Raw genomic sequence first — 140,441 nt, forward strand, 5'->3', positions numbered from 1 at the left:
AATTTAAGTCATTACGTATTTAAATAATACAATTATTATTATTATTATTATTATTATTATTATTATTATTATTATTATTATTATTATTATTATTATTATTATTATTATTCCTGAATTTGGATTTAGGGACACCTTAAACTTGAATACATTTCATGTTTGTTTTTTATTTTTTATATATATATATATATATATATATATATATATATATATATATATATATATATATATATATATATATATATATATAAATTACCAGGTTTTAATATTCTAAGAAGACATGAATACAGTAGAATTTCTGTTAGCAAATAATTTTGCTACACTGAAGGAAGTGCAGAAACTCCAAATCAAATGGTTGGGACCCAGCAGACCTCCCGTAAAATTAGCGCAGGTGAACAGTGACAGAGGACACGCACACACTTGAACATTTAACAAGTCCTGGTATAAGCCGTGGCCATGGGATTGTGCTAGTGAAAGCCACAAGGTACTTTTTGCTTTCCTTGTCTCCTTTTTCTAATGCTCGGGGTGACACTGATGCAGCATAATCAAGAACTGGAGTTACAGACCTGCAAGATCTGTCCTCCAAATCGAAGAAGCATGAGGTTTCTAGAGTTCATAAAACATGTGAAATACGTCTAGGTATGCTAGGTAGAGTGAATATTGCTGTCCAACTTACCAATGCTTACCAAAACACCATAAAGAAGCACAATGAAGAAGTGTCTAAAAACCGACACATACTTACACACATCATTGAGTGCATAAAGGTCTGTGAAGCTTTTGAATTTGCTCTACAAGGTCATGATGAAACATCATCATCTAAACCTGTTGTGTTTCTTGGACTGGTAGATTTTGTTTCAAAGACAGGCCATGGAAACACAGTTGAAGATGGCCACAGTCTTTAAAGGCACCTCAAAGACTTCAAAATGAACTTCTAGTCTGCATGTTAGAGGTTTGCACGAAAATATTGTGAAAGAATTAAAACAGACTGATTATACTATGTAACACAATTTTTGTTCCTGGGTAGTAAGTGTTATTTCCTAATTGCTTATGCCTCAAAAGTATAGAAAATGGCTATTATTCCCCACAAACTTTGCTTTTGTGACCAGGACAGTGATATTTCAGAATGTGAAATACAGTGTTATGTTGCTATTCAAGTGGATGAAACCAGTGACATTACAAATATTTCCCAAAGTGTACTAGTTTTTAGGTACATTGTTCCCAATACTGGACGTGTTGTTGAGTGTTTTTTTTTTGGTTCACTTAGTTGAAACATGTAAATGCTGAAGCTATTTCCACTGCCACCATGCAACAGCTATATGCCATATTCACAGAAGAAAGTGAAAAGGCTAAAATAATTTTTTTTCAGACCCTCTCTGGTTTTTCAACATTTTTCTCTCACTCTCGAAAGAAAACTGCAGTTTTGGATGAAGTGGAATAGAAAAGACTTCCAACTGCTCTTCAAACCAGGTGGAATTGTCATAGTCGAGCAGTGAGGACAGTGTTTGAACAGCGTAAACATCTGCTGGAGTGTTTTCAAACAATCAGAGATTCAGGAGACTTTGACAGCATCACAGTTAGAGAAGCAAATGGTTTTTGCCATTGCCTCAATGACAGAGAGTTTCTGTATGTCCTGTATTTGTTCAAAAAGATAATGCTGAAAGTGGATATTTTTTATGGGAAACTTCAGGCAAGAAATATCACATCTGTTGATGCTAATGCAGCAGTCACTCAATTTGTTGAAAGCATTCAGGACATCTGAGCATCTGTTGGAACACTAGAATCCAGCCTCCCTGAGAACCTGCCACCAATGCAAAAAAGAAGAGGCCCAAATACCACTGAAGATTGTGACACAGCTGTCTTGAAAATTTGTGACATCATAATCTCTCATGCCAAGGAACGGTTTGCCTTCAGAAAGTACCTTGTTGCTGCAAAATTGCTGCAGAGTGACCGTTTTGATGAGTATCAGGTAGTTTTCCCAGACAATGTACTAGAAGAAATAGTTCAAGCATATCCAATGTTTGGAAAGACCTCTTTATGCATTGACTCACAAACAATGTATGAAACTAGATATTTTAAAAGTGCTGAAAATACATTCAATATGCTTGAACTGATGATATATAACAACTTGGACAAAATATTTCTGGAAAATTACAAAACTACTGAAGATAGTTATTACCACTACAATGACTACAACAGAGGCAGGAAGGTGCTTCTCAAACTGAAACGGATAAAAAACCTTCCTTGAGAAACAGTCTGAAAACTGAATGATTAAATGCTTTAGCCATGTTATCAATTGAAAAAGACATGATGACTGACATTCCTGACTTTAATAATAAAGTAATTGAAAAGTTTGCCACGATGAAACCTCGCAGAGCAAACTTTTTGTATAGCTTCCAACAAAAAACAGATCCACTACATAGTGCATCTACCACTGAGTAAGGCCCCCAGGACGCCACCCCCACAGACCCCACCCTGTCAGCTACATCTGAGGTGTGAATACCCAAAAATTTTGGACACCAGCCGCCACTGGCTATAAAAACATAAAAACATAAGAAATTCCAGAACAAGAAAAGCCCATTCGGACCACCTATGCTAGCTCGCTTTGGTGCCAGCGTGGTCTGTTAGCATTCAGGAGAGGAAAAACAAAAACCCCTAACCAGGTTAGTAGAGGAAATGAAACCACTGGATGGACAGCCCTTCCTCCAGACAGCTAGCTAATGATAATATGTTTCTTGTAAACACTGCTGGGGTTTGTGTTACACTTGCAGCCAGATCAGAATTTTGTAAGTCGTTAAATTATCATCCTGTGTTGTTCCTCGTTAATTTTGTAACATTACCAGTAGTATTATATTTTCAATAATATAAAGCTAATTTGACACGGGAGGTAAAACCTTTGATAAAGGGTAATTCATTATACAGTACTATATCCCATTGCACATGTTTTTCTGGGAAACCTTGGTCATGGTCAAATCTAAACAAAGGGTACACTTGCAACAGTGGCATTGGAATCCATGGGAGGATTATGCATTTAATAATTGTGGACTCAGAGGCATGAAATGGGAAAGAAGTAGTTACTATTATTTTTGTCCTGCACAGCGTCACAGAATTACTGGCTATCCTCACAATCAGTCGGCTATTTGAAATATAAATGTTAATATAATGCTTCAAATTGTTTTTTTAAAAAGGGACAAAAGTGTTTATTTGTACAGGAGTTTAAATAAAATATTGTGTTTTGTGTTTGGGGAGGCTACAGCTTCAAAGTGGAACCAGTCAATCCTGGGGAAGGCCTGATGGTTGTCATGGTGCCCAATCAGAAAAAGAAGGGAGACATGGTACATATAGAGTGTGAATAAAGAGTTTATTCAAGAACAAAATGTACTGGGTATGTTTTTCCAAGTTCACCACATTCAAAATATGGGCCGAATGAACAGAACCGGATAAACAAATCTGATAAGGGGAGCTGTGACAGGGAGCAAGCTCTGTGGCATCACTGTTTTTCCAGTTTGGCAGGGATGGGGTTAATACTATCCTTGCCAAATACACGTTCAGACTATGGGTGGGATTTAGTTGATTCATTAACAGTCAATTAAGCGCAGTCACAGGTGTATAAAAGAAGCAGTCTCTCCACTGGTGGGAGACAAACCCAGAGCAAGGAGCACAGCACAACACCTCACTTCACTTCACTTCACATCCCTTTTGCTATTCTTCACGGACTGAGCTCAGGTAACTACCTCCAAAACATCAAGAGACAATTACCTGCTAGCCCAGCCTCTACTGCTATTCCTGCCTACAAGCATCCAACTTGTTAAGTACCTTGCTCTACCTGGGAGATCATGTAAATAGTAACATATTTAAAGAACCAGTACCTTTTTCTTTTGTGAACCACTTCATTGTTTTTGTAAATAAATACGAACAACAATGCTTAAACTGCAATTCCTTACGTGTCTGCCTTCTGTTTGTATAGCTGTTAAGAGCTGCACCACACCACTGCCCTCCCACAGGGGCCTTCACATTATAACGCAAAATACAATCAGATTGTGAAATTAATTTCTCATGCAAATGCTGCATTCTGGTTCCCTGTCAAGTACAAAATGTACCATTACAGAATGGGTATTTACCTCCTAAAGACCCAGAAACCTGAATAATATACAGTGCCTATAGAAAGTCTACACCCCATTTCAAAATGTTCACCTTTTGTTGCTTATAGCCTGGAATTAAAATGCATTAAAATATATTTTTTTTCATTTATCTACACATCCTACCCCAAAACTTCCAAGTGAAAAAAATATTATATTCAAACTGTATGACCGAGCAAGAAGGAAACTGATTAAGATTAACATAAGAACATAAGAAGAACATAAGAAAGTTTACAAATGAGAGGAGGCCATTCTGCCCAACTTGCTTGTTTGGTTGTTAGTAGCTTATTGATCCCAGAATCTCATCAAGCAGCTTCTTGAAGGATCCCAGGGTGTCAGCTTCAACAACATTACTGGGGAGTTGATTCCAGACCCTCACGATTCTCTGTGTAAAAAAAGTGCCTCCTATTTTCTGTTCTGAATGACCCTTTGTCTAATCGCCATTTGTGACCCCTGGTCCTTGTTTCTTTTTTCAGGTGGAAAAAAGTCCCTTGGGTCGACTTTGTCAATACCTTTTAGAATTCTGAATGCTTGAAATAGGTCGCCGCGTAGTCTTCTTTGTTCAATCTGTTTGTAGATTCAATTATTTTAGCCTGTTTGCATATGACACGCATTTTAAACCCGGAATAATTCTGGTCTCTCTTCTTTGCACTCTTTCTAGAGCAGCAATATCCTTTTTGTAGCGAGGTGACCAGAACTGAACACAATATTCAAGATGAGGTCTTACTAATGCATTGTACAGTTTTAACATTACTTCCCTTGATTTAAATTCAACACTTTTCACAATGTATCCGAGCATATTGTTAGCCTTTTTTATAGCTTCCCCACAGACAGGCTACCAAGAGGCCAATGGCAACTTTGCAAGAGCTACAGGCTTTTATGGCCGAGAGTAGTCAAAGTGTGCACATGACAACAATATCCCAAACAGGGACTGGAGCACTTGTCAGGATAGAAGGGATAATGAATGGAGCAAAGTACAGAGAAGTCCTTGAGAAAAACATGCTGCCCTCTACAAGAAAGCTGAAACTTTCAGCATGACAGCAACCGAAAGCTCACAGCTAAAGCTACACTGGAGTGGCTAAGGAACAAAAAGGTAAATGTCCTCCAGTCAGAGCCCTGACCTACATCCAATCGAAAATTTGTGGCATGATTGAAGATTGTTGTCCATCAACGCTCCCCAAAGAACTTGACAGAGCTTGAACAGTTTTGTAAAGAAGAATGGTCAAATATTGCCAAATCTAGGTGTGCAAAGTTGGTAGAGACCTATCCCAACAGACTCACAGCTGTAATTGCTGCCAAAGGTGCTTCCACCAAGTATTAACTCAGGGGGGTGGAGACTTATACAATTATGATCTTTCAGTTTTGTATTTCTAATATATACATTTTTTTCTCAATAAAAACTTTTTTCCCCTTAACAGTGTGGAGTTCGGGGTGTAGATAAGTGCGAAAAAAATCCTAATTTAAATGCATGAAACTCTGAGGCACTGACACAACAAAATGTGAAAAAAGTACGAAGATTGACAGAAGCACGTTTCGGAGGATGTGTGCTCCAGCCTCCGTTCCCCGAGTCGGTGGGGGGCTGCAAGCGGTGAGCCAAGGATACAGATAATAATTGGGCACACCAAATTGGTGAGAAAACCAGGGTAAAAAATTGGAGACAACTAAATTAAATTAAAAAAAAAATGTAAAAAAATTACGAGACATTTATTTATTGTAAATTAATTATTATTGTTTTCTGTGGACAAATATGTTTCTCCTGTTGTATTTTCTGCATTTTTTATTTTTTTTTAACAGTAATACATGCACAGCTGCTGCAGCAGCGCTGCACAGGACCAAGATACTTACTTTGATTGTGGTTGCTAGCAATCTCTCCCACAATATCTTGGTGGCGTTTTGGTGACAGCTTTTGCATCACTATTATGAGGGCTGTTAGTCTATTCAAACAATCAGGCTTTCTCAGTCTTGTGTGTGGTACTGCCTGAGTGGTTTTGACAGTGGCCATGTACATTGCCACCCACGATAAATGTGAACCAGTGGATCCGTACCGTACTGGTACCAAGGTCACCGATCTGCTCTATTCCTGACCCAGTACTGAAATTGCTGCACCAGTACCATCCCTGTGCAGTTCCAGTGCCATTCTTGTACCAACCCAGTGCTAAAAGTCACCGCACTGGTATTGAACCAACCTGGTACCGAACCAACCCACTACCATACTGGTACTATTCCTGTTCTAACCAGGAACCATTCCGTACCGACCTGGTGCTAAAGTCACAAAACCGGCACGCAGGAACCTGGTTGTGCTGATAGATGCACTTAGGCATCTCTTTCCCAGGCATGCGTGCCTGACAGGGACAAAGCACCGCTGCTGGACGTCCCTATTACACCAGGACATACTGTACCATTGGTCCTGCATGGAAGAGATGCTTGCAGTGCTCTCACCGGTGCATGGGAATCCACAAGCGCTGGTTTGCTTGCTTCCCACTCGCCCACCCTCAGGCGCAAATCAGCAGCAACTTGTGCCAGGGATAGGTCCGTTAGACTCAAAGACCAGCACAGCTGGCTGTGCCAGCTGCCAGAAGTGGTGTTCAGAACCGGATAGGTTTCGCTGCCCAGTGCAAAGACAGAAGCCTCAGGCCAAGCCACAAGCCATGCAGCAGCCCTAGGAGTTTGCTACCACAGGCCCAAGGGCCCCTTTTCAGGGAACCATCTGGAGTACTGGTGTCAGTGCACCTCGGACATCTGGATGCTTACTACTATTCAGACCGGCTACACACTGCAGTTCAAGCACAGTCCCCCTCCTGTTCTGGGAGTGAATGTCGCCGATTGGATAGAGCGTGGTGCTGTGCTGATCACAGGGAGGAGTTGGGCAGTACAAAGGGGACGCAGCTACGGGAGAACAACCCCTTAAACTGAAATCTAACAAGCCAGAATTTTGTTTGTTTGTTGTTTTGTTGTGCAGACGGAGACGGAGCCAGCACAAACACCCGGAGCACCTGCCAAAGCCGCGACCTGCTCAGTAAGGTGCAGGAGACCTTATGGCATTCCAACCCATCAAGCCTGTAGCTGGGTATGGCCCCGGAACGGCTGCATTTGGGCTATCTGGGTCTGTCCAATAGGGTTATTGACACCCTACAGAATTCCAGAGCAGTGTCCACACATTCCCAGTATGGGTACAAATGGAGCGTCTTTCAGATGTGGTGTCTGCCTCGTGGGTAATAGTGCAATTTTGCAGGACCTGTTTGACGAGGGGAAATCTCCCTTTACATTAAAGGTCTATCTGGTAGCTATTTCAGATTGCCATGTCAATATTGAGGGCGGCATGGTGGCGTGGTGGTTAGCACTGCTGCCCGGTTCGATTCCGGCCTATGGGTCTGTCTGTGGAGTTTGCATATCCTCTTCGTGTCTGCGTGAGTTTTCTCCAGGTACTCCAGTTTCCTCGCACAGTCCAAAGTCATGCTGTTCAGGTTGATTGGTCGTTCTAAATTGTTTGTGTATGTGTGGTGCCCTGCGATGGACAGGTGGCCCGTCCAGAGTGTAGTCCTGCCTTGTGTCCTGTGTCTGCTAGGTTAGGCTCCAGCTCACCGTGACCCTGTAAAGGATTAAGCGGTTAATGATAATGGATGGATGTCAATATTAACTTAGTTTCCCCAGGAGCTCAAGTTTCCTGGTGGGGCAATTTTTGAAACGGGCCGCCTATAAAGGGCATTGTTCCTGTAAGTCACCTTGGATAAAGGTGTCTGCCAAATAAATACATTAATATACTAATAATAATAATAATAATAATAATAATAATAATAATAATAATAATAATATGCCAATCTCTGGAGGCCTGGATTCAAGTGAATTAATTGTATTTATGTTTATATATTCTAATTAGATGTACAATACTATTTACAGTAATTCACAAAGAGGTCACACTGTATTTCTAAAGGTCATTGTTCAACAGTGTGAGAATGCCTTCTGTCCACCAATACTTTTTTTGTAGCATTTACCAAAGCTTATTGAAAGTGTTACAGAACACCTTGCAAAGTTTTACAAGAAACACATTATTTTACCGTTGCTGCATCCCATGTTGTCCCTATCACAGTGCTAGATTTTTAAACATAATATATAACTGTAATAACTGTTGCAATAGTAATTTCAATAACATTATTCCATCCATTTACTATTTTCGTTTTAGCTGGTGTTCTATACAAAACAATGGGAGAATAGAATGTGCGAGTTTTGTAATGATATAACCACAAGCATGTTGAAATAAGCAGAATATTTGGAGTTCAAAATTAAAAGGACCTTCTATACTGTGTTTGCACTTGTTGAAGTTTATTGCTGAGCAACTTGGATTGGATTTCCGAGCCACTGGGTGTGTTGTACAGTAACCAATACTTTAAGCACAGCTCAGAAATTAAGTAGAGAGGGAAGGAAACATTTCTGCACACAGAAAGTGGTGAGGATGTGGAATGGGCTGCACAGTCATGTTGTTGATGCTGAATCAGTTGGATCTTGTAAGACCCAACTTGACAGTTTTAAGACCAATCAGATCCTCACATTCATACATTTCTCTTTGTTTTGCCAACTTTGGCTGCTCAATCATAATTGATTGATTGGTGTCTAATAAAATATGTAATCTGTATTTTACCTACAGTACCCATGGTACAGTAATGATCTTTGTACTATGAAGAAAGCAGGTTTAAAGACTGAGCTTTGAAAAAAGGATTGTAGGATTGTTTGCACCAAGCAATTTTAGGAGGCATTCTGACTATCACCTATTTCTCTGATATGACTACAATTGACCTTGGACACCCCCAGTCCACAATCTATCTGATGCTACATCCGGATGGTAAATCAGCACCAATGAGAATTCAACTGAAAAAGGAGAGCCTACTTTCTAATTGCCTCTTTGAACAGTGAACAGTGAGCAGCAGGGACTTTAATGCTAACAGTACCCAAATCTGCTAAATCCTGACATGTAGTTTAAGTCTGGGTTATTTGCTTGCTTTTAAGAAAACCTTTTGGATCTTTTGGCTTTATTTATGATTCAAGTCCTGCGTTTATCTGCTGCCTAAATAACAATAATAAAAAAAAATGTTATTGAGAACCAACTTCTGCATTGACTTTTCCTGGCAGGATTTCTAGACTATTTTATTTTAGAAATAGTGAAAGGAACATTTTATTCAGTGGCAAATGTTTCCACTGTAAGTTGAAAAAGACATTGAGTGTTTACTAGTTTTGGACAGATTTCATTTATCCAAAATGCAGGTTTTTTCAATGATGCGGAAGTGGTTTCTACACTATAGGTGCCTGGTTTGAGGGCAGTGTGTGAGTTAGGTATCATTTTCATAAATTGTAAAATAAATCAACAGTCCCAAAACAGAGTTAGTTATGAATCAACATTTATTAGTTTCCATAGTCTTATGTACACCAAAAGCAAAACACTTAGTGATATGTACTGTATTAACAGCGTTTTCAGCTGGTCTGGTATAGAAAGCATTTGTTTATTTTTACATCAGAATTACAGCTACACAAAATAGGAAATTCAGAAAACAGATCATTACAGTATTTCAAACCTGAAGTGAGAAATGTTCCCAAATACTAGTACTACACTACTCTAACACTGTAGAGTGTAGACATGTACGTAAACTGGCTCATCATATAAACATTGTGCCTACAAATACTTGCATGTGTTCAAACTGATACTTTCTTTTAAAGTAATAGAAAAAAGCCACATTTAACAGACTCTGATTTCAGCTGGAATACATTCAGGATATGCCACACTGGCTGATTTTTATTTTTTATTTTTTTGTAAGTAACAGTGCGTAAAAGCGGTGTTAATGCCTTGATTTAATTTATCGAGATTAGATAAATTAGATAGATATTGCTACATTCAACAGATTTGAGGCGGATATTACTAACTTTTTAAAGCTGGTGGGAAGTTTAGATAAATTAATTCAAGGCAAAAAACAATCTATAAATACAGTAAAGAGTTTCATGTTTCACAGGCAGTTTTCCCAATCGCACCAAGCACTGTCTGAAGATCTGAGGAAAAATTTTAAGCAGGCACTGCCACTGTCACCTCAGAGGGGTCCTCAAATAAAAGAAGCATTTAATAATGATTAAAAACCTGCTAATTTAATTAAATGTGATTTTTTTTTCCTAGATAGGCTTAAACTGTAAACCTAGTTACCTCAAAACAATACCCACATTCCATAAACTGACACAGAAGTCACATGACCCCATCTATACAGCAAAACTGAATCAGCACGCGTGTCCGAACTGAGACCCTTTCAGCTGTGGATATTGTTCATGGGTGCATCATCAGTGCCCATCTCTGTAAAATTCTGGATTGCAAAATTAACATTGAATATATTTATACAATAAAATTAATGCCCGCATGACTCAATTTCATGGAACAACCATTTAAAATGTTTACATAAGATACAATAAAATATATATGTATATATTTGACTAGTACAGCTATGCAAGACTACTACGTAAAACAGTTACTCAAATGCAGGACACATCTTTTTAATTTTTTTTTTTTTTTTTAGCTAGTTCTTTTACAAAGCACATGGGAGGAACGTCTATTGCATTATAAAATAGTCGCACAAATTAACACTATCTCCATACACCATTTCACAGAAATTAGACATCTTTTACCTACAGAATCTACACAAAGTGCAAGGAGGAACTTTATCTCATGCTTCAAGAAAGTGGTACAAATTACATTTAAACTCCAAGCTTTTCACCATAATAAGTACTTTTACTTTGTAAATGTAGAGATTGGGTTTTTACACTCAGTGCCCATCTGGTGAATACCTACTATGTCACAACAAATAACAGCAAGAACATTGCTTGAGAAGAAAAAGGAATTTAGCTCCATAGATTATTTAAACAGTATCACATTGCATCAAATTTACAGAAACGACTTGCATCAATATTTTTGTAGCAGTGAGATTGTGAAAGGGAATGTTAAAAAAATTAAAGGTTTTCAAAAAGCATTTACCATCTATTCACAGAAATCAGTATATAAACTGATTCTGATATACTGTTTATACATAGTACAGTACTGTATACATACCACATGTATATATTTATGTCTATGGGTATACCTTATATATATATATCATTTAATATGTACATAGTTAATGTACACATGTATACAGTATATATGAAACTTCATGTCCTTCTTAACAATGCCAGTAAATATTGCAGGTATAACCTGAAAGGAATTGTAAAAACACAAATGCCCAATTCAATTCTATTTAAAAAAAAGAATGATTATGGTAAAAATACTAATCATCACACTGTCTGCACTGTTTGCAGTTATAATCTTCAAGGCAAGGTTGACATTGAGAAAAAACAAACACAAATACAAATATCTGGTCCCATGGTTTTGCCATTTGGTTCTATTGAGAGAAAAGGATTTACCTCCTTTTTTCCTATAAGGAATGTACTCTGTTTTTTTTAATCTTGATATCAAGTCAGTGCTCTCCTTTCCTGATTATCAGGCCTGTGGCGTAATGCCAACATCAGACATACGCTGTGGTGCTTTGAAGAGACTCCCTCTGGGGAGCTAAGAACAGTCATGAGCTTTAGGATAACAGCCTGAGCATGTGTCCCTGCACCTAGGGATAATCTCCCTATTAAAAGGCTGGTTATCTATAAACAGCACATGATAATGTTTTCAAGTATATTTTCCTGTATGCAAGGTTCTAAGGTTGGTAGGGGGCAATACAATTTTGGTAGGTGGATCTTCCCTCAACCCAGACTGTGAGCCAGGAATGCTGGACTGAGGCAACTGCTTAGATTCAGCCAAATTAATGGTGAATTTGGTCTGTAAACCATGACCGTTTCTCAGACAGTAGCTCTAGGGCAGTGTGCTTTTCAAAACTGAATTCCAGTTATTAGTAGAAGAATGATTTGGTGCTGATTTCAAACCCCCACACCTTCTCTCAGGAAATGATCCTAGAAATTGCAAGACACGCATACAGTAGAGAATTTAAAAAAGGAAGAATAATAGCCAGAAAAAAATGATATATATATATATATAGATATATATATATATATATATATATATATATATATATTAAATTATGAGCATGTCAAGGTCTTTTTACGTCAGAATTAATTTTTTAATAAAAAAGTCATTTGTGAAAAGAGTCAAGGAACCGTTGTGGGTACTGGTTAAGATTTAGTTTCGTTTTAGGCAAAAATGCAAGTGTCTAACATGGTAAAATGTGCAAGTTTAGCGTCGTAAAACGTTAATTGGAGGACCCTAAAATTTCTACATTTTTTTTGTTTCGAATATTAAAATTTTGTACATTTGGCCAGAAAAAAATTGATGTGGCATTTATCGCTGGAAAATGTTAGTTTTAAAAAAAGTCCATGCAATTGATTTATTTATTTGCATTTTATAGGAGCTAAGATAAGTGTCTTTAATGGGTTGTGTGACATTAGAAACTGGGACATGTGTACAAACAAGTGTCAAATGCATTACAACCCAGTAAAACCAAACATAAAAGCATCTTTACTTAATGAGGCAGGAGGCTCAGATCTCCCCGTTATGTGTGCATTATTAACAGAGGCTTCGCTGATGAAAGCCTTCCATATTGGTTTAGCGCCGATTTGAAAGTCTCACTCCCTACTCCCCCTCAACATGCTGCGTTACAGCTCAGCAGGACATGTATTATATCAATTTGCATTTCCCAGCTATTCTTAACCCATCAGCATTTGGTTTAAATGTTAAAATCCTTTGTCTCAAATACATATTTTTTAAGCCACAGATTTGTGTATTTATTTCAATATATTTGACAAGCATGGCATTTAAAAATCATATTCAATAAAATGATTATTATGGGCAACACAATTATTTTCTATACACCCCTGATTGCTTCACTCGGTATTGACACAAGGCAATACAGGCGAGGAGAAGTACAGCTGAAGATATCACAATGTGAGACCCCGAGATTATTTATTAAGGGTATAGCTCATTAAAATATAATAAAATGTCATGTAATGTAAATAATGCAAAATAATAAAGCCAACTCCATCCTGCAACCTAAAAAACAAATATTCAGCAAGATCTGTATGTGTTTATTTAATTAATTTACTTCAAAGTTCATTTGAAATTTTATGTAGAGTGGGCAATTTGGCCCCATTGTCTGTGCACTTTGGTCAGCTAATGCTGGCCTTTTGTGCCTCCCAAAGGTAAAATCGAAAAGGAGAAGATGCCCCCAGATTGTTGAACTCATTGCCTTTTTCGACTGGAGATAGTAGGTCGGTCAATATTTTAAAGTCAAGATTAAAGACTTACTTTTATGTTTTAGCCTTTTTAACTTGACTTACAAACATAATTGTTCCTATTTTATTTCTTTATGTCTGATTTTAGACATTGTGTTTTACCCATCATTCTTAATCAGTTCTAGTTTTCTTCAATAGTTTTTTGTTATTATTGATATCATTATATCCGCGGTATGAAAGGCGCTATATAAATAAATACAATTGAAATTGAGGTTTGAAATTAAAATTACAGTTGAACCCCAAAATTTTCTCCATTTTCCAGGAATATAGATCAAGCAGGAGTGGTTCATTTGTTCTTAATTTTGTGACCGTTCTGATATTCCATATGCTAACAGTCTGGACAGTCACAATTGCAAAAATCAGTTATTTGGGGAACAAATATCATGAAGAACAAATATTCTTGTTAGCAGTACATTTATAATATTTTGGATATTAGGTAATTGATCTCTTATTTTGCATGCATTTGAAGATGGGACAATTATATTTTCAGCGATACCAAAATATTTTGTGAGCAAGCAGTCTGAATGGCCCGCCGCAGTCATTTTGCATTTATTGATCTGTCTTAATAGTCTTGGAAGGTGATGTATATAGATTTGAAACTGTACAAGAAAAATCTCATTAGAATATGCAACATCCAAGAAGCAGAACAAAGTTTGTAATCTCCTACATCAGTAGTTAGTACAGTAATAGATTCCTAAAATAATTAGTAAGTATACTGAGCATCAAAAGAAATGTATCACTTATATTTGAGCATCAAAAGAAACTTATCACTTACATTTGGATAAAATTCACTAGATGTGATCGAAAAATGAAAAACTCTGTTTTAGAGCAGGTCAGTGACTTTTTATTGTGCTGATTAACACTTGACATCACGAAGATGCTGCAAAATGATCTGTCGATCTTGGACAGGTGTTGTGGTTCATGGTCTCCCAGTTCGTAGCTTGTCATTGACTGAGTGTGTCTGGTTATACTGTCTTGCCAGGTTTGAAATTGCTGGCTGTGAGCACTCAAGACGGCAAGCCACAGTATGCTGCCCTAGTTCAGCCTCCAACATGCCGATTGCACGAAGGCGCTGCTCTCTTGACAGATGTGGCATATTGGTTTTTTTTCTGTGATTTTCCTTATTGCTTTTATTCAAGCTTGCAATTCAACAGCTGAAATCACTCCATATCCAACTGTCTCACTAATTAGGTGATTAATGCATATGCTTCAGTCATTGTCACTCAAGCGTGTCACGGTCAAGGATGAATGATCGAGTGATTAAAAAGAAACCAAAAGCATTTCGTCAATGTCCCTCATTTATATACCTTATTTTTTTAAACTTTTTTTTATAATAGTGATACGTTTCTTTTCATGCTTAGTATATTTACTTAATGAAGTTTCTTTAATCTGTGTAACACCTTTATGTGTTTTATATGATTCTGTTTTGCACTTTGACAATAATTTCTTAAAAAAAAAAAAAAAAAAACTAAAAACTAAAGCAGCCTGAAAGCCTTCTGCATATGCGATAGAGATTCAGACAGAACGCTCACACAATGCTGTTAGAGTAGCTTAGCCTATGCTTGGAATGTTAAAGGTGTAATTAAAGCAGACAAGTGTCTGTAAAATAGGAGTAAGTGAAATAGGAGAGGTGCCACAATTGCCCAGTCCAATGAAGTGTTTTGGGGATTGATAAAGTGGCCATTGCTTTTTTTAGAGAAGAGTAAATAGCTTTAATTGCATTTGAATGTGTTGTTAACTTCCCCGTATGTGGATCAGTTCTGTTGCTCCTATAGGGACATTAAGAACAATATTTACCAGTGTCTCTATCCTACTTTAAGCTAAATTCCCTCCTGACTTTGGACATTTTATTTGATTTCCTCATTTCAGAAAGTAGTATAGGTGGCAGTCCAAAGACAGGATGAGCTTGGCTCAAACTTACTTGAGAAAACAAAGGGAAAGCTGATTCAAACTTGGAGCAACTAAATCACCCAATCACAAGTGCCAGTATCTTAATCTAAAGAAAAGGTAAAAGAAAAAACTAAATGTTGTCTTTAACATAGTGGTAAGGTGCTAATGTTCTAGCAACCACTTACTCAATAACTGCGGCTGTCATGTTTGGAAAAGTAAAGACAGTGCCAGCTATAAACATAGCTATGCATTAAATATACAGACCTATGCTCATATAGTTATGCCATAACATAAAATGTCTTTCTAAACCCTATAATTGCATGTTATTCTTAATTAAGGACAGCACCTTTATTCCTTATTTTTTCCCTCTTGTAATACTATCGGTATACAGCAAGCAGGCTGCTTTATGTGGAAAGTGTTTTAATTGATAACAGTGCAGCTGAAAAGTGTCAGAACACCTTGAGGTAGAACTGAAACTGCAGGGAAGTTCACCTGAGTGCCTAAAGGAGGGATCCCTGTCTTTTGATCCCCCAAAACAAACCCCTTAATTACTCCCTTATTAGCATGGGTTCATACCTTTTTTCCTTATTCCTGGTCAGTGGTATATTCTCCTAATGTACGTGTATGTAGCTTCAGACTGAAGGAGTGATGAAGGGGTAGGGGGATGCTCAGAAAAGACAGGGAGAGAAGAAACAAGTACCATTCTCACAATTTCCACGGATTTCTTTTTCTGCTTTGCTCACTTATTACCCTAAAACTGAAGAGTTCTCCCTGCCCCTTTCGCTTGAAGCTCAGCTTGATGCATGTGTGGTGAGCTGGCCCCTGGAAAACCACGCAAATAACTGTTTCTGTTCTTCACAGCAGGGCCCAATGAAACAGGGTTTAAAGACCTAATTCCCATCTAAGCCTACTACAATCACAATGAATATGTGCTAGTTAGATAGTTAGTTCATGAATGGCTGAGATTATTAATAGAAGTTTGAGCTAAAGTATTAAACCAATTATTAGTTTGTTTGTTTTGTTTGTTGGTTCACCAGGAGGCAAGCTTCTGGAGCTCAGGATTAGCTGGAGCAGGGGCCTGTGTTCTTTATTTTGCATGTTTCCATGGTTCCTCCTCAACAAGTGTGTATTCAGCAGTTGAGCCATTTGTGGCCAGAGTGACCTGAAAGCAATTATTAGGAACATCTAACTCAATGATCAAGGCACTTTCAAAGACATGTTTCAACAGGTGTGGAGCAGAGAGACCTTGTTTTTCTTGTTCAGAGACAAATATTACAAGACTGGGTTGACAGAACAGTTATTTAACTCTTTAGAGTCTCTTTACAACCAATGATGCCAACAGAAAGGGAAGATTCAACAGATTCAACAAACTTCAACAGATTCTTTTTTACAAAGAATTCCTTTTATTAAGTAATTTTCCTTTTATTAAGTAATTTGCATCAATAAATTATTAAAATAATTATAAAATACTAAATAAATAAATAAATAAATAAACATCAATAAATAAATACTGTAACTACGTAAACAGGTCCCTTAAGAAAACAGTATCTCTGCTCCATTGTATACAGATACATACCACTACTTGATGACAATGAACTATCCCTACAATACATGCTCACAGCCTCTTGACTAAAACTTCAAAAATAACAAATGACTGGTATTGCATGAAAATATAAAAAAAATATGAAAGCTTCATTTTCTTTGTTTCTAAATAATAAAACATTCTGTGATATATGCATGCATTACAACATATCTGAATGTCAGCTTCACAAGACCAGCGCTCTCAAAATTAAAACAAGCAAATGTACAGCAAATAAAAACAAACAGTGCATCATGAAATAGCAGTCGTTATGCCTCCCAATCACATTTGTCAACATATTAGAAAGGGAAAGCTTATTTAGTGAATAGAGAGAACTCATGCTATTGTGCCACCAATACTTAACCGAGCCATGACTGCTAGAAACGACAGTTACCACTTTACCTTATTAATGGAGCTTGTCCTTTATTTTGAATCCTTCCTGTTTTATGAAGTTAAAGTATTTTGCATTTCTCATTTTACTATAGGACTTAAATTCTGACTTAAAACTAGAGGGGGTTATTTTCAAAGGAAGGTAGTGGGGTTTACCATTTAGTAAGTGTGTTTCTGTTCTATTTTCAAAAGTCAGTAAGCTGTAAGGTTACACAGATGGTTTTCTGTGTAAATGTACGCTACATTAGAAGTAGTTACATAAAGTATATTTCTAACGTAACTTTATTCTTTCAACTACTGACACGTAATTTACACCATCTCATACGAAAGTGTCCCTGCTAAACACATATGCAAATGCACGTTAATTCTAGAATTATCACCCACACCGGGGCATAATTGTAAATTAGAGCCGAACGCAGGGTTTAAAAAGAAAGCAGCCAGTCTGTTCAATGTTGCTGCTGTATGGAGAGCCCGACTGAGGGTGTATTCAGTCATACAAAAAGGTAGTGTGTAAAACTTTCTTACTTTGTGGGTTAATCCAAAACTGTGTGTTTTGTTAGTTGGTAAACAGCTTAGCTGTCCGGTGTGTTAAAATAGGTTCCTGACATGTATAGTCAGCGCTCTAAAGTGGAGCTAGGTTTTTGTTTTATTTTGGTGTAAATATTAGAAATAGCGGGTCAGTGTTATGCCATCGGTTTGACACCAGGGGTCTAGTGGCAAAAAAAAAGCACTGGAGATGTCCTGGAATAAGTAATGATGCATTAAAAACAGTTACCTTTACTAAACATCAGTGTTAAAAATAAAGAAATACCATTGAAATAGTTAAAATACACATACTAACAAATGGTTACTAGCTCTTGAAGTATACTAGACTTACAATAATAAATTTACTGTTGTTTTCAGGGGCTTGCTGTCAGGGCCTTCAAGTTATTCTTTCCTGAACAGAGAGCTTCAACTAAACTGTCGACAGCACTCAATTTACCATGCTTGCTTATATGCTGCAAAACATACTCTAATGTTTGTCTGAAGGGCCTGCGATGCCATCAACCAATAGGTCTGCATTTTCACCACTGCAATCCAAGCATTAGTGAGCAGAGGCGGGACCATAAACAGTTGAAGGTATTCTCTGCCTCGGCTGAAGGTCTTATGTAAGTCTAACCAATGGGAGAGTCAAAGATCTGTCCCTGGTTTTGCAGCTGAGCAATCATTAATGAGCAGAGGCGGACATAAATATGATGGGATAAGTGGTGTAAGAATAGCTGAATTTCACGTGATATTGTTATTGAGAATTATATTCAGAACTTCAAAGTAATATTTCGGATTACATCATAGTCGATTTGGTTACATATCAATTTTAAAGAAGAACTTTCTCAGAAAAATGGGAGATTGTTAAAAAAGAAACAAACTTCTAATTATGAAAGGTATCTGTGGCTTACCGGTACTGGAACTGGAACATTTGGACAAACCCGGATTGATGTTCAACTGGATGAGCAGAAGTGTAGGGATACAATACATCACAATGAACAAGTAAGAAAGGATCTTGAGGTTCTTAGACACTTGACTGATTCTGTTGTTTACCATTACAAGCAAGGCACCAATTCCTCAAGTAGAGGTCATTATGTGGAATTACTTTCACTGATTTTTGACTACGACAGCATGTAATCACTTGTCAACAGCCATAATATTCTTGGGTACCTCTAAAAGGATTCAGAACGAGGGTGGGCATGAGGGTATTGACTCCCCAGTAGATTTTGTCACGGCACACCACTGGTTGTTTTGCACTTCAGTTTCCTCAAAATAAATCTAAAAGTTATTCATAATCTACATGTGTACAAAAAAACCCCCAAAAAACAACCAGCAGCTTCTTTTTAGGACATCTTCCAGATCACATTGTAAAATACAAATGTCATAATCAGAGTGTAATATAGTGGGTTTTTTTTCAATGCAAATTAAATAAGGTCCTTTATGTACACCTGTGTTTGTGAAAGTCTGTGTTAACAGTATATACTACCAGCGGTGCAGATAAGCTGCGTGCTGGGTATTTTATGAGTTGAGAATGTATTATAGCCTGTCTAGGAATTGCCAGATTCTTGACACTTAGTCCTCCTCGACCTAACCTACCACTTTTCCTATCTGTCAGCAAGTGTTTCATGGTTCCAGTTCAAGGATATAAATAAGTAGACTACTAAAGACTGGAAGCTTGCACATGTTGTGCCATTATTTAAAAAAGAGGCTAAGACTCAGGAAATTATAGACCTATTTATTTTACTTCCGTAACATGTAAAAAGATGAAAGCAATATTGTGAGGTAAGTTTCAGAAGAGGAAGGTCATGCTTGACTAAACTACTTGACATTTTTGAGGATGTTACAGCTAATGTAGATACTTATGACATAATTTATTTTGTTTTTCAAAAAGCCTTTGACAAAGCACTCCATGAAAGACTTAAATGTAAGTAAATTAAAATCATCATGACTATAGGGGAGGTCATGTAATTGGATACAGAACTGGTTAAAAAACAATAATTGTGAGAGGTGTAAAATCAGATTGGGGGGGGGTGTACTTAGTGGGGTACCACAAGGGTCTGTACCTGTTGCTCATTTATATAAGTGACTTGGACAAGATACACATTGCAAGATTGTCAGATTTGCAGATTATACCAAACCTGGGGGAGCTGTGGACTCTGATTACGCAGTCCATCTAATTTAAAGAGATTTGGGCCTTCTCTGCAATGGAGAAAACTGGTGGCAAATTCATTTTAATGTTAAGAAATATACAGCATTGTACATTGGGCGTAAAAATCCATGTTATAAAACGAATGGGATGGAAACAGGGGATGAGGACTTTGAAATGGATCTCTGGGTTATAGTGGAGTCATCTGTAAAAGTATCTCGCCAGTGTGGTGAGGCAATTAAAAAGGTAACGAGAAGGGCAACTAGGCTGATCCCACGACTTAATGACATGAGCTATGAGGACAGGTTAAAATAATGAAATCTCAGCCGAGAAAAAAGAAGGGAATGAGGGCAATTAATTGAAGTCTTTAAAATGACAAATGGTATAGATAAAGTTAACCCAAAGTTAACTTATGTCCCCTTATGTACCGAGAGAAGAACAAGGGGACATATTGTAAGTTGAAGCTGATTAAAAGTAAGTTTAGAGAAGGTAGTGCGCATGTTTTTTTTTTTTTTTTTTTTAACAAATGTATGGAATAGCCTACCAGGTGAAGTTGTAGTATCTAAAACACTGAGAACATTTTTTTTTTTAATTGATTGTGCTTTAAATTAGTCGTCCCACCCCCCCGTCCCTCCCAGTAGGGGAAAATGGTTTGCGCCTCGATGTGCCGAATTCCTCCATTTTACTTTAGTAGAAGATTCAGCTGTAGCATGTGTACGTTATCAAGTAAGTTTCTCTGACCAAAATAAATATTAATTAGGGTGCAGACTGATTTCTTGCATGATAGTAACGTAAAATGACTTTCTTCAAAGTAATACTGCTCTACTATGTTCTGAAACTCAATATGTAACTGGGAAACGGAGTCTTTCAAATGCAGCAAGTCCCGCTTACACAATGAAAATTACACTTCTTCAAAATAACCCCATCAAAGTGAAGCATACAAACATTCTGTCAAAACATTTGTCTTCTTGATTTGTACCTTACATGAGAACCTAAGAAAATGTAAGAGCGAGAGGAGGCCATTTGGCTCCTCTAAGCTTGTCCAGTTTAGTATCTGACTGTTCTCAAAACTTTGTGAAGTTGGATCTTAAAGGATCCAAGTGATTATGACTCAACAATATGACTAGGTAACCCATTTCATACCCTCACCACTCTCTGCTTTTCCTCACACTTATGCTTTCTTCCTAGGTGGATGAAGTGACATAATTTGGTTTCAACTTTGAGTCAAAGCCAGTAGTGATCTCAAGAAAGAAAAGTAACATGAAGAAGTTTATGAAACGCATTAGATGTTTAATCCCTGTAATTATAGGGAATTTGTTTGTGAGATCTTGTCAAAATCTCATGTGATAATCGCTGAATTGTTCTGTTGGATCACTCATATTTCAGTGACTACCTCTTTCAGCTTCTGAAGGTACACAGATTAAGTGTTCTTGTACAGGTGTGTATCAGCTTCATGCTGATTTAAATTTCAACATGAGTTTTTACAAGTTTAAATGAATATGTTTGTTTGAGTAGACTGTCTTTGAAATCTTGTGAAAATTGTACTTAACAACCTTGTAAACTCAACAGTTTGACTGAAAGGTGTACTCAAAAACATATAAAGGCCCAGTAAGCATGATATAGTACTGATTCTCATGAAACTCTGGGTGGCACAGAGACTGCTGTTCCATTTATAAATAAATGTAAATAAATGTTTTGAATATGCAAAATTCTTCCTAAATGACATAATTTGTTTTGATATATATGTAGAGAGAGAGGGAGAAAGACAGTGAGAGAGAGAGCTATATACAAACATGCAATACAAAGAAGAGGCATGCATCACTATATACAAGTCTCTATATCCATAAATGTGAAATGTACCTTGCACTCATCTACTATGGCAGAATTGTGAGCTGCATAAACACACTGGTTGGAGTTGTTTTCCTGGTGGTTCTTGAGATCGTCATACAGCGACTGTGTTTTGATGAGTTCCATTGCTTCTGGGTGGCCATGCTGGGCATCAAGGCTCTCCAGCTCTGCCTTGGACAGGTGGTAAACGATCCCGGCACCAAATGAATCCCCAACTACATTCACTGAGGTCCGCAGCCTGTCTCTGAGGGGACACACAAGCACAGGCAAGGCGCACAGATCACCTTGGGCACAGAGCTGGGTGCCTTGGACTGCAATGGGGTGCAGGGGGTCTCACAATAAACATTCTAATTCAAAAATGGATCAGGCATGAACGTCAGGCAATTACAGTAATGACAGTTGTATCCATAGGACACTTTTTTTTAAGATGGTGCCAAGGCAAAAGTATTTTTTTAGTGAGGAATTAAACAATGGTATCATCCAGTTGCTTCTTGCTATGATTATACTGTTACAAACTGTATACTTTTATTAATTTGCCTTTTGTTTGAAAATAGAGACCATACTGTTCCTTCCCTGTGATATTTATCATTTCAACATGAGTTTGAAAATGTAGGAATGCATACGCAGCACATGTTTCGAGATGCTACTGAGGAGCTGAGCCACTGGTGAATATTTGCAGTGAGGCCCCGTTTCTGGTAAACCCAGTGTGAATTCTCAGTAGGTAATTAAAGCCAGCTGGTTTATAAATCCACAGCAACAACTACAGTGATACAGTTATGAGTTTAGTTTGAGGATCCATTATAAACAATCAATAGTGCAGTAACTGTATAAATATGTTATAAAGTATGTTATAAAGAATTGAAGAATAGCTTGTTCTGTAACAGCTATAAAAACATTCTAAAAACAAGTAGGTATAGAGATACAGAATGACATGAAGCTCTTCACTAGCTATTGAAATAAACTAAAGTACTTACTACCATTTCTAAAATGTTTACCAGATTATTACAAGTTTTTGGCTATTATTAATTTTAGAAGATCTAGATCTTAAATTCAGGATTACTTCGAAACACATACCATTAGCCTGAAACATGTACAGTGCTTTCCCTTTTTAACGCTGCAGTCAGGAACCATAGACTGGCAATGTGTGTTCCTCTTTATAACGACGATACAAGCATTAGTAGAACCGCATTATTCCACTAGTCCACTCGTGCTTATAAGCTGTTCTGAGCTATAAAGGGGCCGCATCATAATGAGAGAGCCTTGCATTATTATTAGTATTACTAGCAGTAGGAGTATTAATAATAATAATAATAATAATAATAATAATAAATAATAATAATAATAATAATAAATAATAATAACTTTCTCTTTTTGAGAACTGTATTATATTACATACAGGGCTTCTGATTTTTGGTTTTAACCAATAAAAACAATAAATCAGTTTATAATCAATAAACACTGGAAAACACAGGAAAAACAGTAAAAATGGTTACTCAATTTACATTGACCACCCCTTTCCGATTAAAAAACAAAACCTAAAAAAACCCCAAAAAAACAAAAAAACACAAACTAACTAACTTTCTCAGTGCTGCTAGGCAATGTCCTTCCTTCCTGACTTTAAACTTTAAACCCACCACAACTACTGAGTGGCAGCACATTTTTATATTTCTAATGGAGTCTCCGCCTGCGAGATTTAAAACAAGATTACAATCAGGAATGGAGGCTTGTTTGGGGGATTTAAAGCTGTATCAGAGTTAAGATATGGATAATTTAAAACAGAATTGCAAATTGTGCCGAAATGTGAAAACAAATGCCTACACACAAAAGCCCCAGAAGAATGTACCTGTGACCATGAGGATTTTGTTGTGGAAGACAAAAAGAAAATAAGGTACAACTTAAGAGTGCAAGTACTGTGGAGTTACTACTATACATATTTTGACAGAAAAAAAATGGCCAAGCATTTTAGAAAGTACCCAAAAACTATAACAATTTGAAAAAAAAAAAAAAAAAAATGATTTACATAAAATCAAAAATAGTTAAAAAAAATAAGCACTGGAAAATGAAATTAATAAAAACCGAAAAACAGAAGCCCTAATTAAACAGCAATTATTTTTAATATTAATAGCAGGAAAATAAAGCCAGAAAATATATGAAATTCAACTTCCAAAAGCTTTTTGTTTCAGAGCAAAATATGTACTTGTTAAAGCACAATTTTAGGACTCTTGAGTGCTCACATGTATCATGGTTTGTAACAGTAACATGTGTATATGTTAATGACACAGGAATAGTGTGTTACTTACAGAAACCAGTCGACAGCCACTAGAAGACTGATGTCCTGGGTAGGCAGCCCCACTGCTGTGAGGATCAGTAGCATGGTGACCAGTCCAGCACTGGGAATACTGGCTGCACCCACACTGGCCAGTGTTGCTGTCAAGCTGAAAGAATGCGTATTATTCAGTTTAGTCTTGTTAGGTTATTTGCCAGTGCATTGCTTTAACTCCAGAGTATGTGCAAGTATAACAGACTACCTAAACACTTTATTTAACCTACCATGTGCTTCTTTCAGAACTGCATACACGAGGTGTATATAGCTAATGCAAGCACATGACAGGTAGAAGTAGTTGTCTCACCTGACTGTTACAATCTGCCCTGCGTCCAAATGGATCCCGTTCATCTGTGCGATGAAGATGGCAGCCACAGCCTCGTACAGCGCAGTGCCGTCCATGTTGATGGTGGCTCCAACAGGCAGCACGAAGCGTGTCACACGCTTATCGATTCCAAGATTTTCTTCCAAGCAACGGAATGTGACTGGGAGGGTCCCGGCACTATCAATAGACAGAGGCAGAGAGAGGGAAGGCAATTCATTATGAGTAAGACTAGTTTGAGCCCTCTCAAACAAACAAACAAAACAATACAAAGTCATTTCTCATTAATATTGTCATCTTGCATTTTATGTTCAAGTTTAACAATCTGTACCTTAAAAATTGGTTTACTACATAGCGTTGCTTAACAAATTGTAAAATGTAAGCATATATTAATAGAATGTAGAGAGAGAAAAATCTCATTGACAAAAAAATGTTCCAAGCTGTGCAGATATGTCACCAAGCCTGCCTGATTTCCTTGTCAACCAAGTAGGGGGTTGAGGGGGGGAGGTGGGGGGTGAGGGGATTTTATCAATCAAATAGCACACTCAGGGTGATGAACACATTAACACACTCAGGGGTATATGTACTAAGATGAGCCAGTCACAGTGCAAACACACCGCAATTTGCTTTGCTGTTGCAACAATTCGTAAAGTATACATTTTGTTGTATGTACTAAGAAAAAAATATGTTAATAAAGAGCCACAATATACTAATTTGAATATTTGTTGCATCATCTTAGTGAGATCTCTAGCAACATTTTTTTAGAATAAATAATGAAAGGCAGTTTAATCCCATCAGATTCTATAGTGGGGCCACCATCTTCACCCCCAAATAAAAAATGTGTTTCTATCAAAAAAAATACAATAAGATCACACACACACACACACACACACACACACACACATACATTTATAGTGCTCAGTGTATTTTAAGTGTATAAATCATTGCCCTGAAATAATATGTTTTAAGTAGGCTACACATTACATGATAAAAAGACTATAAATCTGTACAATATACAGTTCAGTAGTAAAATCAAATACCTAGCACATTTTGTTTTTTACTTTCACCTGTAGCTAGGCTACTGACAAAATAAATCATACTGCAGCATTGTACACATTGCAAATGCGACTAAAAGACTAAATTGAAACTAACTTATTTTAGCAGTTTATTATTATTATTATTATTATTATTATTATTATTATTATTATTTTATTATTATTAACTTGGCATACTTAGTAGCCTAGACAATTAACACAAAATAGATCATGGAGCTGCATTGATCAAGTTATGATATTTACAGGACAGTCAATTCTCGTTAATATGAATTTCAAGGGACCAGCAACAAATGTTGCGTTATACCACTAATTCGTATTATCATGAGTAGCCTATAAGCCAAATGTATACTGTCCGTTTTTATTTAAGTTAGTCAGTGGTGCAGTGCTAAATTGTGCACTTTTACAAACCACCTGCACATTAATAGAATAGGTGTGTTTCCTATTCCTATACAGATGTTCAGAATGAGGTGGAGGGGAGAACAGTTATTTGGGTGTTCGCCTCAAAAATGCTTTCAAAAGTTCTTAAGAAATTGATGCAATTGTAAGTGTCGCAATTGCCGGCATCTTCAGTACATCTCATTATAATATCTGAGAATCCTAATTTGCACCATCTTTTTGCAAGTTATGCAGGAACATCCATAACTGCATATTCATCTAAGGATGAACCGTGAAGCAAAACTGCTGGCACAAAGCATTTCCTAAAAAAAACTAACAGCATTGTTATGACAAATAACATCATAATTGAACATCTGGCACATACAGTGTAATTTAAGTAAAGTGATTGATGTATATCCTGAGAATTGCTCACTGAGACGAACAAAAGCAAACTGAATGCTTTTGTCAAGGACAGGGTACCTGGAGGCAGTGCCCAGAGCAGTGATCCAAGCCTGGAAGATGCCCCCAAGGAAGGTGAATGGGTTTTTGCGCACAAAGACGAAGTAGATGAGCGGCAGGAAGATCAACCCATGGATGATAAGCCCCACGATGACAGTCACCATGTACATTCCCAGCTGGCGAGCTACTACCTCCAGATCCTTGATAGATATAATCTTCCCACAAATCAAGCAGGCGATACCCAGCGGAGAGTACCTGGGGAACACAAGCAGTATAAACCACTGCTTGACATATAATATCTTACGTTTTTTCTGTTTATATATGTGCACATAAGACCATTTACAAACATGAGGAGGTGATTTCGCTCATTAAGCTCCCCCAGTAGCTGATTGATCTCAGAACTTTGTCAACTTGGGTCTTAAAGGATCCAAGTGTTTCTGCCTCAAAAAAATGCCTAGGTAACCCATTCCATACCCTCAACACGCTCTGTGTAAAGAAGTGTTTCCTTCCCTCTGTTCAAGGTGTATCGTCACCTAATTTCCATGTTTCTTTACGATATCTGTTTTTCTACTATCTGTTTTGTCTGTCTGTATGTCTATCTAGATGTATCTACTGATGTTTTTATAAAAGCAAAAAAATTAAAAAAACGAAAATGGGATCAGTGAATGCTAATAACAAGTGACAAACACATTTGAAACCTTTGCTTAGCCCCCTAAAGGTTCACACCAAATCAGGAAGAGAATAAAACAGCTTTTAAAATCCTAGCAAAGATATACCTTTTGTCATTAGCTCATTTACAAATTGACCTTTTGTTAATTTAATAAAATGGTCATAGTGTTTGACTTATGACATAAAGTAGGGATGCTTGTAGCAATATGTATATTAATGCAATGTCATAAAGACGGCTGCAGTGGGTGACGTCAGACCAGAAACAGGAACCAACACAAAAGAAACACAGAGACGTGGAGTTTGGTGAAGCTGAGCGCTTGGTTGCGCTCAGCATTTAATAACTGAACAAACAGAAAATAAAAGGACACGGACAGGACATGGCACTGGTAGCCAAAACAAAGAGATGAAACAAAACAGACTAACACTAAACAAACAGTGGACTAACAGACAAACAAATATGGCGAGTCAAGACAGTTTTAATTATGTTATTTTACTTTGTTTACTCTCCTTCTCCACACCCGTTCTCCACTCACCGAACACACAACCCCGAGTGAGTGCAAACATGCTGTTTTTATGCAGCTGTACCGAGACTCGATTGCTAATCAATCATTCAGTTGGAATCTCGGTACAACTGCATGTGAATTAATAAAGTGTATACATGTATACAATGTATAAATGTAACAATGTATACTAATGCAGAACTGTATACTAATGCAGCAATGTATACTAATGCAGCACTGTATACTAATGCAGCAATGTATACTAATGCACAACTGTATACTAATGCAGCAATGTATACTAATGCAGCAATGCATACTAATGCAGCACTGTATATTAATGCAGCAATGTATACTAATGATATACTATAACACAGTAAGCCATGGCAGTGAATATCAACCCCATATCAGAAGGAGATAAAATATATCTTTATAGAGAGCTGGAGTTTGTGCAGAGCCTCACTGACCACATGATCATGATGACCAGCTTCATGACAATCTCATTGAGGATGTTGAAGAATTCCAGCATGAGCTTGGCCTTCTCCCCCATCTTCCCCATGGCAATTCCAAAGGCAATGAAGAAGCCAATCACACCTGTGGACACACACCAGGGAATATTAACAGTACCTGTCACATTAACAGAAGAACAGAAGAAAATGTATGAACGTGAGGAGACCATTCGGCCCATCTAATCTTGTCTTGTTCCTAGTAGTTGATTGATTTCAAAACTTTGTCAAGTTGGATCTTAAAAGATCTAAGTAATTTTGCCTCAACTGCGTGACTAGGTAACCCATTCCACACCCTCACCACTCTCTGGGTTGATGGGGAGCTCAGACTCTCAATCAACACACATCACAGGGAGATAGCGAAGTGTGGGCTCAGACTCCCATCAACACACATCACAGGGAGATAGCGAGGCGAGGGCACAGATTTCCCATCAACACACATAACAGGGAGATAGCGAGGTGTGGGCTCAGACTCACCATCAACACACATCACAGAGATAGCGAAGTGTGGGCTCAGAGTCCCATCAACACACATCACAGGGAAATAGCGAAGCGAGGGCTTAGACTCCCCATCAACACACATCACATGGAGATAGTGAGGCAAGGGCTCAGACTCCCCATCAACACACATCACAGGGAGATAGCGAAGCGTGGGATCAGACTCCCATCAACACACATCACAGAGAAAACGAGGCGAGGGCTTAGACCCCATCAAAACACATCACAGAGAGACAGCGATGCGAGGGCTCAGACTCCAAATCAACACATATCACAGGGAGATAGCGAGGCATGGGCTCAGACTCACATCAACACACATCATAAGGAGATAGTGAAGCGAGGGCTCAGACTCCCCATCAACACACATAACAGGGAGATAGCAAGGCACGGGATTAAACTACTCATCAACACACATCACAGGGAGATAGCTAGGCACGGGCTCAGACTCTTCATCAACACACATCACAGGGAGATAGCGAAGCGCGGGCTCAGACTTTTCATCAACACACATCACAGGGAGATAGCGAAACGCGGGCTCAGACTCCCATCCACAATCATCACAGGGAGATAGCGAGGCGAGGGGTCAGACTCCCCATCAACACACATCACAGGGAGATAGAGAGGTGCTGGCTCAGAATCCCCGTCAACACACATCACAGGGAGATAGAGAGGTGCTAGCTCAGACTCCCCATCAACACACATCACAGAGATAGCGAGACAAGGGCTCAGACTCCCCATCAACACACATCACTGGGAGATAGCGATGAGTGGGCTCAGACTCCCAACAATACACATCACAGGGAGACAGTGAGGCATGTGCTCAGGCTCCCCATCAACACACATCACAGGGAGTTAGCGAGGCGTGGGCTCAGAGTCCACATCAACACACATCAGAAAATAAGGCTACTGCATGTCACCTGCTACAGTTACAACATTTAAGGAATAGGAACACTAAAAAAGACAATAAAATAACCACATGATACAAGTGATGCTGAATACTGTACTTATAAGAGTGCTTTGCTGAGTCCCCTTTTAAAAGCCCACCAGCAATGTCTAAAAATTGGTTACTTAGATTTGTCAGCCCATCCCCTCCTACCCAGCACGTTCATTCCTCCTTTGAACTCCAATGATTTCTTGGTGATGAACACAGGCTCAGGAGGGACCACAGTAGCATTCACTGCCTCCAGGAATGGGTCCATGGTGGAATTCCCTTCCTCCCCCATCTCATCTGGCTCTGGAAACACCTGTACCTTCTTGGTGACTGTCTGGATCTATGCAGCCAGAGCAGAGAGACAAGAGCAGAGTTAGCAAATCAGGGGAGTACTGTATACTGGGAGATAGGTGGAGATGTTTACTGGGATTTTCCTCATTAATATTCCTTATACAGAAACCTAAAACAAAACTCTGATCCGCTCCAGGCTTTTATTTATTTATTTATTTAACCTCAAAATGCTCCTATGACAAAAGACCCCAGTCAACCCTGGAATACTCACAGAGGCTGTGAGTATCCCAAGAGCAATGTGAGAGACCCATGGAAGAGGTTAGGACATTAGTCTACCTGCTGGAAGCAGGCTTGCACGAGGTTATCTGGGAAAAGGTTCCTGATGAGATCAAAGGCAGCGTCCAGGCTGGAAACCTCATCGTTCTTGTTGCCTTCACCCAGATGTTCCTTCAGTTTGGGGTTACCAGGGTGTATGATCAAGACCAGGATCACCCCCAGTACAGCCGCAATGATGGTCGTTGACATGTAGTACACCATGGCTCTGGTGCCCAGGCGCCCACTTGCCTTGGCGTCCAACCCAGCCAGGCCTGGGGTGACGGGGTTAGGAGCACAAAGAACAATAGTTTAAAAAAATGTAAGGAAAATAAATGTAATACACAGCATACTGTATGATGAAAACAACACCAAATTAAAAGTATTTTTTACAATACTGCAGTCTCAAATTTGGTATTTCTGGACATTTCTCTGCTTAGATAAAAGGGCTAGATCTTAAATCCTTGTTCAGCATACCTATGGACATATTAAGAGGAGTATTGTGGGATGGCAAGGTGGGTACTGAACCTGTGATTAAACTGGAGATGATGAGCGGCAGGATCAGCATCTTGAGCATCCTCATGAGGATGTCCCCGGGGAAGGCAATAACCATGACGACGTCTGGATGGATAGGGGAGGCGTAGCGCAACAGGCACCCACACACTGCCCCCAGGATCACCCCTGGAAGCACAGAGGCTGTGGTTAGCACACAAAGCCATCACAGCCAAGGCTGTTACCCTGCCCCATATGAGCAGTGCTGGGTATACACATGGGTCATGCCACCTTTCTCTATAGGAACACTGTTGACGGTGTCACTATTATTCCCCAAAGACTTTGCTTTTGTGACCAGGACAGTGATATTTTGAAATATCACTATTTCCAATGGGAAAACAGGCAAATGTGTGTTTTTTCGTTCACATAAAGTCAGAAAAAAACAACAAATGAATCCAAATTAACATATATTTATACTAAAGTAATACAAAGATGACTACAAAAGATTTAGAAGTGAGTAGTTTTTCGAGATTTACAATTATACTGTATTTACAGTAAATCAAAGCTTTTGTACATACAAATCTTTTGTAGTCATCTTTGTATTACTTTAGTATAAATACAAGTTAATTTGGATTCATATGTTGTTTTTTCTGACTTTATGTGAATGAAAAGACACACATTTGCCTGTTTTCCCATTGGAAATAGTCCTGGTCACAAAAGCAAAGTTTGTGGAGAATAATAGCCATTTTCTATACTTTTGAGGCATAAGCAATTAGGAAATAACATTACTACCCAGGAACAAAAAATAAAAATAATAATTGTTACACAGTGTCATCCTTGTTGGTATTGAGAGCCCTTCCTTCAGTTTGATAGTGGTTATGGTTATTTGCTTCAACACAGACCTTTATGCAATATTATAAAAATGAAATCTCCATTATGAACATAGATAAACCAGCCTGCTCACAGCCCCCAGGGGAGCAATCTCATTGGCTGGCCTTCTCTCCATCCCCACTTTCTGGAACACTTTCATCAATTCTGATGATTTTTCCCTGGGGGCTGAATAATTACAGAAAAAAAAAAAATATTGTGGGGGGAGGTTGAGCGAATCTCACTCCTTCAGAAGGTTCCTGGTCATTTTATTTCATACACTTTTTGTGTGCTTTGGTCCACCTTAGTATGAGGGCCACAGTAACTATGAAATAAAAACCCTAGTCATAACATTGGACTTGATTTCTAGTTATAGGTTGGCTATGAAAATAACAACAACAGATTATGAATAATTGTAATTTCTTCACTAAATCATATTTTGAAGAATCATTTATTCCAGTTATTTTACTGCCATTTTTCTCCCCAATTTAGAATGTCCAATTATATTCCCTCACCGCAACAATTCCCACAACCCTGAAACTCTTTTCCACAGTTGGACAACAGTAAACTTTTCATGGAGGGCAAACTTAGGTCCCTGTATACACATTATTTTTTTATTTTGTAAACAAATAATAAAACCTGCTCATTTGTTTAATTCAAAATCATGCTTGCTGGACTGTTTATTCACTTTGCTTCCACACCACTACAAGGCAGCTTGTCACAGGGCCCATAATTATGTTTTATTGCATAGTTCAGTATTTTGGTATGTGTGTAGTTGGTATGTGTGTAGATTCCAGCCGCAATACACACAGGGGCCCAGATGGTCACTTGACATTGTTTAGTTACATAAGATGCATACCTGTCAACATATTGAGCTTGGTCATTTTTGTAAAATCTCTCTAAATCTGCCTCAGTCCTGGATCCAAGCATCCCCGTTTTATTACACCTTCTCCTTTGGCTCTTTACTAACAGCCAACAAGGGATCACCTGTCTGTCTGGCTCATATAGCAACTGTAGCCATTTACAGAGATATTTCAAAGCAAACTGGACTTATTATTCCTGCTATAATTACAATTTTAAGAATTCCATTACATGAGAGTAGATGTTAAAACTTCATGCTGATCTGAACTTGGCTCTCGCCATAATAAGCACCAACTAAGACGTAGCTTTACAGTAAACTAATGTGATCCATCTGCATCTCCATCCATTTGCATTTCTTTCCATCTGTTGATGTAGATATCCTTCTGCCTGGTGTTGATGGCTGAAGTGTAAGGCTGGCTCCAGGGATCAGCTTACTTTGCCTTCCCAGTGCATCAGCACACACAATGGCTACGATGCTGGCTCCAGGAATCAACCATAGTGCGGTCTCTCCAGAGCATCAGCATAACAACCGTCTGGATTGAGCTAAGTAGGGTACATCTCTGGGGTCTTCAAGTGGGCACCTTCTGTCCCCGGTGTTTTGTCGACTAGCCCACAACACCTAAACAGGGCTCAATAGTGATTCTGGCGTCCCAGCATCACCTCCCTCCGTCCCCCACTCAGCTCAGCCCAATTTATTTACCTGTACATCAGCGTTGCTTTCTTTCTATTGTGCTTGAGATCCCCATCCAGAATCTTTCCGTCTCAACCACAGCCAGTTGCTGTTCCTTTCTGCTGCTTCAGATAAGTTCTTCACTGTGCGATGCAACTCTTGGCCACTGAACCCGACATTTCTGAGAAACTGGGTTGTAGAGTGTGCCACAAATCCTCAACAACCCACCTCCACTAGGTAAACTGGATCAAATTTGTTGTTGTCTGCCATCTTAAATTGGTATTCTCATTAATGCAGTTACCGATTTGATATGAAAATGTTATATTGATATCATGTATGTATTTCGAAATAGATATTATCAGTCTTCAAACACACCGAAAAATATAATCACACAATTACAATACAAATATACATTAAACACGAACACAGACATTAACAGATATTTACATATGAGAAGCACTAATGCACTTTAACTTACCGGTGTTTTGCTTTGTAATATCCATGGAGAAAAACAAGGTCTTGTTATTTTTCAGGATTCCATTATCATCCACCTCAAAACCACAGTAGTTCCATACTTCACTGCACACAGTTGTTCATTTTCTAGCCACTCTGGAAGTAATTGAATCTGAAGCTGCACTGTGTATAATATGCCTAATTCTGCACTATTTTGAGATGTGTTTTGAGGTTTTTATACAGTTTTGATATCTAAAAAGTACATTTCACTTATAATACCGAAAGTTCACAGCGATGAATAAATGACAAACACACAGACAAAAGTAAATGAAACATTGACACAAAACAATGCGGTGAAAAATTTTGCACGACACCGTCAACACTGCAGACGGTTAATTGTACTAAAACTTCATGTAGCATGCAAATAGTGTTTGCTACCTAAAAGCAAATCAATAGAATAAAATGGTTAAATGGTGCTTTAGTGTGTGGTGTTTGCCTACAAGACTGGCAATGATTGGTATACATAGAGTGCATTGTTTCGTAATAAAAAACTTGACTATAGTGCATTTGTATTTTTACAGTACTAGCAATAAAACGTATGTCTCTGCAAGCTTTCCATAGGATCATATTATTTTAAATCCCACGCTATTTTGCGATATGGTAATTATTATCGATATTGGTGCCCATTATGGTGACTGAAGTTTCAATGCTTGTAATGACTGTACTGGGACTCATAAAATGTCAAATAATGTCTTTAAATAGCATTGCCACTATCACTTACATGCATAAAGCAATTGCATGTGATATACTTTGCCACATCCAAACACCAATGACAGTGCTAATATAGTACTGTGGGTTACTATAAAACTTCCCTCTCTTTTGTCAAGAATACTGTTACCTGAATGGCTGCAGAGCAGACAAAGCCCAAGTTATTATTGCCCAAGGCTGTCAGATTGAATCCACTCCTGATACTTTTTTTTTCTTTTTTCTTTAATAAAATTCTGAATTCAAAATGATAACACTGACAAGCTGGTAGTAATAGTCTTTCTTTAAAATTACTTAGTAGTTTAGCTGTGACTCATAACTCTTGTATCAGTATCAAATGATGGTTAACCAGCTACAGTGACTGTTACTTTCAGCACACAATGTTACTTATGAGCAAACAACCAGACAATAACACTAACATTACATATACTAGAAGGATATCATATACTGTGTAATGTCTTTGTGACAGACAGACATACTTACCGAAGACGGTTAGTGAGAGCAGCAGGTTCTTGAATAATTTCTGGAAGATTCCCCCACAGCAGGGCTGGGCAGAGGGCTCCTGTGGTGGCAGGTGGCTCTCGTGCATTCGAACCTCTACTTGTTTAGGCATGGTGTTGGCACTGGAGGAGACAGAGAGGCATTGTTAATGAAAAGCTGAATCCCTCAAATCTGCCAGAGACTGCAAATTACTTTTCAGCCGAAGAAAACAGTGTGTTTATGACCAGGAGCGACAGCTAATATCCTCTCCTATACAAGAAAACACTGTGTTTCTGATCAGGAATGACAGTCAATATCCTCTCCTATACAAGAAAACTGTGTTCATGACCAGGAGCGACAGCCAATATCCTCTCCTATACAAGAAAACTGTGTTCATGACCAGGAGCGACAGCCGATATCCTCGCCTATCCAAGAAAACTGTGTTCATGACCAGGAGCGACAGCCGATATCCTCGCCTATCCAAGAAAACTGTGTTCATGACCAGGAGCGACAGCCGATATCCTCGCCTATACAAGAAAACTGTGTTCATGACCAGAAGCGACAGCCGATATCCTCGCCTATACAAGAAAACTGTGTTCATGACCAGGAGCGACAGACGATATCCTCGCCTATACAAGAAAACTGTGTTCATGACCAGGAGCGACAGCCGATATCCTCTCCTATATGGGTTCTCATATGGCTCCAACAAACGTATCTTCCTTACGTAAAGTGATCAAATTAATTTTGCTGTCCATATATCACTGTGTTATCTTAGAATGTTAAATATGAATTATAACCCATTGCAGCCTATTAGCAGCAACTATACTTATAACTTCACTGAGAGTTTCTCAACTTAATCACTTATATTTATAAGTGTTTGGTGGATACCTCTATTCTACAGTAATTAAGCGTGTATTTTCTCTTGTAGCAAAGAAATACTCTCTCAACTTGATTAGGGTAGTCATGAACACTTATACAAATAGAATAGATGTGTGGGAGAACCTTATTGACAAAACTAGTAAATTAGGCAGCACGGGTTTGAGAAATCATGAAGGAACCATCTCAGGGCTTATCATGTTGATAAATTTGCACATCTCTGTTATGAGGGATGGTGAAGGAGAGAGATCCAGTGTTTCTTAATAACCAGTTTGTTGCCATAGCCCCGGGCCTGGCTCATCCTAACTCATCCTGACTGACAGCTGCTGCCTGTGAAACACTCCCCCCTGCAATGTGCTGAAGTGTGTGCGTATTGGCAAAAATTAGTAATATTAATAAGCACATGAACAAAATACCTTATATAAGAATGGATGGTTTTACGTTCTATCAGATACAATTACACAGATAATATCAATGCCTACTGTAATTTCCAGCACTATCGTAAGTGCTAACAGGATTTCAATAAACTGTTTAAATGTAATTGGAAGCGAATTTCTTTTAAACAGACTCCCTGGGGAGAAAGGGACAGATGAGGTACAGCAAGAAGCAGAGACAAAATGTAGGACTACAGCACATATGTCCTGTAGAGTGTAAGCATCAAGCCGTGGGTGAGAATTCACCAAGGATTCCAAATTGGGCAAAAAACACAACTTACCTAGAACGTGGCTCCATCTCCCAGACTGTTGCTGACTGAACTGAATGTTACTGAAGTCTTGGTTTCTACTCTTGGGAGATGTGTTTCAAGACCCTTAGTAGGACTCACTGAATGAAACAATGGATTGTCTGACACTTCATCAAGCCACATCTTAAAAAGTATAAGGGCTTAGTTTAGCTTAAAAAAAGGATTAGGAAGATGGTAGACCCTTCCTCTTACCTCTTAAGGATTCTTTGACTGATCACATCACTGAACACAAGAGGCTGAACAGACTAGAAGAGCTCTAACAAGATTATTTAGTGTTCCTCCAGTCTGTCTAAATAGTCTGCTATAACATCTTGCCCTGTGATTATCATGGTTACAACATACTTAAAACATGTTGCTTTTAGGGATGGCTGGCATGAGCTATACCTTCTCTGTACAAGTTCTCTCTGGATGTTGGGTTTGCTTTGTAGATTAAAAATGCTACTCTTCACAATCGCTGCTATTATCTGTCCTCATCTAGTGGAAAGGCACTCGAGCCTCCTCATGTTCCTGCGAGTGTCACTATCATGTAATCGTTCGCGTGTCGAGATGTGAAGTGTTAGAAGTTTTATTCCATAAGAACTTAACTGTTGCTTATTATTTCCCATACAAAATGCGCACTTTGGTGGTCTGAGAGATTAATTTATTAATAATAAATTATATAAAACACTGGTAATGTTTCAGAAAAAAAACCCTGACTGTTAATTTAAGACATTTTATAAAATGAACAGCTCTTCATTTCTTTAAGAAAAAATAATTAGGCTGAATTCACTTTCCTGTCACTATGGTCACAGTAAGAAATAAACACAGAGGGAAAACCATACTGTTACTTATTCTGCCTCCTATAGGCCAGACAGGCAAGTGTTGTATTGCTGTAATACAGTAATTAATACTGGTGCTTTCAGCAACCAATATACTGACCCAATATCGGACATTTGTATAGAGGATTCATGGAGTACGATAGTTATTCCACAAATAAGAATAGTCAAAATGAGCTCCTAATGGGCTGTTTACAGCTACCCTTGTGAACTAACTAACTATACATGTACAATGCTTGGAAAAGAAAGTGAGCTTAAACTGATATTTAACAGCTCATATCAGGGAATTACTTCTAGATCAAGCTCAGAGATTCAATACTCGCCACGTAATTCTGTCGTTGGATTTAAATGAATACAAGAAAGACTCCAAAATGAGATCAGAAAAATATTCACAGATAAACATGCCCGTAAGTGAATATTATTTGAATGTGAAGGGAGGCCACAGCAAGGAGAATCCATCCCTGTAATTACTATGAATAATATGCAGGGAATAAACTTCACATGGACCAAAATGTAGAAGAGATTGAATTCTGAGTCACAGAGGTCATGGTGTCAGATGGATCCAGTGGTAAGATCTTGGGGTTTTCAGTAATGGGAAGAAAAAATAACCTCACTATTAACGATGGATAGGCTAGCTTCGCTAAAAACTCCATATTGGTTGTAGGAACTTCTTGAACATCAAAACAAGTGCAATAATTAATAATTAATAATTAGTAACATACATAATAATAATAATAATAATAATAATAATAATAATAATAATAATAATAATAATAATAATAATAATAATAATACAAAGCCTTTGGTAGATATTTGTTTTTCTCGTTTACCTTAGTGTTCTCCTGAGGACTACAGGACCACATGTTTAATGTAAGGGTGAAAATAACTTGAATGTTATTGTATAAATAGTTATTAAAATTGAAATACAAATGGTTATTTCCGAAGTATATGCTAACCAAACACACGTCTTCCTTTCTGTAATTGTGTGCATTTTATATTTAATTGTAAAATAAAATCAGAACTTAACTGACCACTAAAGCGAAAGCAACAATACCAACTCTGGCTTTCTTAATTTATAAGCAGATAATTAATCTGCCACAAGACTCAACAGTCTACGTGAGGACCCGTAACAGATTTTGGGGGTAAGAGTCTGAACAACAACATAGCAATGAGTGATCCCAGTGTCAAAAACGTGATTTGAAAAGGCTTGCATCGGCTGAATGCAGAGAGACTACATAAAATAGCGTTATCGGTAGAACAGGTACCACATAAAATCTTAAAAATAAATCATAGCATCGATACTGCTGTACAAAAGAGATGGCTCACCAGGCTACAGTCCGACGAGGGCTTTCCAGGGTATCTGCATCCACTTCTGACACCAATGTAGCGATCTTGGTCAACGCAGGTAGCCTCATGACACAGAGCGAGGAAATCCACACACAGACGGAGGGCAGTATTTTGATTCAGATTTTGATACTCATCCTCAGTAGTGTGCGTGCGAAAAAGAGACAGTAGACTCTGTCTGTACATTGACTACAGGGAACTTGAACTTGAACCTGAAAACCATATCTGACAGACAAACTGGGTGGTAATTCATTATTCTCTATTCTGGACCAGGGAAAAGCATACCATTGGGGTTTCATGGTAAAAGAGTCAAGACATCTAACAACATTCATCACACCCTGGGGATTGTATGAATGGGTCTGTATCTCATTTGGTCTTATGAATGCACCTGCTGCTTTCCAGTGCAGCTTGAAAGAAATTCTGGAAGCACTACGAGATGAATGTTGCATACCTTATCTACATGACATCTTGTGCTATGCTATTTGAAGACCATGTGTCAACAGTATGAAGAGTTGACACATGGTATTAAACTGAGACAGCTAAGTGTGAGCTTTTCAGACGGGAAGTCAGGTAAGCAGTGTGCCTTGTTTCAGAAGCTGGTATTCGAATGGATCCAAAAGATGTTGAAGCAGTTACCAGTTTGAGAGAAAAGCCCACCACAGTTGGAGAAGTTTGAAAACTACTTGGGGTTTTAAGTTACTACCGCTCCTCTATACAGGATTTTTTCGAGAATCGCAAAACTATTGTATGATCTCCTTAAATCCAGAGGGGAAGAGAAGCAGAGTAAACTCACCTCACCACCAAAGAAGAAACAGCAGCAAAAGAAGTTTAATCAGACGGGTAAGTTATCTTCAAGGACTCCTGTGACATGGACAGAAGATGAATTCAGAGATGAACTGATCTGTCCTCCAGTCCTTGCCAACCTAGACTTTAGCTTGTCATTTGTCTCACACACTGACCATCAGAAAAAAGGACTTTACCAGAAGCAGAAGGGGAAATTAAGAGTAATTGAATATGGCTCTAGGACATTGACAGCATCTGAATGAAATTATCACCTTCATTCTGGAAAATTAGAATTCCTGACTATAAAATGGGCTGTATGTGAAAAGTTTAAGAATTATTTGTTTTATGCCCCTAGCTTTACCATTTACACAGACAACAAGCCGTTGAACCATTGAAAAATAACTGACTGCAGATGATGAAGCCATCACTTTTATAATAAGCATGAAGATATCGTTTAGTATTTCATTTTCACAAAAATAGCCATAAAAAATGTGTGTCACAAGATCAGGGGCAATGATATGCAGTGATATCCATTATAGTATTCTGTTTGTACAGTAGGACTGCACACATAAATCTAATCTTTTTTTCAAACAATGTTATGATTAAAATGTCATTCATAGCATTAAACACATACGCCTGGTTTCACAGAGCTGGATTAGCCTGGTCATCCATGTGAATGAGATGATTAATCTCAGGGGGCTTTCCATTATCCATCATCAGCCAATTTTGCTTTGACAGCTACTGGGCAGGGCAAGTGTGCATATAAATAATGAAGAATCACATCCCAATAATTCTCCTTCATTTCTTCTATCTACTATATAATTTTATCTTGTGAAACTAGCCAATGCAATTTAGAGTAAAACTAAAAAGTAAAGCTAAAGAACTGAAAGTCAGTTTTAAAATTACACATTTGTGATATAGTTATGAATGTACAGTACTGCTGCAATTTATGTCTTATAATACATTGAAACAGACAAATGTATTGCAGTGCTTTACTAAAATAAAACAGAGGGACTCAAGCATGATAACTGAGTTAAAAAAATCAGAAAAACACCCAACAACTTCATTCAGAACCTGCCTATGAAAATAAGTAAGTTAGGGGCAGCTGCAAGACTGGAGAAGAGAGGGGGGAGGGTAAGAAATACAATGCAAAAGAGGAGGGCATTGGCTGTTTTTATACTCACCTGACCAACTGGGTAAGTGACTTTGTGGTTTTCCCTCTTCCAGTTTCCAAACTATGATTACTTAAAAGCCAAAAAAGACCAAATAACTAGTGTGGCCAGGCATCCCAGTTTAACCAGGACAGTTTTGGTTTTCCATGGCTGTCATATTGGAGTCAGAGAGATGTCCTCCCTGAAAGCAATTTGCTCCATTTTCTTTCTAAGTGAAAGAAGCTGTGATGTGAAACGGTCAGTGCTAATGTTATTTTGTAACCTGAATCTGGTGCAATTAGCACTTCAATCACGGACATGAATGGCATTACGCAACAGGAGAGAGCTAGGAAATGTGAACCCGTCAGCTCACAGGGTGTCATTAAGAAGCAGGATTACAGAGTTGTGCAGCTGGGATTATAGTGTTCCTGAGGTCAAGCATCCTGGGGGCATACAGGAATACAAGTTTCCTCTTCCAAGAGGTCCATCTGTGCTGCTCAGTGCTTGAGCTCAAGTGCTAATTTCAGCCTTTAGTAACTGGACAGATGTATTCCATGCACAACCTCAAACCCCTTCTAACCACTTAGGATGCAGTCCAGTAAAAGCAAGGGATTCAGAATTATCTACATTTATCACTGTCATTTCTTCACATTTTTTCAATATAGTCATTTTCATATATTACACATACAAGTTATAGGGGAAATCATCTAGTCAAGACATTTGTCATTGAAACAAACAGAAACAGGCCAATTATTGGTCAATTTAAACAAATACAATCATTTAATATAAAATCAGTTCAGCAAGACAATGTTTAGCGTACAGTGTACTTAAAGGTTAAGCCACTCCTCCCTCTTATCCTCCCTTGCCTAGTCTCCCTCTTTAACTCCTCTCTCTCCACTGGTATCTGTCCTGTCATCTTCAAATCAGCGACCATCACCCCTCTGTTAAAAAAAACTCTATCTCGACCCTGACTGCCCTGCTAATTACCACCCAATCTCTCTTCTCCCATATTTTTCTAAGCTCCTTGAGCATTTAGTCCACTCATGCCTATCACACTACATATCCGCTAATTCACTTTACCCCCGATTTCAATCTGGTTTCCGTCCCTCCCATTCCACTGAGACCATCCTTCTTGCTGTCCAGAATCATCTGGCCAACTCCTCCCATGCTGGCCTCTCCTCAATTCTCATTCTCCTTGATCTTTCGTCTGCCTTTGACACAGCTGATCACCCCATCCTTCTCTCCACTCTTTCTAACCTCGGCATCTCTGGCACACCCCTTGATTGGTTACAGTCCTCTACCTATCTGCACGCAGCTCTGCTGTTGCTTTCAACAGCCTCACTCCCCCCCACCACCCCCACCCCTCTAATTGTCGGTGTCAGATTGCTTGGTTGTTATCCAATTTTGGATGGTGCGCCGATACCTCCTCATCAATTTATTAAAAACTGAAATCCTTTTCTTTTCTTCCTTCTCCTCATCCCCACCCTTTCCCACCATCTCATTCCATCCCTTGTCCCTCATTCCATCCCCCTCTGCTTGTAACCTCAGCATCATCTTCGACTCTACCGTCTCCCTTTCTGATCATATCTCGGCCATAACACGCACCTGCCATTTCCATCTATCCAACATTCACAAAATACGCCCCTCCATTTCCATTTCTGCTACTAAATGACTGGTCCACTCTTTCTTCACCCATCTTGACTATTGTAACTCTCTCCTCCTTGGCCTTCCCTCTTACGCTTTTACACCATTAGAACAAATTCAAAACGCCTCTGCCTTTATCATATTTAACCTCTCACACTCTTTTCATAATTCCGCTCTCCTCCTCCAGCTTCACTGGCTATTATCGCTGCCTGTTCAAATTTTTTACCCTTGTGTATAAATCTCTCCATGGTCTTGCCCCACTTTATCTGGCTGCACTGATTACATACTATAGTCCCTCACGTCCCTTACGCTCCCAATCATTATTGTTCCTCTCTGTACCACCCGCACCCTGTGCCCAATCCCATTTCCCTTCTTTTTCCCTTCTTGCTCCCCTACACTGGAATAGACTCCCACTAATGATAAATCACCCACACTGCGTAGTTTCCACTCCTCCCTCAAAACGCATCTCTTCTCCCTAGCCCATCCTACTGATACTTCTGGCCCCTGACCTCCTGTTATGACCCTGCTTCCCTGACCTAGCCTGACCCTCTGCTTTCATTTAAGCAACTAATATGTCTCCCCATTAAAAATACATTATTTTTCATCCATTTTCCTTAATTGTACCATTTTGTTTAAACTTGTAAAGCGTCTTGGCTAAAGACTCTATAAAAATTTAAATAAATGTTAGCTTGCGTAGTTCAGGAAGCGTGCAGTAGGGGGCTTCCAATTTTCTGTCAATTAGTACCTATTTTCTATTTAAGCCCTGATCACTTGCACCTTTGCTATTTTTTTATTTATTTTTTTTCCCTCTTTTTTCTACAAAGATCATCTTCAAATATATACTTATTCGCAAGCTTACCTGCTTTCAAGTGGAAAAACCTTCTGCCCACGCAGTTTATTCTGACTCGGACGACTTCCTACCTCCGACTCCTCCACCGGTCCATCTCTGTTCGACCTCCCGTCCCTCATCTTCCCGGCTTCTGACTGCACCAACCTCGCCAGCCCACCTTGCTTCCACCCAGCCTTCAGCCAGGCAACCGTGCCACTCCAAGCGTTGTTCCGCCAGCCAGCCCCAGCCGCAGCTTCTCTTCCAGAAGGCTATCCCTATCCCCGTCGGCGGAGACCATATGTCCCTGTTTCTTACTTATTGCAAAGCCTTATCAGCCGAGCCTATTTTTCCACCCCGTCTGCAATCTTCGGCAACCAGGCCCAACCCTTCCACTATTCTCGCAGCTCCTGTCCTGACTGCGCATGTGCAAGTCCCTCCTCAAGCAATCTAGCTCCCCCTGCCTGCGCAGCCAGCTCAGCCAGTGCAGCCAGCGCAGCCACATCTTCTGCAACAGCAGTTATGCACTTTGCCCGTCCCCTCCACCAGCCATTCCTCCCATGACATGTTTAATCAGCTGCAAACTTTGCTCCAGCCTCTCATAGACTCTCAGCGCTTGTCTTGACAAATTGGAGAACCCTTCTGCTACTCCTGCCTCCAGTTCCAGTACTTCCGCCCCCTTTTCCGGTATGTCCTCCTTAGCCCCCCCTCATTGCTCTCCCAGAGTTCAACCTTGCCTCAGCTACTGCATCAAGCTCCTCTTCTCCTCGTACTATTGCCAACCATTCTGTTTACCCAAAAATTCAGAAGCAAATAATTGAAGGTAAGGACGTTAATCTTGTCTCTATTCTCATCGCCACCTCTGAGTTCTTAGATCACAGAGTAGTCGACTGCGGAGACATTTCATTCACCCTGAAGTCCCGAGACCCACGACTTCAAAAAAGCCTTTCCGCGGGAGAATTCGTCCTCGCCTTCTCCATTTATCGTGACATTCTCTGTTCCGTTTATCCACACAGATTGCAGGAGCTAAATGGGTATCTCTTTTTTGTAATCGAATTATCCGTGCGCTATGGGGGCTCTCTGTTCTATCAATACCACTGCGCATTCTCAGCCAAAGCTGCTGCCATCCTTTCAGCTGTCAACCGTATCACGGACTGGTCCTGTTCTGACCCAGATCTATTCACCCGTATCTTCAGCAGCATTCGCGCCAATGCCTGCAGCACGTGCACCTCCACAGCGCACTCCACCTATTTATGCCCTAAGACAGCAGCTAGATCTCTTCAACCCAGTCCTCGTCCCTCGTCCTCTCTTCTCAGTTCATGATAATTTACCCCCGTATCCACCCACGCTTCAGCGCCACCCACCAGATCTCAAGCTCAAGACATAAATGGCCGCCCCATCAAGTTTTCAGGCGACAGACAAATATGTAATAATTTCAATTTTTCTGTTTGCTCACTCCGTTTCTGCAAGAACCTCCAAGTCTGCAGCTTCTGCAATGACGCCCACTCCCGGTCCATATGTCCTCTTATAGCTAAATGACAATCAAAGCTGTTTCAGGTTTTCACTCCTATCAATGTTCCGGCTCTTGCTCATATACTTCAATCTCATCCTGACAAGCCCTTTGTCTCCTGTCTAATCAATGGCCTTTCAAACGGCTTCTCCACTAGCATCTATCAAATCCCTTCTGAGTCTGACATCTGTCAGAACCTCCGCTCTGCCATTTCAGAGCCACAAGTCGTCAGTTCCCTTATCCAAGCCGAAGTCGACAAAGGCTTCACGGTCGGTCCCTTTGCAGCACCTCCCTTCACTACCTACCGCATTAATCCCATAGGCATTGCTACCCGCAAGTATTCTGGTATCCAAGTTCCGTCATCTGGTCCTAACTGATTCCCCAGCCCCTCTCCAATCCCCTCAGTTTCATCATCTGTTACTAGACTGAACCCTACCCTCAGCAACCTTCTACAATCCCAACACTACATGTCTGCAGCCCTCACCCCTTCTTCAAGAGCTTCTTATTCTACAGCCTGGTCAGCATTCCTAACCTTCTGCGCTCATAATCACGTCTACCCTATTCCTTTTAATCAAGACTGGATCTTGGCCTTCATCGTCCATGCTAATAAATCTCTACATCTCTCCCCAGCTTCCATTAAATCTTACATTTCAGGAATACAATATCACTACCGCATCATGTCCGTGCCTTCTCCCTCCATCCTCTCTATACCAGCAGTTCGTCTGACCCTCCGTGGAATCCTCAAAAGCTTCCCCCCTGCCGTACCTTCATGCCTGCCTATATCAACAGACATTCTCCATTCACTCATCTCTACTCTTCGGAAAGGCTGCTTCTCCTCCTATGAGGATCTACTCTACCATCTGCCTCACAGCTTTCTTCGGCTTTCTCAGAAGCTTCAAATTCACAGTTCCCTCAGCTTCTTGCTTCCCCTCGGTGGGTATTCGTTTATGTGACCTCTCTTCTATTTCCAACTCCTATTTCCTTATCCGGCTGCACACTTCAAAGACAGACCAACTCCGGTGCGGTCAGTTCATTCAGCTTTCAAGGACCAAGTCTGCTATCTGCCCTTTTTCAGCAATGTCAAGATATCTCTCATGCAGGAAACCCTGCCCCCACTGGACCCTCTATTCATCAATTCTTCCCGATCTATTGTCACTCGTCTCTGGTTCTCAACCCACCTCTCCACTCTCCTCTCCAGAGCAGGCTTCCCTCAGCTTTATTCACCCCATTCATTCCGTATTGGTGCAGCCACCTCCGCTGCAAGGGCCAGCATCAGTCAGAGCCTGATCAAGACCATGGGGCGCTGGTCCTCTTCTGCAGTGGATTCTTATGTTCATTCATCTCCCTCCGACATAGTCGCAGCCCATTCCAAAATTGCTAGTATTCCCAAAGTGGGGGCTACCTGTCTGCCAGAGCCACAAGAGGTTTTCCCCTAATTAGCTTCAGGGTTTTTTTCCTCTCCACTAAGCAGCAGGTATACACATAGTCATATCCTACTAAATTTACTAACCATCCTCCTGTTTGTCCCGTTTGTCCTTCTAGTCTTTTGTTTATGTTATGCGCTGGCATGTGCTCTCTTTTGTTTGCCTCACGGTGTGGGAGATTTGGTGAGGAGTCGGGGGTCCATCCTTTTGGGGAGCAAGTGATCATCACTTCCCCGACCTCAGGGCAGGCTTCAGCCTCCCTTGACCTTCAGGGGGGTTCTCACCATGTGAGTCAGAGCGGACCCCTGGCCATACTTTGTTCTTTCACAGCTCCTGCACTTATCTTGCTCACTCAAGGATGTTCTATACTCTGTCTCTGTTCTGGACGTGGCTACTCATGCTCGAGTCCCATACTAACCTCTATGCCTTGTTCTTATTTCAGGTCCCAGGCAGCGTGAAGTCTCGGCCAATTGGGGGTTTAACGAGCACCCCTCTACAGAAGTCTCAGACTCTGGGTACCTCTCCCTCTCTATCTCCTTTCGTGTCCCAGTCTTCCGGGACCATCTTCCTCTGAGGGGTGGCTCCCTGAGTCATAACCCTCATATATGTTTTCGGTTGCTAGGTCCTTCAGCCCTGGGCCCGTGTCGGCATCGCCACCCTCAGTCAGTGACCACTTTCTGTATCCTGTCTTCAGTTGCTAGGTCCTTCGGCCCTGGGCTCGTGTTGGCATCGCCACCCTCAGTCAGTGACCACTTTCTGTATCCTGTCTTCGGTTGCTGGGTCCTTCGACCCTGGGCTCGTGTCGGCATCGTCGCCCTCAGTCAGTGACCACCTTCTATCCTAGCTTCCATGTCCAGCTTTGCTGGTCTGCTACTAGAGTGGGCCTCGCCTGCTCTTCTATCCTAGGTCCGGTCCTTTCTAGCTGACACTCTGTCCCACTTATCGTTCCCTTCTGCTTCTTCTGCCCTATCTCCTCCCCCCCAGCTCATGCCTCGTGAAATAAATAACTAAATAAATGAAGCCAAACTGGTTTGATTGATGTTTTTGGCTTTCTTTCAAGTTGACTTATTGTGTGAAGTGTGGTTCCAACTAAATTAGAGCTACTAAAAATCTTTTTCACAATGCTTGTGCAGAATATAGAAAAGTGAATGCTGAGTTTTAGAAAGCTCTCTCAGACCCATCTTTAGAAATCCTTAGCAAATTCAGTTTAGGACAAACCTACATGACACTGTGTTTAATGAATGTTATTCATGTTCTGACTATGGAGTACGGTTCAAGATTTGGCCTCAAACCTACTTGGTTTGAGGGTCCATCGTCTGTCTGTTTGGACGAACCACAGGGTCATTGAACAGAAAGTTAGCTATTGGAAGAGGTGGAGGGATGTTAATCAATTGAAAAAAACAAGGGTCAATTTATATATTTTTTACTGTTGACTGAGATGTGTGGGTTAAAAAGAAAACTGCAAAGAAAAATTAACTATACTAAATATAATTTCTTCTGTACTTTGCTTTAAATCTAAAATAATTAAAATGGTATAGAGTAAAATAAGCTAGTCCAATGCATGTGTTGATAACTGGTGCCACCATGCCTGGTAAGATAGTATTACACTCAATACCTCTCTCATGTGGGAACAGATACCCTACCAACATGGCTCAGACAAATGCCCCTCATGTATGCAACAGCAGGTCCTATTAACCAAACTTTAATTTTTTTTATTTAAGAATTCTTAAGCCTCTTGCGATTAATTCAGTAATGCTTAGTATTTTTAAAGAGGATATGAAGTTCACATCCGGGTGTAAAGGTTTGCCTTGTGTTGCCCTGTGATTTTTGCAGTTTCATTACATTACTCGGAAACCAGTTTAATTTTTAAAAATTTCATTGGAAATGAAATAATTGTGAGTTTGTATGATCTTGATATAATTTTTTATGTTAGAGAAATAGTTGTTTTGGGAAATATGGTAACTCCCAGCAGCAAATCACAATGCCTTTTGAAAATGCAGGCTTCCAGACTGCTGACAGGATTTGACGAGAAGTCTCCTGCTTTAAAATAGTCCTTTGTACTATGAAGAGTAATTGCAGCTCATGCCAGCCATTCTGACATTTTCTCTAGCTCTGCCAGCCAGAACACACAGGATGAAAAGAGAGCTGCGTGTTGAGCATACAAGCGCATTCGGTCCAGTGGTCTTTGTGATGAGACACATCAAGCGTGAGAGTAATGCTTGAGCATTCTCCAATCTCCCGGACACAGTGAATGAATAAACTTTTTAAAATGGAGTGTAACTATTGTCTACCTAATCTCACTTGTTTATGCCATTTGGATACTGCTTTCTCAGAGTTTGAGTTATAGTGTTTGGAACCTTTGAAGAGGTTTGAGTTTTTGTTGTGCAAAAAAACAGGAAGCGCACTGATTGCCCGCTGGAAAACTGGTTGATCCTGATTGCATTCCTGTATACGATGGCTTATTTCAGGGTGTCATTACAGGAAAACACACACTTCAGGTTCACAAGCTTCAGGTACATGTCATTCTTGTGTATGGTAATGTATTGTTGGATATGTAACATAAGATCCGATACATCCAGTGATCCTCCCCTGGACACCCATATAAATGAGATGATTAATCTTAATGGGTTTTTTCCATCAGTCAATTTTCCTTTAGTAGCTATTGTTGGTAAATACTGTACAGGGCAAATACTGTACACATCCCAACAATCAGCCTTAGATTCTTCTGCAGACAAGGAAAAATTCTGTTGAATAGAGGTCTTCTCCAGAAAGCAACCAGAGCACTTCAAAAACCCAAGTTAATTAAACTGAAAAGGAACTAAAGCCTAATTTGTCCCATCGGCTCTTTCCTGTGTCAGCCACAGGACATGTTGGGCACCTTTCAAGAGTTGTCTGACTATACTTAAATGCAATTGACATGGAATGACTGCCACCTGCAATCACTGTTTAAAATACAACTATATACAGCTGCAGTGTTAACCTTCATCAACATATTTCACTGCATTTGAGTTTAAAAATAGGTATTTTAAGAACATAAGAACATAAGAAAGTTTACAAACGAGAGGAGGCCATTTGGCCCATCTTGCTCGTTTAGTTGTTAGTAGCTTATTGATCCTAGAATCTCATCAAGCAGCTTCTTGAAGGATCCCAGGGTGTCAGCTTCAACAACATTACTGGGGGAGTTGATTCCAGACCCTCACGATTCTCTGTGTAAAAAAGTGCCACCTATTTTCTGTTCTGAATGCCCCTTTGTCTAATCTCCATTTGTGACCCCTGGTCCTTGTTTCTTTTTTCAGGTCGAAAAAGTCCCTTGGGTCGACACTGTCAATACCTTTTAGAATTTTGAATGCTTGAATTAGGTCGCCACGTAGTCTTCTTTGTTCAAGACTGAACAGATTCAATTCTTTTAGCCTGTCTGCATATGACATGTCTTTTAAGCCCAGAATAATCCTGGTTGCTCTTCTTTGCACTCTTTCTAGAGCAGCAATATCTTTTTTATAGCGAGGTGACCAGAACTGAACACAATATTCAAGATGAGGTCTTACTAGTGCATTGTACAGTTTTAACATTACTTCCCTTGATTTAAATTCAACACTTTTCACAATGTATCCAAGCATCTTGTTAGCCTTTTCTATAGCTTCCCCACATTGTCTAGATGAAGACATTTCTGAGTCAACAAAAACTCCTTGGTCTTTTTCATAGATTCCTTCTCCAATTTCAGTATCTCCCATATGATATTTATAATGTACATTTTTATTTCCTGCGTGCAGTACCTTACACTTTTCTCTATTAAATGTCATTTGCCATGTATCTGCCCAGTTCTGAATCTTGTCTAGATCATTTTGAATGACCTTTGCTGCTGCAACAGTGTTTGCCACTCCTCCTATTTTTGTGTCATCTGCAAATTTAACAAGTTTGCTTACTATACCAGAATCTCAATCATTAATGTAGATTAGGAATAGCAGAGGACATAATACTGATCCCTGTGGTACTCTACTGGTTACCACCCTCCATTCTGAGGTTTCTCCTCTAATCAGTACTCTGTTTTCTACATGTTAACCAGACATGTATGTTTATTCAAATTGATCATTTTCACTAGAGGTATTATGCAACAAATGCTTATATTTAAATGCTTCCCTGAAAAACAGTAAATGCTAAATTGTAGAAATTCTTTTTTAATTTAATTTTATTCATGTTCACCTTTTCAAGGCACTATTTTCACCGTCAGTGAATAATCAAACAAAATAAAAACATAAATATCTGTAAAAATAACAACAGAAATGTGAAATGTCCTCTTCTTTTACTAGACAGAGCGATCTTATTTCCCATCTTTGATGTAGTTAGTGTCTTTTTTTCGTTGAAGACATTTTAAAGAAATCTGTGCACTGTGTTTAATTTATTCATTTATAGGAAGCAAACTAAACCTATGGAGCATTAAAAGTGTTAAATAGTAAATTTGTAAATTCATTTGTTAATTCATAAATTTGCAACTGAACTTTTGGTTTAATTTGGTAATTGAGTTTTAAATTTAATTTGCCAATTTACCTCTGTAAATCCTATATTTGAACATTGTCAATCACACTGGGGAGGGTATACAATCGATCGTGCTGCCAAAGGTACGTTATGCGTTAGTGATGATGTTGGGTCCTGCAAACACTGAACATGAAACCAAAGATAATCTTTATACCAAGATACTTGACTCAACCTTTAATGTCGTCACGCTGCGCAAAGGTTTATGAGATATAAAGAGAACTCTCGAGAAATGTTTCTGCTAAAAGTCAATGGGACAGTGTCATATTTTGCAGATTTTTACAGATTTTCGCTGTGAAAAAATTTAACAAAATTTCAATTTCACTTTTGACCGTAATTTGTACCCTTTAATGTATTGTAACATGTTGCCATGTTCCTAATGCAGTGTAACAGGTAGTGCATCAGTAAGGCAAACATTTACTGTATTAATTTGTATGTGATAAAAAATATTTCACGGCAGTGGCATATTTCACGGACATCTGTGATAACCATGAAAAAAATACAACCCTAATCATACCTCTTTGAAGATTTTGGGACATCCTTACATGAGATTCAACTTTAATCGCTGGTCTTTATTTTGCAAGAACCTCCTCGGGGAAACGTGAGTAACAGTTTGTCAAAGTGCACATGGTACATTTGTGGGGTGCATTTGCACCCCGTTCTGCCTTCTGAGGGCTACAAAACAAAAAATACAGTACAGTATTAAAAAAAAAAAATAATAATTATAATTATTTCCGTCTTCAGGGAGATTTAAAAAGGCATGTCATATACTGTATAGGCTGCCAGGTACAGCTCCTTTTACTTACAGTGCTGAGAGTTGCAGAAGAGCAGGGACAGATGTAGAAAAGATGTACCAGTTCAAAAATGATTGGTTGCGCCCTACAGGTTAGTTTTTTAGTCTTGTGTAGTCTATTTCCTATCTTTAGAATGAGCAGTGTTTACTGTACCCTGCTTACCTCCTACAGTACATTATTGAAAAGATATGATTTTATTATGAGTTGCAGAATATTTGTCTTTCATATGCTGTACTAGGCTATTACTAATGGGCAGGCCTTGAGGACTTGTAGAATCGATGCCTGAGAGACGACAGGCAGTTTGAACTGTGCTCCATTTACAGAACTCTAAAACTGTGACAATGCTGCTGTTTGGATTGATATTCTTATTTCTTTTTTTTTTGAGCGATGGAGCTCATCTTTCTTTTTTTGCAAGTGCACTGTTTTTTATGCACTGTTATTTTTTTGTCAAAAAAGTTGCTTTTTATATGCAATGTGATTTCATCTTGAAACACAGGTATGTGTTAAACCCACTACTGAGTGACAGAAAATTTCTACATTTCTATTGGAAGATTAAACACGCTTGCAAGATTTAAAACAAGATTACAATTAGAAATGGAGGATTGAACGCTTGTGGAATTTAAGACTGAATTGCAAATTATGGCAAAATGTAAAAAACTGAGCAATTAAATTAATAAAAAATGAAAAACAGAAGCCCTATATATAATATTTATTTTTGTAGTTTATATTTGTGTTTGTGACATTTTAATGGCATTTACTATGACAGTATGTTTTTTTTTTTATTGAATAAATAAAATATTAAAAAGATTCTTAGCACTTAAAAATAATGCTTATTCAATACAGAGCTGTTAATATAAATTATAAATCAGCTTGGAAAAATCCTGCTCTCTGATTGGTTAGCTGCGTTCTATCAGCCATATGTCAACAGACACATCACCTTTGATTCAAACTCCTCCGCCACTCATCAGTTTCGTGTTGTTCATTTGCTTTAAATGATAAGTTATCCGTGTTTATGTATGTAGGGTCCATTTGCACCCCTTTCTGCCTTCCATGTGAGCTCAGTTACTGGACATAACGGTCAACCTGTCATCCCCATCAATAACAGGGAAAGTAGTGGGGTTACGAAAGATCTGCACACTTCCCCACATGTTGCAACAACTGTTAAAAATAACATATTTGTGTAGCAGGGGAGATCAGTGCTGACTCTGCTGGCGTGTTCACAGTACTGCAGGAAGAGGGGGGCAGTCTTCCAACAACCGCCTGTGAGTCATGGCAGTGACACGGGGAGGTGGGAAAGTGGGTGTTTGGATTTACCCCTCTCTGAATGCCTGAGAGGCGAGTCTTGGGAAATTGCTAGCCCTATAAAAAAATGCTCTGCTGTTTCCTCAGGTCTGCCTTTGTAGATGCGCTGTGTGTGCGGAAGCGCTGGTCGAGGACTGAGAAACCAGCTGGGAGCAGCAAACAAGCCAGAGAGTGACAACCTTGGGCAGAACCCCGAAGTATTGTTTAGAGCAGGCAGGGAGCCGCTAGAGTAGGACGGTGATCTGGGTCGTGCGGATAGCGGCGACCGGGATAACGCTGCCGAGTGCAGCACCTTTTATTTGTAGTTTTATTACAGTTTTATTTTTCCTTGTTCTTTTCGCCTTCTGTTCTCTGTATTATTTTGAGCACCTGCGAGTGCGCCCGCAGTTAATTCAACTTACCAGCTTTGGTATTACCGTGGTGTTGTTTATCATTGTTGATAGGCAGCCCACGAACAACAGTGCCCTCTGCAGGTAAAACAGTGAAAGTGCAGAAAATAAAACTGGGCACCTGGGTGGTGTTCCAAGTACAACTGTTCTGTCTCGTGTGTCAGTGAATTACCCACCACCCTTCCACATCCTGTCATTGTTATTTTCATTGTTAACATCCTGACACTTTTTTACACTTATAACTTTAAAGTCCGTTTCAAAGCTCTTTTCAAAATGTCTACTCTCAGGCACTGATAGTGTAAGGATTATTGCCCACAGGGTCAAACAGGTAACACAGCATGATGTGGTATGGAACATAAAAGCCAGAGCACTTGTTATGTTTTTTTCTCTCTTCCTGCAGTGATTTAGAGGACAGATCTCAAACCCCAGTACACTAGAGCGGACATTTAAAGTATAAAAAGTTGTCAGGATGTTACAATGAAAAGAAAAATTACAGGTACGTTATTTAAACAGTTGTAACAACACATGAGGACGTGTAACGTTATATTTTTCTTAACCCCGCTACTTTAATAACTGGTGAGCAATTTTTTCAACAGGCTCATCCAATTGATATCTCCTGTAATAACTGTCCAGTTATTAGGGGAAACACACACTTGTTAACAACAGAGTGTGACCCCAGCATTATTCTCTGTTTCTTACTTTCCAATGCTGGGCAACCCCACCACTTTAAAACCGCATCTATTTTGTCACTATAGTACATGGAAAACAGTCAACTTGGTTTTCATTTAAAAGGTGAGCTGTGATTACCCTAAAGCCATACGAGGGTCACTGTTATAACATCCAGTATACTGGTTGCTAACAGTCTATGGGAAAAGCCTAGTTTACAATGTTTTACCCTGTGAGTTTGTATGACAATATCAATCTAATGGTGGGGGGGACACGGTTGGACCGTTCACGACTATGCCAAACACACAGAAAGTATAGAGTGAGGGGACGGGCAGTGTCGATTGTGTACGTAGATGCTGTGGACGACGCATGCGAGATTATTAATTTATTTTAAGTGTGAGAGAGACTTGACGAAGCTTGGTTTGTACGGAAGTGGAAGATGGGGTTGGGGATCTTTCGTAATATTAGATTATCGTTCATGAGAGAACAAGTATACGCAATTAGGTGACTTATGTGTTTATACTCGATGATTTTGTCGGTGGATGTTCTCAAGTTCGTAGTGTGTGTGGTTTCGTATCATTGTGACTAGCGTCGGTTACAAAACTCCCCGCTGCCCTTTCACCCTTGACTCTGCCCAGAACCTAGTCGTTTCGTGACCTACCTTCTTACACAATCCTGGAGCCCCAATACCTTGACTCCTTGACGGTCACTCTTAGATACTTCGCCAACGTCGGGTCTTCTTAACTTCCGTTTACATCACGACGCGGGTCAGCCAAACTCGACTCTCTGACCCGCCGGTTCGCCATCACGACTGGACCGTGCCAAAAACTTCATCTAGCCTACCTACGACTCTTACACGACAGGGACACTAATACTCACCTCGCTCTCCCTGCCCCCCCCCGGCACACTGGAGATCTAATCTCGTCTTTCTCTTCCCTGAGAAAGACCTGTCTCTGGCACCCGGGACACGGCAAACTTGCTAAGCCCTCCCCTACACGGGCCACCTACGGTTACACGTGAGACGCCAAAACTGGAGCCTATCCCTCGTTGACACATTAAGTCACAAAACTCGAGTATTCTGACCGCCAAATGATGGTTCAATAGACCTTACTATTATCGTAACACAGTGTAGTACTATGTAGTCTTCACCTAGGATGCTCCCCCTGCTGGATGTGTGATACTGTTTGTGTGTCTTTCATATCCTCCTCCCAGGCCCTTCACAGCTACACATGCATCTACACACCTGCTGTTACCTGCTAATAACTTAAATAAATTCACACTCTCTCTGAACTGTGAAGACCAAAATACATGCCTTCACCTTCTAACCCAACCCCTAGAAGCATTATAATTAAAGCAGTAATCCTTGTTCATCTGGTCTAATCCACTGAATACACACATGAGTACTAAAATGCCACCTAGAGTTCAAGTAACACAAGCTAACACTGTCTCAGCCAATGTTTTGGAGGGGGAAAGTGTGACCTGGGGGTTTGAGCAGAAGCACTGGATGGAGAATGTGTGGACCTGGGTTTGAACTGAGGAACTGAGGAGAACTGAAGGGTTTCAGCAGAAGAACTTGAAGGAAAATGTGTGGCCCAGTGGTTTGAGCTGAGGGACTGGGGGAGAGGTAGTGTGACCTGGGAGGTTTGAGTAGTAGGACTGGATGGAGAATGTGTGTCCCTGTGATTTGAGTGGAGGGAGGGAGGGGAGGGGCAGTGTGACCTCTAGATTAGAGCAGAAGGACTGGACAGAGAACGTGTGGCCCTGTGGTTTGAACGAAGGGATGTGGGGGAGCAATGTGACCTCTGGGTTTGACCTCTGGATAGGAGACTGTGTATTCCAGTGTTTTGAGCTGATAGACTGGGAGAAGGCAGTGTGGCCTAGTGTTTAGTACTGATGGGCTAGGAGGCAGTTTTCAAAACTGAGAAACTGTAAAGAAGTGTGTCCTAGCTTTTAGGGCTGTGGGCTAGGAGTAATTGGCTAGTAACTGAATACACATCTTTAAATGAATGTTTCAAGTACAGTAGCATTTCAGTGAAGTTATGATGTACCAGGACATTCCCTGTGGTATTGTGGCTGGCAGAAGGTCTCAGAGAACACATTCGACGCTCAGCGGCCTCAAGACGCTTGCTGGCTGCAGATTACAGACTGTGGCTGAGCTTTTCAGCTTTCATAGGATTATTTGAGCAAAAGAGTCACAAAGGTTATGGCCCCATATTGAAAACCGATATGAAACAGTTATATAAAATGTGTTTATGGGGTGTATTTTGCTTTTTATTAACTCATGTAAACCTATGTAAAACAACATTGATTATATTTGTATTTGTAATATTGTCTATAGTCCATAACAGATTTCAAGACATTGATGAAATGCTTAAAAACATTAACAATTTTCCCAAACAAAGGCAAGTGCTTTCTATCTTGTTTATTGAGGGATAGTAAGCTTTTTGGATTGATGGTCAGGAAATAAACCAGATTTACAGACAAACTTTTAGGCAAATTGTTTGTAATTTAATTTTATATGTTTCTTTTAGTATTACTTCATACAAACATCTTGTACTACACAAAACAAAATTCTTACCTCAAAAGTTGCCTCTACTGTTTTTTTAAAAAAAAAAAGTATTTACTGGAATGCCTCATATGTTGACTTCTGAGTCCTCTGGTAAGAAGTAACTGATGCTGAGTCTGAAACCAGTGTTTGGGGTATATTCCTGTATAAAACAAATACAGTGAATTTGTCAATGTAGGATTCAGTTCCTGTGCAGCAAGCTACTGGGATGCCTCACTTACTTATAGTGTGATGAGAGACAAAGTGAAAATAAAGTCAATGAAACTGAACTAACAAACTACAAATAGATCTGTGAGAAAGTGTTTAGTTAATGGAAGCTAGCTGCTTGAGTTACAGGTCACTTGTAAAGGAACTGTTTGTAGAAAAAATCTACTGTTCCTTCTCAAACTTGATTTACTTATCTCCCCTAGAACTATGAGAACCATATGGAGACAAGAGCAGCCCTATGAAAGAGGAATGAATTAGACTGATGTGGACATGAATATGTTTGTTATACCACCTGGGTCACTATGATTTTGTAATATCTTCCAAAACTATGAATGTGTGTAATACTAGACAAAGAACTTTCCAGCTTGGATTGTCCTGTTATTGGGTGTTTAGACGTAGATCAGTTTTAAACACATTTGTGTTCTAGTTAAAATGTCTTTCAACTAAACCTCCATGTTATGGAATTTGTCCCAGTGGCCTGGTAGTGAAATGAGACCACCTCACGGGTCGGAGTTATAAACATCCCCTTACCGTACATCTAGATTAAGTGGCTTTTGAAACCCATAATGGCATTCAATAATGAGGTTGCCACGTATTACATGGGAGAAAATATAGAGTCTTGACTGACAGACTCTGCATATATCTTGCATAAAGTAAATTGCGTGAGCTGAACAATTTTATAATTTTGTCCAATCTAACAGATGAAGTATAAGTAACATGTTGCTTTTATAGAATTAGTTTGGAAAGTGCAGTAAAACACAGTAACCTTGGACAGCAAATAAGCAGTATGATAGACTGCAGTGAAACATAATATCAATTCATAATCACTTAAACACCAGTACACTTTAATTAAAGACATTATTTAGTTATGTCTTTTTACTGTAGATTAACTGCATTTGTTTCATTTAGTATGTTACAGTTATGCCACCATTATGCAGATTAGCAAGTTATATATAATATATACAGTACTGCATCTCAATTTAAACAGCCTGACTCTGTGTTTTTTGTAATACTTGTGAATTACATGCTCATGAAAAGTCAGGAACAGTGCCCATAAAGTACCATGAGAACTTCTCTTCACAGCTCTATGAGAGAGTGAGCATGAAAACATCAATCCTGATCTGAACACCCCCTAGCTATTCAGCTCTGTGAGAGAGTGAGCATGCAAACTTCAATCCTGATCTGACCCCCTAGATAATCAGCTCTGAGAGTGAGCATGTAAACTTCAATCCTGATCTGAACACCCCCTAGCTATGCAGCTCTGTGAATAAGCATGTAAACTTTAATCCTGATCTGAACATCCCTTAGCTGTGTGAGTCAGAATGTAAACATCAATCCTGATCTGAACACTCCCAGCTATTCAGTCCTGTGCCTCTCTCAAGCATAAACTGCCCATTTAGCCAAGTTGTTTGGTTATTACACCTTTAAATCACTCATCTTGTCAATGAAGACCTTTTAAATAGTTTTTGAAACAAGATTGACTGGGTTACTATTCGACGATGCATGTTTCATCACCCTGTTGTTCATTAATAAAATATTGAATTGCATAACTTATGTTTAGATTGGCCTCATCAAATAATAGCCTAAAGGGAGTAGGGTTGAGCTGAGCTTCTTGACTAAACACACTCCTCCAGGACATCAATAATAAGCTATCTCTGTATCTGTCAATTCATCAGTGCCTCTTTGAGACTTTCATTGAGCTGTTAACAGAGAGTGCTAGGATTCTGCCTCTACTGATATTTCATCCCATTAAGGAAACAGCACAGTCAAGTAGTAGCTGTTCAAATGAGTTGTTTAGTGCAGCTTCTCCTACACAAAGGCACAGATGTTAGTACAGCCAATATGGCAGTATCACCAGCTTTAACCTACTTTAGCAGCTCCTTAATTGCTCTGTTCTCCTTTTCTCAGATTCATTGTAAAGCATTGCCATTTGCAGAGACACGGCTGTCTATTGAAGTGGCACTGTTACCTTCCAGCTGGCATTTGATCTTCTCTTTCCTGACACAGGAGAGTAATTAAACTGCCAGTAATTTCTCTCTACGCTACTTTTATCAAGCTTAATGTATGTGGTAGCTGGAAGAATCTGTGATTGTTAACGTATACAGGCAAGTAATAGCTAACAATCTCAGCCCCTTAGTTCTGGAGACTAGGTGGCGCTGTGGAGTAATGGGTTCTACCACCTAATTTAGCAGGATTATGGCAAACAAAGATAGATCAAATAAATAATTTCTTTCAGTTGGGTATACAGAAACCCCTATCCCCTGCACACACTGTGCTATGGAAATGGCTTGCTGAAAGACTAACAGTTTATCAGCTTTGCTGCTAGTTGCAAACTAAAATCTGTCTATAATTTCTCACCTAATTTCCGTAGTGTTATCATACAGTATCATTAACAGCAGCCTGACAATTAATGAAGTCATGAAGATGAACAACGTAACAGTGATAAGATGCTTGGCACTAAGTAGACAGTGAGTGGGAAATCACACTTCACATCCACGATTCCACAGACAGTGCAAATAAATTGTCTGCAAGCACACTGTAACCTAGACACCCTTCTGCCCTTCACCCAAGCATAGCCCTATAACTGTACTACGTTGTGTGGTGGTTTGTGATTTGAAAAAGGTGTGTTAAAGTCATTTCCTAAACATCTAAACTTTAACATACTTGAAATGCTAGTAACCATTTAGAAAACTCATATTAGAAAGCACTTGAATAGAGTTTACAATAAACTACAATATAAGACTACATGTGTACTATACATCACTATGGAGTACTTGAAATAGACTATGGGAAATAGTGAATATTAAATAAATGACCTTACACTATATAGTTACAGTACTAATTCATAAACACGAAGGCCATATATTTTACAGGCATATTTCTGGTTATGTTTAAAAGTGTAAACAATTTTGTAAACATTTAACATTTGGATAACGTTCAAACATCTAAACTTTATATAGCATTTCTCATGTGGACAGGAGGCAGGTTTCAATCCCCCCTAGAGGTTAAAGGTGTAGACTCCATATTTCTTCTTGAGTAGATCCAATGTGAATTTTACTACACTGATAGTGACATGGACTGTGAAGAGCTGCTGTTTCTGCACTGCAGTGTCTGAGAAGTGCTGGTTATTCACTAATTAGCTAATATGTAAAACTTGTCCTCATGAAGATAAGGTAAAGAGTTATTTAATCATTAGTATGCAGTATTGTGGTCTGTATTTCACTCCTGCTATGTGACACAACCTTCCCCTTGCCTGACAGCATTCAACCCTTCCTTCATTTCACTGAACCACTCAACCGGCAAACTCAATACTGCGACATCCATGGCAGAAAGAAAAATTGTAGAATCAGAAAAGTGACCCAGTCAACAAGGACAAGAATGGTAATAATTCATTTTCACAGCTGGAATTACTATTGCATCGGAGCTTAGGGCATGTCACAAACTGGAAACTCTGTTTAAAAATATATATTTCCCACAACATCTTTATAATTCATGCACTGTTTTGTTGAAATGTACAGCCACTCAATCTGAGGATATCTGCTATTCACTATAACATTACTGACAGCACTGTGCTCTAACAAGGTTTTTTTTTTTTAGTTGTCGGCAATGGTTTTTACCCCGGTTTTCTCCCCAATTTGGAATGCCCAATTGTTATTTGTATCCCGGTTCACCGCTGCAACCCCCCTGATGATGCAGGAAACAGAGGTTGGAACACCCGTCCTCTGAAACGTGCTCCTGACAATCTGTCATTTTTGCACCGCTGATCCACATCGAGGCCACCAGCCGGAGGACCACACTGATCTGATAGCTTCACTGCAGAACCGCAGGCGCCCTATCGGTCACATGGGTCACTGGTTCGTGGTGAACCATGAATTCCCATGCCAACCTAAGCCCTCCCTACCCAGGCGGAGATTGGCCAATCGATAAGGGCCTAATGTCACAGTTCAGCTGCAAATGGAAATGCGCAAATGCAAATGAAGATCACAGATTTAAAAAAGCGCATCGCAGTATCTAAAACTGTTTAATGATTAACTGGTTTACATTACCGTAGCTTGTCTTGTTTGCTTTGCTTTTGCTCCATTTTTGTCAGGTGCAACTGGAGGAAGAGCTGTGTAATTGCACAACAAATAAAGACTGATTTGGCAAGCGAGAAGAAAAAAAAAACACGGGCTGTGACGGATAAACAAATAAATTATAACATTGAAGAGATGGGCTTTGTATCAGAAAACAGGTGACAGTCGGAAGTCATGTGACGGGTAAGTGCATTAATTTGTTACATATACAGTGCCTTGCAAAAGTATTCAGACCCCTGACCAATCCTCTCATATTACCGAATTACAAATGGTACATTGAAATATCATTCTGTTCGATATTTTATTTTAAAACACTTAAACTCAAAATCAATTATTGTAAGGTGACATTGGTTTTATGTTGGGAAATATTTTTAAGAAAAATAAAAAACTGAAATATCTTGCTTGCATAAATATTCAACCCCCACACATTAATATTTGGTAGAGCCACCTTTTGCTGCAATAACAGCTTTAAGTCTTTTGGGGTAAGTATGTACCAGCTTTGCACACAGTGTCGGAGTGATTTTGGCCCATTCTTCTTGGCAGGATTTGCTCCAGGTTGTTCAGGTTGGTTGGACGATGCTTGTGGAGCACAATTTTTAAATAGTGCCACAGATTCTCAATGGGATTGAGATCAAGACTTTGACTGGGCCACTGTAGGACATTCACCTTTTTGTTCTTGAGCCACTCCAATGCTGCTTTGGCCTTGTGCTTGGGATCATTGTCCTGCTGAAAGGTGAATTTCCTCCCAAGCTTCAGTTTTTTAGCAGGCTGAAGCAGATTCTCTTGCAGCATTTTCCTGTATTTTGCTCCATCCATTCTTCCTTCAATTGTAACAAGATGCCCAGTCCCTGCTGATGAGAAGCATCCCCACAGCATGATGCTGCCACCACCATACTTCATTGTAGGGATGGTGTTTCCTGAGGCATGGGCAGTGTTAGGTTTGCGTCACACATAACGCTTTGAGTTTTGGCCAAAAAGCTCTATCTTGGTCTCATCTGACCACAAAACCTTTTCCCACATCACAGCTGGGTCACTCTCATGCTTTCTGGCAAACTCCAGACGTGCTTTCAGATGGTACTTTTTGAGTAACGGCTTCTTTCTTGCCACCTTCCCATACAGGCCAGTGTTATGAAGAGCTCTTGATATGGTTGACTGGTGCACCATTACTCCACTCCCAGCCATTGAACTCTGTAGCTCCTTCAAAGTGATTGTTGGCCTTTCTGTGGCTTCTCTCACAAGTCTCCTTCTTGTTTGAGCGTTGGGTTTTGAGGGACAACCTTTTCTTGGCAGTGCCTGGGTGGTGTGATGCAGCTTCAACTTCCTGATTATTGATCCAACTGTGCTCACTGGGATATCCAAACACTTGGATATTATTTTGTACCCTTTCCCTAATCTATGCATTTGTATTACTTTATCTCTAACTTTTGTAGAATGCTCTTTGGTCTTCATTTTCCTTCAGATTCACAGCATTACCAATGATCCTTCAACAGTGGGGTTTTTATCCAGAAAATGTGACAGCAACTTTAATGGTTCACAGGTGGAGGCCAATGGTAAGGTAATTGTGTCCTCGTTAGGTCAATTTCTTTCATCGGTGCAAACTGGGAACTTCCACAGCACAGGGGTTGAATACTTATGCAAGCAAGATATTTCAGTTTTTTATTTTTCTTCAAAATATTTCCCAACATAAAACCAATGTCACCTTACAATAATTGATTTTGAGTTCAAATGTTTTAAAATAAAATATCGAACAGAACGAAATTTCAATGTACCATTTGTAATTCGGTAATATGAGAGAATTGGTCAGGGGTCTGAATACTTTTGCAAGGCACTGTATGAAGCCCGGTGGCGTAGTTCGGGGGATGCTGTAAAAGGCCCTCACCTGCTTTCCTCTCTCTTTCTCAGCCAGTTATCCCAAGACCATGCCATTTTGTCCTTTCTGATCAGATTCAGCTGGGGGAAAGAAAGCAGTCGCATTTTTGGTATATCCTCTCTCGGGCGGGTTGATTCAGCAGCTGTCCCAGCTGCTCCTAATAACCGGCATTGTTCTCTCTCTGGTTTCTGGGCGGGGTTGCGCAGTGCCAGGGATTCCCTCTGGCTGTACCATCTGTAAATCTCTCTCTTTTCCCTATTTAAGCTCTGCACTATTTCCTGCTCTTGTCTTTTGTTTTGGTTGGTTTTCATACGCTGCAGGAACCTCCGCGTCGGATTCTCCTCAAAATATCTTCATTTCTCCAATGGAACAACTACTTAATACAGACCTCTACCCAGCACCCAGACCCGCTCTCCAGCACTACGGATATCAAAACACCCCTGCCAACAAGCGCAGCCTCCAAAGCAGCTATCTTCTAAGTATCGACCACTCGTCAAACTTGAAAAAAAAATAAAAAAAATATCGACTTCCAAGCTGGAAGCTCGCGTATGGCGTTGCTATAACAAATGTACCTTTATATCAGCTTCCACATTGCCTCTTCTCCCAAACACAATTCAGGAAATTCGCTTGCACAATCACAAGACAAGTGGCAGTTCTCTCCACAGCAGCAGCGCAGCAACCAGGAGACGAACCCGAACTCATCCCTATGCTTCATAACAATATTTCTACGACATGACATGAACTCCTTCATTCACCCCATCACGTTTCAATTGCTTAATTAATAAGCAGTCCTACGATATGGACAAACCGGTTGCTTTTGCATTACTTTGTTGGCATTTGCCACTCCAAACATGGCCGCCATCTCCAGCTCAGCACTTCCGGTCTCCACAACTAACATTCCGAGCTGCAACTGGGCATCAGCCTTCTCAATGGCCACAGCTAACGCCTGTAGTCAGAAATCAAGTCCAGCCACAATATGGTTTCTACTTTTCATGTTTATGCAACACTGATGGCTAGATTCTCAAAGCTATTTTCCAAGCTCATTTTATTTTCTGAAAACGAACATATTCAAGTACAGTTCTAATTTAGACTGCTTGTAATCATTTAATCCTTGATTAAATGGCATAGTCAATGCTCCACACCTTTTCAATTCCCCCTTCAGCCTTGTGCCAATCTTCACCTCTCCTTCATTACATTTTCTCTTTCAGTGGCGCCTTGCTTGCCCCAGCCCAGGCAATCCGGGTCCTGCCCTCATCTATCCATTCCACAGTACAACCAAGTTACTGTATCTGCTTCAGGCTCCAAACAGCAGCCGCCATTCGAAATGATGCACTCTCACCATTGACTTGATGGCAAGTAATAGAAGATAGTCAGTTCTACACACGCCTGTGGTCAGACACAGATTCACTCCATTCCGCAGTCACAAATGCTCATTCAATCTGCACTGTCCCGCAGTCACAAATGCTCATACGCTCTGCACTGCTCCGCAGTCACAAACTTGCCCTGTCTCTCTCAATCTGATTCATATGCAAAACCTTCCATCTACTTCCTCTAAACCCAGAATCTCAGAGTCCCTAATTCAAAAATAATCCACAAAATATCGGGAAGCGCCTAATTCCCCTCGATTAACTCTCGCTTTGCTACATTACAGCTTCCGACGCTATTAATCCGTCAAAGCAGCAGGCCACAGCGCCTAGCTCTCAAAATCGGATATTTTAGTTGCTCTTAATCGTTCCTTCCTCGGAATCACCCGGGTCACCGTCAATCCAAAACCAGCCTCCCACTCGACAAATCCTGGAGTACATTTGTTAGCTCATTATCAACTTCCAAGTATTTCCAATCTCTAAACGCAACTGGTTATCTCTCCTCAGACACTTCAATTTCTCAATTTGCATTATTCCAAGGCTGAACATTCATATCACGTATTCTTTCTCTTGCCTCAACTGTAAAATATATATATCTTTCAGAAGCAAGAAAGCCTCCACCAGAGCTTTCAACGCTTCAGCTTTCCTCCATACTTGGATCATGGCAGCCATTTCCACAGTCAAGGCTAACGTTAATTCCCATCTAGTATGTTTGCTCATCCTCTCAAATACTACAGCATTAATATATGGTGAGAGATGTGGTACAAGACTGGAATCTGTCTTGATTATGAGTTAAGGAGTTCCACTATTAGGAGAATGACTGGAGTTGTGAAACCCAAATCTCTGAATGTGAGTTCACCTTTTCCATTCCAAGCAGACATGACAGTAGCAATTCACTGACTGATCCTGTATTAACCAACACATAGGATGTTCGGCATCTCATCTCTAGACATCAGGATGTGGTAGTCCTTGCTGCAATACTGGAACACTCAATGAATATAGTTCCGGCTGCTCATCTTCAATACAGGTCACCAAGTCACTTTAGCAAGAACATCAATTGCTTCTGTAGTTTTCTGCATCCACCCCTCCATCCTCAAAAAAAAAGTCATGTTCCTAGGTCTCCGACAGACATGCAGAACAGAAAACTAGGCTCCGGATCTGTACTTATCTGTGACGGTGGTGATAGACCGCTGCAGGTATGAGAAAGGCTACACGCTACTCTCACTGGATTACAAGAGCTACATATGCTGAACGTGAAACAGTCATACTTGATGCAAGAAACTTTAGCAGCGGACCAAGACACGTCTTCACTGTCGTCCCAGTGAGGGAAGAATGCTGGATAGCTACTCTAAGGAGCAATAATTGGAAGTAACGTTAACCGCATTAAAGGAGCAATTGGTCCTCAAGTTCCGGAGCTTGGTTCCCAAAGCAGAATCTCGTCCCGTCCCGTCCCTTCAAGGACTTGATGTTCATCTGAACTCTCTCCAGTCTCCTCTGCTACGCACGACAGTTCATGTCTGAGGCTTTAGCTCCTTCCACCCTGTCCGCCTACTCAACCGCCTGGTCAAGATTCCTCCTATTCTGAACCCAGAACCAGATCTCTCATTCATTCTTCAACCTAAACCACTTCCTCGCATTCACTACCTACCTACTGGTCTCCTTGAACCTCCTCCCTTCATCTATCAAATCCTACATTTCCGGCATTCAACATTAGTTCCATCTTTCGTCCATCCCGGCTGTCTGCCTGACTCTCCGTGGCATGGAAAGAGCTTTCCCGGCAGCAGTACCTTCCAGGCTACCAATATCCTTGGACGTCCTTTGACTTCTGATCTCCACGCTCAGGAACGGAACTTTAATTCATCGGATGACCTCACCATGGAGTTGCTGTGTCTATGTGCTTTCTTCGGCTTCCTTCGTTGTTCAGAATTCTTGGTTCCTTTTCCATCCAGCTTTCCAGAGCTTGGCTTGCGACGCTCTGACCTATCCCAGCTTCCCAGTGTTCACTTTATCCTTCTCCTGAGGTCCTCCAAGGTGGATCAACTCCATAGAAGTCACTTCATCCAGCTGTCAAAGATTCATTCCTCTCTCTGCTTCAGCTCTGCTTTAACCAGGTATCTCGCGACCAAGAGCTGTCTTCCCTCAGATCTTCTGTTCTCAGACCACTCAGGTTCTATTATCTCTAGATACTGGTTCTCTTCCCACCTCTCCTCCCTCCTGACAAGAGCCAGATTTCCTTCCCAGTCCTATTCTCCTCATTCATTCTGGATCGGAGCTGAAACTTCAGCTGCATGAGCAAGGGTTAATCAACGCACAATTAAATCCCGGGAACGTTGGTCTTCTGGCGTGGAGATCTATATCAGGACTACTTCTTCGGACATTGCAGCTGCCGAACAATCCTTGGTTAGCATGCCCAGAGTAGGGGAGCCCTCTCTGCCAGGTCCACCAGAGGTTTCCTCCTGCTGCGGGGGGGGGGGGGTTCCATCTCCACAGCACGGACGGCCTCCAATCCATAGCCTGTCCATACTAACCTCTCCATGTCCTTTTTGTTTTCCAGTTCACGTTTATGTGTGCAGCATGCGGTTCTTTCCTGTCCCACAGGTGCAGTTCTGTGGGAAGCCGGATTTCCATTTTTGGGGGGGAAGTGAGTCTCACTCCCCCGGCGGGGCCTGGCACCGTCGCCCAGGTTCCTCGGAGGTCAGAGGGGACTCCAGGTCACACCTATTCTTTCGCAGCTTGTGCGCTTTAGCCTCAGCAAGGCTCTAATCTATATACCTTTCTCTTAACCCTCTCTCATTTTCCTCCAGGTCCTGCTGGCATCCAGTGGGTGCCAGGCCCTCACTTCGAGGCTCATGCCTGATGGAGGTTGGTTCAATGGATGGGACCTGTATAGATCTTTTTCCTTTCCAGGTCAGGGTACCTTTCTGTCTCCCTGGGGTAACCGGGTCTCCCTACCACCAGACAAGCTGCCGGGATGGGTCCTCCACCGAGGAGGGGGGGGTTTCCTCTATCCACATCATCCCCTACTCCCCACAACCGCTCAAGCAGCTAGCGGACCTTCAGACCAGGGGACCCAAGTCCCACAAGCACTCCATTCCCCTTCTGACTTTGCAGGTGTCCCGTCCCGTGAACACTTAATATTTAAAATAAAAGACATATAGATATATTATATATATATATAGATATATATATATATATATATAGATATATATAGATCTATAATAAGGAATTGGTTTGTTTCTTCATAAAATGACGGTAAAATATGACTGACATGTCCTATATCCGAGTGCTGACTGTATTATCATGTAAAGTGTAATAGACATAAAACAAACCTAAAAATGTGGCACAAAACAACCAACACAATTCTAGCATAGGGTAGAACAGCATTGTATGTCTGAAAAGGGACTGAAAAGATAAATTACAGTAAATCTTACCGAGTTTGTTGTTCTGATTTCCAGAAATAATATCCCACAGTAATTGTTAAGGGTAGCTAAGCTTACTTAAACAACAAAAGAAAACAAATAATTAAAACAATATGGCACTAACCTGTGATAGCAGTCACTGTGTGTCTTCTTCATAGCTTATCAAGTACTGCTTTATTTTTAGTAAACTTTTCTAAAGAGTTTATTTTAATACGCAGCTAATCCCTGATGCCCACTTTACAAAGCTGATCCCTTCTATAAAACCCATTACAGAGATGTTGGCTTCACAACAGAAATGACTCCAAATCTCTTAGCTTGAGTAATCCCCTTTTACAATAAACACTGTGGAAATCCCAGTGCAGCTCAAACCAGAGGAACTTCTCAAGTTCAAGCTAGTATTGGAACAGATACACCATTGGGGGAGCAATGCATGTTGGTGTGTGTTTGTGTTATGTGCATAGCAATGTGTGTTGGTGTGTGCTTGTGTTACGTGCATAGCAATGTGTGTTGGTGTGTGCTTGTGTTATGTGCATAGCAATGTGGGTTGGTGTGTGCTTGTGTTATGTGCATATGTGTACTTTTGCATCCACCATGTTTTCCATTTGCTCCACCACCCAGCCGCCTCTCTACCACGTCTATTTTTGTAGTGGATGTAGAGATCAGTTCACATAGAGTTAAGCTTTTAGCTGTAATTGGCCTCCACATTTCAAAAGGCTATGTAACCTTAAAGCACAGTTCACAGAACAGCCAGATTATGCCACAGGGTTCATAATAAAATTACTGTATTTGTATATAAGATGTGTCCATCACTTGTTTACAGATCTCTCAGCAGTATGAGTAAAGCTGCAATAAAGCTTTTTTGCATTAAAGAAGAAAAAGCAACAACCAAAAATACAGAAATAAATAACATGAAACAATTTCAAACTTGTGTATGAACCTTACTTATTGCAGTGTCAAATACTGGAACAAGCTCTTCTTTTTAAAACCTGCCACAACTCTGCAACAAGCAGACAATACAATTATCAATATTATCTGTACAAAAAGAGTTGCAGTGGGAATTACAGAAACAAAAAAGGCTAATTAGGCTCTCCTGCAGATGCAACTATACCTACATTTACTTTTGTTGTTTTTACACATAGCATGTTTTTATTAGTATGTATAACTATGGTCAAAAGTTTTGCATCACTTTAGAGCAGGATATTTTCAACCTTTTTTTGAAATGGTACCCCCTCTGTCTAAAGGTTTCAGCTCAAGTACCCCTTTACAATTTTTGCTCTACCGAATGGTACTACAGATGCAATAAAAGACAGAGTAATCTGAATAACCCCCCCCCCCCCCCCCCCCCTTTATTTCATTTATGTCCTAAATGTTTGGGACTGATAAACTGCTGGTTTAGGACAGAATATTAAACAATAGGCTTAATTCAGAACGTCTTTGGATGCAATTGAAATTTTATGAATTGAAAGACAGTATTTGGGAATCTCTTTGGAAACACTCGTATTCGCTTTCTGTTCGGCAAATTTATAAATAATTCAAAAGGGAATCCTTATAACTTTCTGTCACTTTACACTTTCTGTAGTCTGTGTTTGCATTCCACACACCGAAAGCAATTTCAACCAGCCACTATTGCTGGTATTAAACTGCAGCCATGCCTAATGTGATTATTATTTATGTTTACTGGAGCATTTATACTACTACAAAATGTAGAAATATTGTGCTTCACTGATTAGTATTCAATTATATGAAGAGATGAAAACAGAAAAGTTCGTGAGCAGCACAGAGCGCTGTCTATAGGCAGAATCGCCAGACGCCTGCTTCACTGTACTACTGTACCACTGTATGGCTTCTAGCAGACCTTTGCGATATCATCTTGTAGTTTCTTTGATTACATGATGTTAAATAAAATATCCAAATATGACAAGTACTATAATATATATATATATATTATATATGATATATATATATATATATATATATATAATAATACAGACAGGTCTCGTCTGTCCTGTCCAGAGCTGTACAACGAGTGCAAAAAATCTAGTCCTCGAGATCCGATCCTCCATGTTTTAATAGGAATCACTAAAAAATTAACTGATTAGGACCTGAAACAAAAACCAGGAGGGCTCCACACAAACAGAATTGTGCACCCCTGCAGTGGTGAGGTGATAGATACATGGAACAGGAATAAAGATGCAGAGAAGAACTATTTAGTCACAGAAAGCATTTTCCCCACAGGTTTATTGATAAGTCCTATCCAGCTGGGAAGCTGCTTCTCTCTTTGACAGGCTTTCATCCATTTCTTAGGATTTTTCTCCATACAGTATGTAAAACCTTGTCTCAGACTACATATTTGACACATATGTTTAAATTAGCTGTGAAAATATTACTCTGAACCAGCAAAGGTCTCCATGGACCTCTACCTCTTTTCAATGTCATTCTCCTATTGTGGTTGAAGGAATTATAAAAAAAAAAAATTAAAAAATGTAAGTGGTTAAAAATTGATCAGTTTTAATGCTTAACCTTTCTCCACAGATGTTGAGAGCTTGTGTATTGATGAACAATTGAACGCAAACAACCAGATCTTCCAGTGCAAGGAAGCAGACGAACATAACGCTGTTGCTGGGGGCCTTTGGCAGATGGGAGAGGGCCAGAATATTAAAGGGATTGTCACAAGAGAATCAGGCAGTGGATACTCAATGATGTGGGGAGGGAATTGACCCCATTTACTGTCAGCAAATGCATTAATAAAACAAATACGTGGGTAACCTAAACAAGAGTAACCCACGCATCATGGAAACAAATCCAAGAACATGCGTACAGATTGGACTACAATAACTGCAATGTGGTGTTTTGTTAAGGATTGGACTAAAATAACTGCAATGTGATAGCAATGTGGTGTTTTGTTTTACAAACATTTGTATAAAGTTAAGCGGACTTGAGCAAAATGCAAATTGAAACGTCTATAGGAGACTAGGACTGTATAATAAAAGTTTGCTGAAGAGACCCTGAACTGAAATTAATAATACCTATTGCAAGACCTGTAAGAAACTATATAATAGTCTTTGTAATCTTATATTTACCGTTTTACAGCAGGCATCTGAAAGTCCTTACAAAATCAGTGAAAGACAATGCAAAAACATGCAGTATTATGTTCAAATGCAATGTCATTGGTGTTTGCTTTTTTAAATGTCGCCACAGATATGATTGGCATAGTGTGCTATTTAAAAGAAAATTTGTAAAAAACTGCAGCAACTGCATTGAGCTGAACAGTGGCACTAAGGTTAATTCATTTTTAGATAAATTAGGAAAAAAGCATTATGTAAACCACAATACATATGTAGCTCCAGTGGTCAACTTGTGTTTACCTGTTCATGTGAAGCTGTTTGTTATTTTTCGACTTACCCTCAGTTACAATCTTGGAATAATAGAACATTCAGAACGTAGTTTTGCACCAGGCTGGAACCTTGGTAAAATCAGTGTCATGCAGGTATATTTTGTGCACTCCTCATGAGACATGGTTTGGAAAGTCTCTATTTTTTACTTTGTTTTGTACTCACTACTTACAGATGTGGGCATGATTCAGTGTCCTAAGAGCGAGACTAAGAGCACCAGAACTCATTCACTGTGCAGACTCAATCTAAGTTATGTTTGAAGGGAAGGGGTTCCAAGCAATGATATTTCTTAGTTCCATTCTCAGATGACATAGTTATTAGGTAACAGCACACTAGAACATGCAGGTAAACTCTAAAGGTAACATTGACTTTGTGAAAATATTGTTTAATTTAACTTTTATCCAGGATTTTACCCAGCAAGTGATTGAGGGGTTTAAACAGTGTGTTGTGTATTGATTTTGAGGCATGAAAATTTTAGACAGGTTAACTAGATTTATACATGGCAGGAAGGGAATTATGTTGTGCTCAGTTGAATAAGTCATTCTAATAAAAAGCAAAACAGCAAAGATACTTAAAAAACAAATCACTTACAGACAAACCAAGGGGACTAGCCCTAACTTGGGTTTGAATCCCAAAAATGTATGTAGTCCTAAATGGACAGCAGTCAACCAAACCACAACATCATTTCATTTTAAACAATGTGTACTTTTATAAGATAGAGATATACGTAAGTTAATGGGAAGCTGAATTTCTGAAGCTGATTTTTTGAAGGGGGGCTGATCCCTCAATTAGAGCATCTATTACTGTCAAAATAACTCTTTTCACTGGTCACTTTGGTCTACCAACCAGCACCTGTCCACCCAGCATCTTGCAGCCAGCCTCTTCTCACAGAGACAGGGGGGCTGAGCCATAGGCGTAATTTACAGGGGCGGTGGGGGCGACAAGTCACCTCCATTTTTGAAGTGTGGCAAATCATCCCTCCCCCACTTTTTAAAAGATATGTTATTTTTTGGTTTAACTATTTTCCTCTCAATTATATTTTACGTAAAACCAGTTGTCAAGAGCTAAGTATGCACTAGGACCATGCGAAAACTCACATAACATTGTAGCTGCCTCAGTCTTGACGCAGCTTGCATGGAGTGTTTGAAACACAGACAGGCAGTTGGTCACTGGCAGCTAAGAAAGGAGAAGCAATTTCAGAGGCAAAAAGTCACTGCTTGCCAAAAATGCAGCCCCTGTGTTTGTATCCTCAGGATTTAGAAAATGGAAAACAGCCCTAGAGGGGTTTGCAAAGCATGCTGATTGTCAATCATGTTCAGGAGGCAAGACCAATAGCACCCAACTCTCTAGTGCTTTAGCATCACAGCGACAGGAGACAAGATTTTGCCTCGTGAAGATTATAAGCACATTGCAGTTTTTGGTATGGCAAAGGTTGGCTTTTAGAGGTCACAAGGAAAAGGAGTGGAATCTAAGCCAAACTCTGTATGTGGTTGACACATAATCAGGATTTTACCAGCCCTAAAATTCAAAATGAGATCCTGAGTCTAATGGGCAACTCCACTGTGAGAGATACTGCAAAGCAAAACAATTATCTGCCACTGCTGCAACATTCAGTAATCATTGATGGAACACAAGATATATCTGGCACTGATATATCACCGCTATGTGAATCAGGATCTGATGCCACACGAAGCATTTGTAGGTCTCTATGTCTTCAACAATAGGAGAAAGAACATCCAAGGTTGCCACTGATGTCTTACTGCACCTCAGTCTAGTCCTTTCTGGTCTTCGTGGGCAAACATACGATGGTGTTGCAAATATGACGGGCCAATACTCTGGTGTACTGTCTTTTCTTAGAAAAGAAGTCATTAGCTTTTTATGTCCATTGTGGTCCTCATTGTGTAAATCTCATTACTCAGACAACTTGTACAACCTCTCCTGTGATTCAGGTTCTTTGCAGTGGGTTCACAAGTTGGGACGCTTGTTCCACAATCGAGAAAATTCAAGGTAATATTTGGGGCTATAGCAAAGTCTAAGAGTGGATCTTACACTACTTTGAAACCGCTGCACCCCACAAGGTGGACTGTTTGGACCCCAGTCATTTGGTGAGTACTCAACCACTAGGAGCCAGTGTTACTTAGTTTGGAACAGATGGCTTCATCTAGTGCATCAGATTCAGCAACTGAAGCAAATGGACTTCTGGAAAGATTTCAGAAGGGAAAATGGTTCTAGGACTAACCCTAGCCACTGAAATGATAGCGGAATTGGAGTGCCTGAACATCTCTTTGCAAAAGAGAACACAAAGAGTGTGTCAAAACCTCTCTTCAAGAAAAAAGAACACAGGAAAACTTTAGCAAAGCATACGATAAATCAACAGGATTAATCAACTCCTTGAATATCCAACCAATTCAAATGCCACACATGAGAAAACCACCCAAGTGCTTTACTGGTGAGGCTGTTGCACATGCACCAACATCTCCTTTGGATTACTACAGAGCTGAGTACTGCAAGCTGCTAGACACTGTAGATATGCAGTTCAGAGAGTGTTTTGACCAGAAAGGCCTCCAGACTCCTGAAAAATTGGAGAAAGTTCTCCTCACTGGAGAGACTGACAATGTTGTGGACCAATACCCAGAGTTGACCAGGAAGTCATTAAATGTGCAGTTAGCCATGTTCATCTCAAAATATATCTACAATTCCAGCACTGAAGCTGAAAAAATCTTGAGGGCCATGCTGCCTGAGGTCCATGGCCTTTCTGATCAGGTTGAGGCCTTGTGAGGTTACTGTTAGTTGTCCCTGCCTCCTCTGCTGAAGCTGAGTGAAGCTTCAGTGCTCTTAGAAGGCTGAAGACCTGGCTTCATAATTCGATGAAACAAAGTCATTTGAACAATGTAGCCGTTTGCCACATTCATCAAGAACAACTTGATCACTTGGAAAGGAAAACACTCTGCCAGCAATTTACTGCTGCAAATGACCGGTGTAGGAACATTTTTGGATCTTTAGAAAAACAAGGGAGTTTTTGTTGTCTACTGGTTGGCAAGGACAATTTGAAAGTTAACTATGCAGTAGGTTAAGCTACGGCGAAAGAAAAAGAGAGCCCTTGTTAGAATTGCATTGTAATGTGTTTTCTTCTAAACACAAATAAAGTTATGCTTCTAAATGTTTTTTTTTTGTTGTTTTTTTGTTTTACTATGATGGTGTAGCAGGGGGAGATCTGTGCTGACTCTGCTGGAGTGTTCACAGTGCTGCAGGAAGAGGGCAGCAGTCGTCCAACAACCGCCTGTGAGTCATGGCAGTGACACGGAAAGGTGGGAAAGTGGGTGTGTGGACTTTCCTCCTCTCTGAATGGCTGGGAGGCGGGTCTTGGGGAGATTGTTAGCCCTATAAGATAATGCTCTACTGTTTCCTCAGGTCTGCCCTTTTAGACACGCTGAATGTGCAGAAGCGCTGGTCGGGATCAAGAACCAGCGGGGAGGAAGAAGCCTCTTAAACAGTGAGACAGTGAGAGCGGGGAACCCTTGGGCAGACCCCGGAATATTGTATCAGAGCAGACTAGTGAGCCGGTAGCGTAGGTCGGTGATCCGGGTCGTACAGGTAGCGGCAACCAGGATATCGCTGCCAAGTGCAGCACCTTTTCTTTGTAGTTTTATTACTGTTTTATTTTCCCTTTTTCTTTTTGCCTTCTATTCTTGAATTATTGTTTACCACCCTGAATTGTTTACCATCGTTTGGTATTCCCGTGGTTCTGTTTACCATAGTTGGTAAGCCGACCACGGACCAACAGCGCCCTCTGCGGGCTAAAGAAATCAACTCCCTTGAAATAAAACTGGACACCTGTGTGATGTTGTCAAGTCCAACTGTCTGTCTTCTGTGTCAGTGAATTACCCACCACCCTTCCACACGTGAACTTGACAACAAAATATGGGCGGGGAGTACCCTGTTCTTAAATAAATATAAAATAAAAACAAAACAATGCGGCGGATGGCACCTCACTCATCCTCCACATATAAAAACAGACACATTTTATGGCAAGGCTTTGCCCTGCCCCATTTTCATGTACACGGCTCCTGGCCCTGTTACAGGCATTTTAACTGGATAACATTTTCAACTAAAGTTTATACTGTATCAGTCATTAAATCAGCAATTTTATTTATTTTGTTTTCCTTGATTTACCCTAAGTATTACTGGTTTAAGTGTTATTACTGTTTTATAAGTTGTATTGATACCTGAATATTGTGCAAAGTCTAATATGGCAAACTACTTCTGTTGAAAGTATGCAACTAGATATTTGAAAGTTTTAAAAGATTGTAAATGTTGATGTAACTGCTATTCATTAAATGTTTTGCACTAATATAAGATAAAAAAGGAAAAAAGAAACACAGAAAAGAACGCTTTTATTTCTTTAGCTTTTTTTGTTTTTGTTTTTGAGAATATCCTCTTTTTACCTCAGTTTCACAGAAAGTCCTCCCCACTTTTGAAACGAAAGTTTCGCCCCTCGGCTGAGCCACCCATTTGTTATGGCTTGAAGCCTATGTTCTAGACCAGTGCTATTAACTTTTCTAAATCATTCAAAATATTTCTCATTGTCAAGTCCTAATTAGAATGTCTCTTCCTCTGAATAATGAGGCTAGGCCATGTGTGACAGCATATAAGGGGGACGGAGAATCGTAATCTGTTCCTTCGCATTTGGTTTGTAGTGAGTAAAAGCCAGGACAGTAAAAGTGTATTGTTGCCAGAAATCGTGAGTGTTGTGTTTCTGTTTGTTTGTAATTGTCTCATCTGGTCTTGTATGTTACCAGACAGATAACACAAATCCGGAGCTGTCGCCAGGGGCCAACACAAAACTGAACAACACTGCACCTTTGTCACAAATATAAACTGTATCACCCACCATGAGCACTACTGCACGCACCCAGGACTGGTGACCATGTTTGTATATTGTGGATGTACTAATTGTGTTTATTATTTGGGACTGCAATCTGTCAATATTAAACAGTGCAGTACACATTGCTGTGCATTGCCTGAGATTATTATTTGGTCGCCAGACTTGGAAATATAATACAACATTTCTAAACTGGATTATAATTCTCTCTGTCTGTTTCTTTCATGCACTGCATCACCCCTGCACTTGTCTACAATAAACCACGTTGCAACAACGCATTACCACATAAAGCATTGGAATCTATCACATGGTCAGCCTTTCTTGGTGAATGGTAGGTGCTGTTGTTGATGCAGGTCAGGACTGTAAAGGCAGCACGTTGCTAGGTAGCATATTTGAAATGATAAACCGACGTCCAGTATAATAAAGAGCTATTTTGCTGTATGACTTCCACATCAAAAAACTGTGAAAGTGAAGATTGTGGAACAAGGGCCAAAAAATGAAACACATGTTTGAAAAGGTACAGGTAAAAATAAAGACAAGTTTTTATTATAGTGACTGAATTATTTATTGAATATGAATATACTAAGAAGCTCCCTCTAGTGTCAGTAAACACCACAATTCCAGTAAATGGCACCTGTTCTATGCAGCCACAAATGTTAAACGTTTAAAGAGAGGCAAAGCGATAAAAGACATAACAAAAATAAAGTTCAATCCCTCTATATAAAGTTATGGATGCCCATCTCTGGGGAACTTAGTACTATAAATAAACGTTACGTGGTGGTCTCTAGCACTCACAGAGCTTGGTAGTATTATAAGATAGATATAGAGATCTTATATATAAATATATTATGATATATATATACATCCAAACACCTTGTCAATAGGCAGACATATCATAAGACATGTCAGAATATCAACGTTAGTATGGTGGTGCTCTAGCACTCACATAGCTGGTATGGTATATAATATATATATATATATAGATATAATATATATATATAAATACTCTTGGCAAAACACTCTTGGCAATAGGCAGAAATATCAGAAGACATGTCAGAAATATCAGAAAAATATCATGTAAGGCCAGTAGCATTGCTGTGTAGCTCGGTCCAGTGTTTTTTGGCAATGCATAATGTCCTGATGTTGAATGATCATGAACAAACTGTAACAGTTGTTGTAACAGATCAGATTTGGACTGAGAATGATGGGTTTGGTGACATAACAGTCCATCTTTCCTCAGGAGATGGCTGAACTGTGTTTACATTTTCCTCAGGAAAGGTGAAGCAAGAAGAAGCTTCCAGAAAGGGTCTTTCTTCCCTTTTTTTATCCACTGAAAAACTAAGAGCAAATCCGAGTCAGAGTGTTGGGCTTCAGCAATGTCCATGCCTGAACTAATTAGAGTTGCACAAACTGAGGCTTTGGAAGTTCCTGCAGTGCACAGGATGGGGTGCTGTGCATCACAAAGATAACAGTAGGAACGGGTGTCTGTGTAGATTTCATTCCAGCTGAGCTCTCAATTACTTAACTAAACCCTTAATTGAACTAATAATTAGCTTAATTAGGCTTTTTTTTTGTTTTCTCACTCACTCTCGCTCAATAATCATGCAAGGTTAACTATGAACTATTCCAGAGCTTACACTATGAAAAAGAGTTGTGTAAACTGAGTGCCAGTGACAATGCGACCACTACCAGTTTTTTATCTTACATGTATGTGTATCTTATATGTATGTGTATAATAAACTTACACATACATATATAATTGTGACAGAGGCAGAATGATTCTTGGTGTTAAATCTCCCTCCTGACCTGTGAGGTTGCAGTATGAAGGGAACAGAGTGCCCTGGATTCAGTGGTCTGACAGTTCATTCCCAGAGTTAGGTGGAAGTCGGCCATCTATAAAGGGGGCACAGCTACAGTACATTAAGCCATCGTTCCGGAGGGAAAGCAATGTGGCAACCGTGGATTGTCTTGTCTAAAATCTGCTTGTTTGTTTTTATTAGAGAGCTAACACGATCCAGAGCCGTCACTACAGGCCAGCAGTAAACCCGGACAACAATGCACTTGTTCACAATAAATTGTACTTTCACCACAAGCACACAGCACTAACTTTGGACTTGTGACCAATGTTTATGTTTATTGTATATGTTTAACCCCTTGCAGTCCATTTATTCTGCCACTGTCAGGGTGCTCAGATCCAATTAATGTTTGTGAAGAAAATAGCATTTCAGACCACATGCTGTTCAAACTGAAATAAAGTGGCTTTATTTGTTTAAAATAAATAACAAAGAAGTGCAAGTCCAAAGGGTACCCTGTACAAACACAACAGTATCAAAATTTTGAACAAAAACATGACATATATATATATATATATATATATATATACACACACATACACACACACACACACACACACACACACACAACATTTTCACTGTGCACACACAGTTTTGTTTTTGTGCACTCTTTGATGTATTAAGTTTTTTGAAAAAAGTAAATTTCACTAATTTTGAACAAAACTATTATAGATATATATATATATATATATATATATATATATATATATATATATACATATATATATATTATAAAGTATATGATGAAACATTGAAAAAAGTAACAATTTCACTAAATGTTTTTGCTTGAATATATTACCTTTAGAATTATCAGCCAGCTACAAAACTTTTTACAAATCAATTATGCACTACTAACAAACAATAACAAACAAAAAATGAATTAAAAACTATTTTTCATCAATGTTCTAACTATTTATATCAGGCAAGGTTTGCAAACAAAAAAAAAAAAACATTTACACTGACAGAAATTATATGTATGTGTTTATGGTATGGTACTTTTCTAGTCACCTGGGTGTAACCCTGGCTGCCTTGAGCAGGTTTTGCAGAACCATACAGTCTCTTTCCTCCCCAATTTTGTCTTTCTCTCACTGCACACTGCACAGTCTTTGGTGCTCTTCAATTCATTTTTGGAAATTAATTGAAGAGCATCAGCCTTTCTTCTCTGTCTGTTGATAATGAATGACCATGTTTTCTTGAGTCAGGGTTGCGCACATCTCCCACCAGTTGTACCAGTAAGGCTTTCCTGAAGGTTTTATGGTGAACAGGTAGCTGTCCTGATTCCACCTTCAACAAATTGAACAGGCTAGCACTGTTCACAATTGTTACTTCCAGCAGCCAAAAGAACATCTTCTTCCACCACTTCAGAGACTTTCTTGTAAAAGCATAGCTGGCACAGTAGTGATCCATCCAGTCCACTACAGACATCTCGCTAGTTTAATCACAGATAACTGAAGGCTTGTCCAGCTCTTCAATTGCTCCTCTCTTGATAGTGTGCTGTACCTTCTCACAGTCACTGCCATGGAAGGTGCTCATCATGAGCACTAGTCTTTTGTCCTTCCATCCTAGCACCATGACCTTGTTGTCCTTGCAGAGTGAGACTCTCTCATGTAGTTTGAGACGTTGCTTCACTGGTACTGGAAATCTTCTTCTGTTGGCCATTACTGTTTCAGTAAGGTGGATTTTTATTTTTAGCAGTTCCAAGGCCAGATCATAACCTGTGTAAAATCTGTCTGTAAACAAATTAAAGCCATGTCCATTTGTTGTCTGCAGCAATGTTTCACATAGGTGAAGAACAATTTTTGATGAAAACGACATGTCAGGTCTCAGCAGGGAGTCAGTTGTTGGGTTGCAAAGTAAGGAACAGTATCAGAGACATAACCAGTTTCTACCAGCTAAAACAAACACACGCATCCCCCACTTGGTAGGCTTCTGAGGACTGTAGCACTTGAAGATAATCCTTCCTTTGAAGCAAACAGTGCTCTCATCAATGCAAATGGCTCTACCTGGGATATATAGCTTATGACATTTTGTGTCTATGTAGCTGACCACATTCCTGACTTTTTGTCCTTTGCTAACAAAAGCAGCCTGAGTCACCTGGGTGGGAGAGGGCAAAGGTACAGCAACGAAAGATTTACAAGAAACATGATCTCTTGAATACATCTTTGAAAAACTGCATTCTGTCGGACCATTCCTCTGAGAAATATTATTTTATATCAGTTTTTACATTCAGCCCCATATTCAGGTTTAACAGGTTTCCAGGAGTTCCAAATAGAATTATGACGCAGCGATCCTGTTAGTTTTATACTTGCATATCTATTGGTTTCATTTACAATTTCAGTAAACAAAGCGTTCATGAAAATAGTTGAAAAAACTCCAGTGCAGTCCTCAAAGTTGAATTCCCTTGAAATTCCTTATTTGTCACAGTAAATGGGAGTTTTGTTAAAGCATCTGCACTTACTGATGCGTGTTTCCATTCACCCTCTGGCTGCGCATCTGGTTTGTGATCAATTTCCTCAGATTCCTCAGAGTCCTCAGTAAGTGAAATATTTACTTCCTCAACACTAGACTGATCAAAATCATCATCCAAACTGCTTTTGTCTGTACTTTCTGCCTCATCCATCATCTGTGCAAGTTCTTCAGGCTGCCTTGACTTTCTCTGCTTGCTCTGTACTATTCTCACTCTGTGCGTCTCAGTCTCTATCTCTTCAGTTCAGCTTTGCTCAGCTTGTAAATGGTCTATTCGATTGTTTCCAGCTTATTTCCAATCAGGGAAAGATTTGTCTCTTGTCTTGTCTTTTTTCGGCTTAAACACAACACAGGCTGTGTTAGATCATGGTTTTCAGCAATGTCAGACCTGGTCTCTCATAGGACCGCAAAGGGTTAAATACCGTGTTTATTATTTCGTTCTGTAAATCTTGCAACAAATGATGTTAAGCCCCATATTTGTCTTTCTGAACAAATTTGTGGAACCAACAGTGTTTTCTTTTTTTCTTCTAAAACAAACCTAAAGGTCTCGTAGTTTATGACATCACTATCTATTATTCTCTACGTATATCACAAACGTGGTTATATCCAGCGCTGGATCAATTTTTGTAATTCCACTTGAGTGGAGTAACATGCTTTAGTGGGTGATGTCAGACCAGAAACAGGGACCAACACAGAACAGACAGAAACATGGAGTTTGGTGAAGCTGAGCGCTTGCTTGCGCTCAGCATTTAATAAATGTACAAACAGAAAATAAAAGGTTGAACAAAACAGCATATGGCATTTGACGCCAAAATAAACAGACAAACAAAACGAGCAGACACTAACACAAGTATGGTGCTGGTGCTTCCAGCACTCGTAGCAATTATTTGCTTTATCTTTTCAATTTACTCTCCTCACTCTCTCCCGTTCTTTCGCTCTGAACACACAACCCTGAGTGAGTGAAAACATGCTGCTTTTATGCAGCTGAACCGAGACTTGATTGCTAATCAATCATTCAATTGATGTCTCGGTACAAGAGCATGTGAATTAATCTAGTGCAATTTCTCGTGTTCACATGTCACTATGTTTTACCTGCACGTGAAGTGCTGTGCAATCCTCGTGCCTAAATACAAATATACATTTTAAACACTCGTGCTCATAACCCATATTATATCCTGTGTACCAACTACAATACACCACCCAAAGAATATGCACAGGGGCAGGGCACACTGCCACACATGCTTACCAGGACTAGTTTTGAATGTGTCTTTGTTTACACTTCGGTGTGCATTGGTAGTTCACAATACTGCCATATACTTTGAGATTGTTATTGTTGTTTTGATTTGCACCCCAATTTCCTTGGACTGGTGACAGTGTTTGACCATTGTGGGAGGGATACTTGTGCTTATTGTTTGGGACTGCAAACCCGTTATTATTTACCCCGTGCATTACACATTGCTGTGTATTGCCGGGGACCATTGTTTGGTCATCAGACCTGGATTGTATAAAATAATAAAAAGTACTTTTCTAAACTGGATTAGAAATCTCTGTCTGTTCATTGCGCAGTGCATCACTCCTGCACCTGTACATGATCAACCACTTTGCCAGAGAATTTCTCTTTCATACGCCTCAGAATATCATTCCATCTTTTCTTAATCTCCTCCCCCATTCTTTTGCCTACACTTTAAGAAGTAAAGGCTCTTGATAGAACCTTGCTTTGCCACTGTGGGGAAACCTTTTTAGGTGCTTGTAAGAACTTTTTTTACATGGATTCTATATTCTCTATTTGCAGACTTTCTGTTTTGTCATGTAAGCTATGAAACATGTATTGAGAATTGGAGTTTGCAAAACAATATGGTACCAGTATTATAAACCGCAATTTACAAACTGACTTGATTAGAAGGGTTAAAAAATGAGCTCTTTGCAAAATGTTATTAAATGTTTCTTTGTCCTTGAAAACAATGTCTCCTTCTTGCTGCAGACAAGTCTCCCACATCACCTTGCCTTTTATATAGCCTACTGTCTGACCGCGACAAATTAATGCCTGCTTTTCAGAGTCCTTAAAAAATTCATGGAAATACTAGACCTGCAATTACCAGCTGTTTTAATAAATTAGAAGGAATATTTAATAGGCCTCATTTGCAAAATCCCCTCTCAATTTTTGTTCAGAAACCCCCCAGAATTACATATGCATCAAGGGCTAGAATTCAGAACCTCCAAGAATTCAGAACCTTCAGCGCCAATATGAAACAACAGAGAAGCTACAATTGACAGACTGAGTTCACGGTTCTATCTAAAGATGGCTGTGAAGAGGCCATAATTAATCCGTGTCAAAGCATAGTCTGTTGACAATAAAAGTAAAGACCTGCTGCTTTTCACTGTAGTACGGACTGCAGCTGCTCAGTGGGTGCCTCCCACATTTGACACATGGTTTACAGTGAGAGATGAAGTTTGTAGAGGCACTTATTGTACAACCAAGTCAGCGAATTTATTTATTTATTTATTTTTTTAATTGCAATGTTATTTTAATATAATCAGTTTTGAAACCCAAAGTTAGTTCAGTACTCACAGTAAATCCAAGATGGACCGCCAGTTAAATAATGAGCAGATTTTTGCACGTTAAAATATTTTAAAAAAAGTTTTTGTTGTCTTTACTTTAGGTTAAAACTGATTAATAAAATACATTTTAGACTTGTTTCTGTTTAAATCTAAAAATACATTTGGCCACCCTACTATAGGGACAGAAAAAACAGTTTTTGTACAGTCAGAATCTGAGACTACGTACCGAAGTGATATGTTGGTGGTACTCGTTCTCATGGACATGGCAAATCTTTCACAAATCGAGTTCTCTACAACTAAGCAACCAATAAGCCAAAAGGAAAGCGCTGAAATCAATAAATCATAAAGAATGTAATTATGAAAAAAAAAATGAAGACAAACATTAGAGTGGAGGCTTTATCTGGCTTATTTGGAATACAGTGGAACGTTCTGCCTTGTTTGGCATCAGTTTCCCAGACTTGCAGATAAAACAGCAGCTTTATTTGTTGTGAATTCAACACTTTGTTTACATCATATCTAGTCACAGTAAGATGTCCCAATGGATACCTAGATACACAATTGAATTGTGTAACTTTTTGGTTTGGGATCCAATGTGTTCAGATCAAAAATGCTATTGAGTTTTTCCAGGACTCGTTGGTATCAGCAAGATACACAAGGGGCAACACTCTGAGAAGGATTGTTATTATTTTGTATTATGATTATTGTTTTAATAATATTTATTACTAGGATAAGGGATGGGAATAGTTTCTTATTTGAATAGTTGAATAGTTTGAATAGTTTCTTATTTGAATACACAGGGGGCAACATTTTTGTGTATTCGATTAACCGAACTTTGGTCCCTTATGCTCCAAAGAATAAAGGCAAATGCATGTGTACAGGCAGACAGCATAACAGTGTAAAGGCCCTTATACCAGATGTGAAAATCAATCAAACCTATGCTTTTCACTAGCGCTTTTCACACCAAAGGCGAAAACGACAAGCGACACAAATTTCAATACGAGCAATGAAAAAATGTTTTACATTGAACAGCAGTCCAGAGTTAAAAAAAATAACCCCTTTCCAACTCCAAGTATCTTGCCTTTTCTTATTAGTCACTGCGTTGTTCTGCTTAACATTTAATATGTCTTTATATTCATCATAATGTTAAATTACCTTTCTAATTTCAGTGTTACCCAAGTTTGGATTACTTCTTTTAGCACTTGCTATATACATTATTTTATTTCAGTTCACACATTCAAAGTTAGCCGATGGCCTGCTCCCAGAAGCTGTTTCATGACTGGCTAGCAACAGCTGCAGAAGCTGCTGTGTACAATCATTACAGCGGAACTCATGCATGGATCTGTTAACATTAGCTAACAAGGCAATAAAATTGGCAACAATTTCAAACAGAATATGATTACTGTATAATTTTGCTATTACTAGCATTGTATAATTAATTAGGGTCCTTACATTTAATATGCAAATTACAACAGGTTTAAGACTGACATAACACTTGTTAAGCGTCAGCATTAAAAAAAATAAAAGACGTGTTTGCCTCTATTAGTAGTAGGTAATGTATACGTAATATGCTATTGGATTAGTTTTTATTTTATTTTCTTGTAATCGTGGATTCAACTACACTGACCCATCCCTAATTAGGATTATTATAATTCAGTTTTAGCATTGCTGTGACCATATGATAAATGGTTGCGGGTTTGCTTGTGAAAAAATGAGTATTTTTCAAATTTTGAATACAGTATTTTAATTTTCTGACAAGCACACACATGTGCATGTTAAATGGCTGAAGTAACATATATTGAAAGGCTCTCTTTGGTTACCTTATTTTTAGAAACATACTGAAAATAAAAACCATCATGAAAAAATATATAAATATATTGGGCCAGATAAAATTGCACCTGGGGCAGTAAATATACTAGCTCAGTGGTCCAAGGGGTCAGTAGTTAAAAATCTAAACGTAGAGCCCTGATAGAGCATAGTCTAAAGGGGTTTATTGATGATGAATATATTTATTCATTTACATATTTTCAAAAGTTTTAAACTTAACAGTCACAGTCACAAATATATCAACTTGATTGCCATTTGTAATTTTTGTGAACACAGTGGTTTTACAAGCTTGTGAAGTTCTGCTTTCAAGCAACATTAATGAATACTGTACTCAAAGCTATTAGTCAGTCTGCACAAGGAGCCGGTTATAACTCTGTTAACATGAGGGCTGAGAACTGTCAGCCCTGCATCTCCCACAAAGCAGGCCTGGTGGCACCCTGGCAACGTATGAGTTCCCAGGAGGATTATTCAGGACAGAAAGGGCCAGAATCCCACAGGCCCAGTGAATACACAGAAAGACAGGAAGCTATGTGTATGGAAGCATAGCAGCCAGCCAGCCAGAATTCCAGGTTGCTGTCCCCTCAAAGCGCAGGGCTCAAAGCTAAATGTGCTGTGGAAGCTGATGTTGCTGTTCAGAGATTGGCATGTTCTCGGAGCAGAGCTGATCTGCAGCAGATGTCGGAAATTAGCTGTTGAAGATTTGATAAGAAACACTGGTGTGTACTCCTCTACCACAGCTCATTTATCTCTCTGTCACCTATACATATTAAATGTTTAGCAAACACACAGATTAGCTTTCCCTTTCAATATTAATCTGAATAAAATAAATAATAGGCTGTGCAAACTTTACTGTAAATTCTGAAAGTATCAGCAACCAACTTAGTGTCAAATTTCCTTTAGAATGGTTTTATTTGTGTAGCGCTTTAACACTAGAACCGAAGCGGTTACAATCATACCTAAAACCGCCGCCGGCAGTCATTATGACGGTTACATTTTAAACAACATCAATATTAAAAAACTATCTGATACAACTCAATAGTTTTATTCAAGCACATCATATCAAACACCTGCACAGCCGAAACACAGGATAAAAATGAATTAAACATAAAAGGGTTTATTTTCTAACTTACCACATATAAAGCACTACTTCAAAAAATGAAAAACTATAACAAAATAAACATTTCAAAAGAAACTAGTGTGTAAACAGGTGTAAACAAGTATATGTACATACAAAACTGTACAAACAAAATGAAATTTGAATTTTTTTTTAAATGAAAGTAACATGTTTTCTCTTGCGTGTGACACTTGATGCAGCCCTAAATCCATGTTGTTCTGCAGCAGTCTGCTGCTTTGCAGTTTTCTGACCTAAATGTTTATGCTAAAGTGCTGTGGCTAGCTCCTACTGATATTTTCCTCAGTGCATTCCTTGTACAAAATGAAGGAATTGATGGCTACCAGGTCCAGAAGCCATAACAGACTTGTATATATCTAAAAAAAAAATGTAATTTAGGTTATATTCAAAATAAAAACATGTATTGTAAAAGGCAGTCAAAATGACTGCTTTGATGATTCTAGGTGGGCAGGATTATAACTGCCTTATTTTTGTGATCCTGCCTTTCAAACGTCATCAGGGTATTAATACATGTATTTAGGAAAAATCATAACGGACAACTACATAACTTTCAGACATGCAGAGCAATTTATTTTTGAAAACCTGAAACTGTCAAAATGACAGCTGTGGTGGTTCTAGTGTTAAAGGTTTTTGGACAGCATAGACGCTTGTTTTAGTAGTAAATTACATGCCTGTGAAACATACAAGGATCATATACTGGGTAAACCAAGTAGTTTTTCAGAGTAGTATCTCTAAATTACACCATATGGGATCTAAATCACAAATAAAAATACTTGCTCTAAGGTACACTACAGTAAGTAAGCCACAGTGAATAAAAAAGAACAAATCTGCCTAACACACTCCAAAGCCAAACTGAATATAAGGGAGAAAGGCTGTCACCTCTGAGGAACACAAAATCTGGAAGGGGTTTGTTAAAAGTTCAAACTCTATTTATAGTTAGATGAAATGGTAGCCGAATTAGTCCAGAGATGATAGACAAAGAGAAGGAGAAGTGATACCTTTTATTGGACTAACTAAATAATAATTATTCACAAACTTTCAAGACCTCAAAGGTCTCTTCAGGTGAAAGTAGGAAAGAGAGATTGATGCTTACATTCAAAGGTTGCATCAGAATTTTAACAAAAAGAACCCATTTTGAATCACTACAATTCTAATGTAAGGAAAAAAGGCTAAAAATTCCTTACATTAGAATTGTAGTGATTCAAAATGGGTTCTTTCCTACTTTCACCTGAAGAAGAGACCTTTGAGGTCTTGAAAGCTTGTGAATAATTATTATTTAGTTGGTCCAATAAAAGGTATCACTTCTCCTTCTCTTTGTCTATAAACTCTATTTTGAAATGCTATATTAATCTAACAGGCAACATTGGTACTATTACTACTGTAGTACTGGCAAATAATCAGTATTGTGCATCTATTGCAGTAACTTTGATCCCTGAACTGCTCAACTTACACTATTGGTATTGCAGAGTTGCTGTAGTAATCTAAATGGATGTGGAAGCATAATAATAAAAACAAGGATATTTTAGTGTCTCAGGAAGGCATATTGAAATCCTGGGACACCTTCTTCAAAATCAGGACATTCCAGGTACCAGTGGTAACACTGGTAAGGAGAAATTTTTGGTTTCCCTCTTATCTCATTTGTAACGATAAAAAGCCTGTTGGTACCTGTGATAGAAATAGAATGATTCTTGGTGATAAATACCCCCCTGACCTGGGAGGGCGCTAACTACAGGGAACAGAGTACTCTGGACCGGATGGCCTGACAATTCATTCCCAGGTCGGTCCTCTAGAAAGGGGGTGGAACTCCGATGCACTAACTCATCGATCCGGAAGGTAAACGACGTGGCAACCACAGATTGGAGGAGCAGCTACAATCGTTTACCAAGGGGTCATGTGTGACGGAACAAATAGGGGACGAAGTGACGTGATCTGTTCCTTCGTTTATGGTTAGGAAACCACCCGGAAGGACCAGTATTGTGTTTATCGTACTGTGACTGTTTTGTTTGTTTGTCTCTAATTGTTGCTTGTTGTTATTATTAGTAGACGGCTAACGCGTTCCGGAGCTGTCACCAGAGGCCAGCACAAACCTGGACATCACTGCACCTGTATTACGATGACTTGTATTTTGCACCACAAGCACTACAGCACTCACCTAGGACTGGTGACCGTGTTTGTATATTGAGCGTGTAATACTGACAGTGTTTATTATGTGGGACTGCAACCCTTTATTTAGAACAGTGCAATACACGCTGCTGTGTACTGCCCGGGATTTATTATTTACGGTCACCAGACCAGGATTATAATTAAACCGCCTTGCACTTTGGATTCTTGTTGTTTGCCTTTCATTGATCACCACATCACTCCTGCACCTGCACATTGCAAGCCACTTTGCCACAGCACCACAAGTCTCGAACATACCATAATTGATATCAAATACAGTAAAGCTTGCACTCAAATAACAATGCTTAATCAAACCAGTTAAGACCTCTGTTTTCTAGCACTATGTTTGTATCATTTCAATAGAATTTTCAAGTGAAGTACAGCTGCTCCATTGCCATTTCCTGTGATGCTGGTTACAAGGAAAGACAGAAGTGATTGGGTACTTGGAAGCATCAATGTTTAATTTTATAGAGGCCAGTGGTCTCACATATTTGATTGTTACTTAAAAATCTTTTTTTGCATGCATGTCTTCTGCTTCAACTCTCCTGCACATAGGGATATGTGCACATATTCATGCTTAAGCAATAATACAGCATATCCTGAATTACAAAAAGCAAAGAAACAACAGATATTCACTGAATACAAACAAGACAAGTGATGTTAACACTTCCTTATTTAGAAGCCACTTAAGGTATGTCCATCATACAAGGAACATACGGTAATGAATAGGCATCTCAACCCAAACCACAAACCAGACATTTCAAAGACCAACGTCCTACCATTCAACTATAGAGCCTGTTCTGTAATTGAGAGCTAAGTACTTACCTCTCAATGTCAGTATTTTCAACTCACCAGCTGCTATGTGGAAATTCATTGCAGTACACAAATACTGACATGTTTCCATGTTACTAACTAATTATCCTCCTTAATGAAACTGCAACCATTCTTTCCTGTTGGCAACAAACCTGTCAAATGACTGCTATGTTTTTCAGCTTCCCCAGCTGCACCAGCTATTTCTGAATTATGTGCATTTGGAAGTCAGTTTGTTAGAGTGCATATGCATAAGCACCCATCTATAAGCACTGTACATCTTTTTGTGTATATGCACAGAGGACTGGGAGCACTGGCATATATGGAAGTACAGCGCTCTCCTTGTATCCTGTTATTTGATGTGCACATTAAAAACAATGACATTTTGAAAACAGTGATTTAGTGAAGGGCTCTTATACAATTTAATGTCAACTTGCAGGCCTAAGTGTGAATTAAGCAAATGGGTGAATTCTGGAATTGTAAAATATCGACAGAGTATTGTGCATTAAAAGCTCTAGAGAAAGAGGAGAGGGGAGTCGTAGATCACTGACACTGCCCCCAGGGGAACTCTGGACTACCTTCACCTCAGCCTTGTGATTTATTTCTTCATTCCATTGCGGCTGTGTAGACTTGGAAGAGGTGTCACCAGTAAACAAAGGGTTGGTTTTCTCACCCGGTTGGGTAAATGCTAATAACATTCCATACCCATTTATATGACACACCTTCTAGACTGTGTTCAATTCTGGTCACCACAGTACCAAAGGGATAATGTGGGCCTGGAGAAAGTCCAATGAAGGTTAATCCCAGGGCTTAAATGAATGAGCTGTGCAGACAGGTTGAAGGAACACAATCTGTTCAGCCTAGAAGGCTCCTTTCATGTGTACATTTTATTGTTATTATGTTCTAAAATAGTTTTCAAAAGAATACAAGGTGGCAGAAATATACATATTTAAACAACACTTCTCTGATGTAAATTGATGTTATTGATTAAGCCGACAGGTGTTTCCACAGTTGTCACTGGGGATCAAACGATTTGGAAAGCACTGCTGTTAATACGTTGATGGTATGGTATAATTTCTTTAACCAGTAACCTGTACATTGTCTCTTTCCAGACTGATTTTAGTGTACTGTTCCTTTTATTTAGTTCCTACATCAGCACAGCAGCATTGCAACATGTATTGGTAATGATCCAATTATAGTTTAGTTATTGCTGCTTCAATGCTTATATTGATTAAAGAAAAAAAAAAAAAGGTTTGCATTATGGAGGTCTAGAGATGTTTTTCTTACATTTATTATTTACTGACAAAAAATATATACCCATGCGATAGTGATAGCCGTACTGAATGTGTTTTGTCAAGTTGACAATTTTCTGGCTCAAGAGTTAGTGTTACATCAGTAATGGGTGTGGTCATCTTTTCCATACCTGAGTTACAACAGAATGACTGACTTCCATCAAACCTAATTATTACTTCCATATAAAAGAAATCTAATGAAACAAATCAACTGAAAGCAAACAGAACCATTATTACTTCAAACGAAAGGAAAAATAAATGGTCTGCCAATCACTTCATTACTATTGACTGGAACAGAATGTGGAGACGTGCGAGCCCAACTGGTCGCATTGCGAAGGAAGGCAGGTCTTTAATTGCCTGTGAGGAAAAAGATCTTTATGCACATGCTGTTGAAACTGGTAGGATAACTAAGATTTGCAGAAGCTTGTGCACATTTGGATAAACAGTGCATCACACTAGGCAAGTGCTTCATTTCAGCAAATACTACTGACTCAGGTTAATGCAGAGAATCAGAGAACAGCTTCAATGTATGGTGTCCACCAGGGTGAAGCTGCATCCAAAATGACAGAAGAAAAAATAGCACTTGCCATTAAAAAAAACCCTCACAATTATAAAGATACAGAGATGAAAGATAATGTATGGGAGTCCATTTCGAAGGCACTGGATAAGCCTGCTAAATATGATTTATTGCCATATATGTTGAAATACCATCAGAGAAGACTCATAATTTCCACATCATGTTGTCGAATATGTACCAGTCTTGATCATAGTTTTGTCAATAGCTATTTTTAATATTTTTATAGATCTGGCAGCTTTTAAAACTGTTGCAGTGTGTCTGTGTTACTTCAGGTGTGTATTGTCATGTCGCTGTGAAAGTATCTTGTCGCCTGATGAAAATTTGCATTGCGTCTGGTGGGCAAGCAGCCTTTATTCAACTCCGGTCACAACAACTGCCAAGTAAGAACTAAGTGACAACATGACCCGCACCTTTCCAACTGCCAAGAAGGTAACTAAGTGAACTACGGACCCGCACCTCAGGGGCAAGAAAGAACTATGTCTATTCTTGAATACAAATATATAACATAATCCCTAGTTATGTTGATCACTCATATCTCAAAACTTATTCTATATATATAAATATATATATATATATATATATATATATATATATATATATATATATATATATATATATATATATATATATATATATATATATATATATATATATATATATATATATATATATGTTACGGACTTTATTACGGGTCCTATATATATCTATATATATATATATATATATATATATATATATGGAGTGTTGCCGAAATCAGGCAGTAGCTGTAATGCCGGGCAGTTGGGCAGATGCTGAGTTAGCTTCGAATTTTATGTAATTTCGCCAGCTGCCCACAGCCACCTGGGCGAAGAAAGATTTTTAACAGATACAGTATAATACAAATAGAGAGTGAATTACCTTTGTTGCCTTTAAGCGCAAACGCGCACCTCCACCAAGCCAACCGTTACAATGTTTATTTAAATAACTTCAATACTTTCTGACAATGCTATAACAATGGAACAAAATAAAATATCAATGCACAGTATATTTTCATCATGGGTTAGATATATAGGGTAGAGTAAGTGTATCTGTGTGTGTGTGGGGGGGGGGGGGGGTGGGGGGTGGAGCGAAGCAACAATGTTTTATTTTCTACTTATTGCAGTATTATCATACAAATTTCAATATCAGCAAGAGACTAATAATCACAGTTAGGTTTTAATGTGTAAAATTTACCCAGTTAAATATAGTTACCTGAAACTGAGGAAGAACACAGTGCCAAAACTAATTTATCATAGCAATATTAATTAATCATTAATCAACAGCATAAAGTTTGTATTTGTCTTATTGAGAAATATGAATGAAAATTTGACTTAGAAGAAAACGTTTTCTTATAGAAAGTTTAGTTTTCGTTCTGTGGAAAATATTTTTTACATATTCAAACAATATTATTTCATATCTAACATTAGTTGACATCAGATCTCAGACAATTAGACATTTGCCTCAGCATTTCATTAAAATAAATAAATAAAATAAATATAAACGATTCAGTTGGTCTAATAAAGTTATTTGACTGACAAACTATGAGAAGTGCTGGAGATACCCAGAGGATGAACACTGCTGTGTTACTTTCCATTAGCCTTTTTACCTTGTTGTTTATGAGTGGAAGTGGAGGGAGGTCCTTTGAAAAGGGACGGGATTGACAGTGATGTGAACCAATCATATGAAAGACTGAAATAACCTCATTGACTGTGGCTACTGTGTTATCATAGATTAAACAAAAATTTGTAATAACATTCACGTAAGTGATAAATAAAACTGTATGGGACATAACAACTGTAATTTCGGCAAGCCAACCTTTGTGTTTTTGTGCACTTACAGTACCAGCTTGAACTTTCCATCTGGTGCCGGACCCCACCCCTTTCCCTACCGGCCGTGTGTGTGTGTGTGTGTGTGTGTGTGTGTGTGTGTGTGTGTTTTGAGTGTGTGGATCATCTTTATATAGCACCTTTCATAGTGGACCACCATCACAAAGCGCTTTATAAGATACGAGGCTAGGGTGTGTGAGCTATGCATCAGCTGCAGAGTCACTTGCAACAATGTCTCACCCGAAAGACGGAGCACAAGGAGGTTAAGTGACTTGCTCAGGGTCACACAATGCGTCACACAATGAACACAATGATATGGTTCTGTAACATCAGCAATACGTTTTGCAGAACAAGAAACAGTGATCTAAGACATTGAACATTTTTCGACTAAAGAAATGTGAAGTATAAAATGTAATTATGTATTGTTATTGCCATGCCTTTAATTTGCCTATTCTGCCTATATGGTTGTGCCGGCCCTGCCTGTACTGCACTTGGAAGGGTGGGTTTGAAGTAGGGGAGAGTGTAGTGTGCATTGGGGTAGGGGTCAGGGCTGGTAGGTGACGCAATCAAATATGAGGACATAAGCCCTATACCAGCTCTTTTGTACAGCGGTACTGGCGCTATGCTTCAGAGTGGGAATGTCCCGGGGTTCGCATCTCATTTCCGCCTGTGAGAAGCCCCTTTTCACCATAATATATATAAAAAACAAAGGGCCACTCCAAATCACAGAAATTCTGGGAGGTTTTGAACACCTTGAACGTTATTCTACGTTGCTCCTCACCTGCCCTAATATGAACTGGCAACTGAAAGCTTGAAAATGTTGAATGCTATTTACACATAATAATAATAATAATAATAATAATAATAATAATAATAATAATAATAATAATAAAAAGACCACTAAATAATTTGACTTTTTTTTTTTGTCAATCTATCCCTCTTGCTTCGTTCGTTAGTTGTGGTATAGTGGGCTATTTGAGCGATTCCAATGTATTGTAACTGACTTTCGGCAATGTACATCATTCTCCAGCGTTATTATATCTACCTACCATTCTATCTACTGTGAAAATGACCTGCCTCTCTACAGCTTTGTCTGCGGAGTATCAACTGGAGTCTGTGGGTCTGTATGCAAGTCTGTCCGTTCACCTGACCGCTCGTCAGCGCAGATCAGCGTTGATCCGGCAGCGTTGGGGAATGATATACAAGACGGATAACAACGGGTTTAGATGCACTAAATCAAGGCATACATCAAACATCAGCAAATGCTTCACTATAGCTCATGTTCCTCGACACTTATACAATAATCCGGGACAGTGCAGCTGTGCATTGTGTTTTTCTTTGATCTTATTATTTGAATGGGTATTTCATTATAATATTAGGCTCTGGAAAGTGTAAATGAAATCTCCAACAGAATGTTTTAAGAGCCACAATTCTTGTTATAGAAAAAATACCTCTGTACACAATTATGTTGAGTGTGCAAGTAACAACTGTCATTCATATATCATATATATATATATATATATATATATATATATATATATATATATATATATATATATATATATATATATACACACACACACACACACACACACACACACACACACACACACACACACACACACACACACACAGCTTTTGGCATTACCTTGTCTACTGTTTACAGCAAGCACAATAAATAAATACAGCACAGAAAAACTACTCAGTCGTAATCACATTTCTTTCTTTTTTTGTCATATGTTTATTAAAGCTGTCAAACAAACATCACAATATGCGAAAACTCACCTGTATCTTCCTTACGATTTCTTAGTAGGAAAATTGAACTTTCTGATGTTGTTTCTTCAAAGACTTGCGTCTTCAGACGGGTACTTGCTGCCTCTTGAAGTTGCAGCTCTTCAGTGTGTCTACATAAAACAAACACAACACGGGCTTTCCGTAATCCGCGCAGCTCCCTATACAACAATCACGCCGAATGAATTCTCTCATTCTCTCTCTCTCTCTCTCTCTCTCTCTCTCTCTCTCTCTCTCTCTCTCTCTCTCTCTCTCTCTCTCTCTCTCTCTCTCTCTCTCAGGTTGCTTCTTGCGCTGCCACCAATGGATGGTAGATTTCAAGTCACCCCCCCTTGATAATTTCTTTCAAGTCAGCCTCCCTCCCCCATTTGTTAATTTATTCAGCTGTTTTTGTTTCTTCCTCTCGTTTATTCTCTCTGTTTTATGGAGTTCATACTTGAAGGAAAGACTTTCAGCCTGATGTCACAGGTGCACTTTTCTGTAGGGCAAGTGAGTATAATATTTCCAACTGGGGATGTGGAACAAAATAAAACCAAACACATAACAAACAGTTGTCTGACTTCCCAGAAGTGCTAGGTGTAATATATTGCACATATACCCCGAAACAGAGTTTTTGTGATGCTCAGTTATCACTGATGTAGTTGCTAAGTACCCTGGCTCATGCCACGACTTATTTATCGTGGAGAACAGTTCAGAAAATTCAAACAGAAGCTTAAGGAGGCTGTATTAAGTACATAATTAACATATGACCATTCTAAAACATATGTAACAAACGTCTATTAATGTTTAACATTGTTATTATGATTTTTTACAAACATACATAAACATTCAGATATTGCATGAAAAGAATGAATATTAATATTGCATCAGAGAATATATTGTTCTTTTTTTTTTTTTTTCTATTGGCACACTGTATTATTATTATTATTATTATTATTATTATTATTATTATTATTATTATTATTATTATTATTATTGCTGCTGCTGTTATTATTTTTACTAGTAGTAGTAGTAGTAGTAGTAGTATTTAGTCATTTAGCAGACGCTTTTATCCACCATAACTAAATTTAGAGCCCGGGGGAGGCAATATTTCCATCCCACCCACACTCCATTTCCATCTATATAGTTAGCACAAAGAAAAGTCTTCCATTTCCATAAAGATCCAAAACAATTTAGAATTTAGAAAGAGTCATGCAGGTTTATATGCTATTATACAAGTGCTCTGTAAATAGCAAATGGGGGTGGGGGGTGGGGGGTGTCATGTGTTCTTAATTTTATCCCCAGAAATAAATACTCTTACCACATTTAACATCTTGTAGTTCACGATGGCGGATTTTAAGGGCCGTTTATTTATTTGCATTTTCTTAGAAATTAATTTATTACTTGTTGGCTGCAGGAGCTAATAAATAAATAAGCAATGCACGCCGCTGGGGAAGCGAACGACACAGATTTGCCATCATAATAACGAACTGGAGACGCTATGGTGTTGGTTTGTGTAGAACCAGGTTCGTGGTCGTTAAGACGTTGCTAAGAAAGTGACGCATTCCTCTTTCTAGTGCACAGGCGCATGCGATCTTCATACTATGCTTGGGGTACGCTGACTGCTGACAAGTGAAAACACAGAGAACCCAGTATTGCCAACTCTCGCGAATTCATCGCGAGACACGCGATTTCTAAGTTAAATTAAGATCTGCTCGCGATCTCGAATGATAATCGTTAGTCATGGCAGAAAGCATAAAGAAGCGCAAACACTGTAGATGCAAATTCAACCCAGCCTGGAACGACAACTTTTAATATTGTTAAACATGCAACACTCCATTGGGTGTCATCGCAGTATTACCAGGTATGATAAAGATAATGTTTGTAATGTTGAATAGTGATCTGGATTGTATCATTTTGTTATGGATTTTGAGAAGCACTAATAGAGGTCTGTAAGAGATTTGAAGTATATATAAGCAATATAAGCTGTTGTTAACAAGGTTTAAAAAACAACTGAAAATATTGGTTTACGTTTTGAAAACAAATCTTGCTAATGAATTCCAAATCTCTTGATTTCTAAGAGTTTATCTCATGATTTCTGCAGAGGTGTGGTTGGCAATACTGAGAACCACAGAACAAAATTCTTACTCGGTGGCAATGCTTTTAAGTCATTTTTCCACACCCCGCGGCTTTGCGCCCTCGCTTGCCCACCCCAAGTTACGGCACTGCTAGGGGATGAACTGTGCATCCATCTGTGTTTTAAATGTTCCAGTGACTCCGGACCTTTTTGCAGAAAAGAACAGTTTGATGTGCTAAAATCCCATCGAGCAAAAGGTCAACTTGGATGGCTGATGATTTAGTTTTCCTGTCTTTTCTCCAATCATTGCGATGACACATGCGCTTCCTCGCTGTTTTACAGTTTAATGGAAATCCAGACAATGAAATGTGACCCATTGGCTTGTTGAGGAACTGGATCAGTTGAATCAGTCATGCAGAAGTCTTTGCGAGTAGGAGAAATGAACCTGCCCTTGTTGAAAATAAAGACGTATAATTAGGTGGCAAAAAAAAAAAAAAAAAAAAAAAAAAATTGCAGTGCAAATTAATTGCCACCTTCTGAAAGTCAGGCTGTATGTGGGGGATTTTCAAGCTCTTACTCTTGCTATTTGTAGCACAATGACATCAACAACTGCTGCTGCAGTCACTTACAATAGGACCTCGATTTTACATCTCATCCGAAATCGACATACTGTATTTAATAAAATACTGTTCACAATTTTAAGATTCTTACAGACAGTCTCTTGTAGACAATGTTTAATACAGTTTATTCACATTTTGTAATTTTTTTAATTTTTATGTATTTATTATTTTTACCTCTGCATAAGGCAAACATAATGTATTCTTTGGTATTGTTACTGTATCCCTCTTCTTTATCCAGTACATCTTAGTGAAAGCTAAAGCACTTCAACCAGATTCTGGTGGCAGAACCAGCTCAGAATCAGAGCACCTGACTGAAATATGTATTGCCACAACTAAAAAAAAAATTGTTCAGGTAAATTATACAATTCCGCTGCCACATGAATATAATAACCTTACACAACAGCATGCTAAGGTGCACAGTGCACATAAGATATGGATATTGTTGCTGCATAATTATCACAATGATTTACAAGAAGCAGCATCCACTTTCTTCATCGCAACAATGACATTGACAATGAATATTGTGGGCACTGGTAATGCTTTCATATTTTGACATATCAGTGGTATCTCATAGATGAGAACCATACATGCTGTATATTACAGTACAGTGTTACCACCAGTAACAGTAAGAATCATAAATGCTGTGGTCTGCTAATTCCTGTTCTAGGATTTGTTTAATGTGAAAACTATGTGTATAAGAGATACAATCCAGTAATATGTGGATGTGTTTGGAACCTGGACTGATGTCTTTACCATAAATATTAGCTGTATTCTGTATTCCGTTGGTGACTTAATGTATTATTGTGTAATTTGTATATTTATTATATCCAGGTGGGAAATTCTTAACAAAAAAGTATAGGTACTCAATGTGCAGCTGGGTGGGGCAGACCTGTGGTTCTTTCTTATTTTTTATTTTATTTTTCCCTACACCTAAACATTAGACAATTTGAGTGACAATGAATAAATCTATACATGTCAGCACACAATACATTTTTTGAATACAAAATAAGCCATAAAAAATAACTGATGAAATATAATCAATTTACAATGAGCAAAGAAGCTGAAAATACTGAAAGCTTTGTACCCTCTGCTTGTATCACTCAGTCATGTACTGTAATATAACACTTAAGTTAAACCTTTTATCAAGCATTAAGAAATATTACACAATGAAGTAACTGCTGTAGAAAGGGAGCTTTGTTTAAAATATCCTAAAAAAGGGATGATGTTATAAAAAAAAACTAATAAAAAAAAAAAAACTGTGCTATGAATAAATTATACAAAAAGGTTTAAGTCATACAATGCATAATATGGGCTGAAATACTACTCAAATGTTTTATGTAACAGGCACATTTGACATTTGACATTTTAATAGTATTCTCTGAAATCATCCCCATAATTTGTAGACCCTGGGTACCTGCCTACAACAGGACCTGCTCATGCTACATTAATAGCCTTAGATTAGAACATACAGTTGCAGTCAAAAGTTTACATACCCCAATGGAAATGTATAATTTTTAGAAATCTTTCAATTACAAAGAATTTTATGAAAAATCTTTTGTAGCAAAAGTTTTGCTTTTGTGGATGAGGAAACAAAATGTTGCAAGAAATAGATGTCTACAATTATTTTTCAGCATTTTTTTTTGCAAAACTTACATTTTGATTAATAAGTTCCCTTTATCTAGTCAATGAGAGAGAAAGTGATGTACATGCCCTGCGACAATTAAGCTATTTAATGAGAAATGTGTTAATTAACAACCTCATCGACTACATTTCAAAGCATTAACTGACTCATTTTATAAACACATTTTGTTTGATAACAGTATGTAACACAATTTTTGTTCCTGGGTAGTAAGTGTTATTTCCTAATTGCTTATGCCTCAAAAGTATAGAAAATGGCTATTATTCCCCACAATCTTTGCTTTTGTGACCAGGACAGTGATATTTTGAAATTTACCTATTTCCAATGAGAAAACGGGCAAATTTATTTATTATTTATTTATTTATCTTTTCGTTCACATAAAGTCAGAAAAAAACAACATATGAATCCAAATTAACATGTATTTATACTAAAGTAATACAAAAATGACTACAAAAGATTTAGAAGTGAGTAGTTTTTCGAGATTTACGATTATACTGTAAATCACTTTCACGAATCAGCCCCCAAATGTAGTCTCCGATCATGTTCTCGTTATACTGTCCTTGGTAGTGGCATTCAAAGTCCAGTATATCCTGGTGGAAGCGCTCGCCTTGCTCCTCTGAGTACGCTCCCATGTTCTCCTTGAATTTATCAAGATGAGCATCAAGGATATGGACTCTGAGTGACATCCTACAGCCCATTGTGCCGCAGTTCTTCACCAGAGTCTCAACCAGCTCCACATAGTTTTCGGCCTTGTGATTGCCCAGGAAGCCCCGAACCACTGCGACAAAGCTGTTCCAAGCCGCTTTCTCCTTACAAGTGAGCTTCTTGGGGAATTCATTGCACTCTAGGATCTTCTTTATCTGTGGTCCGACGAAGACACCGGCTTTGACCTTTTGCCTCAGACAGCTTAGGGAAGAAATCTTGAAGATACTTGAAGGCTGCCGACTCCTTATCTAGAGCTCTGACAAATTGTTTCATAAGGCCCAATTTGATGTGCAGTGGTGGCATCAGCACCTTCCGGGAGTCCACCAGTGGCTCCCACTTGACGTTGTTCCTTCCCACAGAGAACTTGGTCCGCTGTGGCCAGCCCCGCCTGTGGTAGTACACCTTGGTGTCCCTGCTGTCCCAAAGGCAAAGATAGCAGGGAAACTTGGTAAAACCGCCTTGGAGACCCATCAGGAATGCCACCATTTTGAAGTCTCCTATGACCTCCCAGCCGTACTCTTCATATTTCAAGGCGTCCAGCAAGGTCTTGGTGCTGTTGTAATCCTCTTTGAGGTGCACCGAGTGAGCCAGGGGAAGAGACGGGTACTTGTTACCATTATGGAGCAGCACGGCTTTGAGGCTGCTGGATGAGCTGTCACTCATTCTGGTTACAGGTGATTCCGATTGCCTCGAACAGACTGGTCACATTGTGGCAGAAGCAGAGCCCATCTTGACGAGTGAAGAAGCTGGAAAAAGGTTGGTGACGCTTCCTCTGATCTGCGACTTGCATACTTTCATCCAACAAGTTCCACTGCTTGAGCCTAGACGTCAAAAACTCGGCATTGGACTTGGTGAGACCAAGATCTCTAATCAAGTCGTTGAGATCTTTTAGGCTGGGGTAGTATGGGTTTCTCTCCTCAGCTCCACCTCTGAAATTGTCATCTGGATCTACAACGTCTTCCTCGCTCTCTGACTTGCTGCTCTCTTCTAAAGACGGCTGCTCTGTCTTTGGAGGAGTGGGTACGGGGAGCTCATGGCAGTGTGGCACCGGGGCGATGGATGAAGGAAGGTCCGGATACGTGTTAGCAGATGAATTCTTGCCAGTCCGACGTTTGGAAGGGTCCACCATGCAGAAGTAGCAGTTGCTTGAGTGGTCTGGGGTTCCCGCCAAATTCTTGGGATAGCGAACTTCATGGCTCTCTTTTCCCCTCTGTACCATCCTACAAAAATACATTTATTTCACCCATGACTAATGTGTAAGAGATTCTCACAACATTTTTCATGTATGATATATTTTTTCAATAACATTGGAAATTGTAAAACATTTTAAAATTAAAAACTTTTACAATTTAAAAAATTTTAACAAATTTTATAACATAAAATTCCGAGCAACAATTGTCCATCTTACCTTCCAGAGTTTTTTTGCAGTGCAAACAGGTGAAATGAGGTGCCCAGGGTTTGTCTTGATCCCCGACAGACATGCCGAAATATGCCTTGTAGGCCTCACACATCTTAGCAGATGCTTCCACGGAGTACTTTTTCGCTCTTGTCTTGATAAATTGGCCGCAGACATAGCAAAATGTGTCTGCCGGATGCTTGCAGCCTCTTGATGCCATCTTAGAAAAATGCAGATATGTATCCACTTAGGATTCGTGCATGTTTTGGAGCATTAAAATGTTGGACTGGATGTTTTCATACTTACAGACACTGAGGCCAGCTTTTATACTATTGAGCACTAATAAAAATAAATTAATTCTAAAATTAGACATTAACACTGCAGCATGAAGTAAACCTTAAAAAGGTCTGGATTTTTCAGACTTTCAAAATGTGATAACTGTAATCCAAAATATCAGGTTACTTGTAAAAGCGGATTGGGCATTTTAATTCATTTTTAATTATAACAAAAAAAAAAAAAAAAGCCTGTCTGATCTTGTTCTGTATAGTGCTGAGGCTCAATTACTGCTGTTTAATCATACTGTGTTACTCAGAACATATTCTGACCAAATCTGCAGTAATCATGCAGCTAGTTCCATAGCGCCACTAATTCAAACTCTTGAACTGTTCAGATCTATCTACCAGAATATGGGCGAAATAAAGGGACTTTCTACCCCCAGAAATATCTGTGCTGGGTGCGTTCAGAAATATCTGCTCTACAATGTACATTGATTGAGATGTTACTACACTGATACGCTTTTATATACGTGGCCATCTCCAAGTTGGTAATCACTTAATCAATTTGGAGATAGCCACATTATGTACTTGTTTAGATGGATGAGGAATTTAACCCCATTCACGTTGCAAAACAGCAATAATAAAACATTTAGTTCAACATACACAAAACAATACATTTAAATAATAATAATAATAATAATAATAATAATAATAATAATAATAATAATAATAATAATAATAACCCCATTACACTCTTGCAGTAACACAGTGGCAAGAGAAGATATTTATAGCCTAAGTTCTAACATTAAAGTGTTCCAAAACACCCAGCAAGGTTTACAAGAAACACATTACCTCACCTTAGCAGTGTCCTGTTTTGTCTGTTTCACTGTATCACAGTGTTATATTGGTAAACATCTTGCTGATTGTTTAAATCACACAATCACATGTCACACAAGGGGACGTTGGAACAGGAACAGGATGCAGTGAGGATGAGCTCCTGCCCAATCTGGGAGAAATAACTGGTTATGGATCTTTGATAAAAAATGCCCGCTGCTGGTGGGTGAAGTGGTAGTACTAATTCTTTAAAGATAGTAAGGTTGTGTTCAATTTTGGAGAGACTGCAGTTTGTGAAACACATCTAAAATAGGAAAAATGTATAAAGGGTAATATACAGAGATCTGTGATTTCACAGGACAAAGTAGATGCCCTAATACACCATATCTATATATATATATATATATATATATAATATATTTATATATCTATATTATATATATATATACTAGGATATATATGGCACATGTGGACGTACAAATTGTAGACCATGGCACATGTGGAACATCCAAAATTCATAGAACTCATCAAAGGACTTTACCATTCAAGCACTGTGATGACAAGGAGGACACTTTTCAATGTACAAATTCAAATAAAAAGGTATGATATTTAACATTACATCCCAATTACAGACCCAGAAGTGTCTTTGCACGACAGCTGATGCAGAAAGGATTTCAACTAGGGAGGGGGGTGGGTGGGTCGGAACCAAAATCAGTTTCTAGTTAGGGCTAAAGGTGTAAGTCACACAGAATCAAAAATGAAATGCCTGTCTCTAAATGCTAGAAGCAGCAGAAATAAATCATTAGAACTAGAAGCACACATGTCAACTGAAAAGTACAATGCCATGAAAAAGTATTTGCACCATGTCTGATTTTCTGCATTTTTGCACATTTCACATTGAATTTGGTCAGATCTTTTTGTGGGTTGCAATAGTATATAGAGGGAGTCTGAGAAAAAATGACACCAAAGTTTGGTGCTTCTTTCATTTGTTTGTTGTGCAAGGTAATCAAACATGCAATCTGCAGGTGTGAAAAAGTTATTGCCCCCCCCCCCCCCCCCCCTAGTTAACTCAACCCAATTAAAGGGATAATTAGGGTCAGCTGTTTGAATACTTTGGTCAACCGTAAGAGTGAAGTTGTCAGCACACAGGTTCTAGAAGCACATCATGCCATGATCAAAAGAAATTCCTGAAAACCTCCGGAAATAAGTTGTTGATGCCTGTCAGTCTGGAAAGGGTTACAGAGCCATTTCTCTATGGCTCTGGGGCTCTACCAAAGCACATTGTCCAAATGAAGAAAGTTTGGGGCACTAGTGAATCTTCCCAGGAGTGTCCGTCCTGCCAAAAAGTTTGCCAAAAAGCAGCAAGATGATCCTCAAGATGAGTCAAAAGTGGAACTTTTTGGCAAACATGGGCCCCGTTATGTCTGGCGAAAACCAAACACTACATTTCACAGTATACCAACAGTCAAACATGGTGGTGGTAGTGTCATGATGCTTTACTGCATCAGGACCTGGACGACTTGCCATCTTTGAAGGAACCATGAATTCTGCTTTGTATCAGAGAGTTCTATAGGAGAATGTCAAGCCATCCGTCCATTAGCAGGAGCTGAAGCGCAGCTGGGTCATGCAGCAAGACAATGATCCAAAACACACAAGCAAGTCTACATTAGAATGGTTGAAGAACAAGAAATTTAAAGTTTTGGAATGGCCTCGTCAAAGTCCAGACCTAAACCCCATTGAGATGTTGTAGCAGGACCTGAAACAAGCAGTTTATGCTCGAAAACCCACAATGTCACTGAGTTGAAGCAGTTCTGCATGAAGGAGTGGGCCAAAATTCCTCCATGGTGCTGTGAGAAACTGATCAATGACTACAGGAAGTGTTTGGTTGCAGTTATTGCTGCTAAAGGTGGTGTAACCAGTTATTGAGTCTAAGGGGGCGATTACTTTTTCACATGGAGGCATTGGGTGTTGCATAATTTTCTTTAATAAATAAATGAAATAAGTATCAAGAATTTGTGTTATTTGTTCACTCAGGGTGCCTTGTTTGTAATATTAGATTTTGGTTGAAGATCTGATAACATTCAATGTCAAAAATATACAAAAATGCAGAAATTCAGACCGGGGGAGAATACTTTTTCACAGTACTGTATGTTGCTGTTGGAATCACAGAAACTTGGCTTAGTCCTGAAGATGAAGAAGAATTCCACATGTAGGGGTATGAAGTATTCCGAAAAGGTAGACTGGATAGGAGAGGAGGAGTTGTAGCTCTATATGTTAGGGATGGGCTAGAAGCAAAAAACATTGATTTATCTCAGTCTACAAACCAGAGTGATTCAATTTGGGTAGAGCTGTTAAGTAAAAATACTACAGTTGTTTTTTTTTTTTCTATTGGGTATGTTACAGACCCCCAGGTCAGGATAGAAATGATAGCAAATTATTATACAAAGCAACTAAAAATGCAAATAGGGTCAAGAATACTGTAATCATTGGTGATTTCAGTTTTCCCAATATAATCTGGGGAAAATCCAGTGGGGTATGGTAACGTAGAAACTGAACTGATGCAGTAAACGACTGCTTCCCGACCAAGTGTGTCAAAAACCAACAAGGTGCAGAGCAATTTTAGATCTAGTGTTCACAAACAACCGGCACATGCTATTTAATACAGAAGTAGTAGAACCACAGGGATCAAGTGATCATAACATGGTTACTTTCAAGATTACCTGGGATTCCAGGCAAAAGGCTCCACAGACTAAAGTGGTATTTCAGAAAGACTAACTTTGAGGGGATACGACAGGAGAAATAGACTGGGTAGGGGAAGTGGAGGATATGACAGCTGAAGTTCAATGGAACAGGTTTAAACTTATAATGCAGGGGTGGCCAACCGGCATCTCCCAAACCACATGCGGCTCTTTTGTGTTCAAAATGCGGCTCTCCAAACTACCCATATATTTCATTACACAAGGAATAAGTTATTTATTTGTTTTATTCTTTTTTTATATGTGTATTATTTTTACAATTAGTCTCCGAGTTGTTGTTTTTTTTCATCATAAGCCGATCCATTTCTGACCTTAGCTAATCAGCAGTGTGGTAGCAACACCTTTTTGTTACATAGCAACTAACTAGCAAATCATATCCACCCTTACTTTACTGTGCCTTCAGGACTCAAGTTACAGAAGACTGGAAATCGTTAACTTTACTTTGAACAGGACCGACTTCTGTTTTGTTCATAAAGGCAGAAAAAAATAGAGAAAAAGAAAATCTGAAGATGAATATCGAACCTTCTAACCAGAGTGGGAGAGTAATGTATTTTTTTGTTGAACGCAATGGAAAACTCCTGTGCCTTATTTGCCAGTGCCCGGTTGCATAAAACATCTTATTATTAAGTATTTCACTAAAGTGTCACACTTAAGTGTATTTTTCATTTAGCTAAGGGGAAAACTTAAGGGTGTTGCACAAAACATCTTAACTGCTCTCCTTACCTATGGGAAAACACTTAAGTATGCATGGACTATTTAAGATTTCAACCAATAGGCGAGTAGCTTACTGTACTCTGCAAGTCCTGTCTCCATGGCAACATTTGGACAGTTAAGGAAAACTACAGTATGGCTGATTTAAAAAAAAAAAAGAAACCCAAACTGGACAGAGGAGGAAAAACATAATACTTATGGAGGAATATAATAAAAGAAAGCAAATAATAACAGGCAAACTATGTTCGAATTTGACAACTGACATGAAGCAGAAGAAATTGGCAGAAATAACTGAATGTGTGAATGCAACACAAGATTTTTAAAAAAAAAAAAGATAAATATTCTGATTTCAGACGAGCATCACAAAAAACAGGTAAATCTACAAAAAACATACATATTTGTTTAAACAGTTTGTATGGCTGTGTTCGCAACAAAAGTGACAGCAGTACCCTGTATTTAGCAGAATTAACCATTAATCTCACTTAAAATGTTATGCAACCGGCCAAAATTTTTTTTTTTGTTTGTTTTGTTTTGGTTTTTTTAAGTATACATTTTTATAGTAATAAAAAGCCACCGTTTTTTTGCGAAAAAACGAAGTGCTGCCGCTGTAATTGAAGAACAGGGAGCAGTGGTGATTTCTTCTTGTTTGAGGTTGTTAATCTGCTTCCAGTATTAAACAGACATTTAAAAGACAGTATTTTGGCCAAGTCAATAGTTTGTTATTAATTGCTCATCATCCATTATATCCAAAGGATTTTCTTTCTGCAAATCCTTTTGCTAAGTATGGCTCTGTCCTCTTCAATTTCCAAAAACGCTGCCATACAGTTTTTTTTTTATTATTTAAAGGGTCTCAATAGGACTGTGGCAGAGCAAAGCTCTGCCCTTTTTAAATTGGCAGGGATGGGGTTAATTTCCCCTACCTGCCTGGGTTTATTATGTTCAGGTGGCTGGGGTTGATTAGTTGATTAGATGATTAGTTTAATTAACGATCAATCACCACCCAGCCACCTGACATAAAAGGAGGCCTCTGCTTCTTATTTGAGAGGAGGGAGCTGAGGAAGCAGGTTGGTGTTTGTGTGTGATTTGTGATTTGTGATTTGTGATTTGTGATTTGTGAATCCAGTGAAGGCATTGCCCAACCTGGAAACCTTTATTTTTGTGAGTTTTGTTTTTGTATTGCTTTATTTGTGTTTAAATCCCTTTAGTTTGCCCATGTGCTTGTTTATTTTGTGTTATTTATAATAAAATTAGTATTTTTTTTTTAACTGCAGTTTGTCTCTGGGCCTCTTTCCGCTCACCAACCTGCCACATTTGATGTCAGAAGTGGGATATAGCGCCTCCAGGAGGCTTGGAGCAGTACTGCAGTGTTTTTTTTTTTTTTTTTTTTTGTGGGACAATTTTTTTCTTTTTTTTCCTTAAAAATGGGAAAGAAGAGCAGGCAAAGGAAAAGGCAGCAGCCGAAGAAATGTAAGCTGCTGCAGTCACCACTGGAGGACCCGGCCAGCCTCTTCCCCTGGTGTTCCTGGTGCGGGAAGGAGGACCATCGTTGGTGGTCCTGCCCAGACGTGCCACCGGCAAACTGGTGTGGCCGGTGTGAGGAGGATGGCCACAACTGGGCAGGATGCCCCTACAACCAGGCCCAGGAAGAGGTGCCACGTTCACCCAGGGCATCAGGGGCCACCCCGCTACCTCCATCACCACCACCTTCACCATCGTCCCAGGAGATCTGGGACTGGTTGATGCACCCTGAGGCAGACCTTGTCCACGATCTCCCCATAGTTATCAACACGCTGTGGCGTCGAGATGGGGAGAGGTGGGAACAGTGGGAGGAAAAACACCATCCGGCATCCTTCCCAGAGGTTGCCCTCATGGTGGTTAATTACCTGGCGGTAGACATGGGAGATGCCCCAGTCACCCCAATAAAGAGGGGTGAGCCACCTTCCCGAGAGCCAGAGAGGGAGGAGGAGCTGCCGTCCCGAGAGCCAGAGAGGGAGGAGGAGCCGCCGCTCCCAGAGCCCGAGAGGGAGGAGCCGCCGCTCCCAGAGCCCGAGAGGGAGGAGCCGCCGCTCCCAGAGCCCGAGAGGGAGGAGCCGCCGCTCCCAGAGCCAGAGAGGGAGGAGCCGCCGCTCCCAGAGCCCGAGAAGGAGGAGTCGCCGCTCCCACAGCCCGAGAGGGAGGAGCCGCTGCTCTCAGAACCCACAGGGGAGGAGCTATCGCCCAAGGATGCCTGCCTTGCACCACCCAGGGATGCCATGCCAGCTCCGCTCAGGGATGACGCATCCGCATTGCCTGGGGTTGCCTGCTGCTCTGCATCGCTTGGGACTGCTGGTGTCTCCTTTTTGTTTTCTAGGGTCGCCTCCCGAGGGTCCGTTGCCGCCGTCGCCTCCCGAGGGGCCGTCGCCTCCGCCACTACAGGGAGCCGGGCCTCCGCAACTAGAGGGAGCCAGCCCGTCGTCGCCGCCTCCGCCACTAGAGGGAGCCGGGTCGTCGTCGCCGCCTCCTCCACTAGAGGGAGCCGGGCCGTCGTTGTCGTATTATCTTGGAGATCCGGGGCCCCCTCAACCAAAGAAGGCTTAGGGGCTCCGACATCAACCCCGCCCACCATAACAGCCCACCCAAGGGACATAATTGGACTCTTGGGGGGGGGGGGGGGGGGGGGAAGGGGGGAGTTGGTCGATTGCGGCCGGTGTACGTTGTACATGGGGGGAGGTGTGTGGCAGAGCAAAGCTCTGCCCTTTTTAAATTGGCAGGGATGGGGTTAATTTCCCCTACCTGCCTGGGTTTATTATGTTCAGGTGGCTGGGGTTGGTTAGTTGATTAGATGATTAGTTTAATTAACGATCAATCAGTGCCCAGCCACCTGACATAAAAGGAGGCCTCTGCTTCTCATTTGAGAGGAGGGAGCTGACGAAGCAGGATGGCGTTTGTGGGCGTTTGTGGGCGTTTGTGGGCGTTTGTGATTTGTGAATCCAGTGAAGGCATTGCTCAGCCTGGAAACCTTTATTTTTGTGAGTTTTGTTTTTGTATTGCTTTATTTGTGTTTAAATCCCTTTATTTTGCCCTTGTGCACATTTATTTTGTGTTATTTATAATAAAATTAGTATTTTTTTTTTTTGAACTGCAGTCTGTCTCTGGGCCTCTTTCCACTCGCCAGCCTGCCACAAGGACATTTAAGTATTTTCACTTAGTTATCCCCTAAAGTCATTTTGTGCAATGGTTAACTTAAGGGAAATACTTAAATACAAATATTACTTAAGTAGAACATTTGGGAAAACTAAGGAGGGAATTTCACTTAAGGTCTTATGCAACCAGGCACTTGCTTTTGTGTCGCAGTTCAAATTTTCAAATCTGCAGCGTTATTTCACTACAAACCGTGCCCGCGTTGACAAAGAATTTCCAAAAGACTGATGTCTTTAAATGTTAACGCTAGAACCGCCATGATAGTCATGCGTTATATGTGCTAATTTCAATTTAAATACGGTGTTTCTGCTATGCAAATTATGTTCATGACTACATCTTCTGAGTTTTATCTGAAAGTTTGTATTTCATTTTCATATTGGAGCTGATTAAAATGTACTGCTGTCGGTAAAATGCAAAAGGATAAACAAACGCAAATGTTGACCAAATTTGTCAAACAATCTGAGACCACGACTCAAGCCTACTCCTAACAAGTGGCCTGGAACATTGCCCATGCAAAAAAACCCTACTCCGAAGGTGAGTTTGTGAAAACTTGCCTTAGGGATGTTATTGCTATACTATGTCTAAACAACAATCAACTGCAAAAGCAAATTTCAGAGCTGCAGCTCTCACATCACATGGGAGAACGTATCCATCTCAGATCTAAATAGTGATATGGAATTACAGCTGCATTCAGAACATTGTGCGTAGTAAAGAATGCCAAAAGTCACAGAGCGTACAGATCCTGCCTGTATGTGGTATAAGAAAATAAATGATAGTTAGCTATTCGCGCAAATAAGAAACAAAAACAAAACTATGCTTTTATATTTAGTGAAAATGTATTTGTTTGGATATCAATATTACGTATATACTGGAAAAAATTAAGGTCAGCTTCATTTAATAGTGTGTGATAATAATTGCAGTAAACACATATAGTGAAATGCTAAATTAAGCACTTCTTAAAGTTTGTGGCTCTTTGTCACTGTACATTTTATTTCCTTGGCTCTTGGTCTGTGAAAGGTTGGCCACCCCTGTTATAATGCAATATGTGCAGGACAAGTATATACCTAAAATGAAAAAGAGCAGTTTTAAACAGATCCATACAAAATAAACTTGGAAAAGAAAGACAGCTATATATGACTTGCAGGAAAGACGGAAGAGCAAACAATTGGGAAGAATATAGGAGTATGCTTAAACAAAAATTGATTTTAGAAAGGCCAAAAGAGATCTAGAAAGAATTATTGCCAGTGATGCTAAACATAATCCTAAAACATTCTTCCAATATTATAAAAGTAAAAGAACTAAAAGAGGAGGGTAAGGTATTTGGGGATGAATATGATAATGAGGTTTCGTTATCATAATACTTCAAAATATCTGATGTTTTAAACAAATATATATTTTTAATGTTTTCTCCCGAGGATACAAATAGTATGCCGCCAGTGCCGTCCCTTTGCACACACACATTTCAGCATCAGTGAAGAAAGGGTATTAAATAAGTTACAGGAGCTACAAAATAACAAATCACCAGGCCCAGATATGATTTATCCAAGGGTGTTTAAGGAAATAAGGGTATAAATAAATAGACCACTGGCTACTATCATGAATAGTTCTATAGAAACAGGTATGGGTCCTGTGGCTAAGTGGTACATGCAGGTGCAGTGTGATAATCCAACAATGAAGAGACAGGCAACAAAGTACAGGGGTCTGAGGACCAAACAAAGAACAAATGGGAGGACTGGCAATACACTGCGAAGTGTATTGCACAGGGATATGAAGAGTTGCAGTACCATAAATAATAACAATGTCCAAACACCAAACAAAAATACGGTCACCTCTCCCAGTGAGTCCTGCAGTGTGGGTGGTGAAAATACAATTACATTTTTTAACAGTTAATGCTTTGTTGTCGGGTTTTTGTGCTGGCCGTGGGCGACAGCGCTGGATCATGTTAGCTGTCTAGTATAACAAACGACAAACAGTAGTCTTTAGACAGACAAAACAAACTAAAACATTCATGGGTAGTTTCTCACTCGGGTCCTTTCAGTCATATAGCATAACCATTACAAGGAACAGATCACATCACTATGTCCCCTATTTATACCGTCAACCATGACCCCTTGGTTAACTAGCACATCCACTCCAATCCACGGATGCCACGCCGTTAACCTTCTGGGTCAGTGGTTTAGTGTACCATAGCTCCAACCCATTTCTGAACCCTGGGAATGAATTGTCGGGCCAACTAGTCCAAGGTACTCTGCTCCCTTTACACAGCACCCTCACAGGTCAGGGTAGAGATTTAACACCAAGAATCATTCGATCTCTGTCACAGGTCCCTAAGGACTGGAAGCTTGCAAATGTACCATTATTTAAAAAGGGGGGTATGACAGACTCATGTAATTATAGACCTATTCATTTAACTTCCATAAAATGCAAAATGATAGAAGCAATATTAAGAGGTAAGCTTTATACAGCAACAGTATTATAGGGGATAGCCAGCATTGGTTCAGAAGAGAGAAGTCATGCTTGACTAACCTACTTGACACTTTTGAGGATGTTACAGCTAACGTAGAGGATGACAGCGCTTGTGATATAATGTATCTTGATTTTCAAAAAGCCTTTGACAAAGTTTCACATAAAAGACTTAAGTAAATTTAAAAGCAGCAGAAATTGGATACAGAACTGGTTCAAAAACAGAAAGCAGAGCGATTGTGAGAGGCGTAAAATCAGATTGGGGGATATACTTAGTACGGTACCACAATGGTCTGTACCTGTTCCTCATTTATATACAGTGCCTACAGAAAGTCTACACCCCCTTGAACTTTTTTTCAAATTTTGTTGTGTCAGTGCCTCAGAGTTTCATGCATTTAAATGAGGATTTTTTCCATTTATCTACACACCATACTCCACAGTGTTAAGGGGAAAAAAGTTTTTATTGAGAAAAAAATTATATACTAAAAATGCAAAACTAAAAGATCATAATTGGATAAGTCTCCACCCCTCTGAGCTAATACTTGGTGGAAGCACCTTTGGCAGCAATTACAGCTGTGAGTATGTTGGGATAGGTCTCTACCAACTATTCACACCTAGATTTGGCAATATTTGACCATTCTTCTTTACAAAACTGTTCAAGCTCTGTCAAGTTCCTTGAGGAACGTCAATCGATAGCAATCTTCAAGTCATGCCACAAATTTTCGATTGCATTTAGGTTGGGGCTCTGACTGACTCAAGGACATTTTCCTTTTTGTTCCTTAGCCACGCCAGTGTAGCTTTGGCTATGTGCTGTGTTTGCACCAAACCTAATGCTTTGCATTTAGGCTAAAAAGTTTAATTTTAGTTTTATCAGTCCACAAAATCTTTTGCGACATTGCTACAGAATCTCCTGAGTTTTTTTTTTACATACTTCAAACAGGATTCAAGGTGGGATTTTTTGAGTAATGGCTTCCTTCTTGCCCGAATACCATACAGGCCAGATTTGTGGAGTGCTTGGGATATTGTTTTCACATGCACACTTTAACCAGTCTTGGCCATAAAACCCTGTAGCTCTTGCAAAGTTGCCATTGGTAGCCTCTTTGATCAGTCTCCTTCCTGCTCGGTCATCCGTTTTGGAGCCTGATCTAGTCAGAGTCTTGATGGTACCACTTCTTAATAATTATCTTGACCATACTTCAGGGGATATTCAAGGTCTTTGATATTTTTTTTATACCCATCCCCTGATCTGTGACCTTCAACAACTTTGTCCCAGAGTCCTTTTGAAAGCACCTTGGTGCTCATGGTTGAGTCTTTGCTTTGAAATGTTCTACCCAACAGAGGGAACCTAAACTGCTAAATTTATCCTGAAATCATGTGAATCACTGCCATTTAACACAGGTGGAAGCCACTTAACTTGGTGTGTGATTTTGAAGGCGATTGGTTACACCTGAGCTAATTTAGGATTGCTATTACAAGGTGGTTGGACACTTATCCAATCAAGCTATTTCAGTTTTTATTTTCAATTAATTTTCTACAAATTTCTAGAATATCTTTTTCACTTGGAAGTTGTGGGGTAGGATGTGTAGATAAATGATTTTTTTTTTTTGTTTGTTTTAATGCATTTTAATTCCAGGCTATAAAGCAACAAAAGGTGAACATTTTGAAAGGGGTGTAGACTTTCTATAGGCACTGTATATATATATATATATATATATATATATATATATATATATATATATATATATACATATACATACACACACACACACACACAGTGCCGTGAAAAGGTATTTGACCGTCTGATTTTCATTTTTCTAAAATCCAAGTTATAAGTATAAAATGAATGGGATGGAAATAGGCATGTGGACTTTGAAAAGATCTCAGGGTTATAGTGGAGTCATCAGTAATGGTATCTTGCCAATGTGGTGAGGCAATTAAAAATTGAAATATAAGTTTAGAGAGGTTATGCTAAGATTATACAATGCCCTAGTTAGAGTCCACCTAGAATACTGTGTGCAGTTTTGGTCACCTCACACAAAAAAAGACATCACTGCACTCGAGAAGGTACAGAGAAGGGCAACTAGGTTGATCCCAGGACTTAATGACATGAGCTATGAGGACCGGTTAAAATAATGAAATCTCAGCCTAGCAAAAAGAAAGGAAAAAGGGGGCTTGATTGAAGTATTTAAAATCATAAATGGTATAGACAAGGTTAAACCAAGACACTCCTTCAAATTTAGCACAGAGAGAAGAACAAAAGGGCATAAGTAGAAGCTGAGTAAAAGTTAATGATTTCCATTACGTGAGAGTAGATGTTAAAACTTCATGATGATTTGAACTCGGCTCTCGCCAAGATAAGCACCAACTAAGACATAGCTTTACAGTAAACTAATGTGATCCATCTGCATCTCCATCCATTTGTGTTTCTTTCCATCTGTTGATATCCTTCTGCCTGGTGTTGATAGCTGAAGTGTAATGCTGGCTCCAGGGATCAGATTATTTTGCCTCCCCAGTACATCAGCACACACAACGGCTGCGGGGCTGGAGCTTCTGCTCCTCTCCTCGTGTTGGTGGAGGCAGAGGTAGCTCCTGCTCCTCTCCTCATGTTTGTGGGGGTGGTGAAGGAAGTGGCAGTGCAACCAGCAGGTCTCTTCCTTCTGCTGGTGGAGGTGGGATCAGCAGAATCTCTTTCTCTACTGGTAGGGGTGAAGCCAGCAGGCATCCTCCCTCTGCTGGTGGGGGTGACACCAGCAGACATGCTCCCTCTGTTGGCGGAGGTTGGAGCGACAGGCAGTCCTCCCATGGCGATGGAGCTACCACCAGCAGGTGTTCGTCTTCTGCTGGTGGAGGTGGGAGTGGCAAGCTGTCCTCCCAAGGAGCTGGAGGTGGAACCAGCAGGTATTCTCCCTTTGCTGGTGGGTACCTGGGCTGTGGACGTTCGGCCTTCCTCCTCTTGGGTTGTGGATGCACCGACTCCCCCTTCTTGGGCTGTGGACGCACTGACTCCCCCTTCTTGGGCTGTGGACGAACTGACTCCCCCTTCTTGGGCTGTGGACGTTCGGGCTCCTCCCACTCAGACGCAGGGCGTTCGGGCTCCTCCCCTCTTGGTGGAGGTGGCAGAACCAGCAGGTATTCTCCCTCTGCTGGTGAGGATGGGCACAGCAAGCATTATTCTAGTGGGAGGGGGCAGTTGAGTGGAAAGTGCCCCCCCTCCCCACAGAGGTAGCACTCCTGTGTCACCCCTATGGTGTGGAGGAAGGCTCCCCAGCTGCTCTCCTCCAGTGGATGTGGTGGGACCAGCAGGCGATCTTCCTCTGCTGGGGCAGGCTTGGGCTGTGGCTGTTCAGGATCCTCCCTCTTGGGCATTGGCTGGGTCTGGTCTCTCGCCCAGAACAACTCTGCTGCATCCCCAACCAGGCCACGGTTACAGGCCTCCTTATATTGGGGGTTGCCATAGGAGCAGTCCTCCCAAACTTGCCCAAACTCACCACAGGCTCCGCACATGGGGGCCCCTTCAGCCTTCCATTCTTTCTGCTTGGCTGCCAGTCCAAGGGTCCAAACTGATTTGGAGCCCAGGTCCACCACCTCTACTGCTGCGGTTGCTGCAGCTGTTGTTACTTCTGCTGCTGCTCCTTCCCCTTTCCTCTTCTTCCTCCCATCTTTTCTCCTCTTGCTCACTCCAAAAAGTTATATACAAAAAAAAAAATTGAAAAACTGCAGTACCCTCTTCTGCCTGCATCCAGGAGGCGCTGGTGATCCCACTGCTAACACGACGTGCGAGAGGCTGATGTTGCGGTGATGTCAGGACAGAAACAGGAACAAAAATACTGACACCAGTACTGCAGTGCAAAAGACGCGTGGCACATCATTTATTTTTAAATAACAAAAATAAAATAAAAGGTTGAACAAAAAAAAACACTTGCTCACAGAACACAAAAGAAAAGGTTGAAACAAAAATAAATCTCGAACACAAACAAAAAGGTACCGGTCAGGCTGGTCACAGACTTCACTGACACATGAAGTAATCTCAATCTTGCTCTCACTCAACACTCCAAATACTCCTCGCAATCCTCCTCTCAACACTCTCCTGCTTGCTGCATTTATATCCTCAGCCAGGGGATTAACCAGATACCAATTAGCTGATTATCCCCGAGCTGCATTCTGCATGCATTTTCATTCACTGGCAGAGACAAGCTGCCAAACCTTGTCTCTGCCAGAACACACACACATGCAGCCATGCCATCATTTTAAATAACTAAATAAATATACAAAATCATAATACAAAAATGAAACAGTGCAAAATAATAACACACAAGGTGGAGGGGGAACCCTGTTCTAAAAATAAAATTTTAAACACATTTTCATCGGCAGGGCTTTGCCCTGCCCCCTTTTCTATGTGCAGGACTCCTGGCCCTGTTACATTCTGAAATATATAAGGTTTGTATTATAACAGACAACTCTCAGCGTAAAGAAGTTGTATGGGAATACCCAACCAGCCAGTCAAACACTGATTTACTTTAAATTGCAAGCAACAATCTAAAGAAAAAAAAAAATGAATACATGAACAGATTAAGAGATGGGTTAAACTCTCAGCATACATAAATTAGTAAATTAGTCTTTCATGGTTTTCAAAATAAAAGACTACTAATTGTCAATACTTTAAGTGAAGTATAGTAACCAGGGCCAGAAGACACAGTTGGAAATGAAATGTAGAATTAGGAGGGTAGGAGACACTTCTTTACACAGAGAGTAGTGAGGGTATGGAATGGGTTACTGTGACAGGGTGCTGACGCCGATTGAGCAGGAAGGCTCGGCCGGTGCTTGTTATCCCATACGGAAAGAACACATATTTTCAATATATTATAAATATATGTAGGGTGTCACGGTGATGTAGTGGTTAGCGCTGCTGCCTCACAGTGCCAGGTCCTGGGTTCAATTCTGGCCTCAGGGTCAGTCTGTGTTGAGTTTGCATGTTCTCCCCATGTTCACATGGGTTTTCTCCAGGTACTCCGGTTTCCTCCCCAGTCCAAAGACATGATGGTCAGGTTGATTGTTAGTAATCAGGTTGCTGGTAATTGGTCACTCAGTTTTATAGTATGCTGAAAACAAGATAGCTACCAATACTGCAAATTCCGTGAGGCAGCACAGCGATTTCTAACATGTGACAAGGGTCCAACTGTCCGTATCCATCCAATATACAGACAGCTGGAACCTTGCTCAACCAACCACATTGCTTGTTTCACATTCCATTGCCAGATCTAGATTCTAAATACACACACAATTATATATATATTATATATATATATATATATATATATATATATATATATATATATATATATATATATAGTGAAAGATTGCGCCACTTTCAGAGTTCGTTGCCCCTTTAAGACCAGACCCAAGGACACGGAAATGGATTTTTCAGTGCTTACGCGCTATTTTTAACAAACACCAAATCAAAACAAAATCAAACAAACAGAAATAAACACCTAGCTCTCTCTTGGAGCTCTAACTAAACATTAATATGTCCCTGACTAATACACAGGACGGCTAAGCCGTTTACCTGCAACACAAAACCAATAACACACAGGCTTCATACAATAACTTATTTTGTAACGACTGCTCTCACACACACAGTCAGGCTCTCCACTCAGCAGCCCTGATCAGTCTGGCTGCCTCTCTTAAATACCCTGCACCTGGCTCTAATTTGCAATTACCACCAGGTGCAGGGGATTAACTAAACATTAAAACAAAAACCCTTAGCCCATTCACCCACAGTGCATTTTCACATGGTTTTAGCAGGGAGGAATTTTAACCCCCTCCCTGCTATCTTACTATATATATATATATATATATATATATATATATATATATATATATATAATATATATATATATATATATACACATATAATGTTACACACACACACACAGTGGCTTGCAGAAGCATTCACCCCCCTGCAGTTTTCACATTTTGTTGGCACCTGAGCGTACTCCACAATGCTTTGAAATTAGATTTTACATGTAGAATCTACACAAACTACTCCATACTGATAAAGTAAAAAAAAAAATGCATATAGAATATAAATAAGTAAGATTTATAGAAAAAAAACAGATTCATCTCAGTTGCATAAGTGTTCAACCCCTTGGCTACTGCAGCCCTAAATCAGCTCAGGTGCAAATGATTTATTTGAAAGGTCACAGAATTAGTGAAACAGTTTCAGCTTGTGTGTACTCAAACTGGTTTAACTTGTAGATAATTTCACTCAAGTATCTAAATACTTTCAAGCTGCAACTTACATAGTGATCCAATAAAGCAACCATAAAGACCAGGGAGCTTTCAAAACAAGTCAGGGATAAAGTGGTAGAGAGGCACAGAGCAGGAGAAGGGTACAAGAAAATTTCAGAGGCACTGATTATCCCCTCATCACAGTGAAGTCCATGCGTCATAGAAGATGCATCATACTACCCAGACACTACCCAGATCAGGTCTCCCTCCCAAACTGAGCAACCAGTCAAGCAGGAAACTGGTTCGGGGAAAGACTCCTTACAGTGAAACCAACAATCAGTGCGTTTTACTGATTCTTAAGAGATATTCCGCCTTTTTTCGGAAACTCTTTTTCAGAAAACTTAATTCCGATAATGTCAGAAAATGTATCAGAATATTCCAAAGTTTTCAGTTTTCAGAAAACAGCACCTAGATCTTTCAGAAAATTACAAATTGTTTTATGTAAACAAACATTTTGGAAAAACCTTTTGCATACATACTGCACATGTGCAAACGTTACACTTTCATTCCTGCAAGTTTTGAGAAAACCGAGAAAATCAATAATCTGTAGTCATCTGCATGCATCCATTTGTCTAGGTAGGGACAAGTAAATCCCTTTTTGTTCATAAAAACAAGTATACATAAACATCCAGGTTATGTATTTGTTAATAGCCCATACTGAAGCAGCAAATGTTTTCCAGCTTTAAAATGATGTGATAATTTAAAATAATGTCTGCAAAAGAAACTGGTAATATAGAACAGGATGAGCTGTTGGAAAGGCTGATTGCACATTGTGGGGAATCTGAATAGAGGTATAAGATAGTAATCTTTGAATTTAAGACCTGACACTTCGATAAAGCACTATATTGTATTGGTATTCTGTTCTATCACAGAAATGTCCGGTCTAAATCGTACTTAGGCTACTACAGTACTTTGCATGTGAAAATACCCTGCATTTTACGAAAACCTCAATTCATGTATACAGTTGAATTCTAATTTGATTTTCTATCGTTAATCATGTAAACACAGAAAAGTGATGTTTTAAGAAAATTAGTTTTCGGAAAATGCTTTGTCATATAAACATACTGATTGACCGTCAGAGATCTGCAAAGTTATGTGTCTGACATGGGAGTCAGTGTTGACACATCAGCAATAACCTGATCCCTACACAAAGCTGGCCTGTTTGGACGGGTGGCAGGAAAGAAGCCATTACTCAAAAAGCCTCATCTTAAAGCACTTATGGAGTTTGCAAAAAAAAAAGCATGTAGATGATACTGCAGACATGTGGAAAAAAGGTTTTGTGGTCAGGCGAGACAAAAACTGAACTTTTCCATCTAATTTGCAAATGATACATCTGGCGCAAGCCAGACACTGCACATCACCCAGTCAACCATCCCAACTGTCAAGCCTGCTGGTGGCATGTTATGGGGATGTTTCTCTCCAGCAGGGACTGGGAAGCTTGTCAGGATAGAGGGGAGAATGGATGGTGCAAAGTACAGGTGAATCCTTGAGAAAAACCTGTTTGAGTCAGCCAAGACTCAACTGGGGAGGAAATTCACATTTCAGAAGGACAATGACCTGAAGCACAAAGCCAGAGCCACACTAGAGTGGTTGAACAAGAAGATAATTAATGTTCTTGAGTGGCCCAGTCAAAGTCCTGACTTGAATCCAATCGAAAATAAATGGCGAGACATGAAGATTGCAGTCCTTTGATGACCCCCAACAAACTTGTCAGAACTGGAGCAATTTTCCTGTGAAGAATGGGCAAAAATTTCATCAACCTACTGTGCAAAGCTAGTAGAGACCTATCCAGAAAGACTCATTGCAGTAATTGCTGCAAAAGGTGCTTCTACCAAGTATCTGCTTACCGGGCTGAATACTTCTGCAAACCATTGTGTGTATGTGTGTGTGTGTGTGTATATATATATATATATACACACACACAGTACTGTGCAAAAGTTTTAGGCAGGTGTGAAAAATGCTGTAAAGTAAGAATGCTTTCAAAAATAGACATGATAATAGATTATATTTATCAATTAACTAAATTAAAAGTGAGTGAACAGAAGAAAAATCTAAATCAAATCCATATTTGGTGTGACCACCCTTTGCCTTCAAAACAGCATCGATTCTTCTAGATACACTTGCACAAAGTCAGGGATTTTGTAGGCATATAGTCAGGTGTATGATTAAACAATTATACCAAATAGGTGCTAATGATCATCAATTCAATATGTAGGTTGAAACACAATCATTAACTGAAACAGAAACAGCTGTGTAGGAGGAATAAAACTGGGTGAGAAACAGCTAAACTCAGCTAACAAGGTGAGGTTGCTGAAGACAGTTTACTGTCAAAAGTCATACACCATGGCAAGACTGAGCACAGCAACAAGACACAGGATAGTTATACTGCATCAGCAAGGTCTCTCAGGCAGAAATTTCAAGGCAGACAGGGGTTTCCAGATGTGCTGTCCAAGCTCTTTTGAAGAAGCACAAAGAAACGGGCAACACTGAGAACCGTAGACGCAGTGGTCAGCCAAGGAAACTTACTGCAGCAGGTGAAAGACACATCATGCTTACTTCCCTTCACAATCGGAAGATGTCCAGCAATGCCATCAGCTCAGAATTGGCAGAAAACAGTGGGACCCTGGTACACCCATCTACTGTCCGGAGAAGTCTGGTCAGAAGTGGCCTTCATGGAAGACTTGTGGCCAAAAAGCCATACCTCCGACGTGGAAACAAGGCTAAGCGACTCAACTATGCACAAAAACACAGGAACTGGGGTGCAGAAAAATGGCAGCAGGTGCTCTGGACTGATGAGTCAAAATTTGCAATATTTGGCTGTAGCAGAAGGCAGTTTGTTCACGAAAGGGCTGGAGAGCGGTACACGAATGAATGTCTGCAGGCAACAGTGAAGCATGGTGGAGGTTCCTTGCAAGTTTGGGGCTGCATTTCTGCAAATGGAGTTGGGGATTTGGTCAGAATTAATGGTCTCCTCAATGCTGAGAAGTACAGGCAGATACTTATCCATCATGCAATACCATCAGGGAGGCATCTGATTGGCCCCAAATTTATTCTGCAGCATGACAACGACCCAAACATACAGCAAAAGTCATTAAGAACTATCTTCAGCGTAAAGAACAACACGGAGTCCTGGAAGTGATGGTACGGCCCCCATAGAGCCCTGATCTCAACATCACTGAGTCTGTCTGGGATTACATGAAGAGAGAGAAGCAACTGAGGCTGCCTAAATCCACAGAAGAACTGTGGTTAGTTCTCCAAGATGTTTGGGCCAACCTACCTGCCGAGTTCCTTCAAAAACTGTGTGCAAGTGTACCTAGAAGAATTGACGCTGTTTTGAAGGCAAAGGGTGGTCACACCAAATATTGATTTGATGTAGATTTTTCTTCTGTTCACTCACTTTGCATTTTGTTAATTGATAAATATAAACTATTAACATGTCTATTTTTGAAAGCATTCTTACTTTACAGCATTTTTTCACACCTGCCTAAAACTTTTGCACAGTATTGTGTATATATATATATATATATATATATATATATATATATATATATATATAGAGAGAGAGAGAGAGAGAGAGAGAGAGAGAGAGAGAGAGAGAGAGAGAGAGAGAGAGAGAGAGAGAGAGAGATTGTAACAGAGCAGCCACTCACTCTGTTTCGTTGCCCCTTTAAATGTAGATCCAGACACTGAAATAAAGTTTTAAGAGCGCTTACGCGCTATTTTTAATCAACAAACAAAAATGAAAGAAACACCTAGCTCTTTTGTTTCGAGCACTAACTAACAAAAGCAACAGGAACCTAAACTATCTTGCAGGACAGCTAATCTGTTTACCTGACAAATAAACAAACAAAACAAACCACACAAGTTGAACACAGATTGAAAAGATTTTACACTACCTTTTTCTCTTTGTATACACTTGAACACACTATCAAGTTGGCTTCTGTACAATCCAGCATCCCAGAACAGACTGGCTGCTTCCTTTAAATACCCTGCAACTGGCTCTAATTTACAATGATCACCAGGTGCTGGGGATAATTAATTAGTGGACAGAAGTAGAGCAAGCTGTGAAAAAGGCAAGGGCGTCATCATCTCCAGGGCCTAAAGGAGTTCCGTCCAGAGTGTACAAGAGTGCTTCAGGAGTTCTACGAATCCTGATGAAAGTGGCATGGGAAAAACAGGTTGTACAGAGCATGGTGCCGAGCAGGTGGAGTCTTTATACCAAAGGAAAAAGATTCTACAAGAATCAGTCCGTTTCGCCCTATTTCCCTATTAAACGTAGAAGGCAAGATTTTCTTCAGCATTATTGCTCAGACGTTGTCAACCTACCTATTAAAGCACTGCTTCATTGACACAGTACAAAAAGCGGGCATTCCAGGTTTCCCAGGATGCTTAGAACACATCAGCGTAGTCTGGCAACAAATTCAATCAGCTAAAAAGGAGAGGAAGGAGCTCCATGTGACATTCCTGGATTTGGCTAATGCATATGGTTCAGTGCCAAATGAACTTCTTTGGGCAGCATTTGATTTTTTTAGCGTACCAATGACAATAACAAATTTAGTGAAAGCCTACTTTGGAGATTTGCAATTTAGTTTTTCAACTTCAGAATTCAGCACTACATGGCAATGCCTAGAAGTTGGAATAATGGCAGGATGTATCATTTCTTCACTGGCTTTTACCATGGCAATGGAAGTCATTATTAGGGCATCAAAATGGGTAGTGGGAGGAGAGGGCTTGTCTTCTGGAATTTGACTACCACCAATTAGAGCATACATGGTTGACATGACAACAATGACTACCACAGTAGCCTGCACTAATCGATTATTGGGCAAATTAACCAATAACATTGAATGGGCACAAATGCAGTTCAAGCCCACTAAATCAAGGAGCATGTCTATGTCTTAAAGGTAAAGTAGTAGATAAAATGTTCTACATTAATGGTGAGGCAATACCAACAGTGTCTGAGAAGCCAGTGAAAAGTCTAGGGAGATAGTACGACGGGGATCAAAAGGACACAATTCGTGTGGGAGAAGTTAGACAACAAGCAGTGGAAGGGTTGAACAGCATAGACAGCAGCGCTTTACTAGGCAAACTGAAACTCTAATGCTTTCTGTTTGGTCTGCTGCCAAGACTGCTGTGGCCACTGACTGTGTACGAGGTTTCCTTGACAACAGTTGAGAAGCTGGAAGGTTTAATCAGTTCATACGTCAGGAAATGGTTGGGAGTTCCACGCTGCCTCAGCAGAGTGGGGCTTTATGGTAAAGGAATACTCCAGCTACCAATCTCTGCTCTAACTGCGGAGTTTAAGTGCGCCAAAGTCTGACTGGAAATGACATTAGTAGATTCATGGGACAAATGCGTAAGGGAGGCAGCACCTGTGTTGAAAACTGGAAGAAAATGGACGGCAAAGAAAGCTGTGGAAGATGCTAAGGCTGCCCTTCGAATTAGATATTATGGGGCAAGTTCAGCATGGAAAAGGAGGTTTTGGTCTCAGTTCAACTCCTCCTACATGGCACAAGGCAACCCCAGCTCAACGGAGGAAGCTGATAGTCAATGAGGTGCAAAAGCAAGAGGAAAGGATCAGGTGTGTAAAGGCCATTTCCCAGGCCAAGCAGGGAGAATGGATGCGATGGGAGAGTGTGGAACAACACAAGATCAGCTGGCAAGACCTATGGACAATGGAATAGAGCAGGATCAGTTTCCTCATCAGATCAACATATGATGTTCTCCCATCACCACAGAACCTAAACCTTTGGGTGAGTGAGGATCCCTCACTCACTTTGTGTTCATCACCTGCAACATTAAGGCACATTTTGACAGGACGTAAAGTGGATCTTAGCCAAGGACGGTTTACTTGAAGCCATGACCAGCTGCTGAGATGTTTGGCCTTAGCATTGGAAGACAAGCGTAACCTGACCAATAAGTTGCCACCAGTTCCATCAAAGCATTACACACAAAAGACAATATTCCTCCATCCAGGAGAACAACCACCAAGAAAAGGTGTTAAAACCAAGCCTCGTCCAAGACAACTGGAAGCTGCTAGAGACCGGAAGATGCTGGCAGATGTTGGTCAATGGCTTATTTTTCCACCTGAGATTGCCACCACTAACCTTCGATAGACATTGTCTTGTGGTCTGGATCAGCACGCCTTGTTCATCTGGTAGAGTTAACAGTGCCATTGGAGGATGCTGTGGATGAGGCGTAGGAGAGGAAGAAACTTCAGTATGCTCAACTAGCTGCTGAAGAGGAACAGTGAGGACGGAGAGTTTACTCAGTGGAGGTGGGTTATCGAGGATTTGTGGCACACTCTACAACTCGGTTTTTCAGAGATGTCGGATTCAGTGGCCAAGAGTTGCGTTGCACAGTGAAGAACTTATCTGAAGCAGCAGAAAGGAGCAGCAACTGGCTGTGGTTGAGACAGAAAGATTCTGGATGGAGAGCACTGTATGTTACATATACTAACACATAAAATCCTTATTTGAAAAATACTATAACCGATCTGCATATAATGTATATAAGAACATATATGTATACACATAAAAAACAAATGAGGACAAATTAGAGGCATATAAGTGTAACATATAATGTTTTTAATATGTAAAATAGAAGTTCTTTCCGTATGGGTTTAACTGGGTCAAGTGGAAACAATCCTTAGATGTAAATACACTTAATACACATGCTCCTTATCTTCAATTGAAACTATTTCAACAACTGCTTCCCTTATCCAGCAACCCACTGTTCACAATCTGTCCTGTCCTTCGGAATCGATTTGGTGTTTTAAAACAAAACAAAAACCAGCTTACTGTGATTAAGCAGTTTGCTTCAGGCTGTTAAAGGAAACTAAGGAGTGTTGCCTTGGATTTTCAAAACCTCTGGCTTGTGCCTGAACATTTGCAAAATTCAACATTCTTTTTTTCTGGTGGAGTAGCTGATCCATCAGCCTTCATGTTGGGAAAAGTTCACACACTGGCGTTTTCTATCTGTTGTTTTCTTAATAGTTTAAACAAATGCTGGTCCTGACTCCCCCCGACATTCCTCACATTGAACGCTGTCATTGATGTGAGCTGTGAGCGGATTTCTGCAGTGCCAATCCAACCTGAGAACTCACAAGTACTATTTAGATTTTCTTTTGAAAGGGCTCCTTTTCAGAGGAACAATATGCCCACTTACAGGAGCTCTTTTTCTACCCCAGCCCTGAAGCTCATTGTGCTGTAAATGCGCTGGAATGCACTACTGCTTTTATTATAGAAATCAGGCGAGCTGTGCACTCAGCCATCCATCATAGCTGGTGAGCGCTGGACAGGCCAGGATAGCGAGAGACTTCAACAATAACAATAACAATAATAGTGGTTCACAACTGCAAGGATGAACTCACTGACAAAGCTACACTGATCTCCGTATATACTGTACACTTTATATTTACATGCTTATTATTTAAACTTTTCTTTTTTTGACCAGGACCAGACCACCAACAGTGCATCCTTTCTATTGCAGGCTGTCTCCTACAAATGTGTTAATAATTGAAATTGCTTGTTAAAAAAGTATGAAAATGCTGACAGAGAATATGTATGTTGACATCTGACACCACCACGAAACATGGTTTATGATACATGGATGTGTAGACAGAAGCATGTCGAGACCACTAATCAGTGGTTTAAAATAGAGATTGATAGAGAAACAGATTGAATATATATATATACTTATTTATATTGCGATTCTTGGTTATCAGACAGTACAAAAATAAAAAGGCCATAAATATGACACCTATGCAGTACACTAAAATTATGATTTTTGGATTTAGTAAAGAATCAAGACGACTTACTGCTCAATAAATCAGTTTGAATAGCTTGATACTGCCTTTGTTTAACCACCCTGCTCCACTAAGTGCAGTGCTCTTTTCACCACATTGTTCCACTCAGTGCAGTGCTCTTTTCACCACATTGTTCCACTAAGTGCAGTGCTCTTTTCACCACATTGTTCCACTCAGTGCAGTGCTCTTTTCACCACGTTGTTCCACTCAGTGCAGTGCTAGTCTGGGCAATGGACCAAGAACCGAAATGTTTCCACCTTATCTTAAATCCATGGATATTTTATACGTAAAACCTTCTTTTATTTTTGAAAATGACATACATTGCTCCAAAATTACATTTTCCTTACCTGACCTTTATTCCGTATCTCAAAACCGCTCCAAGGCCTTTTATTGATCACAAAGGAGTTAACTGTTATTTGAGTTCTTTGCTGAATGTCAGTGTCCAAATAAAGGGGGTGGGGGTCTGACTAAATGACTTGAAATGGCCAGTAAATATTCAATGGAATGATGGAAGAGCCTGGATTTGAGCGAAGGAGCAGATTGGTTGTGCTATAAATAGTTTGCTAATGTGGCTAGGGTGTCTCTGGGGGGCATTAATATTGCAGGTGACTGGAATGGATGCAAGGAAGACAAAAGGGGAGAGACAATATAAAAGGAGAAGAAAGCAGAACCAGAAAAAAAGCAAAAAAAGACTCGGTTTAACCCTTTCTAGTGTCTGTTGCTCCAGATTTTCTTAAATGCTATTCTCATTTGGTCAGTAGTAGTAGTATCTTTGCTTTAACCCTGGATTGCAGAACCGTTCAGGCAAATGTCATTTTTACAAGGTACCCAAATAGCATCAAAGGTTTTTGTAATACAGAGGATTGTTAAAATTGATTATTTTTGCCATAAACCAGTATTATATTAAACTGCCTCTTTACTTACTCAAAATGGGTGGTAGGCTTATTTCTACCCTTAGTTATTGCTAAGGTTCTACCATTTGAGAACCATAATTCTCTTAAGCCTCCCCTGTTCTGATCCTGAGAAGCTAATCCATGCAGCTATCTTATCCATTGCTCCCCTCTCTGTTCTGACCTTGAGAAGCTAGTCCATGCAGCTGTCTTATCCATTGCTCCCCTCTCTGTTCTGACCTTGAGAAGCTAGTCCATGCAGCTGTCTTATCCATTGCTCCCCTCTCTGTTCTGACCTTGAGAAGCTAGTCCATGCAGCTGTCTCCCTACTGGAAATATATTATAAATCAAATGTAAACAAAATGGCATCACACTTGAATTACAATTTTATTATCATGTCAGTGCATTTTGATTTTATTTTAATCACATTATCAATATATTTCAAAATATATCATAAATCAAATGGCAATTCCATATAAACAAAATGGTATTAGACTTATGTTGCAATTTTATTATCATGTCGATGCATTTTAATTTCAGTAATCACATTACTGATAGAATTGTAATTACCTTTTAAAACAAATGGCAACATATTTCTATGTGATTAAAAACAGTATTATTACAATTTATAAAACAACTCACCCATTGTGTTTATATTTTAACCGCAAAATAACAGATATAACAACCATTTAATATATATATATATATATATATATATATATATATATATATATATATATACAGGCAATGGCTGGGCGGTGACGTCAGGCCAAAAGTCGGAAGAACAACAAACCAGGCAGGTACTGCAGTTGCAAAGACGTGGCGTGCACTGTTTATTAAACAACAAAAATAAATAAACTATTTAAACAAAAATAAACACTGCTCACAGAGCACAAAAATAAAAGGTTTAAACAAAAACAAATCTCGAACACAAAAATAACATTTAAGGTCCGGCTGGGCAGTAGCCTTCACGGATCCTTTAAGTTTCACTTTTCTCTCTCCTCTCGCTGCAGGCTTTTTACACAGGTGACCATCTCCTGATTAGCAACAAATTAATCACTTAATTAATTCGGGAGATGGCCACCTTCTGCACAAGGTTTTAAATTAGCAAGTGGCAGAGGACGGGCTGCAGATCTCGTCTCTGCCAGAACAAAATAAAAACAAAACAATAACAAAACAAACGCACAGCTATGCCATCAAAACAATAACCAAACACACGGCATTCCGCCGTCATATATACAGTGCCTTGCAAAAGTATTCAGACCCCTAACCAATTATCTCATATTACTGAATTACAAATGGTACATTGAAATTTCGTTCTGTTTGATATTTTATTTTTAAACACTGAAACTCAGAATCAATTATTGTAAGGTGACACTGGTTTCATGTTGGGAAATATTTTTAAGACAAATAAAAAACTGAAATATCTTGCTTGCATAAGTATTCAACCCCTGTGCTGTGGAAACTCCCAGTTTGCACCGATGAAAGAAATTGACCTAACGAGGACACAATTACCTTACCATTGGCCTCCACCTGTGAACCATTAAAGTTGCTGTCACATTTTCTGGATAAAAACCCCACTGTTGAAGGATCATTGGTAAGGCTGTGAATCTGAAGGAAAATGAAGACCAAAGAGCATTCTACAGAAATTAGAGATAAAGTAATACAAATGCATAGATTAGGGAAAGGGTACAAAATAATATCCAAGTGTTTGGATATCACAGTGAGCACAGTTGGATCAATAATCAGGAAGTGGAAGCTGCATCACACCACCCAGGCACTGCCAAGAAAAGGCCGTAATGGTAATGGTGCACCAGTCAACCATATCAATGGAATGGCCAATCAGTGCTATGCACTTGAGGGGGAGGATGTGTAACACAGCAGGGAGGGGTTTAAAATCCTCCCTGCCAAAAACATGTGCAAATGCATGTTTTCTTTATTTTATTGTTAATTATCATTATTAATTGTATCAATTAATAATGATAATTATCAATTGTAAATTAGGACTGGATGCAGGGTATTTAAGAGGTGCAGTCAGTCTGCATAGGACTGCTGAGTAGAAGGAAGCAGAAGGTGTGTTTTGTTCCCGAGCAGTCATAAAATGTAAGTGCTGTACTTAACCTGTGTGGTAATTATGTTTATTTGATTTGGCAGGTTAACGGCTTAGCCATCCTGCGGATTAGACAGGGACCTGCCTCAAATGTATAGTAAGAGCTCCGAAGGAGTTAGTTGTTTGTTTTGTTTTTATTTATTTTTGTAATGAAGAAGTGCGCGTCAGTGCGGTTTCTTTTGAATCCTGTGTGTGGCATCGTGTTTTAAGAAGGGAAAAGAACCCGAGCGAGCCTGTGTAGCAAGCTGTTCTTATATATATATATATATATATATATATATATATATATATATATATATATATATATATATATATATATATATATAATGTGTGTTTTTCTTTCACAATGTAAAAGGGAATGGCAGGACCAGAAGGATGTTTTGTAGAAAAATGTAAAACTCTACCTTACTGACTACCCTATTTAGTGAAAAGAAAATATAAAATAATGCTAACATGCGTTCAGAATCCTTAAATGAAGCTTGTGTTTTATTTGTCATTGGGGGTGTAACATTGCCAGTTATATTATCATTTGGTAAATTGTGGACCAGAATAAAAAAAGGGTAAACAGGAGCCTGTGAAATGGTACAGGTCACGTGATATAACACAAGGAAGGTAGTCATGGAGGCATCTCCTTCGCTGTGCACAGACCATTATTGACAGTAACAAGCTAAAATGGACAAAGCCACTTATTCTCTGTCAGTCAATTAGCACCTCACTATCAGGCAGGACCGGCTGAGAACAGCCGGTCCTGCCACAAGGCCATAGTCTTTATAATAAACCTGCATGTCAAGTATAATGAGGATTGTTTCAGTTATAAAGCATGCACAATCTTGTTGACATTCACAAAACATATTTCACATATAAAACTATTTTAATGAGTATGTAATCCTTGAAGGATGTATTTATAATCTTGCACTTTCCTATTTTTTCAAGGAATTTATTAATGATTTGGAAGATGCATATTTGAAGATTTGGACACAAACACTGGGGCAAATATTCAAAGGTCTTGCAAATTTTCACATCTTTCCCGCAACTCTGCTTGCATTGCGAATATTTTGTGTAAAATCACAAGTGAGTGAAATTTAAGAGATGTGGAGAAACTGCAATTAATTAAATTAAACTGTTGTTAAATTATTAAATGTCCCTGGCAGTGGACTGTCTCTGTTAGATGGGAATTCGCAAGCCCTTCAAATAATTGTGCCTGTGACTGAAATATAACGAGTTCTGGTTGGAAATCTCCCTCCTGACCGGTGAGGGCATGAAGTAGCGAAAGGGAAAGTCTTTGGACGGGCTGGCCTGACAGTTCATTTCCAGGGTCGGGAAGTCGGTCAGCCTGGAAGAAAGCGAGACTCCGTTGCAGGAACCTATTGACCTGGAAGGTAAACAAGGTAGCAGCTGCAAATAATAAAGGCAGCTGCAATAGTTTACCAAGGGGTCATGCGTGACAGCATAAAGGGGCCGGGGAATCGTTAATCTTTTCCTTTGCTTGGTTTAAAGATATGAGGAACTGGAAGGACCAGGAGATTTCCTTAAATAAAGAAATAAAAGAAAGAGTTTGTGAGTGTTTTGTTTGTTTTATCTGTTTAGTAACTGTCTGTGTTTTGTGATCACTAGATGGCTAAACATGAATCCGGAGCTGTCGCCAATGGCCAGCAAAAAACTGGATCACCACTGCACTACAGTCATGATTAACATTGTTATCACCATTTGTTCACCACTATAGCATGTACTATATTGTACTGCACCACATGCACTGAGAGCACTCACTTTGGACTTTGTGATCGTGTGTGTGTTAAGTACTGTGCTTATTATTTACGAGACTGCAACCCTTTTTCACCACTGTGCAATACACATGGTTGTGTATTGCAAGCTCTTTATTATTTACTGGCTGGTCATCAGACTATTGGATTATAAAAATAAAACAACCCATTTCTCCTGTACTTTGTTGTCTGTTTGTTCTTTGGATTACTGCGCCAGCACTGCACCTGCTACTAATTACCACTTTGCCACAGTCCCTAGTGATTTGCAAGCAAATTAACTTTTGAATTTAGCTCTTGGTGGTGAACTTGCGTATTATTCATGACACCTCCCCCAAATCTGAGGGGAAAGCACTTGCGAGAGAATAACTCGCAAACCCATTTTTTTCCCAATGCAGCATCTATTTTGAATCTCACTCAAAAGTGCAACTTTCTACTCAAAAGGAAAAAAAAAAACACCTCTCCTTGCGACACACAAGGTGTATGAATATTTGGCCCATTGACCTTAATGGTGAAAGGGATTTGTATAATTATACACTTTCAAGTGATTATAATTCTGGCCAAGGTCCAGATATTTTATACACAATGGTGATGGGGGGTGTCCCACCTTGTTTTGAATTTGAAAATGGAAACGTTCCACTTTTCTAAGGTGCTACTGTTACGAATCTGTCATGTTGATAAATGCACTCATATTGAGACATGGCTTAACTAAGGAGGCAACAGCTGATCTTGTAAAATTAATTGAGCTCATATTCCCTGGTGTATTTCCACCTTGTGTTTTCCAATTATCTAAGAATTATAAAAATGTTTGTGATGTACTGCGAACTATTATGTACCAATAATAGTACATAATGTACTATTATGTACTGTGGAACAGATCCATCTTCTACCAGCTGTCCAGATTGCAATTCAGACTTGCAACATCATGATCATATGGAAACTGGTGATTTTTTTTTTCAAGACTCTACCTATAAAAAGACAGCTTGATTCTTTACAATTCACTGATGCAGCCAATCATAAATTATCAAGAATCTCTTTGTACTAATGCAGTAAGTGATGTTTATAATGGATTATGTTTTGAAAACCTGGTACAAAAATTTTAATTTAACAAAAATGACTTCTTACTCATTGAATCTATTCATCAATAAGCTATGTCAGGCAGACTAGAAAAGCAAATTATGCAGTATGTTTCCATGAAAGATTTGCTTTCATTACTGGTATCACCAGTCAACTTTCTAGATAGAACAGCTGTTGTGGTTGTCCTAAAGCTTTTACAGGTTGTAAAGAAATTCAGTGGAAGGTGGCAAAATTATCCCATAAAATGTCTATTATTATGTGATGTGGAAGATACTGATGAGGAGATTGCAGTTTCAGATTTAGGTTAAAAAAAAAAAAAAAAAAAAAAAAAGTGTAATTAGCTGCAAAGAGGGCCAAACCCAGCACCACAGCTAGGCCTGGCTCTCCTCCCGCCATCGCCTCCCGAGGGTCCGATGCCCGCCGTCGCCTTCCGAGGGACCGCCCAAGGATGCCATGTCCGCATCGCCTGGGGCTGCCTGTGGTGCTGCATCACCCGGGGCTGCCTGTGGCTCCGCATTGTCTGAAGCAGCCTGCGTTTCTCTTAAATCCCAGAGGGTCCCGCTTCGCCTGGAGTTGTCTGACTCTCCTCTGCTTCACCTGGGGCCGCTGCCTGGCTTGCGCCACCTGGGGCTGCTCCTAGTCCTGCGCAGGAAGTACCAGGGCCGGCGCCTTAGAAAAGGGGGCTGCCGGCTACAAAGAAGGGGGAGCGAAAGAGGTCAGGAGACCAGCTCCTCCATCCACGCTTTCGTGGCAGGAAGTATGGTGGTCGAAGCCCCACAAGGGGGAGCTGCCGGCCATGAAGAAGGGGGGAGCGGTCAGGAGACCAGCTCTCCCAGCCGCACTTTCGCAGTAGGAGAAACAGTGGCTGAAGCCCTGGAAGATGGAGCTGCCAGCTACTAGGGAATGGGGGGAGAACATAAGAACATAAAGTTTACAAACGAGGAGACCATTCAGCCTTGCTTGTTTGGTTGTTAGTAGCTTATTGATCCCAGAATCTCATCCATCAGCTTCTCGAAGGATCCCAGGGTGTCAGCTTCAACAACATTACTGGGGAGTTGATTCCAAACCCTCATGAATCTCTGTGTAAAAAAGTGCCTCCTATTTTCTGTTCTGAATGTCCCTTTGTCTAATCTCCATTTGTGACCCCTGGTCCTTGATTCTTTTTTCAGGTCGAAAAAGTCCCTTGGGTCGACATTGTCAATACCTTTTAGTATTTTGAATGCTTGAATTAGGTCGCCACGTAGTCTTCTTTGTTCAAGACTGAACAGATTCAATTCTTTTAGCCTGTTTTCATATGACATGCCTTTTAAACCTGGAATAATTCTGGTCGCTCTTCTTTGCACTCTTTCTAGAGCAGCAATATCTTTTTTATAGTGAGATGACCAGAACTGAACACAATATTCAAGATGAGGTCTTACTAATGCATTGTACAGTTTTAACATTACTTTCCTTCATTTAAATTCAACACTTTTCATAATGTATCCGGGCATCTTGTTAGCCTTTTTTATAGCTTCCCTGCATTGTCTAGATGAAGACATTTCTGAGTCAACAAAAACTCCTAGGTCTTTCATAGATTCCTTCTCCAATTTCAGTATCTCCCATATGATATTTATAATACACTTTTATTTCCTGCATGCAGTACCTTACACTTTTCTCTATTAAATGTAATTTGCCATGTGTCTGCCCAGTTCTGAATCTTGTCTAGATCATTTTGAATGACCTTTGCTGCTGCAACAGTGTTTGCCACTCCTCCTATTTTTGTGTCGTCTGCAAATTTAACAAGTTTGCTTACTATACCAGAATCTCAATCATTAATGTAGATTAGGAATAGCAGAGGACATAATCCTGATCCCTGTGGTACTCTACTGGTTACCATCGTCCATTCTGAGGTTTCTCCTCTAATCAGTACTTTCTGTTTTCTACATGTTAACCACTCCCTAATCCATGTACATGTGTTTCCTTGAATCCCTACTGCGTTCAGTTTGAGAATTAATCTTTTAAAGAACTCCCACCATGGCCACCCCATGGATTATTCCAGACCCCTCCTCCGGGACACTGAAACTGAGGGGGGAGGTGGCCATTGGGGGCTATGTGTGCTTCGTACAAGGAGGGGGATATGTAGCAGGGTGGTAGGAAAGCCCTTCAGTTTGGTCAGTTTGTTTATTTTTAGAACAGGGTTTCCTCCTCCGCCCCTGTATCGTATTATTTTGTGTTTGTATTATCATTTATTTATTGTATTTGTATATATATATATGTCAGCGGGACCCCGTTTATTTGTTTTTAAGAAACTTGTGTTAATGTGTGGCTGTGGACTAGTGCATTGTTAAACTAGTTGGCAGTCATACAAATTGATAAACTCGTGCAGGTTGTGGCTGAGGGGTAATAGAATAATTACGAACTAGTTAAACCCATCTGCCACGGTATTTAAGCCGGAGACTCTCCTTGCAGAAGGTGGGAGTACGGAGAGTACGAGAGCGATTGGTGAGGAGAATTTAAGAAACTAAAACTGAAACTCAAAGAATTCGTGAAGGCTACTGCCCAGCCAGCCATTAAGTGTTGTTATTGTGTTCATGATTTGTTTTTGTTCATTACTTTATTTTTGTGCTCTGTGAGCAAGTGTTTATTTTTGTTTAAATATTTTATTTATTTTTGTTGTTTGAAATAAAACCTTGCACACGGTGTCTTTTTGCAACTGCAGTTACCTTTGTTGTTCTTCCTTCTTCTGGCCTGACGTCACCGCATAACAATTAAACAGTGCTGCAAATAATTTAAGCATGAGGGGATGTATGCAGCTGACATTGACAAAATAATGATGTGCAGATTTTGCAACTATCGACGGAACGGGAGTCAAAAATGTACCCAGATGTCAAACCCCCAGCTTATTTTATACTGGAGCCCTGCTTCAGTGCAATGTGATTGAAATACATTTTTGTCTACATATATTTTTTATCTTTGTATTTTTATAGAGGGCATGGGCAGTATTTACTGTAAGACAGTAAAAGAGTGGGGGACATTACCGTTACTGCTGCTAATGAGAAATTGTGGGAACTAAATGACTTTTCTGTGCAAGGTCTGTTTGTCAAAATGTTTAATAAAAAATATGTATGTAGATAAAAATATGTTGTGTACTATACTATTATTTGAGTTGTTTTATTAATGTGTATCTGTAAAAATAAAAACAAAAAATAAAACAAAATAAAACAAAATTTGTGAAAAATGACAAAATTATAAAAAATAAAAATAATTTCATGGGGCTGTACTTGTATGTTATGGAATTATATAGAGGTAAACTTGATTTCCCTTTCTGCGGCTAACTTTCATGTTCTCTCCCTTGCTGCTTGGATTGTGCGTCAATATAAATTCTTGCTAACGCCTTTTCATACAGTGAATGGGGGACACATTACAACACACATCTGACTAAAATACAAAATAACTCTCTCTATAATGCATATATAGTGAAGCAAAAATGTAACTTGCCATGAATTAACCATACATAAAGCACGTAATCAACGCTATATTTTTGACAAAAAATAAAATAAAAAAAGGTAACATTCCCACTCGTGGATCTTTTTAATTAGGTGTTTTAAAACTATAAATAGCCTGGCTAAACGGCAGTCGTGAGTTCAGTTCAAAGCGACAGACAAGCAAACCAAGTGCGAGAAGGAGAGCTGGTCTGGCAAGGGGAAGAGGGAAAGGCTGTACCCAGGTTCGGCTACCAGAGTAGGGCTGAAGCGAAGTTGAAGCATCTCCTCTCCCGTAGAAAGCTGCAGCTCCTCTCACAGCAGAAAAGTAAATACATTGATCAGTACTGTATTTACTGTAGAAGTATTGCATGAATCACTAGTATAAAACTGGGGGAAATGCTGTAGGAATGTTATAACCAAGAGCCTTATGGCAAAGGAGCACTGTATATAATTTTTAGCAAGTTTTAATTGTTTTCTGTTATTCTTTCTGAAACCCAGCACATGTGTAGGCTGTCTCCCTGTACCAGAGTCCGCCTCTGTACACAGACGGGATACTGCACTAGCTGTCTGTTTTTTCCAGTCAGCTTTTTGCGTTACGGAGACGCTGTCAGTGTTAATGGCTTTTTGCTTCAATGACAACGAAGGCTACTAGATTTGTTCTAATTAGCAGGCAGCTGCAGCCCCTGTCTGTTTAACAGTGTATGCTTGCAGTTGTTAGTGGCTTTTTCAGGTCTTCACCTGCACGCCACTTGTCCTGGTACCATAGCCTGTACCAGTCACCTGGTTGGTACCAGAGCCGGTATCGGTGACCTGGTCAGTTGGTACTGGTTCTCGTTCCTGAGCCTGTATCAGTGACCTGGTCGGTACCAAAGTAGGTACCAGTCACCTTTATTGGTACCAAGGTTGGTACCAGTCATCTGGTTCATACCAGAATTGGTACCAGTCAGCTTACTGTGAGTTCTTGTGTGCATACATTGCAAAGCTGAACTGTTTTTTCATACTTTAAGTGCAGTACAGAAACCAGGACCAGAGGGCACAGGTGGAAATTAAATGGAGACATAGGACAAAGGGAAGTAGACACTTTGCACAGAAAGTGGTATGGAATGGGTTACCTAGTCATGTTGCTGAGGCAGAATCACTTGGATCCTTGACAATTTTTTTAGCTCAATCACCTACTCGGAAATGGACAAGCTTAGATGGGCCTGAATGGCCGCCTCTTGTTCGTAAATGTTCTTATGTTCTGCCATTTTCTATCCTCTGTTTTCTTAACAGTTTAAACAAATGCTGGTCCTGTCTCCCCCCTACATTCCTCACATTGAAAGCTGTCATTGATGTGAGCTGTGAGCAGATTTCTGCAGTGTCAATCTAACCTGAGAACTCACAAGTACTATTTAGATTTTCTTTTGAAAGGGCTCCTTTTCAGAGGAACAATATGCCCACTTACAGGAGCTCTTTTTCTACCCCAGCCTTGAAGCTCACTGAGTGGTTACTGTGCTGAAACACACTACTGGTTTTATTATAGAACTCAAGCGAGCTGTGCACTCAGCCATCCATCATAGCTGGGTGAGCGCTGGACAGGCCAGGATAGCGAGAGACTTGTACACGAAATATGGTGAGATAGAGAGCGAGAGGCTGACACAGAACAGGAAAATTGACTTGATTCATGGATGTGTAGACAGACTCATGTAGAGACCACTAATCAATGGTTTAAAATACAGATTGATAGAGAAACAGATTGTATATATATTATATATATATATATATATATATATATATATATATATATATATATATATATATATATATATATATATTTATATTGCAATTCTTGGCTGTCATACAGGGTAAAATAATGACACCCATTCATTACACCAACATGACCATTCTGTCAGATTCTTTGTCTGTTACTGTCTTTAAATCTCATATCAAAGACATTTTTTTATATCAATCAGCTACTAGGAACTGGACAAGCTTAAATAGGCCAAATGGCCTCCTCTTGTTCGTAAATGTTCTTATGTTCTAATACGGAAATTATTTTATTGCATAAGAAAACATACAAGTATGTATACCACACCTGTGACATTGATAGCTTTTTTACAGGAGAATATAAATAAAAGAATGTGGTGGATTGCAGCCAAGCTCACCTGCAGATGTATCCATGAGTCAAGGTGTTGAAAACTGAAAGAGTGGAGAAGTTCCTAAAGTATAGTCCTATGAGTAAGATTTTCATGGATGGGAACCTCATTATTCAGGTTATCCCAGATTTGCTCAAAGACAAGTACCTACTAAAATCTGATTTAAGTGGAGAAAAACAGAGAGTGCTTTGCAGGAATGAAATAATGGGACATGCTTACTGGATCATCGAACAAGTTCACACAGGATAGGACAATGACCATGCTTTTATGTGAAAAACAACATGAAGGTAGTGACAGGCTGGAATACTGGTTTTTAGGGGGTTACATGGTTTGCACTATACTATTAATGTAATGTGCCTGTTTTGTTGAATAAGTGAAGTAAAAAAAAAAAAAAAATCAGATTTTATAGATCTTTTTATTCATATTTCAGTAGGTGAATTTGATGTTGAGATTTCAAATTTAAAGATAATTGCAATTATGTTATACTACAATACAGCAAATATTTTGTTTGTTTTGTTAAGTAGTGCTTCTTTAAAGCTGGTTGTGAAAGACACTATATAAGTGAAATGTTGATGTCCTTTTTGAATCCATGTTGTATATCCTTCAGAGTGTGATTACTACTCTATGTAAGTAATCCTCTCTGTTACTCTTATAATTAATCCTGCTTAACATATAACGAAGATAAGGCTGATGGGTCTGGAACTTCCCGGTTCTCAATTTTGATATTTGCAATGTGCCAGTCATCTGAGACTCTCCTATGTATATCCCACAATACAAGGAGATCCCAATGTGCCCCACAGCGTTGAGCCTAATAATACAATATAATCTCTTGTAGTCTGTTTCCAGCAGTGGAATTCTGTGCTCTGAGCACTCATCTTTATTAGATATTAGACCTTGACAGCTTGACAGAAAAATCTGTTTTTATCCCCCAAAGGTAGGTTTAACTGTGGAGTACCTGTGTGTCACTCTGTGGGCCAGCAGACAGGCTCACCTCCGAAAAGCTTCAAGTTATATACTATAAAATACTATATGTAGCATCTTCATGTACAAGCATCCTGGGGCGCTTGACACACCAAAAGCACCCCCAGTCAAAATCAAATCTTACCAAAAAGAAACACATACCGAATTAAAACAAGGGGGAAAAAATCCATGTTACGTGTGATGAACCTAGAATGTCTTACGTCTGGCATAGGGAAATTAAACACTTTTAGTTATAAGCCTTTGTTGAATAAATTAAAACCGGTCTCATTTTTAATCACATTAAATAATACGTGTTTTTATTGTGCTGTTTATTTTGTGTATTTATAATTTACTATGTATGCTACATCTGTTTATCAATTTTGTATTTGCTGTATCTTGTAATGTGATTGTGTTTTCTAAAACATAAATAAAAACGATGCATCTTTAACCTTAAAAATAGCAAGTGTCTTTCGAATATCCCTTCCATTTTGAAATGTTCAAGGTTCTGTTGCTCCAGTATTAAGTATCTTTTTTTTTTCCCTCAAAATCTGCTTTTACCTGCTTTGAGCTTGTCTGGAAAATCATAAACCAGACAATGTGACCTTTCAACTCTGCCAGCCCCACCTACGCTATATACATGTGGACAACTGAACATGGTTTTGGAACCTGAAATTTGTGCCGATGTGAATACCAAGGCAGGTATGGTCAAATAGGCTATTTTTTTTTAAATGCTGCAGGCTTTATCCAATCAGCAAAGCAAACTAGTCAATGTGATGCATATTTGGGTGGGATCTTCCTCTCATAACGAATGTGCAAGCCAAGTTTGATTGACAGCTTGTGAGGCAGTTGGCATGGATCTGTTGAAAGTCTGTTGAAATGTCTCAGACGTTTCCACGTACAACTTTATTTTAATGTGCATTAATGCTGACAGCGATAGCTTCAAATTGCTGTCGTTTGAAAAAATATGTGCGATTTTCTGAAGTGTCTATAACTTTATAATTATCATTATCAGATGAAAGGATAGTAACTAGGCAATGGTACGTAATTGATTGACTTTCATTGTATTTAATAACTGCTTAAAATGTAATACTGTGTTCTCATTGGTTTGGTGACGCTGTCTCATTGACTTTTTAAAGTGCATTCACTGCAAATATATGCATGTACATTTATTTGTTGTCTACTTCAAACATGTTATATGGTTACATGGGAGATATAGTGTTTGGGGAGTGTTCGTCAATAGACAGTTTTTCTGTCAAAAACATTTTGGGAATGGTGAAAAATGAATGTGTGTTTGAAATATTTACTGTAGCAATGGTGGGAGTTGGCGAATCAAGACAAGATTTTGTAAACAAAAAATAAAAGTTGCTTTCTGATTTTTTTTTTTACTTACAGTATTTCACACTGTGAATTCATACTTTTATCAGAGCTGTGCATTTGGTTACTATGGCAACGGGGTCAAACAAATACCGACTTCATGATTGGTGTTCAAGTCATACTACAATGACCTAGGAAGTCAGTGGTATGTGATGTTACAATGTATTAATAATTTGAAGGTATCTGGTTTTAAAACTTCATAATTATTTTTATGTAGTATTAGAAATGTAAAGAAATACAAAATCTTTCGTTTTGTCATTTAAGGTCTGCCTTTAACTTTTCTCGTTTGTATATAAGATTTATTTTAAAGGCAGCACAATATAGAATTTGCACATTCCTTTTCATTAGTGTGTCAACATAATTTTAAAAGCTTTACAAAACTGGAAAATGTTGCTAAATTTGTCACTCAAGGTTGTTTAAAAAATCTATTTTTGTCTGCTTGCTATGTTGCTTGCAGCCAACACAATATCTCTGTACCTGAGAAAATGCAGTGAAAACAAAAGCAGACATATTTAGCTGGAAACCAGGTATTTCCAGCACAGTTAAGATTTTAGTTTGGATTTGAAGGCAGCAGGAGCTTAGTCTGATTTTTAATTTTTGCTTGACAGACGCCCTTATGCAGGGCCACTAGTTACAAAGATAATTATAATAACGAAGAGATTACAATACAGTTAAAAAAAAAAAAAAAAAAAAAAAAAGCTTTTTTGTTTGGGGATTTTTTTAGTTTCTGTTTGCACAAGTTGTGTGTGCAGTGTTTGTTTCTGCAGGTTGTATGCAGTGTGCTTTGTATTTGTAGTGTATACATGCAACTACTGTTATAAACTGCAAAAAAAAAAAAAAAAAGTTTCTTTTTTTTCTCATCCCCTCTGCTCTGTCAACCCAGAAGAAGGCATTGTGATTTCATTTATAGCTTGTCTGAGATACTGGAGTCAAAATGGGCCGATGTGAAATGGAAAGCAGATTGGGTAACAGCCCGAGTCTGAGATAATGACTGTAATCTTTTCCATGTGACCATTTTACCTCTGTGTGTTGTGAGGGGCCCAGTTGTTTTATTTTTTCATGACAGATGTGCCACTGGCCTAATAGAAAATGAACACACATTTCCAGCTTTCCACATTCACTAATCTGAGTCGAAACTTTAAATGCAATTCTCTTGAAAAGCCCTGAAGAGAAGCTCTAACAAATGGCTTGCTGCTAGCCCCTGCTGGTCAGTTTTGTACACTGCAGTGTTAACACTGAGGAAAAGGCGTAGACTGCTTTTGCATTTATTGAGTTTGAATCATGTGTTACATGCTGCATTGTGTTTTCAATGATCTACCATGCTTTTACTGTGACGTTATCATCACTATGACATCTTCAGCTTGGTAAAACAGAAAGAAGTCTGCAGTATCAAGAAATAGCACACATTACAAAATAAAAATACCTAATTATAATAATAACAATATCAATAAATAATAATAAAAAAACATAAAAAATATAAAAAACAGGTGAAGAACACAGGAAACGAATAAGAATGATAGATAAAACACAAAATTACAGCAATTGAGCAAGTTAAATAGATTAAAAAAAAAACAATTATATTTGTAAGTCAGGTTAAAATGAACTAATGTATTCACGTCAACACATTTTCTGTGTCTCATCAATATAGAGTGCAGTCTGTGCCATAATGAGGTAATATGATGTGTACATGAGAATGCTCCAGTATACTCCCTTTCCTCAGGAAACTAGCAACCAAACTCCACACCTGAATCCTCCCAGCAAGCAGGCTCTCACACATCCCTGCCATAACTGCCACCATAGCTGGACTTTCAGTGCCAGATTCAGTTTGTTAAAAAATTTGACAGTTTATCTTCTATTGCTCTGTAAACTTACAAAATCAGGAAAAAATATTTTTTCCTAATTCTATTGCACCAACAGAAAGGGTGATTAGCACATAAAACTGTGGTATGTGTTAGATCCACTAGGGGCACTAGTGTTGCAGGGGGCAGGTAGTGGTACTCTGGTGTACCTGATATACTTTAAAGGTAGACATGAGTCTAACAGCTACATTGAGGCCACAGAGGTGCTTTAAACGTCTGAGTTTTAAAAAGCCACCAGGATTTGATTAAGGATATTGTCAAAAATGCACCTGGATTTATTGACTGAAAAATAAAATAATAGAAAGTGAATTGAAACAATAAGTATAGCCTTAGTTAAGACAACTCAGATATTTCATTTCCATTCTCAGATTCAGTCCTGCATCTAATATATGTGCAGTTTTCTACTTCCTCTACAGCTCTAGTGGTGCGTGATAAGCATATCCATTTTATAATGCTGTGCTAATAAAACTGTCCTTGAGTGTTTTTATAGAACAAAACAAACATGTACACGTGTACACACATGTGTAAATGTTTTATTAGAATAACACAATACAATTTATTTACAGGTCCACAA

General features: G+C 39.4%; 1 protein-coding gene across 3 annotated transcripts; it reads right to left on the reverse strand.

The window, feature by feature from the left end:
- Nucleotides 1–14,715: 14,715 nt before the first annotated feature.
- On the reverse strand, nt 14,716–93,698 carry LOC121330366 (excitatory amino acid transporter 2-like). 3 transcript variants are annotated; one of them, XM_041276839.1, is made up of 12 exons: nt 93,506–93,698; nt 39,205–39,272; nt 34,638–34,777; nt 30,575–30,727; nt 30,071–30,321; nt 29,609–29,783; nt 27,976–28,102; nt 26,364–26,597; nt 24,439–24,633; nt 24,109–24,243; nt 21,821–22,052; nt 14,716–16,482 (listed from the first exon to the last, which is right to left on the reverse strand). In XM_041276839.1, the coding sequence occupies exons 3-12, from the start codon at nt 34,765–34,767 to the stop codon at nt 16,408–16,410; spliced, it is 1,707 nt and encodes a 568-aa protein (XP_041132773.1). In that variant the 5' UTR covers nt 34,768–34,777; nt 39,205–39,272; nt 93,506–93,698; the 3' UTR covers nt 14,716–16,407. The 3 variants fall into 3 exon arrangements, with proteins under 3 accessions (XP_041132773.1, XP_041132772.1, XP_041132771.1); XM_041276838.1 differs by lacking the exon at nt 39,205–39,272 and adding an exon at nt 56,009–56,138; XM_041276837.1 differs by lacking the exon at nt 39,205–39,272.
- Between the last annotated feature and the right edge of the window lie 46,743 nt (nt 93,699–140,441).

This window comes from Polyodon spathula, chromosome 17 (assembly GCF_017654505.1).
Source record: "Polyodon spathula isolate WHYD16114869_AA chromosome 17, ASM1765450v1, whole genome shotgun sequence".
Taxonomy (NCBI): domain Eukaryota; kingdom Metazoa; phylum Chordata; class Actinopteri; order Acipenseriformes; family Polyodontidae; genus Polyodon; species Polyodon spathula.

Coding starts and splice junctions, on each gene's coding strand:
- LOC121330366 (XM_041276837.1), bottom strand. CDS start 34,767: ATGCCTAAACAAGTAGAGGTTCGAATGCACGAGAGCCACCTGCCACCA. Junction 24,634..26,363: donor GCTCTGGGCACTGCCTCCAG/GTACCCTGTCCT, acceptor GTCTATTGATAG/TGCCGGGACCCTCCCAGTCA. Junction 24,244..24,438: donor GGGCAGATTGTAACAGTCAG/GTGAGACAACTA, acceptor GCATTCTTTCAG/CTTGACAGCAACACTGGCCA.